This window comes from Rhodamnia argentea, chromosome 2 (assembly GCF_020921035.1).
Source record: "Rhodamnia argentea isolate NSW1041297 chromosome 2, ASM2092103v1, whole genome shotgun sequence".
Taxonomy (NCBI): Eukaryota; Viridiplantae; Streptophyta; class Magnoliopsida; order Myrtales; family Myrtaceae; genus Rhodamnia; species Rhodamnia argentea.
Window position 1 is genome coordinate 31597672 of NC_063151.1, and position 109763 is coordinate 31707434.

The 109763-nt window shown below is 39.4% G+C and overlaps 11 protein-coding genes across 24 annotated transcripts; 5 read left to right on the forward strand and 6 right to left on the reverse strand.

The window, feature by feature from the left end:
- The first annotated feature begins 7194 nt into the window (after positions 1-7194).
- Positions 7195-10151, forward strand: LOC115737284 (amino acid permease 3-like). The gene is made up of 6 exons (XM_030669326.2): positions 7195-7580; positions 8036-8269; positions 8384-8477; positions 8576-8790; positions 8914-9053; positions 9166-10151. The coding sequence occupies exons 1-6, from the start codon at positions 7457-7459 to the stop codon at positions 9814-9816; spliced, it is 1458 nt and encodes a 485-aa protein (XP_030525186.1). The 5' UTR covers positions 7195-7456; the 3' UTR covers positions 9817-10151.
- Positions 10152-16017: 5866 nt separating this feature from the next.
- Positions 16018-17599, reverse strand: LOC115736133. The gene is made up of 2 exons (XM_048274820.1): positions 16861-17599; positions 16018-16473 (listed from the first exon to the last, which is right to left on the reverse strand). The coding sequence occupies exons 1-2, from the start codon at positions 17213-17215 to the stop codon at positions 16022-16024; spliced, it is 807 nt and encodes a 268-aa protein (XP_048130777.1). The 5' UTR covers positions 17216-17599; the 3' UTR covers positions 16018-16021.
- A 1842-nt stretch (positions 17600-19441) lies between these two features.
- Positions 19442-23457, reverse strand: LOC115738185 (pentatricopeptide repeat-containing protein At1g77360, mitochondrial). Of its 3 annotated transcripts, XM_048275415.1 has the most exons (4): positions 23086-23457; positions 21182-22996; positions 19871-20129; positions 19442-19777 (listed from the first exon to the last, which is right to left on the reverse strand). In XM_048275415.1, the coding sequence occupies exon 2, from the start codon at positions 22743-22745 to the stop codon at positions 21312-21314; it is 1434 nt and encodes a 477-aa protein (XP_048131372.1). In that variant the 5' UTR covers positions 22746-22996; positions 23086-23457; the 3' UTR covers positions 19442-19777; positions 19871-20129; positions 21182-21311. The 3 variants fall into 3 exon arrangements, with proteins under 3 accessions (XP_048131372.1, XP_048131371.1, XP_048131373.1); XM_048275414.1 differs by having other exon boundaries at positions 21182-23457; XM_048275416.1 differs by lacking the exons at positions 19442-19777; positions 19871-20129 and adding an exon at positions 20141-20769 and having other exon boundaries at positions 21096-23457.
- Positions 23458-23503: 46 nt separating this feature from the next.
- Positions 23504-45054, forward strand: LOC115737891 (protein translocase subunit SECA2, chloroplastic). 5 transcript variants are annotated; one of them, XM_030670495.2, is made up of 38 exons: positions 23504-25331; positions 26035-26090; positions 26929-27201; positions 27296-27532; positions 28081-28200; positions 28899-29027; positions 33557-33691; positions 33795-33864; positions 33963-34027; positions 34098-34218; positions 34799-34890; positions 35131-35196; positions 35469-35533; positions 35604-35691; positions 35850-35915; positions 36004-36119; positions 36456-36546; positions 36945-37028; positions 37115-37207; positions 37301-37396; positions 37489-37574; positions 38471-38549; positions 38642-38755; positions 38960-39055; positions 39164-39227; positions 39364-39653; positions 40275-40330; positions 41174-41291; positions 41396-41476; positions 41728-41807; positions 42355-42409; positions 42493-42562; positions 42644-42833; positions 42920-43043; positions 43731-43805; positions 43890-44079; positions 44308-44485; positions 44569-44975. In XM_030670495.2, exons 1-36 carry the CDS (start codon positions 23504-23506, stop codon positions 44052-44054), a joined length of 5634 nt encoding a protein of 1877 aa, XP_030526355.1. In that variant the 3' UTR covers positions 44055-44079; positions 44308-44485; positions 44569-44975. The 5 variants fall into 5 exon arrangements, with proteins under 5 accessions (XP_030526355.1, XP_030526283.1, XP_048131367.1 ...); XM_030670423.2 differs by lacking the exons at positions 23504-25331; positions 26035-26090; positions 26929-27201; ... (1 more) ...; positions 28081-28200; positions 28899-29027 and adding exons at positions 33074-33447; positions 45034-45054 and having other exon boundaries at positions 44569-44858; XM_048275410.1 differs by lacking the exons at positions 23504-25331; positions 26035-26090; positions 26929-27201; ... (1 more) ...; positions 28081-28200; positions 28899-29027 and adding an exon at positions 33074-33447.
- Positions 45040-47558, reverse strand: LOC115738075 (amino-acid permease BAT1 homolog). Of its 2 annotated transcripts, XR_004015089.2 has the most exons (8): positions 47402-47558; positions 47077-47256; positions 46828-46947; positions 46522-46713; positions 46103-46408; positions 45838-46020; positions 45208-45769; positions 45040-45165 (listed from the first exon to the last, which is right to left on the reverse strand). XR_004015089.2 is itself a non-coding variant. In XM_030670654.2 (7 exons), exons 1-7 carry the CDS (start codon positions 47462-47464, stop codon positions 45281-45283), a joined length of 1533 nt encoding a protein of 510 aa, XP_030526514.1. In that variant the 5' UTR covers positions 47465-47558; the 3' UTR covers positions 45040-45280. The 2 variants fall into 2 exon arrangements, 1 of the variants encoding a protein (XP_030526514.1); XM_030670654.2 differs by having other exon boundaries at positions 45040-45769.
- A 1559-nt stretch (positions 47559-49117) lies between these two features.
- On the forward strand, positions 49118-52947 carry LOC115738006 (pentatricopeptide repeat-containing protein At4g39530-like). 4 transcript variants are annotated; one of them, XM_048274981.1, is made up of 4 exons: positions 49118-51181; positions 51614-51701; positions 52226-52294; positions 52610-52947. In XM_048274981.1, exon 1 carries the CDS (start codon positions 49163-49165, stop codon positions 50939-50941), a length of 1779 nt encoding a protein of 592 aa, XP_048130938.1. In that variant the 5' UTR covers positions 49118-49162; the 3' UTR covers positions 50942-51181; positions 51614-51701; positions 52226-52294; positions 52610-52947. The 4 variants fall into 4 exon arrangements, with proteins under 4 accessions (XP_048130938.1, XP_030526358.1, XP_030526374.1 ...); XM_030670498.2 differs by having other exon boundaries at positions 51614-52294; XM_030670514.2 differs by having other exon boundaries at positions 51614-52263.
- A 9057-nt stretch (positions 52948-62004) lies between these two features.
- On the forward strand, positions 62005-63944 carry LOC115736722 (1-aminocyclopropane-1-carboxylate oxidase 5-like). The gene is made up of 3 exons (XM_030668553.1): positions 62005-62206; positions 62841-63055; positions 63151-63944. The coding sequence occupies exons 1-3, from the start codon at positions 62105-62107 to the stop codon at positions 63755-63757; spliced, it is 924 nt and encodes a 307-aa protein (XP_030524413.1). The 5' UTR covers positions 62005-62104; the 3' UTR covers positions 63758-63944.
- Positions 63945-75635: 11691 nt separating this feature from the next.
- LOC115736732 (1-aminocyclopropane-1-carboxylate oxidase 5-like) lies at positions 75636-76914 on the forward strand. Its single transcript, XM_030668561.2, has 3 exons — positions 75636-75758; positions 75974-76188; positions 76308-76914. The coding sequence occupies exons 1-3, from the start codon at positions 75657-75659 to the stop codon at positions 76912-76914; spliced, it is 924 nt and encodes a 307-aa protein (XP_030524421.1). The 5' UTR covers positions 75636-75656.
- Positions 76915-78341: 1427 nt separating this feature from the next.
- LOC115736636 (NAD kinase 2, chloroplastic) lies at positions 78342-84632 on the reverse strand. Of its 4 annotated transcripts, none has more exons than XM_030668449.2 (8): positions 84110-84631; positions 81766-83703; positions 81063-81184; positions 80817-80958; positions 80507-80731; positions 80129-80203; positions 79510-79611; positions 78342-78834 (listed from the first exon to the last, which is right to left on the reverse strand). In XM_030668449.2, exons 1-8 carry the CDS (start codon positions 84371-84373, stop codon positions 78631-78633), a joined length of 3072 nt encoding a protein of 1023 aa, XP_030524309.1. In that variant the 5' UTR covers positions 84374-84631; the 3' UTR covers positions 78342-78630. The 4 variants fall into 4 exon arrangements, with proteins under 4 accessions (XP_030524309.1, XP_030524293.1, XP_048130211.1 ...); XM_030668433.2 differs by having other exon boundaries at positions 81766-83706; positions 84110-84630; XM_048274254.1 differs by lacking the exon at positions 84110-84631 and adding an exon at positions 84009-84101 and having other exon boundaries at positions 81766-83706.
- Positions 84633-86096: 1464 nt separating this feature from the next.
- LOC115736662 (DNA topoisomerase 2-binding protein 1) lies at positions 86097-94925 on the reverse strand. Its single transcript, XM_030668471.2, has 17 exons — positions 94543-94925; positions 94397-94439; positions 94079-94200; positions 93805-93912; positions 93397-93541; positions 93229-93320; positions 92157-92250; positions 91564-92047; positions 91173-91315; positions 90711-91054; positions 89645-89809; positions 88329-88619; positions 87843-88244; positions 87703-87763; positions 87555-87612; positions 86652-86736; positions 86097-86501 (listed from the first exon to the last, which is right to left on the reverse strand). Exons 1-17 carry the CDS (start codon positions 94720-94722, stop codon positions 86424-86426), a joined length of 2895 nt encoding a protein of 964 aa, XP_030524331.1. The 5' UTR covers positions 94723-94925; the 3' UTR covers positions 86097-86423.
- Positions 94926-98157: 3232 nt separating this feature from the next.
- On the reverse strand, positions 98158-107742 carry LOC115736705 (ubinuclein-1-like). Its single transcript, XM_030668533.2, has 13 exons — positions 107260-107742; positions 106023-106109; positions 105801-105893; positions 105633-105709; positions 104365-104953; positions 104086-104185; positions 103885-103994; positions 103662-103748; positions 102352-102477; positions 100196-100327; positions 100045-100092; positions 99359-99460; positions 98158-98854 (listed from the first exon to the last, which is right to left on the reverse strand). Exons 1-13 carry the CDS (start codon positions 107557-107559, stop codon positions 98393-98395), a joined length of 2313 nt encoding a protein of 770 aa, XP_030524393.1. The 5' UTR covers positions 107560-107742; the 3' UTR covers positions 98158-98392.
- Between the last annotated feature and the right edge of the window lie 2021 nt (positions 107743-109763).

The following is a 109763-nucleotide window of genomic DNA, read 5'->3' on the forward strand; positions in this document are numbered from 1 at the left end:
CATTTTGTTATTATTAAAGCCGTTAAGGATTAAAAAAACCATTGAATATGAGTACAAAATGGGTTAAAACGCGTTTAATTACATCGTGTTGAAACGGATGGTCCATTAACACGTGAACTTAAATGCGTCGACTTGACTACTAAACGGATTAAGAAGACCAACTCGCGCAAGACACGATATTTCGTGTTCACTGTTTATGCCAAACTCAAACCTGTATAATTGTCTGTGGTGTCATGTCATGTAAATGGACCTTGTCGAAAATTACAGGCCTTACCCAAAATGCTCAAGCCACAAACTGATAAGATGCTAAGCAGCATCGACATTGATAGGCAATGTGATACGACACGACATGTTCATGTCATTTCTCAAAATATAAAATTTTTTGATACGTTGGAACATGTGATATATTAAATATAAATTTTTATATAGACATTATAAATTATCGTGTATATATAAAAATATTAGTAGTGAGTTTCTTCTTCTTCTTCTTCTTCTTATGTTAGGGACTCATGATTATATATATATTTTTAGCCAGCCGGATATATTAATTTTGATATGACTGAATATATGATTTTTTTAACTAGATATATGATTTAAATATATATATTTTTGATAGATTTACATTTTGATAACTAATTCATTGAAAATACTTAAAATTTATCTCGTGTGTGTCGAAATGGTGTGTCGAGATGTTGGGTGCGCGTGTTGCTGGCGTGTCTAGAGCTCTAATCACATATCGATCGCACGTCGGAGAGTCTCGGAAGAGTGTTGGAGAGTATCCGACATGATACGTAAGCTTTCGGACAATATCGGTGCTTCCTATATCATATATTGGTTCACGGCATAAGTCGAATTTATGATCCCACAAGGGATAATTTGATCCATTTATCATTGAGCTGCCACGCTCAAGAGAGAGAGAGAGTCGCACTTCAATATTAATGATGGGGATTATCAAATCCGATTTAGTTCTTAATTATGGTGGGGATGAATTGTCTTCACCAGGAGGCTCTTCTAGGGGACTGTCTAGATCCATTCATGGGCAGAAATCGTTTTCTGAAAGAGAGTGGCCAAGTGGAGGAATGAGGACCTGACAAGTACATATTCCACTGACCAAAAAATTACACATTCCAAAATGGGCTTCCATGATCTGAAACTGGACTCATGGAATATTGATATCTCCATCATTCAAAAATGCGTAATTCAAACGTTATTTTCGGGGACTCCTCTGACGGATGTCAAGTCAGTTTGACAATTTGGCTCCTTCCTTGTAACTCCCGTTCACGCACTTACATGGGCGGCCGAAAAAACAACCCACTAGCAAAAAAAAACACGATCGGATTACTAGAGAATACCTTCATTTGATAATGTAATTAATGAGTTCTCTTATCTAACATATCTTATTTTCATTCGATTATTGGAGTTATGTCCCATATCGATTATAAATGAGGCTATGGGTCGAGTTTATAAGTGCGATAAAAAACTTTACTATTTGATTTAGCTTTACCAAATAATCTAAATTTAATAAAAAAGACATAATTACTCCTCCCACCCAACAATCTCTCTCTCTTCCCTTTAGGATTTCTAGTGCGGCCGGTAGCACTTCTTGAGAGTCTCTCCCTCACCCTCTCTTTCTTCCCTTCTTCAAAATTTCTACTTTTTTGGCTTTTCTCTTCTGCTCTTTTTTTGAAGTATTAGTTGATCTTGGGATCAGTTTCTCCAGCCGATAGCCATCGAGGAAGATGTTCGTGATGTGCCTCCACAACCATTCCAAGATTAGGCAGCTCTCTTCTCCCGATTTATAATTATTTTTATATTCGAGAATTTTTTATTCTCCTAAACTATATCTAAATATGGATATGAGAGTTCCTCACAGTTAAACTTAGACGCGACTGCAAGCCATTGCAAATGGCATGGAAGATCTCGACATGCTCTCGTTATTGAATCCGGTGATCAGTCACCGAACGTTTACTATGACAGATATGTTTTAAAGGGGTGTGAGTGTGTTTTTAGCTGCAGAATATGTTGTGTTACATACTTTCCGACATTTGCTTTATTCTGAAGTTATTTGAGATTTGCTAGATTTCAAGACCTTTTATATATCTCTTGAATATTATTCTGCTTAATGAATGAAAATTTTCTTTCGTCCATAAAGTGTTAGCTTTACCCCTATACTGTTAGAATTCAAGCATATCCGAGGAACCTGCGAGAACGTTTTCTTAGGTTAAGCTAACGATGTCCAATGAAACGATCTCTTCTTCATGATGCTTAATTGCAGGAATCTTCTTGGATGGTGATCCTCAAACATGTATGAACGCCTTAGAACTCCTGGCCTTCGTTCTTTTTTCTGATATCGTCTACTTGTCACTAAGCATATCGAGGATTGGCGACCAGCATCAAGTGGGTGGTCAAAGTTCAGTTCTTCTGTTCTTTGGGCCAGTAATCGTGTGGTTAAAGTTCGAACATTACTTCTGCCATATTCTTCCATTAATCGATGGAGACAGCGACATCAAAAGCACCCTCTGTGTTGAGTGCGAGCGAGCACGGAGCAGGATAAATAATATCAACCTTTCTTCCAGGTATAAACGCAGAACAACTTTTTCGTAATTGAAAATAGGAGGAATGTGCAGGTTTCAAACTAAGATCAATATCATCCTCTACTATAGCCTGATGGGATCTTCAGAGCTTAGAAAGACAATCATGAGTGTGCTCGGACTGAGGGTGGAGATGGCACGTGTATGCAGCCGGTTCTTTTGGCACTCTTTGATGAAAATTCCACTCAACTATGATTCTATTTGTTTCGCAAAAATAAATAATTTGGCCAAGAGAATTGATTATGTAATAGTCCACGATTGATTGTAAGACTAATATTGTAATACCACGAAAAAAAATCACAAACCGGTACATTTGTGATAAATTTATCCAAAATTAAATTTTTTACTATGGAAAATTCCAAACCGATGCAAAGTTAACGGATGTACCAGTTTGGATTTTCTACCCATTTTTTTATCACATGTGTATCAATAATATTAACCCGATTTAATAGAAACTAACAAAAAGTAAATTTGTCATAAGTGTATTAGTTTGTGATTTCTATGGTCAAAAAATTAGTTTGGGTAAATTTGTTACAATTGTATCAATTTGAGATTTTTCGTTATATTAATCCAAAAAAAAAAAAACAATGAACTAGAAATTATTATAAGATCCACTCTTTGAAGAATTTGTGATTTACAACACAATATTATTCTCACAGTCACCCAAAAGATTGTTATGCTAGTAAAGCCCTTTGAAAAATATTTGTCGAGAAATGATTGTTTGTATTACTTTATATAATTCATCAATGAAAAATATTTTCATTACCTACAAAAATATATGTCTGACGAAAATATTTTTTATTTATTCAATTATGTAAATCATCTTTTGGAAAATATTTTCAAAACTTTTCATTTTCAATGAAACAAAAAGGAGCCTACAAAAATGATCGAGTTCCACCCAACTATTGCCGACCTAATTGAACTTCCGGTATTGACCAAAAAAGAAATTAAACTTCTGGCAACACTGGAGATTACTTAAATCTTCTCCATTTCAATTTTCTTCCTCGACCCTTGTTTACGATTATTAGGTATGTGTAACGGCCTGGGCCCACCACTTGCAAGATATTGTCCCCTCACGGTATTGTTTCTCCGAGAGCCGCCCCTCACTATGCTGTTAGAAGTCGGGTATGTGTAACGGCCTGGGTCCACCACTTGCAAGATATTGTCCGCTTTGGTTTTGTTTCTCCGAGGGCCGCCCCTCACCGTGGCCCACATGCTGTTGGAAGTCGGCTCTGATACCAACCGTAACGACATGAGCCCACCACTTGCAAGATATTGTCCGCTTTAGACACACGGTCCTCACGGTTTTGTTTCTGCGAGGGCCGCCCATACAGCCCTCATAAAACGCGTCTTGCAAGTTTAAGGGGACCCATTGCCATATAAACTAACCCAGGACTCCTCTCCTAAGCAATGTGGGACAAGGGATGTCACAATATGTCATGACCATCGCATTATCGCCCGTTTATAATAATCGAGCGACGAAAATTACGGGCTTCCTTTTTCTTTTCCATTTTCGGACGCGATTGCGAAATTAGGTCATAGAAACATCTGAACTTTTTCTAAAAATATACATTTATTTTTGAAGGAAAGTAAAACAAAAAAAGAACAAAGATTCTCTCTCTCTCAACCAATCTCATAAAATACCAAATCAAATGCTTTTTAATAATTCCTAATAACCTCTCTTTTCCTCGCCCCTCGGTCATGGAGGATATAAAGACGAGAGAATGAGATGCGGCTCGCTGCCCACCTCCCAAATGCCAATGATTTTCTCAATTTCAAGCGATCAAATCGCGAAGGGAGTTCAATGGTGGCATCATTTGTTGCGTAGCTTTTGTAATTTTATGAGCTGGCAATTGCTTGCGGGGGGGATTAATAATGAAGGGAACCATATTCGGTCTCAACAACAAGGATGGACGAGAAGCAATATGCCCGCAGGATTTTTTTTAAGGCTAAGGTGGTCCTTTAAAGATGGAGATTTAGAATATCATTTCGAGTTCGATTTGCTTCAGGAGAGAATATAATTTCATTTTTCTTTTTCACGTACAAGATCGATTTTATTTGAAATTGCAATGATTTTAAGTTACTTTCTCCCTCTTCATCTCATCGGCATGCGCAGTGTTTCGATGGCGAGAAATCCTACAAAGATGCCGTTAATGTGATAGGATACAATAATTGGATTTATCTATATGGTGATCTTAATGTGATGTGCACACAAAGTCGCTAGTCGCTAGAACTCACCAATTTTATTTCTCTTAACGGAATTAAATTAGGAATGTCTTGGGGAATAAAATAGTTATAACATTCTAGGGTACAGGAAAGCAAGACCAGGTGATCTCTATCCAGCGGAATAAGCTTGTTAAAGTGAGAAAAAGAGTTTGTCGCTCTATCTATCTTTACGCACAGGAGCAGTGTTTCAATGAAAAGTTCCATTTCACTGGTTCTGCATATTAGGCAAATTTGTTGTGTATATATAGATATATATCGTTCTACTTATTCAAATAGCCAGATGTCCGACCCCCCCACCCCCCCAAAAAAAAGCCCAGATGAGGATTTATCACATCATTAATTTCACAGAAAGCACTTTGTATGTGTAATAGTAATTATCTTCCACGCTCGGCTACGACAATTATATGACATTGTTGGTGTTATAAAGGAAGCCAATCGAAATAAACCCCGAATCGAGTCACATCTAGCTCGAGCTCGACTTGAAGTCTACGAACTACGAAGAGACGCCTCAACCAAAAGCCACGAAAAGCCGGGCTCGATCTAGTTTGAATTAGAAACCAGCCGGAAACATGACCAAGTCCGAGCAAGCTCGAGTATGGAAAAGCAATTAGTGAATAGTTCAAAGATTGCCAATAGGCATGCGGTCTTGCTAGTAAAGAGATTGGGGGTGGGGGCACTAGTGTCACGGGTGCGGGGCTCGCCAGTAATTTCAGTTCCAGCATTTATGCTTTGATTTAAGTTTTTAATTACATGTTCCTCAAGTTAATTTCACTTATTTCTTAGACTGTTCCTTTAATTTCGAGTCCTTTCAAGCAATTTATCTTTCTTCTATTTGCATATGAGGATTAGAGATGATTATATATTAATATTCATTTGGGTCATCAAATATGAATTCTAACAATTGTATTACAAAAACATATGATAATCAGGATTATATAGAAAACCATACTTTAGTAGATATTAAATGTTATTGTACCATTATGTATATTACTAAAAGTTAATTGATGTGATTAAGTATGATACTAACCTCAATTTTGTAACATGGAATGGTACGAAACTAATTACTCTAGTACTACGTCATTAATCCTATTATGCGATAGAAAACAAATGTTATCTAACATCAGTAGAGTTTAGCATGAGATACAGAAAAAGAGATAGTGTTTGGGTATATTGGGTGCGCATGGTAACATTTCTGCTGTAGAAATCGACTAAAAGTGGATATTTCTATTTATGCTTTTGAGCAGAAGTTGATTTTTCAATTTTTGGAGAGAAGTGATTTTTTGTTACTTCTTCAAGTGGCTCCAAAATTACTTTTGGAGCAAATTTTTTTTTTCAGAAGTAGAAAAATAAAGTTGCGTGATCAAACGAATTTCCGGAGCAGAAATTACATTATCAAACAGATTTTTATTCTAAAAGTGATGTCATGTGCACCCTCAATGACAGCTTTGGTTGGGTAGCTGTTACATAAAGGGGTCATGTAATAATTATTACAGTCTGAAGCTAGAAAAAGAATTACAGAGCAATGTCTATTACCATAAGCAAGAATTGTAATAATCAACAAAATTGTAATTGTCTTGTACTACGATAATGATTACCGCAACTAAACGTGTTAAAAGGTTGCCGACCCCGATGAAAAGCTAACTTGTGCCTCGGTAGGAGCTTGTGATAATTATCGTTATAATCATCATTAATATAGATTAAGTCTCAGTGATTTTTCTAGATTTTTTATTGCCTAGTTAATATCATACGTTCACCAACTAGCTAAAACTTCCGTGTGTGGTATATTTAGGTAAAATTAGCAACAAAAAAAAATCATAAACAAATTGCAATTGTGTCAATTCAATCCATTTGGCTGGAAATCATTGACGTGGCGTGACCGACGCCGACGTGGACAATTTTAGTAATATTTTGATATTTTTCAAATTTTTTCATTTATGTTTCTTTTTCCCCTTTTTTTTCTTTAGGAAGAAGGAAGGAAAGGGAAAAAAAAGAGAAAGAAAGAAAGAAATTAAATTAAATAAAAAATAAAAAAATATTATTAAAAATTATTCATGTTAGCGCCGGCCGTGTCACGTTAGCGATTTTTAGTCAAAATTGGCCGAATGAACTAAATTGGCACAAATGTAAAAAATTTAGAATTGAATTGATACAATTATAAGAGATTTAAAACTTTTTTGATAACTCTCCCGATACACTTAATTTCTCCTCTAGTGATATAATCATTTTCTTTTGGTCCCCGTGTAATAATTAATTACAAAATGCGCATTCAGCATATGAATTCAGACAATAATCAGCAAGTTTGACTACCTCCACCCATCTTCTCCTCTGCATCTTCTCTATATATACCCACCCATCCCTCCTTCCTCCTTGCATCCCTCAATATATCCTTCTCTTGGCAACTCTTAACGCACGAGTCTCTCTCCTTCCACTCTTCTCAGTTTCCCATTATCCAGCTCTCTCTCTCTCAGCTTCTTTCTCGCTCAGCAGTACAGTAACCCCTTTGAGAGTTGAAGTGGAAGGAAGAGTACCCATTTCGTTTCAACGCGTAAAGATCGAAGCTTTTCGAATCTTCGAATCGGCTTAAGCAAAAGAACATTCTTTACACTCTCCTGGTTTGTGCTTCGGTTTGATTTTCAGAGATGGGCGTGAACTCTGCCATGAAGAACCAGCACCCCAACAACCAGGTCTTCAATGTCTCCATTGATGTCCCGCCGCAAGGTGGCTCCAAATGCTTCGACGACGACGGTCGTCTCAAACGCACAGGTCCTTGTCTTTTTTTTCTTGTCTCTGTGTTTTCAAGAAACGATTCTTTCCGACCGAAATGAAAGAAGGAAACGATTTCTGGAGATGAAAATTACCACGACTCCTTACGACTTTCTAGGAAAGATGAGGACGAACTACCACAGAGAATCGAGAATCGCCTGTCTTTTAGGAACATTCCCGTCGTGTCGTTGCTGTCACAAAACCAGGGGAAAGCCACACAAATATTAAGAAACTCTTCCAGGAAAACAGAGGAGTTCAATGACAACAACGAATATTTATCTCGCAGTAGCCTAGCACGATTTGAGGACCGTGGATAAAAATTGCAACTTTTCTTTGTCTTGCTTAATGAAAACAGTAATTCTCCTCTTTTCCTTCTAAGGGACTAATGAAAACAGAGAATTTAGAATGTTCGGTGACAATGGTACTCATGTGGGCTTGTATGTGAACGACCGCAGGGACGGTATGGACGGCGAGTGCTCACATAATCACAGCAGTTATTGGGTCCGGAGTCCTGTCCCTGGCTTGGGCCACTGCACAGCTCGGCTGGATTGCCGGCCCTGCCGTCATGTTCCTGTTCGCCTTCGTCACTTACTACACCTCCACTCTCCTCGCCGCCTGTTACCGCTCCGGCGACCCCATAACTGGCAAGCGCAACTACACCTACATGGATGCTGTCGGTGCCAATCTTGGTATGCCACATTTGTGTTCGTGTTCATGTTCATATTCACATGCTGATGTCTGAGTCATTTCCAATCTTGTTGTCTGGGTTGCTAAAAATCTCCTCTTTGATTTAAATTCTCCAGGTGGGTTCAAAGTCAAGCTCTGTGGGCTGGTTCAATACCTTAACCTCTTTGGGGTTGCCATTGGTTACACCATTGCATCTTCCATTAGCATGATGTAAGCAAATTTTCAGTGAAAAGTTCTTGTGATCCTTTCGCCAGTGTCGAAATTTATGTGAGTTAGATTGATTTTGTTGGCTTCCATGGTCATTGCAGGGCTATCAACAGGTCAAATTGCTTCCACAAGAAAGGCGAGAAGAACCCATGCCACGTCAACAGCAATCCTTACATGATTGCATTCGGCATCGTCCAAATCATCTTCTCTCAGATCCCCGATTTCGATCAGCTGTGGTGGCTGTCCATCGTCGCTGCTGTCATGTCCTTTACCTACTCCACCATTGGACTTGGCCTTGGTATTGCCAAAGTTGCAGGTACTCGAAATTTTTTCTTGCTAAACTGCTCTCTGTCTTTCTAAACCATCCCATTGGTGATAGAACCCGTTAGAAGTACGAAGTTCCGATTTAGTGATCTGTTTTGGATTATTTACTATTCAGAGACGGGGAAAGTCATGGGAAGTCTCACCGGAATCAGCATCGGCGCCGTGACCTCCACACAGAAGCTATGGAGGAGCTTCCAGGCTCTTGGTGACATCGCCTTTGCCTATTCATACTCCCTCATCCTCATTGAAATTCAGGTGAATAATTTGATTTTCTCTCAAATGGATGACACATGAAAGTACTAGTGATGGTTAGTAATTGTAATGAAATTTCAAATTGCTTGATATGGTAAGTTTGTATATGTTTCAGGACACCATCCGGGCGCCTCCATCCGAATCAAAGACGATGAAGAAGGCGAGTCTAGTCAGCATAGCAGTCACAACACTTTTCTACATGCTCTGCGGGTGCATGGGCTATGCCGCCTTTGGTGACATGGCACCTGGAAACCTCCTCACCGGGTTCGGCTTTTACAACCCATACTGGCTGGTCGACATCGCCAACGCTGCAATCGTGATTCACCTCATTGGCGCGTACCAAGTGTATTGCCAACCCCTATTCGCCTTCATCGAGAAGTTTGCCATCGAGAAATACCCCAACAGCCAGTTCATCACGAGGGAGATCGAAATCCCAACCCCTGGTCTCACTCCTTTCAAGCTCAACCTCTTCCGGTTGGTCTGGAGGACGGCCTTCGTTATGACGACCACTGTGATCTCCATGCTCCTTCCGTTCTTCAACGACATTGTTGGGCTGCTCGGAGCGCTGGGTTTTTGGCCTCTCACGGTCTATTTCCCAGTCGAGATGTACATTAAGCAGAAGAAAATACCCAAGTGGAGCACCAAGTGGGTGTGCCTTCAGATTCTGAGTGTGGCTTGCCTAATCATCACCATTGCTGCTGCTGCTGGCTCCGTCGCCGGCGTCGTCCTGGACCTCAAGTCCTACAAGCCATTCAGTTCTAATTAGTAAAAAAATCATGCTACTAACGGGCATGTCTCAAGTACGGCAAAGACTGAGCAACGGCGAGAAAGATTGTTTCGGCGCTCATGTTCATAGCAAGGTTAATTATATTCGATGGAATTTGCTGTGTGATAAATTCTAGGTTCAGGTTTCATTTTCACTGTATAATGTATTTAGGGAACGGGAAGGGTCACGTTAGCCTCTGCATATTGTGGCCACCATCATAAGAATGTAACTCTTTGTATTATTTGTCAATGCAAATTGAAAGCTTCACGATAAAGGAAGTTCAAGGTCTTGTCTTTCTGCCGATCTATGCAATTTCGTAGATACTTCCTCTTTCTGGACTCTGCATCTTTTAGAAAGCATCCACTCTCAGGACAGACAGGGAAGGGAAAAAGAAGCTTTGATGCTTGAGAACGACTTGTCTCAAGACTTCATGGCTAGAGCGGCGGCCAATTCAGTCCAGGACTTTCTACAACGATAAGTCTATGATGACGACAAGGATCATACGGAGAGCTTTAGTCCTGTCCTTACCACGAAAATATAGAAAGCCTCTCGAAAAAGGGCGAAACTTTAGTTAATTTCTCATGATCCCGACAGCCTACAAATTCAATAGGGGCATCTGAACTTGCATCAAGAGAAAGACTAGCAATGTGCGAGGGAATATGTGATTACCTCAGCAATAGTTTTGTAGTTTCCAGTCGTGCATTGAAATTTGGTTTGCTTTGGCAAAATCAAAACCAACATAGAAGAGTTTGAAAACATCAAGAAGACTAGGGGAAATGATTTTTGATGGATTTTTCCGCTACTGCAATTATCTTTCTTGATTTGAAAAAGGAAATAAAAAAAATAAATAAATGGCTGCTCAAAATTCTTGCTGATTGAGAGCAACTTTAGTAGTAGCCACAGGTGGCAAGATGGATCAAGAACCCGTATTTTCACCCATAGATAACGATATGGATCATAAATGGGTTGTCTTAAATTTTAAAAGTGTCATAAATGGGTTAGTTAACAAGTTAATAAGTCACAAATGAGTTATTTTAAGTAAGGCCTACTACCCAAAAAACCTTCAACTTTAGCATTTGTGACAAATATATGAAAAAAAAAGATTGTCTCATAAAAAACCCCAAACTTTTACTTTTGTCCTAATTATACTGGTCTAATACTCAAAAAAGCCCTCAACTTTAGCATATGTCCCAATTATATCCAAAATATTTTTTTTTGTCTCTTAAAAAACCCTCAACTTTTACTTTTATCTCAATTCTACTATCGTCGCCCTTTCGTCCATAATTATCGTTAATTAATCCTATGTGGCTCGAATTTTCTTGCCGAACTTATCAATGAATATTCGAAATTTCTTAAAAGTAGGTTTTAGGGACAACAAGATTTTAAATCGTTTGTCCAAATATCTCAATGTCTAGCCTTCTTTTAGCCGTGGAGTGATGAAGAGAATACGGAATGCGCCGTCTTGTGTGACTCTGTATCTCCTAACAATATGTAGGGGAAACAAATAATAGAAGAAAAGTTCAAGGATTTTTTTCATGTCGGTTTCATTGAGGGGTAATTTATTAATGATGTGAAAATGCCATGTGGGATTTTTTTTTTGTCGGACACATAAGATTAACTAATGATGATTATGGACGGAAGTCTAACGGTAGTAAAATTGGGATAAAAGTAAAAGTTAAAGGTTTTTTATGAGACAAAAAAATTTGGATATAGTTGGGACTTATGCTAAAGTTGATTTTTTTTTTTTTTTTGTATAGGCCGGTAAAATTGGAACAAAAGTAAAAATTTGGGCTAAAATTGGGACAAAAATAAGAATTGAAGGTTTTTTATGAGATAAAAAAATTTGGATATAATTGTCACAAATGTTAAAATTGAAGGTTTTTTGGGTATTGAGCCTCTTAAGTAATAAGTTTAAGCGGGTTATAAGCAAATTATTTTTTATTTCTTTAGTCGGCCGGCGACCCTCGCTGGGCACAAAAAAAAAAAATACAAAATATAAAAAAGACCAATTTTTTTTTAAATATGTTTTAGCATTATATAATTTTTAAAATATATAAGAAATAAGTTTTTCTACTTGATTTAATGTTAAAATATTTTAAAAATATAAGTCAGGTTGGTTATGTTCGTGTATGAGTTAGATTGAATATGTATCGTTAGATTTATACTATATAAAAATAAGTGAAAATGAATTAAATGTGTTACTATGAATCGGATCATTTTCAATCTAATTTAAATCCGATTCGACTCATTTGTCTATCGGCTCTTCTAGCTGCACAGGATCTACTTTTAGACTTTCCCTCCATGTGCATAGTGAAGCTGTTCTATGTCAAATCTTCATGAGAGCCATCGAATGTCGCCCACTTCTGTGAATCACCCGGATCGTGCCCTCCACAATAATCTAGGATTCAACCTTTATTTATAGCCTTTTGATGTGACACAAGAGAGTCGACAAAAGGGTTGGTTCATGTTACCAGGTCGACTCAACCGATGTTGGGGGACACCCACAAAGTACAATTTCCTTGTGGGTGTGTGTGTCCCTTTTTTTTTTCCTTTTTTTGGTGGTGGTTCATGTTCGTAGTGATTGTAGCTCGAGATTCCCTCTTGTGATTGTGGGGTATCCATCTAGCAGAGTCAAACCACAAGATGGACATCGAAGTTTGTAGCGAAAAGAGCACAACTGTGAATTTTTTTTTTTCCCTCTTTCTTTCTCCTTTCCGTGAGAATTTTCTAACGTGAAGTTGGGAGAACGCGAGAAAGCAGGTCATGTGAATCGATGCAGTGAATCTTTTCTAGCACACTAAATCGAGTGTATTTACGATTTTTGCGCCTTTCATTTCAATTGGAACCATGATTGAAGCAAGCCATGATAGTTGCCAAAATTAAGAATCAATGAGAACCAAAATATCTATTAGGAATCAAAAGCTAGAAGAGGAAGTTGACGGTCGATACATTCCAAACTTTTATTTGATAAGCAATTAAATGACTAAAGTCACAATGTCGCTTTTTTTTTATTCATTTTTATCGGTGTTATCGTTAATTACATTAATCAATGGATAATATGCGCATTCATTGCGTACAATTTGTTCAATGATACAAAATAACATAAATATACAAAGAAAGCTGAGTTAATTAATGTTTTGGATTCTAACTTCTTGATTTTTTTTCTCGGGTAAGCTATATATTGTTAAAAAGTTTCGGAGACTTGTCATTTAGAATAAATGTGTACTACTACACTAGTGGTCACCAGTTGTCATCCAGATAAAGTTAGTGCAAAATATAATACGGAGCTCACATTCCTAAAATTGGTCAACTTAAATTGGTGACAACTCTCCAAAAAATTCCAAACTTCAATTCATTCATGAACTTTTTAATTTTTTCGATTTAATCTTAAATCTTTTGAAAAACTTTTAATGTAGTCATTTTAGCCAATTTTGATTGAAAATTACTAATATGATGATCCAATCGTATCAAGCAATCTTACGTGACATGGCTGCCACCGACATTGATGTGGCATTGCTAGGGCATTGTGGTTGATTATGCCATATAAGATGGCCGACGTTGGTTGGACCACTACCTTAGCAATTTCTTATCGACATCACCGAAAGGACTACATTGACAAATCGTCAAGAGGTTAAGGATTAAATTGCTCAAATTAAAAAGTCTATGACCAAATCGGCCATCGTACAATAGGTCTAGTTTGGACAATTTTTCCCTCAAACCGGTATATCATATTATGTATATGTAGGAATCAACGCTATATTCAAAGTTGGTATCGCGCCTAAAAATTCTTAAAACATATTGAATTTATTCCGTAAGATATCATTGTATGTGATTTCTTATCGACATCAACTGGAAGGACTACATTGTCAAATCGTCAAGAGGTTAAGGACTAAATTATTCAAATTGAAAAGTCTATAACCAAATTGGCTGCCATACAATACATCTAGTTTGAACAATTTTCCTCTCAAACTGGTATATCACATAATGTATATGTAGGAATCAACGCTATCTTTAAAGTTGAAATCGCACCTAAAAATTCTTAAAACACAATGATTTTATTTCGTAAAAAGTATGATGATATCCGCCCCAACTTCACCATAAGGTTCGACCGGCCCACTAGGACTAGGAGAGTGAACCGGAAGTTTCCCTATGTGATTCCTAGGTGCAAGGATCATGCATTATACTAACATGTAAATCAATGTCGAGACTAAAAATTGCACAAAAATGAAACTTTAAGAAAGTGTGGCTTTAACATCATCGAGACTCTCTGAAAGCATAGTCAATTAAAAAAAAATAAAAAAAAAAGCACGAACGCAACGCTCACAGCATATTTTAACCGGTAAGAGCAAAGAAATGAGTTTCTTCTTTCCTAGTGAGTAAAACGAACTCATTTTCATTAGCACGTTCGGAAGTGGAAAGCTGAAAGGCGGCAGTGGGGGGTTAGCCGGCCGCCGTCGCCGCCGCTGGAGACTTTCGGCTGCTAGTGGTGGGCGGAATCTCCGAGGAAAGTCATCGGACCTTAATGCCAGATTGCCAGGATATGAATACTATTTGGGTTCTTTGTATCTTCTAGTGAATCAATTTTTTTTTAAAGTCAAAAGCCCGAGACATGAAATCTTTGAAATCCCACTACACCTAAAAGAACGAATTAGGACAAGTTACTTGTCGACTCAAAACACTAATAGTTACAAGAAATGACAAAAAAAAAGTTGGGTTTGTGTTCTTTTTGTGATTAGTCACTTTCTCGGGGGAAGATTGGAGGAGGGTTCGAAGAAGAATCTCCAGCGACCAAGGGATGCACCCAGATTCTTTCACCACATCAGCACTAGTAACCAAGGTCATGATGACTTAGCTCTAAATGTAACACGAGGCATAATTGATCGTGACACTTGGGGTCAATTTGATCTGAAGATTAGAATAAGTTTAATATAGGATTTCTTTGGAGGCAACCAAAAGGTGCTTAATTTTTTAATTAATAGTGGCACAATCTCTCAAAGGACTAGTTGAATTTGTCACCAACCAAAGAAAGGATAGTTGAACACAAAATTTATGATGGAATTAGAATTTTTCTTTCAAACTTTGTTATCATCTCGTATGTTGGGTTTCACCTGGTGTCATCAGGGGAAAATTGTCCAAAATGTCCTAAATCTAATACAATTTTATCAATTCCGTGTTAAACATTTTAATTTTATCAATCGAGTCCTAAACCTTTTTATGTTTTATCAATTGAGTCCACTCAATCCATTTTGGATGAAAAACGCTAACACGGCCTGCGCTGACGTTGGCCGTGCAGCGCCAGTACCGACGCGGACGATTTTTAATAATATTTTAATTTTCTATTTTTATTTAATTTTCTAATTTTTTTAAGCGAGGGCAAGTGATTCTTGCCTAGTCTAGGCGAGGGCATGCGGGGTGCTAAGATTCAAAGTTGAGAGGGAAACAACCCAGACTATACACTAGGGTCCCCAAGGGATCACTTAGTGGAAAAGGAAGTGATTGAGCGATGATCATCAAGAGGTGGGCTTGGAGCAGCCATTGTTTGAAGAAAGCGTAATAGCTCATTGGTCTAGCTCCATGGTACTGTCCTCGCCTAAATCCACCCTCACCTGTTTGATGGTGAGGGCCGCGATGCCCTCACTATCCACAAATAAGGGTCGCTGGCTCTTGCAGTCATTAAAAAAAGAAACTCATTTTGGAAAAATTTTACAAGTATTAAAAAATTTTCACATCGGTATTGGCCGTGCCATGTAGGATAGTCAATGTTCACGTCAGAGATTTTATGCCAAAATTGATCGAATGGACTCAATTGACAAAATATAAAAGGGTTTATGACTCAATTGGTTATATTAAAATATTTATGACTCAACCGACAAAATTTAAAAAAATTACAATAGAATTTGCAAAAGTGCAACAAATTTTGGACTTTTTGGACAATTTTCCCGTCATAAGGTCAATTAAGTCTTCAATTGTTAGCTAGTTGTTTTCAATGTTGAAATTGAGAGAGTCACGATCACACCTTGCTCAGACTTAGTTTCTTAGACAATGTGAAAATAAAAGTTACGGTTGATGAAACAACATACAAGGGCTCCAAGACAGGGTGTTTGTTACCTTCGATCAAAGAACATATTTCCAGGTGAGCTCCAAAACAACCATACTCTGCATACGTGAGCAATGACAAATATGAGATTGATTTGATTTGATTGAACTATTTCCTGTTCCCTAACGGCTTGGTGCCGATCCTCTGTGCCGTAATGGCTTCGATGCTTGCATACTTGATCAAATCGTCCGAGTACTCGCAACCGACCCCATCCTTGAACCATGACATCTTCGACGGTCTGGCGACGTCCACTTTGCCTTCTAGTACCGCTCTCGCCACGGCTTCCAAATCGCACTTGCTGAGATCTCTTCCCTCGCAAGCCCCATCCTCCATTGCCAATTTCCTCAGCTCCACTCTCTGTGGTATCAAAAACCCATAGTCTCTCTCGAGCTTGTCTGCCATTTTGTCGATCCCAAGCCCCACGACTCTGGTGCCTCCGTAGAGGAAGTCTTTGAGGACCTTTGGGATGGGTCCTCCATAGGTGAATAGCCCGAAGAGAAGGCAATGGTTGCCGACACACAGCTGTAGCAGCCGATAAGGGCTATTTTCTTTGTTTGAACCTGTAATAACGTGGGGAGATAAACAAGACCCAAGGTTTATTATGAACGATCCTATAAAGAAACACGAGACACGGCGAAAAATAGAACCGGCACACACAAGATTTTAAGTTGTTTTCCTAACTTGAACATCACTTCGAGTTAACTATTGTCAAGTGACTAGCTCTATTGGGTCGGGCAGGTCACACGCGGGTTACTAATTCTTGATCTAGCATGTACAGTCGCAAAAATTTCCAATTTCCACACGGTCTAATTTCTATTCCTCCTTATTCCACACAAGGAAAGGTCTTAGATTGCTGTGATGATGGTAGACACAGACTGATTTGCCGGATCTTTAGTACGGTGTAAAATTTGCAGACTTTGTGCACAAGAATTGCGAAAGCCAGTCACCTTTTCTCTCCAAGTACCCGTTGGCGTAGCCAATGCTGTGACTGGCCGAGAGACCCACCAAAATCTGCTGCGCGTTTCTCTTCTTGTTGCCACACATTCTCCGGACGCCGTTGACCCATTCTCTAACGACAGGTTCGCTAAGCTTGTAATCTTGGTCTCTCACAACCGTTGTCGTCAAGGAGATCTTCTCTCCAAGGCTAATCTCGTAGTGATCCCTGAACTTGGCGGTGCTTCGTATGGTGACCTCCATTGGCCTTCTTCTCCTCTTTTCTCGCGGTAGTTTTTCGGCCTTGTTAAGGCGAAAAGGGGTGGAGGGAGGATCCTTACATTGCCCAGATGCAGATCTTTTGCTCATGCATTGTCTTGTCCATTCGATCAAGGATCCGAAGAATGCCGGGTTTCTTTTCTCATGCCTATCTCTCACTTATCATGATAAGGTGTTATCTTCCTCAAGTTTAAATTCCTACATGGTTTGGGAAAGACGGACGATAGGCAGTTTCTTTTTTTAGAAAAGAGTAGAATAAACATAGCAGCAAAAACAACAAAAACCAAAAAGACATCGACAAGAGAAAGTGCCGTGTCGAATTAAATTCCACATTAAAAGGAACTTTGAGCAACTTTTACTATGTTTAAACTCTCTCATCATAGTATGGAAAAAGCCAAATCAGGCCTCCCGCTGTTAGAGAATATTGTTAGAGATATAATTAGAAAATAAACATTATTTGATATTTGGTTTTTCCCTAGAATAAATAGCTTTCTTATTAGGTTAAGATAGCTATTTTCCTTGTTTATAGTAGGTTACTTTCCTGTGAATATTGTTCGGGTATAATTACCCATTGATCATAACACATTATGAAACGAAGTTATCGAGTAAAGATGTATCCTTCGAGAAACTCCCTGAACAATGAAAGGATGATGCAAAAGTAAAAACCTAGCCGTCTACTAAGCTCTTTATGTTATCCTCTTTTTGGAATAACATTCAAGACTAAAGAATAAAATAAATCCCCAAAGATAACATTAAGATATCCTAAACACAACTAAAACTGTAAGGATAACATTAAGAGCTCATAAAAACAAGGCAATCTTCTATCGACTTGGTCTCCATCTTCTAACGATTTTGTTGATGGCATCTTGATTTCCTTCTTTTTTTCCTTATCTTTTTCATGTATCATTATCCTGCACAAACAAGAAAATTTTGAATAAATAGAAGGAAATCCAAATATTTTCTCATAGATATCACATTATTTGTTGCCTAAAATAGATAAAAATAACTCTATTTTATTGAGTTATCACATCTCTCTCGAAAATTTTAGAATATTTACATCGACTTCTGAAAAAGGGCTAACCCTAGATTGCTGGTAAGATTTAGAAGGTTAGACTCGTTACCTAACTGATTGATATAGTGTCCATCATCACCTTGAGAAGAAATTTACTAGTAAGCTAGAAGAAAATTCCCGGTAAGTCAGATGAATATTCCCTCCGTGGCTTTACAACCAAGACTTGTTTGTCTGATCAATGCCGATCGAGTGCCACGATTCTAAGTAAGGCTCCGTTTGTTTCATGAAAAATATTTTCCGGGAAAACATCTTCCCTAATTTTCAGTGTTTGGGTGGTGGAAAATGAGAGGTCAATGGAAAATATTTTCCGATCAATGGAAAATGTCTTTGTAAAATTTGGGAAAATGATTTCCATTTTGTAAAATAGGAAATCATTTTCCCAATCTTTCTCGCTTCGGAATAGTAGGTCGTCTGCATCACGTACGCCAAAATATCACCTTCGACAGCCTCGACTCGAGCATCTCCCCATTCAGCTCCCTTTTAGGCTCCCTTTCGCGATCCAGTTCGTGATTGGGTCGACGAGCATCGACTTCCCGAAGCCGCCGGCGCCGAGGACAGCGAGGATCTCGCCCTCGCGGTCCTCGCCGAAGATGTCATTGACCAGGACCTTGCTCCGGGTGAAGAGGCTCTCCCTGACGACAGGGTCCTCGATGACGATGGAGTAGAGGCAGTGGAGTCGAGGCGGCTACGACGTCGGGGAGGACCAAGGACAGCACGACCTTGCGGTGAACTTACACGTTGTAGGTGGGGTTGTTGAAGTGGAGGACCAAGGGGAGGGAGCGCAGGTCAAGGCTGGCGTCAACATCAAGGGCGCTGTTGTAGACGGGCGTCTCCCTGCCGTCGCCAGTGGCCTGCTTGCGAGCGTTGCCAACGCACTTGCAAAGCTGAGCAAGGGTCGGCAAGGGAGCGGCAGCCACGTGGAGGAGGGAAGATTTGACTGGTGAGGAAATCTGGGTTTGGTATTGAGGGAATTTGCGATTTGGGGAAGGGGATTCGCATAGGGTTTGGTCTGATTGGGAGAGATTTGGGGAAATATTTTAGGAAAATAATATGTTTTTCTTTATTATTCATTTTCATGTTACGGCCAAATGCCGAAAAATATGATCATTTTCTAGGAAAATGACTTCTTCAAAACTATTTTTCACAAAATATCAGAATTTTTCATGAAACAAACGGAGTCTAAGATTATTGAAACGACAGACTTAAAGAATAAGACCACAACGCCAGATAATGGTGGGGCATCATGCCGAAAAGGAGCCTCACATTGGTTACATAAACACCGCTAAGCACGTCCACAAGGTCTTATGACTCACACCCCGAATGGCTCAACTTTTAGTGGCGTTATCTGGTTGAACTCCACATCGCATAGACCAACAAATTGGCAACCACGGTGTTGGAGTTTATCCTAATATCTACAGTCATCTTTTACTGAGCCAAAACAGGTTAAAGCTGATGAATATCCATGCTAAGCCTCCAATCAGTCTTTACCTCTCACAACCCGGTTCGGTTTATTCTTGCGCCCCCACATGATGCATCGGATCTATGCCAGTAGAAAGGTCACAAGACAATTTTAGCTTCACCTGGAGCAGCATAATAATATGGATGTCGGTGTCAGAACCAAAGGCTATACTCTCTGCATATAGAGATCCATTATGACAAAGAACAGAAAATACCTGTTGCTTCCTCGAGCCACGTGCTTATTTGTGATTCAGGCATCTTAGATGATTCTCCCACAGTAAACTCGATTAGATGTGACTACACATCTGAAAATAGATTGCCAAGAAAATGAACCACCATCGAACTGCACCTTTCATTCAAAATCAGCACACTTTCTGCTTTATCAGTCAACTTCCCTTTCTCTAAGTAAGGCAGTAAAGTAGCAGACACCATGGAAAGAATCGAAGACATATAGCTGGATACAGGTCGGAGAACCTGCGAATAAAAAGAAACTCCAGATGAAACATTAGATGGTCAAAATGTGGATTACATGACACCAATTGTAATTCTTCTGGTAAGGGGTCGAGGAGGTATCATGCATGGCAGACGTCGAGAGCATCATCCTGCTCTGCATTAGATGCTCTTCGCCAAAACATTCACATGCCAGAGATTCCCATGTCTCCCCCATATCCTTTATAAAATAGTCTCAAATATGCATGGCGTTGAGAAAGAGAGAGATATTGCCAGGGTTCCGTACCTTGCTTTCCTTCAACATCTCATTAACCATGGCTTTTCCTAGAAATGGTTTTAAAAACAAGTTTCACTCTGTTCTTTGTTCCCAAATTACCACAAAAACCAAAAAGAGGAATGCAACTAATAGTCACATCCTCCGAAGCCCAGACTCCACAGATACATCAACTGTCATCATCATGTCTTAAGTCATACACAGATGAAGTGCATATTTTGCTATCACTACAACTTCTACCTTTGTTTTCTCATCTTTTCATCATGTCTATTATGTTGCCTAAACAATGGAAAAGCATTCACTGCTAGCACAAAAAATTTTCATTAATGGAAATTATACGATTACGAAAGAATACACAAAACTTGGAAAGAAAAGCATAAGAAATTAAAGCTTTATTGTTAGAAAGTTCAACCCAAAAGCTTAAGCTTATAGATGGAGGGAGACCACATGAATATAAAAAGCATTTAGAACCCGTTGTCAAGCAATGTGGGACATACTTCAACAGCCCCACTCACGTGCAAGCCAGATTACGAGCAGCACGTGAAATTTTGACTACGCACATTCACATGGAGTTTTTGAGGAATTTTTTCCCATGCACATTCGCGAAAGGAATAATATTAGCTCCGATATCATGTTAGAAAGTCCAATCCAAAAGCTTAAGTTTATATAAAGAGAATTTAGAACCCATTGTCAAGCAATGTGAGATATACTTCAACATTTATATGACTGACACCAGAGCAAACATGGTAGGATGAGATCTGCAACCTATGGTTTATACACAGAAGAAGAAAATAATGCTCACCTGCAGTGACAGCCCAACATCTTAACCAAACAGAGCACTGCTGTCAAGCTGAATATGTCCTAATGCCTGAATCTAACAATATCATGGTCGCAGCTTGTACCAGAAAGCTCCTTAGTCCTTATGCATAGCTTCAATCGCATAATGGCTCTTTAACCAAAAGGTTCATTTTCTCTTGAAGAAATTTCACCACATCCTCTCTTCCTTCCTTCATGAGCAATTGCCTTACCCTCCCAAAAGTCATACGTGATGGGCGGATCCCTTTCTCCATCATCTCTTCCAGTAAGACACAAGCCATTGGTGAATTACCCTTCTCGCATAAGCCATTTATCAGCACTGAGTAAGTGTGCATGCTTGGAATGAATCGCTTTGAGTTCATATACTTCCACACCTTAAGAGCCATCTCCAGCTCATCCCTCTGGCAGAACATCTTTATCATCATTGTATATGTGTCTGCATCAGGCTCACAGACCTTGATCAGTCTCCGGAAGAAGCTGTAAGCTTCATCGGTTTCCCCACTAGTAATCAAATTTGTTAAAATAATATTGCAGGTCCTTGAGTTGGGATTAACTCGCCTGCTCTCCATCTCACTCAAGACCCTTTTCACATTTTTAAATTTGTTAACTTTGCAAAACGCGCTAATCAGGGAATTGTATGCTACCACGTCAGCCTCAATTCCATTCCTCTCCATGTCTAGGAATGTCTGGACAGCATCTTCAATCCGATTTTCTATCCCGTAGGTATGTACAAGAACACTATAAATGAAAGATGTTGGCCGACAGGCAGTGGAATCCATTTCCTTGACAATTCCAACAGCCTCATCAACTCTCCCGGCCTTGCAAAGTATGTCGACCATAATTCCGTATGTCACTATATCAGGGTCGCAACCTGCGCTAACCATTTCACGGAAGGTCTCTCTTGCCTTGGGCAGATTTGGAGCCTTCCCCCATCCTTCTAGCAATATACTGTACGTCTTTGAGTCTGGACCATATTGCTGTTTCATACTATCAAAGATCTCTTGAGCCTTCCTCACATTCTTGGCCTTACACAAAGCACTTAGGAGGCCATTGAATGCGGGTAGATTTGGGGGCATGTCATACTTTCCCATGACATTAAATGTATATACCGCCTCATCCACCTTCTGGGCCCTAGCATATTTTCGCATGATGATGCAAAACGTCTCGACATTTAACATGCTCTTGCTCCTCATTGCATTCACAATATCCCACACGATTTGATACTGCCTGATCTTGGCCAGAGACTCAATTATGATATGGTAAGCCCTAACACTGTGCGAGTAATTTCTTTGCTTCCCAGCCCATTCAAAGAATCTATAAGCCAACATACCTGCATTTTCAAATCTCTTAAGGACATCCTCCACCATATCCGGGGACACCCTGATGCCACTTTGGTCAAGGGCAGTATCAAGGGCCAATGCCGGTGTGGACATCATAATTTTACTTATCTTTCTCAATGATTCTGAAATGTCTCTAACTGATTCACTTGAACTGTACATTCTTCCCCACACTTTCCATCTTAAAGAAAACCTAGTGTTGATTCTAGGCATGTTATCAGCCAAACTGAGAATTCACAATCCACCTAAGCCAATCAGTTAAATCAGTCTGAACTGCACATCGGAGAGCAGCCTTGGAATTCAGTCCTGCAGCAGTGATGTTTAAACTATATGAACAAATAATGGTGGTTCACCTAACCTAACACCTTCCGGAACGATTCAACAGTTTGATTCATCCCAACTAAATGGCTCTTACACAAAACAACTCCACCAGCTCGACTCTCTAGACAAAATTCACCTCACGCCTTCATCAGTTCCATTCGTCCCGACTAAATGATACTCTAACAAGAAAAGTTCCACCGGCACGAATCACTTGATAAAAATCACATCACACCATCCTACTGGGCTGCTATTACCAGTGGCAATCCACCGCTTCTATCAATCTCAATTGCCTTAGATCGAATCCACACCCGGAAGACTTCTCATTTTCTGGTAACCCAAACTACACATTGCATTATGTTCGCGTTAAAGCCACAACCCACGATCCGTCCAACTCAGCAATAGAAGAAGAGCAGTCACAATCACAATATGAACGAAAATCAGTACAATCCAATGGCAGAGCAAGCAAACAGTATGAAAATAAAGTTTTCACCAGTCGACTGACGATGAAGATGTAGATGAAGCTCGCTTCACTACAAAAACGCTCTTGTTCGTCCGCCTTTGATCCTCTGACGATGGAGTTCATTTCGGGGCATTCCATCGAAACGCGATGCCCTAATTTTTACAACTGAGCCCGAAGAAGACGTGTCGACATGAAAATGGGTTTTGGGCTTGGTGAATTTCGGCCCAATTTCCCCTTTATTTATTTACTTTTTTTTTTCGCGGGTGACGGAAACACGATTACATACGACGAAGCCATTTTCATCGCTTCAACGACCTCGACGATGGAGTCGCCGGAGTGCCCCGTATGCCTTGCCGCGTACGACGGGGACGACGCGGTCCCCCGCGTGCTCGCGTGCGGCCACAGCGCGTGCGAGACGTGCCTCGCGCGCCTCCCTCGGCCTTTCCCTCAGGCCGTCCGGTGCCCCGCGTGCACTCAGCTCGTCAAGTTCCCGCCTCAGGGCCCCACTTCTCTCCCCAAGAACATCGACCTCCTCCGTCTGTGTAACCCCGAACCTGATCGCGCCGATCGCGATCGATCGCGTCGAGAATCGTTGGCCGATGATCGTCGAGTCAACGGAGAGCTGTTCGTCGGCAAAACGTGGTCCGACCAGTTCTACGCCGCGTGGAAAGAGTGGATACTCCCCTGCGAGGCCGTCTCGGTTGAAGAAGAACGCGGGGGCGATCAACGTGACTTTTGTTACAATTTAGTAGGGAGAATTGGTTATGTTGGTTCTGGTTTGTTGTCCATGCGGTGTCGCGAGAAGCAGGAAATTAGTCTTGTTCCGATGGTGTCGTTGTCGAATGGGAGCGAGGACAGTTCGGGATTTAGGTTCGATTATGTTGCGAGGGTTTTGACTTGTTTGAGTAGTATTGGGGAGGAAGCATTAAATGAATTAGCTTTAATTTTGAGAGCTTCGTTGAGACGACAGTGCAGAGTTTGTCAAGTTTATGGCTTGTGGGGTGATCTTAAGGATGAAGTTCTGTATTTAGTATGTGAGAGTCTCGGTGGACAGGTTTTACGGGTTTTTGGTGAGTTGCCGCAGTTTGATGGTGTCGATGGAAACAATTTGAGTAAGGATTGGGTGTCCAATTTTGCAATTACAGGTATGGAGATATGCGAGGGTGTAATCAGCTTGCACAAAGAAGGGCTTATAGCTGGCTGTTTGGGTCTTTCATGTATGAAGATAGATGAGTTTGGACATGTGTATATTGATTTAAATGAGGTCTTGGTGATGGAAAGGAAAGTCACTGGGGTTGCTCGTAAATATGTTTGTGATGGGGAAAGAATTGATAATCAAGAGTTGCAAAAGATCTTCCACGAGTTGTTGGAGAGTGATGCTCTTTTGAGCCCTGAGGTACTGTTTGAGCTATTGAGGAGACAGGATGCTAAACTAGATGACTCCGGCAACTTGTATTCCGTTGGGTATGGATCAGATGTCTGGACATTGGGCTGTATGCTCATTAGGTGTCTTATGGGTGCTGCATTCCCTGGAGAGACCTGGAACGTGAGAGAAGAAGATGATTTAGATTTTTCAGTTTCGTATATTAATTGGTTGGAAAACATTGGTTCTTTGTTGGAGAAAAAAGTGACCTCACATTTTGTGTCATTGAGGCAGGTGCTCCTTGAATGTTTTAACTTGGATCCACAAACCCGACCACTTATAAGTGACGTGAGAAAATGCATTAGGGAACTGATTATGGGATATCAATGTTGCAATGGGGGTATTGAGGAGGAGGTAGTAAGAGAAGATACTGAGTTTCATTGCTTGATTTTTGGGAAATTATGCCAGATGGCATGGACAAGTTCAGATACGGGGAGAAAAGAGTTGCATGGGAGCGACCAAGCTGGTGGAGCAGATCATCAAATTGGCAAGGTAGGAGTGGATAAAGAGTTAGTTGAGGGTGTCTCTGAGCAAAGTGTTAAGTGCAAAGATATGAGGGGTCATCTTGACTGTATTACTGGTTTCGCCATTGGAGGTATGGGGGACATTAGCCACGCTTGTGTTGCTGAAATCTTTATATTGATTCTTGTTGTTAACTGTGTTCTTCACCAATCTGTTTACTTGATCCATGTTCTGTCTGCATGGTGCCACTGCCCTCTAAAGGCTGTGAATCAATTGGCTTCAAATTTCTTCCTGTACCAAGAAGAATTCTTTTCATTTCCTAGTACCCTTTTTAAGTAAGCAATTTGCCACTTTAGCTTTCTTGTCATGGCATTTTGTTGCTCTCAAGTGTAATGGGCTTTCTTTCTTATGTTGTAGATGCATCATTTCCGCAATAGTAGTGCCTGACGCTAACTTGTGCTTAACTTTTGTATACTTACATCAGAACATGCTTTGATTGAGTGATGTTGACTTAGACATTGAAGGACAGGTTTGCATGGTGACCTGCTCTGGTAACATTCTGCCTGCATAAGAGATACATGAACAGCAAAATTTCTTTTGACTCATTTTTTTTTGCAGTTCTTCAAATGGTTTCTTGGAATGTAAGTTTTTTAGTTGTTGCTTCCAACTACTTATGGCTTTGGAGTGGTGTACAAAGTTGGAATAGTAAGGTTCTGATGCTTAGGTTATTGACCAAGCTTATTGAGCTCAGATGCCTAGGTTATTTAGCAGTCTTACTGAGCTCCAGCTAGTTTGATACTTTAACTGCATTCTAAAGTTTGTTTTTCCTCTTGTAGGAGGATTTCTCTTTAGCTCCTCTTTTGATAAAACGGTCCAAGTGTGGTCTTTGCAGGTATGCATACTAAGCAAAATAGATTACACTGCAATCTATCAACTCACGTCTTTGATTCCCAACGTTCTGCTTTTAGAGTTAAAAGTTTGAATGTATTATCAATAATCGTCTGAGGCTCTTTATACTTGCTAATTTCCATCATATTGTATGTCAAACCTCATGATTATAGACTTCAATTTGATTTTTGAGGCATAACTTGACTCTAAGTGAAAAGCAATTCTGATTACATGGTATAAGCTGATGTTCAGAACAAAATTGTGCGAGTGATTAGTGATTTTTTTTTTAAGATCGATATATCACATAATTTGAGGGCATTGGACCTGTTGAAAGTCTTCAACAGAAGCTTACAGTTACAGTAGCAATTTACCTCTTAAAATAACTTGACAAGTCTTTTTATGTTAGTCAGTCAATCTTTTGAAGGCAAAACTTGGGAGAGGTTAGATGCCATTGAGTGCCTAAGTGTAATTTCTAAGGCTACTTTTGGCTTTTGAGCGAGTTCTTTGGTTTGGGTCAGAGAATTTGAGAGAGCCGTTTTCATGACTATACGGAATGCTTGAAAATATAATGCTACGGTAATACCTTGAATAAGATTATGATCGTCATCAATGTAAAAGCCTGGCATAGTCTGTTGGGATCGATGAATAGATGAACCCAACAGGTTCCATAACTCTCAGGCTCACAAAGAATTTCAGGAAGCCACAGTCGAAAAACATGGTGCCCTGACATTTATACAGGAAGTTAATACAAGCTTCTTTTTTCCTTTTTGTCTTATTCCTCTCATTCTTTATCAATATTTCCCTTTATTTAGTTCCTTTTCCTTTTTTTCATCTTTTTCCAGGATTTCTCTCATATACACTCATTTAGGGGTCATGAACATAAGATCATGGCTGTAATCTATACTGATGGGGAACAACAATTGTGTGTCAGTGCTGATAGTGGAAGTGGCATATTTGTCTGGGAAATACATTCCCCTATGATGGAAGAGCCAGTCAAAAAATGGTATGAGCAAAAGGATTGGCGGTACAGTGGTATACATGCACTGGCCTACTCAAGGAATGGATACCTCTATACTGGAAGTGGAGACAAATTGATAAAAGCATGGTCATTGCAGGTGGGCATTTGTGCTCCTAGCTTCATAGATGCTGCTGTTTGCTTATTCTGTGGGGTATACAAATTTTACAATCTTTGAGTTTCTTTTTTAACAGGACTGCACCCTTTCATGCAGCATGGATGGTCATAAATCTGTAGTTTCCGCATTGGTTGCATTCGATGGAGTCCTTTACAGTGGCAGTTGGGATGGAACTGTCAGATTATGGTGCCTTAGTGATCATTGTCCCCTGGCAGTATTGGGAGAAGACATGCCTGGAAGTATGTCACCAGTCCTGTCTATTACGGGGGAGAGGCATTTTCTGGTCGCAGTTCATGAAAATGGAAATATAAGGGTATTATCATCTTGCAGTCTTTCTTAACCTTTTCGGGGCTATCGTTGGTATTGGGTCTTTGTACATGATAGAGTTTAAAACACTGCTTTCTAATCATAATATGAGTTGATGACTAAATGTTGTCTCAAACCAAAATAAAAGTGAAAATATATAATTCTTGTTACTTGGTGACATTCCCTACTCATTCTCATGCTGAGAACTGTTATTAGGCATCTCGTGGTGCTGTACTGATGAAATTGATGAATTGTAGTCTGTCAGAAGATTTTTTGTTTTCTTTAGTTTCTGGAAAGACAGATAATAAAAGCACTGTTGAGATTTTCTGGAGAAGGGAAAGAGGAATTGTTAAACTTTGTTCTCCACTAACTCACTGGAAAAACTGTTAAGTAGTAGAATCTTGGAAATGGCAGTCTTTTGAATTCTGCAGCTCATAAGGGAGGGGACTCGCTAGATGGCATCTTTTATGTGGAGTACCATTTCTAATGGGATGAAAACTTGCAATGGGATATTCCTATCACTGAAAATTGTTTTTGCTCCTTTCTGTTTTGTAGGTCTGGAAAAATGATGTGTACATAAAATCTGCAAAAGTGCATGATGGCGCTATTTTTGCGGTAAGCTTGGAGGACAAATGGTTGATAACTGGAGGGCGGGACAAAACCATCAATATAAAGGTAAGTAGCAGACATTGACTTCTTGGTGTATATTTTTTTCTCAATCTAATATATATGCGCCAGTTAATTTTCACTTATCATCAATATCATTGAGTTTCTATTGGCCCAATTCCTTTAAAAAGCACAAACTTTAACTCAAGTCCCAATTCTCGCCAGAACTTTTTTTTTTCCTCATAAAAAGCACCAACTTTAGCTCGGGTCATCATTTTTGGGTCGCACTTTTGTTTGTCTCGTAAGAGAACACCAACTTTAGCTGGGGTCCTATTTCTGACTCCAACTTCTTTTTGTCTCATAAAAAAGCACCAATTTTCAATTGGTTTCCAAATTTGGCCCTGTCAAGTTTCCGCCGAGTATATGTGGAATGACACGTCAAATCTTTAACATCATCATTGGACGAAAACTTGATGGGGGCCAGATTTGGAAACCAACTGAAAGTTTGTGCTTTTCTATAAGACAAAAAAAGTTTGGATTAATATTGAGACCTGACCTAAAGTTGGTCCTTTTTTGACAAAACGAAGTTTTGGCTGATTTGGGACACGAGCTGACATTGATGCTTTTTGATGAGACAGAAAAAAGTTTGAGCCTTAATTGTGACCTAAACTAAAGTTGCTGTTTTTTAAGGGAATTGAGCCGTTTTTATTATTCTCTGCTGAGAATATTTTCTTTTTCATGCATCTTATCTACATAACAATTTGCAGGAATTATCAGGTGATGAGCTTCAGGTAGATATTAGACCCGTTGGCTCAATACCTTGTGGATCTGTTATAACGGCTCTCTTAAGCTGGCAGGGAAAAATTTTCGTCGGATGTGCTGATAGGTCTGCAAAGGTACCCCGCCGATTTACCGATTGCTTTTGCCAGGATCATGTCATACTATGGTTCAATTAATTGGGTTGAATATTTTTCTCTGACACCAGTAAAAAGAATTGTGATTTATATGTGTGTGTGTGTGTGTGTGTGTGTGTGTGTGATATCTACATGCGCCATACTTTTTAAGTTAATTTTATGGAGCAAATGCATGCTTTTTATCATTTGGTTGCTCTGTTATGGTTGGCACATATTTCTTTACCATCCTACAAGGTCATGTGTGTTCTGTTCAATCAATGATTGAGCTGGTTGGCAATGCTTGTAAAATCTTTGCATATAAAACTGATTTGAGTTCTTGTCCTAATTTTCCCCATCTCTCTTTTATGTTGTTACATTATCACTGCAATAGGAAGGTGAGCACGTCGCACCTGCTACATAATTTTCCGAGCCATCCACTTGAACCATCCTTTTGCTTTTCCGGATTCAGATATGTCAACTGTATCGTCCTCTATATTATATTCTTCCCAAGCAGCCTGGGAAAATATAGAAATTTCACTGTGTGGGTCTCTATAGTTTTGGCTAGAGCTTCCTTTAGAACGAAAACATTGTCTGCCACCTCAAAAGTTCTGATTAATCTCAGTATATAACTCTCTTTGACTTCTCCAAACATAGTCAAAATCTATCTCAATGCATCATTTTGTTCTTGTGTACTTTATACAATCTCATTTGATTGATTCCCCATAGGATAAAGTGATGATTAGCTGATCTAAGTGATCATGTTCAAATAAGGAGGTTTATTATTCTGGAAGTGTATCTTCTATCTCAATGCATCATTTTGTTCTTGTGTACTTTCTACGGATGACTAGCTGATCTAAGTGATCGTATTCCAATATGCAGGTTTATTATTCCGGAAAGTGATTATCTTAGCCAGTGAGTTATTCTCGGAAGAGATTGTTAATTTTCTGATTACAGGGATAAACCTTTTCATCTAAAGGTGCTTCCCTAGTTTGGTGCTGCGTCTCGACTTTGGAGCAACAAATCCTCCTTGGATATTGAGTTAAACATCTGACTCTATGTATATAATAGACACTGAGGTCCCTAGTAAATACGCTATTTCTGTATGACATGTATATATCACAAATTACCTCAGATGAAGACGATGTCAGAAGTAAATGCTTCATGTCAATACTCTGATAAAGAATATAATGAAAGGCCAGTTTTTTTTACCTTTTTCTTTCAATTCTTACCCGGTTTCGAGCTTCGCTCTTCAGACTAGTCGGCACGGACCACCGACCTCACACCATACAGCCGCAGGTACGCCCTGATGTTAGTTATTTTAATAGGTTTGGTTGGATACTACCAGCTTCTCAGTTTGTATGAGGAAAATATAATGTTGCATGACATGTTTCCCTGATCAGGCACCAATGTTCTCTTTCAGGAATTTTGACGGTCACGGATCATGGATGTTTCTGTGTCTTTGAATCATACTCCTGACCATCTTCCGTTGGTTGCAGAAAGTTTAGCAGCACCATCCAATACACAGAACCGATGTAACAGTGTCATATGACCTCATGTACCATTTACAGGGCGAAGGTTTGTGCGTTTTGTCAAATAGATAACTTACAGGCACAACCAAATGCCTGGTCTTTTGCCCTATGTGGCCCGAGCTCACCGGCTGGAAACTGTCATGCTATATTCTCTGTAGACGAAGTCGGATATTAAAGACCCGATTTGGTATGGCTAATTCGTTCTTTGATTAGGTCTGCTTCGGGGGTTTCTAATCCACACTTGGGAAACCTCTTCCTTTTAAGGTTGTCTGGACTAGTCTGGGCCCCGTGGCATTATTAATGGATTCAAATTCATGGTCTAAATGGAAAGTGCTAATATTGATTTTGTAGAATTTATCATCAGCCAATATTATGACTACTAACTCTTTTGTCAACCTACCAATTGATCATGTCACTTATCAAAACTGAAGTTACTATGGAAACGTGAAACTTTTTTACACGTCAAAGGGAAAATGAATTAGTGATAACGGCATCATCGTTTACTAAAATGTATCAAGTGCATGTGAACGGAAAAGAAGACGAGCGGTTACCGATGATAACAAATTGAAGTTTATGTTATCAAACTTAAAAGCCCCACGTAATTATCTTTAATCAGCAACTTATTTAGGATGTAACGACAGTAATTTGATTTTTTTAAATGACCAATAATTTCGATAAATCGCCGATATCTACTTACATAGTGTACGAAAATTACTGTCTCTTATTTGAGTCTATTTTACTAACTTTTTATTATTATTTCAAAATTACTAAATGCTTCAAGTAGGGAAAGTTATAAAAAAGAAAGTCTTAAATATATTGCAATGGTATTAATTCAGTCCTAAACTTTCTTTTTTGTTGATTGAGTTAAAAACCTTTTGCAATTGTACCAATTCAGTTTATTTGACTAGTTGGAGCTGACGTGGCGCGGCCGACGCTAACGTACCAAATTCTTAATAATATTTCAATTTTTTCGAATTATCGAATTATTTATTAGTTTTAATAATTTTTTTTCTTCTTTTTCCTTTTTCTTTTTTTAGGTTTGGGCTGGCAGCCCTGCCGGTGACCTCCACCGGCCCTCAACTGGTGGCCGGTTGGCCCAAACCCTATAAAAAAGATAGAAAAAATATTCAAAAATTAAAAAATATTGAAATATTATTAAAAAAATTGTAACGTCAGTGCCGACCTTGCCACGTCAACTTTGGCAAGCTTTATGGATTGAATTGACACAATTACAAGAGGTTTAAGACTTAATTATAAAAAAAAAAAGTTAATATTTAGGACTTTTTTTAGTAATCCTCTAGCTGCAAGAACTTATCAATATTTGTTTGCTAAGATAACCATCGAATTAAAGTTACTAGCTCTTATATCAAATTAGCGATAATAATTTGAGTGTTTACCAACTGTTCACGGATTAATTTACTATCTAGTTGTAGCTTTACCAACTCTTCTTTGATTGACCACCCATTATTAGTAATTTTGTACACGAGTTGATAATGTTAACATATTGCTAACTTTAACGACTATATGTTAGGCAATTACAAGAACGTCGGCAATTTAATAAACGTTCCTAGTAAATGTTGGTAAATTATTTAATCAATTGTTTGTTTCCAAACTACCAAAAATATTAATTGTGACTTCAATAAAAGTTGGTGATTTTTTTTTATAAGAGTTAGTAAATTTAGCATCTTGGTAAGTTTAAAAAATAAACATTAGTAAAATAAATGAATAGCATTTCTACCTACTCAAATAAATATCGGTAAAAGAAATCAAACAAGAGTTGATAATTTCCTAAAAAGCATAGTAAAATTCAACATGACAGTAAGCTCCAAAAATAAATCCCTATATATTATTAAAATCACTAGTAATTTCGAAACAATCGAATATGTGTTGGTAACTTGCTCGAATAAAGTTACTAGATACAAAATTAGTCGATACCTTAACTCAACACGTTGGTAAATAACCTAATCAAAGTTGAGAATTTCCTATAAGAGTTGGTAAGCCCAAGGCTTCAATAAATTCAATAAATAAACGTCGATAATTTATAGGAAGAATAAGCAATTTCAAGTCAATACAATGAATTTTAATAGGAGTTGATAATTTTCTATAAAAGTCTATAACCTTAACATATAGGTAAGTTGCGTAAATACAGTTTGTGAAATATTGAAATAGTTTGTTGTAATTTAAAACAATCCAATAACCATTGGTTCTTTTATGAAAGTGTTGGTAACTTATCGATTTGTTATCGAGTAAATAATTTACCAATCATAAATTTGTTATTAATTAGTTTTGGCGATTACCAATGCTTTTCACATTTTACTAGAACTGTATAATATTCCGATATTTGTCATATACGGAACAATAGAATAATATGGATTGACTAGTCAATAAAACATGTTTATCTTGTCGATAATAATTAATATTTGAATATTTTTGCGGAGGATAAAAATATTTTTGGTTGGTTGATTTATAGACCGATCATTTTGAGTTTGGCGAAGGAAACCGATCGAATAGCCGCTCTCTCTCTTGCGGTGGCAGAGAAAATACAAAAGCAGAGGACAAGACAAAGCCGGTGGTGACTGCTGAAGCTCCATGTTGCTTCGCTTTCTTTCACGGACTCTGGGCTGGGATTTTGTTCGCAACTCGGGCGAAGCTGAACTCACCATGAACTAGCTCTCTCTCTCTCTCTCTTCCATCACATGGCAACTGTGCCTGCTCTCATTCAGTTCCACACTGTCAACCCAAAACCACCACCAACTCAACGATACCCGTTTCTTTTCTTGAGACCCACCTCGTCTTTCCCATGTTCGGCATCTCCTTCCTGTTCACTTCCGTCATCGTACAATCTCCGACGGCGGCGCCGTTTGACTCGAGTCTCCGCGGTCGCGTCTGCCAAGGTTTTTGAATTTGTCGCTTGGCGCCTATCTTCTCACTGCACGCCACCTGCTCGATGGTATGCCTGCGCTAAAGGGTCCTCATGCTTTTGTTTTCTTGGTTTCCTGTTAGGAGCATAATGGACGTGTGGCTAGGACGTGGGGGGATTTCGCGAGCTTGAACTACTGGGTTGTGCGGGATTATTATCGACTTGTGGACGCGGTCAATTCTCTCGAGCCACAGATGCAGATGCTTACTGATGATCAGGTTGGTATAATTTCCAATTCCTTTTATTATGCATATGTGCTAAGCTTTTTCAGTCTAGACTGGGTCCTGTATTTTGCAAATGTCCTTGTCGTGTGTTTGATAGTTGGCTACGAAGACATTGGAATTTAGACGAAGGCTGGGGCAGGGCGAAACACTTGCTGATGTTCAAAGTGGTGGGGCCTTTGCTATTCATTTTATTGGTCTTAAGTTTTATGTCTATGTGTTTTCAACCCTTTTGGGGCACTCATTCTGCTGGTTATCTTACTCACAGAGGCATTTGCCGTGGTACGTGAAGCTGCAAAGAGAAAGCTTGGAATGCGCCACTTTGATGTACAGGTTTGTCTTTCGCCCATCTTTTTGGTTCTATCTCTTTGTGCCATCACATTGTTCCAATATGTTATTCCAGATTATCGGTGGCGCTGTGCTTCATGACGGATCTATTGCTGAGATGAAAACAGGGGAAGGAAAAACATTGGTTTCTACTCTAGCGGCATATCTTAATGCTCTGACTGGTGAAGGTGTACATGGTATGTTAATATATAGAAGGATTTGTTGCTATCCAACTGCATGCAGCCAATAAGTCATCATTCTTCAGCAGCAATCTTTGAATAGAAGGAATTTGGTAGCTTCACAGTGCTTTATAATATTTCCTCCAAATTATGTAAGTAATAGTGATAGTTCTTTTGCATCTCTAACTTGCTCAATAACTTAAGGAGCTTATGGTCATAATGTCCCTCAATAGCATATTGAAGGAAGTCATGTTCCTTCCATCTTTTCCTCCAACATAATACTATTCAAAACTGCCATCTTCCATTGACTTATCTTTTGGAACACAAAATATTGTTGAAATTGAATAACTTTGACATATTATTCTCAAGCAGAAAGAAATGTGTTCATGTTTGACACAGTTTATAATGTACATATTTACATATATCAACAATTTGTCATATCACCTAGAAATGCTTATCTGTCCATGCCTCTATCAATACTCAGAGTTTCTCTAATCTTTCTGTTGCTTGCTCAGGAGGAAATTTAACCTTTTTTATACAAGATTAATAGGTCATGTCATTATCAATTTTGTGATTTTATTTTCCTTTTCCTTGACAGTGGTAACGGTGAATGATTATTTAGCTCAACGTGATGCTGAGTGGATGGGGCGTGTTCATAGATTCTTGGGCCTCTCAGTGGGTTTAATTCAGGTTACTCATTAACAAAGCTCTTTGCAAATAGTCATTTGTTATTCTCACAGCGCCAGATACTGTGTTCAAAAATCCAATTAGGAAAGAAAAGGGGCTCAATCAGAATTTGATTTGATTTTGTGTTTAGTTCCGAAAACCTTACCATAGTTTGTGTGGGAAGATGCGAAAAATGCTAGAAAAATGGATACTTCAGTCTTCAACTTGCTCATCTTCTGTCTGTTTATGCACTCGCATGTACAGAAGGGAATGAAATCAGCCGAGAGGAGACGCAACTACCAATGTGATATAACCTACACTAATAATTCTGTTGGTGATCTCTTTCCCCTGGCAGTTTACTTTGAATTTAATTGATCAGCAATCTATTCACTATGACATACAGTAGGGTGTTTTTTCTTTGTCATGCTTCCATTTACGCGCATGTGCACTTGCAAGATGTGTTTTCGAACAGTCGATACCCTTATAGCTCCCTTGGATTGCTAGAGTTATCCGAATATTCTGCTTAAGCAATTTCATAAACTGCCACCACTCTTTTGATGACACTCTTGATTGCTTGTGTTTAATTCAAATAATGTTTTCAGGAACTTGGCTTTGATTATTTGAGGGATAATCTAGCAGGCAATAGCGAGCATCTGGTTATGAGATGGTAAACTCACAATGCTACTTGAAGTACGCACTCCGATCTCAATATTCTGATGTGGTATCGTCTTGTGTAGGCCAAAGCCATTTCACTTTGCTATAGTTGACGAAGTTGATTCCGTTCTTATCGATGAGGGAAGAAATCCTTTGTTAATTAGTGGTGAGGTAATGTCTGCTAAATTTTCATGTGCCCACCTTTGAAGTGTCAAGTAGGAGTTATCTTACAAGTGTGTCCTGTAATTGAGACCAAATGAACCATGAAACAGACTCATATTTGCAATTTGATATTCCAGAAAAATAATCCAGTTTCATGTGTACTTCAGGCTAGTGAAAATGCTGCGCGCTATCCTGTCGCTGCAAAGGTGGCTGACTTGCTCATGCAGGGGGTTGTAAGTTCTTTTCCGTTTCATTTAAAGGCATGAAGAATTTCGTCAGTTATTTGGGGAGACTGATGGATCTCTGAATCATTATTGACAGCACTACAATGTGGAGCTTAAAGATAACTCTGTAGAGTTGACCGAGGAAGGGATAGAGCTTGCGGAGTTGGCTCTTGAAACAAATGACTTATGGGATGAAAAGGATCCCTGGGCTAGGTTAAAAATTTAACTCTTTTGTTTTAACTATGTACTATAAAATAAAAATAAAAATAAAGTCCATGATTATAGTGTCATTTTCTAGTTTAATTAGGAGGGCTTTTCATGTTGCTTTCTCCAATGACTTCTGTGGAACTTTCCTTTAAAAATTTGCTCAAGCTCTATCTAGTTCATCTTCCTTGTTTTCATCAACTCTTATGTCCTTCAATGTAGCTCTTAATTTTATGTGAGTACAGTAAATCCTTCCATATAGAGGTTACATTGTTGCATGTATGGCAGGAGGAAATTTTTTTAGTTATATTTGTCTTCTTTCTTATATCTGCTATGTTCGTATAGATTTGTGATGAATGCTTTAAAGGCCAAAGAATTCTACCGACGGGATGTCCAATACATAGTTAGAAATGGAAAGGCTTTGATTATCAATGAGGTACATGGGTACACTGTTGTATGTCAATGGTTGACCATTGGCTCATCTTTTCCTTCCTTCTTAATTAACGTACTTTCATATTTTTGTTTTTGGCATCATTCACATATCTTTCTGAAAAAAAGTATATTTGTTTGGAGAGCATGTGGTCATTGAAGCACTAATCACTCGTACAAGAAAGTTCAAAAAAAGTCTCCTTTGGTTCAGGATGCTTGTTTAGTGATCCATGAGTCTATCTTTTCGTTTTCTGCTTGTCAAGAAAGTAATAGGAAAAAGTCTATTGCCTGTTTCAATATCTTGTTGCGAGGTTATATGTCATGACATAGATGTGAACAGTATATATGATTTTATTTATCTGGACAGAAGAAGTGGCTATGATGCTATGCTGATCTATATTGCAGCTGACAGGGAGAGTTGAAGAAAAGAGGAGATGGTCAGAAGGCATACACCAGGCAGTAGAAGCGAAAGAAGGCTTGAAGATTCAGGTTCATCTTTGTCGGTTCTCTCATATTTCGATGTTGATGGCATTCATGTTCATTTATGAAATTAATTGTGATTCAACAAATGGTAGGCTGATTCAGTTGTTGTGGCACAAATCACATACCAATCATTGTTTAAGCTCTATCCTAAGCTTTCTGGAATGACTGGGACTGCAAAAACTGAAGTATGGATGCCCAATTTTTTAACCTCTCTAGCATTTCCTGCTTTTGTTTAACTTGCTTATAATACTCACTACTCATATCAAATGTCACTGCAGGAGAAAGAATTTCTGAAAATGTTCCACATACCAGTCGTTGAAGTACCGACAAATCTACCAAATATCCGCAAAGATTTACCCATCCAAGCTTTTGCTGTGGGAGAACATCTGTGATCTACGTTTTTAATCATTGTCTTATATTCTGCAATCATAACTCTTTCTGCTTATGCCTTTGGTTCTACTTATAGACTGCTCGTGGAAAGTGGCAATTTGTTCGTGAAGAAGTTGAGTACATGTTTAGACATGGACGCCCTGTTTTGGTGGGCACGACCAGGTGAACAGCTTCAGTTTTTCTCCTTAGTGGACAGAAATCTGACCACCAAATCTGTTTTCAGAGTCTTTTCTATGAAGAGAAGGCCTATCACTTATGGGGCAGCTCATAACAATATCACCGTCCCAACCACATTCCCATGATTTTGCTTAGTATCCTCATTTGTAGGTCTCAAAGAAGAGGGCCCTAATGTGTGAAGTCAAGAACTTGGTGAGGAGCACCCTGATTAGGGAAAAATGTAAAGACACTGATGATGGGCCCCATCAAAGAATATTTGGGGAACACATGGTTTAAAAACTTTAGGTCTAACCTAGACAATAACTGAATTGCAGGCAGCACACACATATAGACACAGACATGTAGAGAGAGTAGGTTCATGTTCCGTATGAGTTGTGTTCTTGGATAGAATGACAGTTGCTTGCATCATGGGATAATCAATGGAGTAGAATAGAACTAGAATATTCACCTCATGGCAGTTGTTCAGAGTGTTTATTGGGGGAATATTGTGATAGAACTGACGCATTGAACATCGAGTGGTGCTTCAGATATAGATTTTTTTGCTGGCTATACCTTCCTGAAACTGGACATTATGTACACTAACAAGCCTATTGTGAAGCCAAGTGGGTTGGGCTCTAAGGGTATTCTGTGGGACAATTGAGGGTTCTTTTAAATTTTTTGAAGAGCGTGGATGGGCCTTTGCTTATCTCACTAATTGCATGTCCATAGCTGGTCCTCATGTAAGTTCCTTAAGGTACTGAATCTTGATGTCAAAACATAAATCGCACGCATTATTTTATTTAGATGCTCATGTAATTTGCAGGTATTTTTTCATTATAGCTTTATGAATGAATGTCCAGAATTTAAAACCATTCAATGACAGCAATATCTTCTTAACGCAGTGTTAAGAACTCCGAGCATTTGTCTGATCTGCTGAAGGACTGGAAGATTCCTCACAATGTCTTGAATGCCCGACCTAAGGTCAATTCAAATACGTTCTTCCAAGTGTTAGCAAGCCCTCCTCTTGTAGAGTATCCGTATTTTATGTTCAACTTTATGTTTTGTTTCATCAGTATGCTGCAAGGGAGGCGGAGATCGTTGCTCAAGCTGGGAGAAAGAATGCTGTTACAATTTCTACAAATATGGCTGGGAGGGGCACGGACATAATCCTTGGAGGAAATCCAAAAGTATGTGATGCTTTAACAATTAGTTTTAGTTTTAGTTTTAGTTTTGCGTGACTTGTCCTAGCAAAGTCTGAATCTTATCTCATCTCTAAATGACATTTGATCTATTTCTCTGGCATCTGCATGTGTCATAGCATTGTTTCTTCTGATCTTCTTGGGTCAGTACTAAAGGTAGTATCCACTTTTCTCTTGGCTGAGAAATTCAAGATGTTAGCAAAAGAAATCGTAGAAGACAGTTTACTCTCATTTCTCACCCAAGAAGTATCAGAATTGGAGGCTGATGGAGATATGCTTCCAGGAAAGGTACGAACTTTAAGTAGATACGGAAAATGGATTGATTTGACTAGCGGTTATAAATTCAATATAGCCAGTTGGACATTATTTGTGGTTTCAATTGATTTTATTTTGTAGGTTCTTTCAAAAATAAAGGTGGGACCATCGTCGTTAGCCCTGCTAGCAAAGACAGCATTAATGGGTTTGTGACCCTTCTCTGATAGTTGTCATTAGTGCCATTTTCATTGTCACATATATGATACATTAGTATGCGAAACGAGCACTTGCTTAAACGTATATATTGCTAACATGTGTAAGCTTCAAATGTAAATAACCAGCCAAATATGTTCGCAAGAGTGAGGGCAAATACTGGACGTTAAAGGAGGCCAGATCCATTATCTCAGAATCAGTCGAAATAAGTCAATCAACTGATATAAAGGAATTACAGAGGCTTGTCAATGAGCAGGCTGAGATGTACCCACTGGGTCCTACGATAGCAATAGCTTATCTGGAAGTTTTAAAGGATTGTGAAGTACACTGTTTCAATGAAGGAGCTGAAGTTAAAAGGCTTGGGGGGCTTCATGTAATTGGAACATCCTTGCACGAGTCTCGCAGAATAGACAATCAGGCAAGTTTCGATCTTACAAATATCTCCTGGAATGTGCTATCTGATGCTCAATGATCTACCAAAATAAGTTGTCACCCAGTTTAGACACATTCCATGCTCAATGACAAGTCATATCTGCTTGATACGTGCTTCTCTAGCTTAAAAACTCTTGTGCTCCCATTGTTATTTGGGGCGCACGATGTTTTGTATGGTCGACATGTTCTGGTATCTTTCGACTCTTACTCTTTAGCAATTAATTAATTAGTGGATAAGTTGAGTGCCTTCCTTTTTTTGCAATGTCTATTGACTATTTTCTGAGTGTAGCCTTATTTCTCGTTTAGATTCCTCAGGTTTTTTCTTTTTGATTACTATGTTTTGATTTGAATTAGAAGAACAAACAGAATCTCTAACTTTTAGGGGTTCCCTGTTCATCAATCATTCTTAAGGTCTGCGTGCTTTCTTCTATTTTTATGCGTTGCCACAGTTATTTACACTTTTTATCATATGGATTTCAGATTATTATTTGTTGAATTGTATGCATTGTCTGTCTTTTCTATTGTTCTATTGGTCACTGAAAATTCCGATCTTAATATGTTTCATGTCCATTTCCTATGTTGATTCGTCCCTCTTTTGCTGGTGTAGCTTCGTGGCAGAGCAGGAAGGCAGGGCGATCCTGGATCAACACGATTTATGGTCAGGTAGATTGCTGCATGATTATATGTGACCCAGCCATAAGCTTAGATTATGTGAATTTATCCAAGGGAGAAATTTTTGTTTTGTTAATTGTTTGTGAATAAGGATCTTGGGGACCTTTTCTTAGTCATGACGTCATTTTTTGTGTCAGCATCTGAGAACTTTTAGCTTGAAGGCCTCTCTTGTAGTTTTTTCAGGAATACTGATGGCACTTTTATGTCTCGTCCAATAAATCGATGACATTTCATTCCTAGTATGTTCTTGGTCAAGAAAAATGAAAACTATGAAATGCATTTGAATATCATAAATGTCTATTATCAGGTGATTCTTTGAGTTTCTTCCATCGTGTTTCTAGATTAATCAATTTTCTCCTTTGGGATAAGGGTCAGCAGGTCCATAATGACACACGGGATGTTTTAATTCTTGAAGTTGTCCCTAGAAAGAAAAATTGCATTGGGCCAACGTGACAGGGAGTTACATCAGCTTCTGGACGTGCTGAGAAAATCTTCCACTTTCTTATGTTTTATCGACATTAAATTGCTATATGTCAATCAGATAAAAAGCCATTATACAAGATGGCAAAGTAACAAAAGAAAATATGTGCTGGCTGCAAATATTCTAAAATATCTTCTTTAGTTAAAAATCTGATTCCGTGCTCATAATTAGTTGTTAACTCAAAAATGCCAGATTATGTATGTACGTTTGTGTTGCTGTTCATTCTCTGAATTGAAATCATGTTTTCGGATTTACCTCAAATTTGGATTGAGGAAATTTGCTGCTATGGGTCACATTGAATTTACTAAATCAGAATTTGACTTAAAGCCATCTGGTGCTCCTTTTTGGAACAGCTTGCAGGATGAGATGTTTCAAAAGTTCAATTTTGACACAGAGTGGGCTGTTAGACTAATATCAAAAATTACAAACGATGAGGACATGCCCATTGAAGGTGATGCAATTGTAAAACAGGTCCTGCACTGTGATTTCCTTCGTAAATTTCTTTATCCACTGTGAAGTACTTTTCCGTTTTCCCTCATTTTCTCCATTTTTTGACTTGAAGTATTTGCTTTTAGCTCTTGGCACTGCAAATAAATGCAGAGAAGTACTTCTTCGGCATAAGAAAGAGCCTGGTCGAATTTGATGAAGTATTAGAGGTGAGTGTCATACATAGACTGCTTGACCGGGCCTTGTTAAGATTTGGTCCAGCATACTGCAATCTTCTTTGTGCCTCTGAACTGCACATGCCGCACAAAATCTGCAGCTTTTTTAGACAACTCTGTTGAAGTTCTTATCAACATTTGACAATTTTATAGTTCCAGGACATGTCCTTTTCCACTAAAAGAATAAGTTTATACTATCAATAAGAAACAAGAAATCCCTAATATGGTTTGAATTTTTCTTTTAGGTGCAAAGAAAGCACGTGTATGATCTTCGGCAACTGATGCTAATGGGTGATAGCGAAAGTTGCTCCCAGCACATATACCAGTCAGTGCCTCTACCTTTCAGTAATGTTACTCATGTGCTGCGATAAATTCCTCCATTGATATCTGTGGATGAAATGGCATCCTTATGTTCTGTGGGCACTTTACATTTGTTGCTTTTGCAGGCATTTATTCTGATTACATCATTTTTTTTTTCACACAAAGCTGTTTCAAGGATCCTTATGCATCATAGCTGTGTACATATGGATGTGTTAACGTGCAATATGTGGAGACATTTTTCGTACTGATATGAATGTCGCACAAAAAATATTTGTTTGCCTTACGGTAGTTGACTAGTTGTTTCTCTAGTTGAAGCAGAACTTACAGTACTCTTTAGCGGATAAAACATGTCTGGCTTTCATGATGTGGTTCTTATGTTTAACAATAGGCATGAAGTCATAGGCACATAGGTTCAGAGACAGACCGATTAAGCAGTATTGATCCACAAAACTACAGCTTCATGCATATCTCATCATGACCAAGACAAGGATACTAATTTTAGCTCTATATGACTACACTCCTAGTAGCGTCTGAAAAGATGTTTCTTGCAGGTACATGCAAGCGGTAATTGATGAAATAGTAATAGCAAATGTTAATCCAGCAAAGGTATTTGCAGTTTATAATAGAATTTTGCTATTACATTGGCCATTTTTGTCTCTTTCATGATTTTATTCGTTTTCTTTTGAAAGCATCCAAGCACCTGGAGCTTGAATAAGCTGTTGGAAGAGTTATTTTCCATTTCTGGGAAGTTATTGGATGGTGAGGGGCTTGCCGATGATTCTCCATTTCAATTTGCCCTGGCCTACTTCTGTCATAGTCTATTGATAGTTAAACTTGCAGGCTCATTTTCAGGACTCAGTGAGGAGGCTTTACTAAACTCACTTACTCATATTGATGACATAAACTCTGTAGACATTAACAATTTTAACCTTCCAAACTTGCCAAAACCTCCAAATACTTTTAGAGGAATTCGCATGAAGAACACTTCATTGAAACGTTGGCTTGTCATATGCTCTGATGATATGGCCAAGTGAGTATAACTTTGTATCAACTCTGTTGAGTAGATTGCTATGTTATGGTAATTAAAATATACAATTAATGCTCTATGTAATGCAGGAATGGGAGGTATCGGTCTGCCATTAGTTTACTTAGGAAGTACCTTGGAGATCTCTTGATCGCTTCATACTTGGATGCCGTCCAAGAATCAGGATATGATTATGCTTATGTGAGGGAAATTGAGGTAAAATTTTCTTAGCACTGAGAATACATACTTGGATGCCGTCCAAGAATCAGGATATGATTATGCTTATGTGAGGGAAATTGAGGTAAAATTTTCTTAGCACTGAGAATACTTGGTCCATAGATTACTTCTCAAAGATCTTGACAAGTGTGTCTAGTTAGCAGAGTAAAAAATGAATTTGAAAATCCACTTTGAAACTTTCTTTTTCAAGAAAAGGTGTTTGGATTGATTTTTGAAACACTTAATAAATTGTGGAAACTGTTCGAGTAAGGAAAAGAACGAAAAACATGAGGTTTCTGTGATTAAAGATGCAAAGTCAGTAAATCCAATGACTTGTAAATGATGAGATGACCGGAACTTAGCTGGCCGAATATAGGTGACAGATGATCTCTGGTTTGATTCAAGTTTATCATGGTGGTGCATTGTTTTAGTTGCTAATTGCCGTAAGGGAAAACACAAAGTATTCATCTTCTTTCCACAGGCATATAGCGTGGATGGATTACACAAAATTAATCAACAAATTGCTTGATTTGTCATTTTCTTTTTTCTAAAACTAAATCCCGGATAGTTAAGGTTTTAATTTTAACTTGTTAGCGGGGTAAACTAATGGCGAATTACCTCGGTTCATAATTGATTTTGTTTGTTGCTAAATGCATTTGAACACATGTAAATGATACGTAAAAACAGAGAGCAGTTCTTGTGAAGACCCTAGATTGCTTCTGGAGGGACCATCTTGTGAACATGAACCGGCTCAGTTCTGCGGTACTTCAGTTTCTTCTCCCGACTTCTTCTCTTTGGCTTTTGACCGACCGCCTGACTTATATCAGTATATGTGCATCTTGTCAGGTAAACGTACGAAGTTTCGGGCACAGGAATCCTCTCGAAGAATACAAAATTGATGGTTGCAGGTTCTTCATCTCAATGCTCAGTGCCACAAGAAGGCTTACAGTCGAATCACTGACTCGTTACTGGTCATCACCATTGGAGACAGAGGAAATATACTTGACATAACACCCAAAGAAATTACTGTTCAAAGGTACCTTTCTTGTCTGTTGCCTACAGTCTGTTTCATTTTCATCCAGAGTATAGCACTGTGTGTGTACTGTCAAATATTATTCCCTTCGATGATCTTTGACAGGGTTGATAACTTCTGTCATTTATCTTCTTTATTTATTTTCTTGTGTCTAAGTTTGCCATCTCAATTATGCTCAGCTAACTGGATTGGAATCTTAAGTTGTCGAACATAAAGGCTTTTGGTTTTCAGGAATATTTACTCCAAATCAACGACCAATTGCTGTTCTGGAGATGTTGCTCTTGGATGGTGTTAGTATGTTTTTTAAGCAACACCGTCGGTGCCCGCAAACTTTCTGGTTTTCGAAGTGAATGACATCCAGCCTACTCTTGTTCTATACATGTGCTCAAGGAACTAGCAGCATATCTGGGTATAGAAAGTTGAAATTTACTCTTTAACAATAATAACTTAAGTTTTTGCAATTTTGTTAAGATATCTATTCGCTGCTGGCAGGACTGACATCGGAGTATGATGGCTTGCAGTATGGTGTTTGCTCGAGTTTCGATCGGATGTTCGAGATATGGGTGTGCACAGACAATTCTTCTGAAGAGTATATAGCAGCTTAGGGCACAGATATTGTTTGTTCAGTACACATACAATTCAAAAACGCATACTAAAAATTTATCTATTGGATCACCTTGATTAAGTGACTGAAATAGGAATGCCCATCTCCCTTTTTTGGGGGTCTGGGACATTGGGTTCGACTGTATTGTAACGAAACCCTGTTGTACTCGAGACAGAGAGTACAAATTTGCAATAGCTTTTGTATATTCGTGTAATGTACTTGGGGATGTTGAGAACATGACAATGCTATTGTCATCATTTCAATTCAATTGAAGATTATTTAAGTTATGTACTAAGTTGTAAGTATGCTATTATGCTTGAGAGTTTCCCATATTTTGAGGACATTTACGACAGGAGAGAGAGAGAGAGATATGACGATAATGGAATCAGGAGAAGTGCAATGAGTACCACGGGATTCAACTGAGTTATAAATGTCTGATGTTTGCTTTTGATGCCTTCTTAAACAGCTTGCAGAGGTTATTCTTTTTCGGGGAAGAACTGACAAAAGTGAAGTTCAGATTGAGGCATCACCCAATGGAAGAGCAGTTTTCCCTCCCCATATTTTGTTCTCTCTGTGTTGCAACGGAAATCCTTCACGGTTTCACCCTCCATTTTGTACCTCAATGTTCCTTACCGGCCCCTTGAACCATTTCCTAGCATCCAACAACCACCAAAGCATTACTAGTGTCAAGAGGATACCTAACGCGATGGGCGCGTAGTTGAAAGTTTTCCACCGGATTGGGTACGAAGTTGGGAGTAGAAAGGCTGAACAAGTATAGCATATCCACAGGAAAGCCACTAAGCAGATCGGCCTGCTTGCGCTGCCCAAATAGAATGGTCCTGGCTTGAAATCCTCCTCGGCCATCACGAGCCTTGCAAAAATCGGAACTGCGTATCCTCCCACCCAACCGATGGTACTGATGGAAATGATGGCTGTGAAAACCACGTCCAATTTCAGTATGGGAAGGCCTAGAAGTATGCCAATCGATGCACAGAGCCATACGGCATTGGATGGGACTTTGTACTTTGGATGGATTCTTCTCCAGATTGGTGAGAATGGGATACCATTGTCTCTGGAGAGTGCGTAAACCTGCAAGGAGAAGGCCAAAGCTTGTCAATCTAGCTCAAATGCGAAGAGCAAGAGAGCGAGAGACTCACTACTCTAGCAGCACTTGCAGTAACTGCAAGTCCACAAAAGAAGAAGGATCCCCAGATGATACAGAGAAATATGACAGCTCCGGTTGAGCTGTGATACCTCCCGTGGAACGCATCGTAAATGATCTGCGCAGGAACAAGCGCTCCTGCCGTCTCATTGTTTGGATCATATAAGTAGTTTGGATCCTGCATTAGAATCATTCCCATGTCAAAATTCCCTTTCCCATAGTGTGAGAATTTCATAAGTTGGGGGGGATCCCGTATTTACCTTGATGCTGAAGGTGAGAGCAAGATTATAAGCCCATCCGAAGACCGTGATGATGCCGATGCTAGAAAGAATAGCAGTAGGGCCAGTTCTATCAGCTCCTTTGGTTTCCTCAGTGAGATGGGCAGCCGTGTCATAGCCATATAGACAGTAGTTGCTGAGAAGCACAGATAAAATCACTGCATACGGTTTGCTGCTCACGCCGGTCGATTCCGGCGACATTTCAAAGTGAGTGAAGACATAGGAAGCTGATTGCGTCGGGCTCGCTACCAGAGGAAGCCCTATAATCACTACCAGACCACCCAAAACCTGCAAAAGTTTGTGACAACATATAGCACTGCGAATGGCCTTTCATTTCAAAAACCATCAGTTCCTAGTTTTCTATTCATATAGAAAAATTGTAAGGACAGAGGAATTCTTGCCTGCCACCATATTGAAATGATGCCCAGATTTGCAACAACTTTGAGTGCAAAAGTGTTGAGAACAGCCCATACTAGGGTGAGGCCAATGTACATGCACAGGAATACACTTCTAGAAGCGAAGTAGCCTCCTCCTGTGTTCGTTCCGGTCGACAACAGAATAATAATCTGTAGTGCCTGTGCTCCTGAATATGCCTAGCAAAATCAAAAGGCCATCCTTTCATGAAAACACACTTTAATGGATTGTACTAACGCGAAGTGTTATACCGTGCAAGAACAAAGGTATGAGAAAAGTCGTCGCAAAAATACCTGAGCGCCTATCCCCGAAACCAGACCGATGGTTTCGAGCCATGCGCAGCACCACGATGCAAATGGTCCCCACCTCGGTCCGGCCAAATGGGCCGCCCAGAAATAAAGTGAACCAGTGGTCTGTAAATATCAACCAAGCATAGTTCACTACTATTCCTGATTGAATGAGTTTGCTTTGCAAAGTGATGTTCATTAGCATCTGATAATTTCTATGAGAAAAGTGCAAGGCCAAAAGAGAATTGAACATACAGGGAAGGAGGAGCAGATCTCAGCCATGGCAAGCCCCACAAACCAAGTGAAGAACGTGACGACGACCCAACCCCATATTAAGCTCGCCGGCCCTGCATATAGCAGGCTCACCCCGTACAGCGGCGTACCCGTGAACACCGCCATGCTCGAGAACGTCAGTGCGAGTGTCTTGAACATTGACTGCAACCATAAAGAAAATCCATTAGCATGTACTGGCGTGGTTCATTACCTTTACATGTATCTCGCATCTTATGAAGGTGAAGCTGGACTAATGGAAATGAACATTCAAAGAAGAAAAAGGAGGGGATGTATTGATGCATCGAACCATCTCCCTTCTGAGTTCTTGCTTGTATCCGAGCTCGTTGAGACGCTTTTCACCTGAATCCATCTCGGAGGACGAAGGTAGAGCTCTTCCCCCCCACACTAGGTGCTGGCAATATGAACTCAGAAGCTTGAGCTTAGTTTCTGGGCACTATCAGAACTCCATCCGCATTTGGAAAGATGTATTTATATTGCGTACGCACTCATTTCTACGGATGGTGCAACGGACAAAATCGGTAAACGTTCAGCTCGTGAATTTAGCATGGAGATCTCATTGAGTTTGAATGCGACTGACTTGATTTAGCAGGAACGAGTTTAGATCGAATATGTCCAAGTCTTTCTTTTTCTTTTTTTTTAAAGGTTTTGACGAAGAAAGACGGGCGATCGGTTGTTATGAATCGGTCTTCAAACGTGACGAACGAATGGTACGATCAGGCCAAATGAAAAGTAAATGTTGATGTCGACGATAGGCAGTAGCTTGGACAAGTGGGTCAATTCTTCAACAGATCACAACTTTGACCTCCCAAACTCCGTGACTTTTCAAGCATGTGAGTCGACGAAAGTGAAGCCTTAATAGAATAGCGTGCTCTCTCCGGGACGACTGGTGCGGGTTGGTCAATGGTGCAGTAATTTTTAGGACAAAGTTTGACTTTCTTGTCCCGAGGCAACCTTTAGCTTTTGTCTTGTCTGTACTTTGGGATTGCCGTCGAAGGGATGGTCCGCAAAAACGACAACCCGCATTTTTTAAGTCTTCAACATCTTTGAATAGTCCAACTTCTTAGGATAAAAAAAAATAAAAAGGAATCCACGGAAGATCCGATTGAGCTGTAATGTGGATCTCTCTTCCACTGAACTTTTACGTGGATCCGGATCTTGTGGTAGTTGACCGTCGGAAGTCAATGGTTGAACGTGTTATTATTTTTTTGTTTTGGGTTTTTTTTTTATGTTTTTACAATCGATTAATCTAATTATCTTTGATAATCTTAGTCCTTTCTTCAAACATCATTAGTAACTCCATCAATTTAATAATGGCACGATACAAGTATTTGAATGTCCCATTATTCTCTAATTACAAAACAGTGTGGGTAATTTCCGCAACATGTTTGTCGTTTTTTTTTTAAATTGATTTCATCTGTAAAGTTGATGAAAAAGACGGATCAAAGGGCACTGAATTTCCAAATCCGTCTCCCTCCCAGCTACCTTTTCTTTGGACCCTACTTTTTTTTTCTTTTTCCTTTTTGTCTAGATTTGGACCCTACTTTAAAAGTTACGAAAACGTTAAAAATTTGACTTTTTTGTGGTACAATTTCCAATGCAAGCATAGTTTTATCCATAACATTCGCCTCAAAATCCTTTTAAAAACTCCGAAGAACCAAGTTGTAAATATTAAGTTACGAAAGTTAGATACGGAATGGTTTGAAAATATCATATTTCGGCTCTAACTTATATCGGTTGAAAATAGAGCGTATTTTTTTTTTCCAATAGATGCTGCATTTATCAGTTTGACCAAAATAAATAGTAATATAACCAACCTACAAAATTCAGAAAATCTTACTTGTGTTTTGGAAATTAAAAACGTTTTCAGTAAATAAAGCTGGATTTGGTGAAGAAAAAGACTAGATTTGATACGGGCCTCGTGATTGACGGGCCTGGCCAGGCCCGATTGCCCCTGATGCTCCAAAAGATGATGAGCGGCTTTTAACCAACGACTTGGACTTCATCCACGCCTCCCCGACTCCAAATTTTCTCCCGCCGTTTCAAACGCATGAACGGAGAAGGCCTTGGCTCCCTCTTGCACCAATGCTCCAAGATCAAAGCCTATCGCCGCGGGATGTCTCTTCACGCTCTTGCCATCACGTTAGGGATGCACTCCGATACTGTAGTCTCCAACCATGTCCTCAACATGTACGCGAAGTGTGGCAACATCTCGCTCGCACGTCGGGTGTTCGATGGAATGCTCGAGAGAAGTCTGGTCTCTTATTCCGCCATGATCTCTGGCTGCAGCCAGGCTGGGGACCATGGGATGGCGCTTGGACTGTTCTCTCAAATGGGTGTTGCCCCGAATGAGTATGTTTACGCTTGCGCCATCAGTTCGTGCGCCTCGCTCAAGGCATTGCTGCAAGGGCAGCAAATTCATGCCCATTCGCTGAAGTCCGGTTACGCACCCGTTTCTTTTGTTGCCAACTCTCTGATTTCGTTGTATATGAAACTGGGCCTTTGTGATGATGCCGAGTCGGTGTATGAATGTGTCGCCGAACCGAATACTGTTACTTATAATACGTTAATTGCTGGTTTTGTAGAGAATCATCAGACCAGAAAGGGATTTGAAGTCTTTAAGCTAATGCATGAACAGGGTCTTCTGCCAGACAGGTTCGCATTTGTCGTGTTATCAGAGATTCCCCTTGAGTCAAAAAATTTACAGAAGGGAATGGCTTATCATTGTCTAGCAATCAAGCTTCAACTTGACTCCTGTGCTTTTGTGGGCAATTTGATGATGACAATGTATTCCAAGTTCAATTTGTTTGATTCGGTGGAGAGGGCTTTTAGAGTGATCGAAGATAAAGACTCCATTTCCTGGAACACGTTAATGACTGCTTGTAATCAGTGCCTTGATTATACAAAGAGTTTGAGAATTTTCAAGCAGCTGAAAGTTGAGTGCACTGAACTGCCTGACGACTTCAGTTACACCTGTGTGATTACCGCTTGTGCGGAGCTTGCTTCACTTCATCTAGGCAAACAGATTCATGCTCATCTGATTAGAACAAAGCTGTCATGGGATGTTGGAGTTGGTAATGCCCTTATCAATCTGTACGCTAAATGTGGTTCCCTGGAATATGCTTGTAGGGTATTTTGGAGGATGCTTTCCCGGAATCTTGTTTCCTGGAATACCATGATTTCTGTATATGGAAACCATGGGCTTGGAGAGAAAGCCCTTGAAATTTTTGAGCAGATGCTTGCAATGGGAGTAAGACCGGATTCTATCACATTTGTAGGACTATTGATAGCTTGCAACCATGCTGGGCTAGTGGACAAAGGGTTAACTTACTTTAACATTATGATAGAGCAGTATGGGGTTTCCCCTGATTTAGAACATTTCTCTTGCCTCATTGATATGTTGGGACGGGCTGGGAGATTATACGAGGCAGAAGAGATAATTAGTGAATATGATTTTGGGCATGATCCGGTTATATCAGGAAGCTTGCTTGCGGCATGCCGGCTGCATGGGAATGTTGATATTGCGGAACGTCTAGCAAAAAGGCTTTTGAAACTACAGCCTCTGTCAACCTCACCATATGTACTGTTGTCAAACTTGTATGCTTCAGGTAGGGCATGGGTTGATGTTGCCAAAGCAAGGAAGTTGTTGAAAGTCAGTGGACTGAAGAAAGAACCGGGCCATAGTTTGATTGAGGCTAATGGGACATTGAGAAAATTTACTATGGGAAATTTTTCTCATGCACAGGAAGATGAGATGAAGGATCTACTAAGAAACTTAGATTGGGCAATAGGTGACATTTATTCATGCCAAACCAACATATTCGTCTAGTCCTTATGTATTTCATCTGTACTGTAGCACTGAGAGTTGCCTCCACAACATGCCCATGGGTGCAAAATTTGAGGGAGCCTTTGGAGCACTTTGGATCCACCATTCTTTGGGAATTTGGAATAACAGCCTTAGGAGTGGAGTGATAAGTCTGGTAGCATTGGTGAAGAACAAGATGAAGAGCGGAGGGAGAGGGGATCGACAGGCCTCTGGATTTGTGGATTTAGGCTTCTGCTTTTTCAGGTGCTCATCTGGTTTATGCTTATTTTTGTTTTACTTTTCCATGGACTTCTTGTGCATGTCCATCTTGTGGTTGTTGCATTCACGATGAGTACAACGTTGCCTTGTTTTTACCAGAGTTCTCTTTTCCATGGTTCTAACTGTAACTTGTGAAAATTAAGTTCACAAAGCACCTCAAGAAGTACTGGAGAAACAACCACAAAGTTCTCTTCTTATGTGGAGAATGTATAGGAAGTTTGTTTTTGCATTATGCTCTAAGAAATGTCGGTGGATCAATCTATTTCAGAGTTTCTTGTCTACCTGATGTCATTTTCACAAGATATTCATGTTTGGAACTTTTGATGTTGAGTTTTCCTTGGTTGTTCAGAGCAAATTACTCCTCTTCAATAGCCATTTAGCTCCTTGTCCATCCGATTCATGTTCACACTTTTTCAGGTGTAGCACCTGAAATTTCCTTGGGTTTTGGTGTATTGCAGCAAAGAGGAATAATAATATACTGAGATAATGACATATCCCTTAATGGGTAAGTTGTCCTTTCCCGCATAGAGTAGTAGGTCATTGTTCTATGTTGTTCTTATTGTTTTATTGCCACAAGTACTTCAGGCTTTTGAATGCTTCATATTCCCTGATATTGCAAAGCTAGACAACTTAATGAGCGTCATCATCATCTACTTGAAAATACCAGAAGCATTTGGTGACTGGCGATCATTTTGGGATTACTGATCTATCCTTGGATTACTCCATCATCCTTTACAACTTGGATGGTCTTTTATACCTTTTCCAATCCTTTAGACGTTGCTTATGGTGATTGGTTATTTAGTGACCCAATCTTGATGAAATTTACTGCATGAAAAAGTTGGAAAGCTCCGCTAGACGAGGTTATGGGCAGTAATCAACACAGTGCTTCTGGCTTAAACCAAATAGTTGCAGTAGGCTGCTTTTTGATCATCTTTGTTTGGTTCTGTTATCACCCAATGCAGATGGAGCTTTTGCATATTTCACTTATAATCTGGAGCTGCTTTTCATGGTTCATTGTTGTTTTTCAAGGAAGCAGACCACTAATCAGGGAAGAATTGATGATCAAGGTACTCCATCACAATTCGCTGGCTTCTATCTGTAAGTTCGACTTTCAACCTTGCTCAAGGTGTAACATCATCGAGATGATGGTCTATTTAACATTGAGGGCCCAGTCTCTCTCTTATACTTGAACCAGAGTTTGGGATATTTTTACTTAAAGGAGGCTGCACTTGCAACGTTTCACGAATATACTCAAAATCGTCAGGAACACAGGCATGTAAACCCTATATAGGCTATGGGGGTGTATAAGTAGTCTTCAGCATCCTTAGGAACTAGAGATGCACTCATTGTTATTAATTTACTGCGCCCTTTGCTTTTTGGTTTTCCTAATTTTGCTGTTTTCCCTTTTCCCAGTTTAATTATGAGGAGAGTGTACATGGCTTCAGAGATTTTTTGAAGCGCCACTGGGTGAAGTCCTCGAATCTAAAGTGAAGCTGGTGAGGAGTCATCTCTGTAACATAGGTCATGAAGGCAGCCATATTTTGGATGGTTTGATAATTGCATTGTGGTATGTCAATTAATCATACCTTTCCCAGTTGTATCTGTGATTTCAAATAGTAGTGTCATCCCGTTCACCATTGGTTAACAGAATGTCTAACTCTAACAAGCTGAAAAACACATGCCTAAAGGTGTAATGCATTGTTATTGGACGGGGAGGATGTACAGATAATGGCATCAATCAGTTCAAGCTTTTCAGCCTATCTCTGGACTATGACATGAGTGCATTGTGAAGAATATCATGTTTTGATGTCGGGAGATGGAAGAAGGTTAAGAACACGAAGTCGAGAGTACCCTGAGTTGTTTGGAAATGAAACATGGGGAAGACATTTCCTCGCAACCAATAATCACGATTTGTATGGTCAAGAGGATGATGAAAAACCTACTCTTCGGGAAAATTGTCAAAAAGTCATAAACCTTTCATATTTTTGCCAACTTAGTCCTAAACCTTTAAGTTTGCCAATTTAGTTGTAAACCTTTTCATTTTGTGCCGATTCTGTCCTATTTATCAGAAATTGCTGACGTGAATGCCAATCGTCCTACGTGATACCGTTGGCGACAATTTTAATAAATTTTTTAAATTTTTGTTTAAAAAAAAAGTCAAATTTTTTTTTTTTGGTTTGCTGGCTTTAAGTCCGCAACCACCGCTGGATTAGGGCCAGCAAGGGTCACCGGCCCTAATCGGGCTAGGGTCGCCGGCCTTGAAGCCAACAAAGGAAAAAACGGGAAAAAAAATTAGATTTTTTCAAATAAAAATATTTAAAAATTATCCATGTCGAGACCGGCAGTGCCACGTAAGACGATCGGTGTTCACTTCGGTGATTTCAGGCGAATAAGACTGAATCGGCACAAAGTGAAAAAGTTTAGGACTAAATCAGCTTACTTAAAATATTTATGACTGAATTGGTAAAAGTGTGAAAGGTTTAGGACTTTTTTGACAATTTTTCCCCCTACTCTTCTCTTCCCAGTTTCTGCAATGGTGTGATGCAGAAGAAATCCAACCGACAAATTAATGGTATGTCGAAGGTAGGTAGATAATTACAAAGAGATTGGGCATCCTTCGTGGATCAATTTATGGAGTTCTTTTGCTTAGTTCACCCCCTTTTATCTTCTGATCTAAAGCAATCGAATGTAGAAAAGGTGTTTGAAAAGGAGAAATTATTCTTTCATCCGTGACCGATGAGATTTAGGAGGTTCTTTTCGAAGTTTCCTCTACAAAGGCTAACTTTCACATTCTTCATAAAGCCCCTGAGGGAGATTTTTCAGTTTAGATGTGGTTAACATGGTTCAAAGCTTCTTACTGTATAAGCTACATCTCGAAGAAATTGAACCATACAAGCATTGTCCTTGCTCCTCAGCTTACCCTGCCGTGCATGCCAGAGCTAAATCTTTGTGCAATGTGAGTCCTAATCTTTTCCTTTTTGGGGCCAGAAAGTTAAAAATTTATTCAGGACATATTGGAAAAAAAAGGTTAAAAACCTTTGCGATTGTAAAAGAAAAAACATAAAATTAGATTACTTTGCATAAATTAAGTCCTTTTCCTACCATTTTCTATTCAAATAACCGACAACCGGGATCTATTTTTCAAGCCAGTACTCAAATGGGCTGGCCTGTTGAGCCCATCTGGATTATGGGCTTCTAATACTAAAGCCCAAAATTTCCCTGTCTTACTCAGCCCATTGCATTTCTATTGACAATAAAGCTATTCAAGTTTATAAACTTTCGAATCGATACATATATATGATCCAAATCGCCACCAAAGCATAATACAGTTGTGCCAAAAAACACAAACGGTGTACTTCAAAAGAAATATTGAGTCAACCTAAGATTAATATGTGTATTTCCGAATACACTAAACTAGTAATTAACGTGGAGGAAGTAGCTTTTTAGATGAGGGGAATTTGAACAAGAATTTGGATGATGGGACAAGTGAGGTGTCATTAAAATGAAGATTGCTAAGTAAGACTGGTCTTTATTCTGCGGAGTGTTCACAGCTACTTAGTTGATAGCGGACAAAAAGAAAGTCCCTTTTTCTTGAAATTTGACACTTCCCCACTCCAATTTCCGGTTTAATGACAATTGGGTACAGGGAAAATGAGAACAAAAATGGTTTGTGAAGGAGTTTATGGTAGCAACCGAGGAAAACTTGTATTGCAACGGTACCACCTCTCGGTTTGGATTTCTCATCTACAGGAAGTCAATGTAAAGCGTTCTTTTCACGCATTCATGGAACGTTGATTTCCGAACATTTGAATCTACGAATAGAATAATTTGATTTTACCTGTCGAAATAACTCTCAATAAACACATTACACCCATCCAAACCAGTTTGAATATATTAATCCCTATTGCGCCATTAATTGAGAACCCCAATTCGTCCCTTCATGGGGAAAGAGAACGGTTGAGGTAGTTATCTAACTAAACAAGATGAGCGGACTTTGCTCATCAAATTCTTTACTAATCTTCAGCTTTGGGCCAATCAAACTTGGCCAATCTTGTGTTGCAAGTCAGAGAAATGATTACTCAAAGGTTCTTTTCAGACAAGAATACACTAACATCACCTTGCTCTTGAAGAAAGTAGACAAAAAGCAAAGTACTTTATTCATACTAGATCTTAAACCTAAATCCTCCCGACCTTTTAATTGAAGTGAACCAGAAGTACCGGACACATCGAAGCCGACCACGGCAATGACTTTGCTTGGCGTACTCTGCATGTCCAGCAAAATTATTTTTAATTGCAGCTATCCGAGGCTTCTTGTAACAAGATGTATGATGTACTGCAATAACATATTGATAACAACTGGTTAAAAAAAGTTGGGTTGAGACAGGGAAACCCTAAAACCAAATCTATGTACAGAGACTCTAGACCGTTTCTGAGTGCTTTGCGTGAAACATTGCCGTTCAGCATCATGTGACATTAATCCTCATGCATGAACATCTCTTCGATCGTTTCACTCGTTTCAAGACTTAAGCTTCGTTATTTTTTTTTTTATCATGGATTGTCTTGGGGGAATGAATGGAGTTCCTCTCTTGCATTCTAGGGTTTCTTTCTTCTTCCTCTTTTACTTGTAACTGTATACTCCATAATTGGGAAAGCCTCGAGGATGCATGTTTTGAACTCCGCACTCGTACAAGGATGGATCTAAATAAGATCAAGAACATTACGATGCTTGATCAATACCCTTCGCCAGTTTTTCTTCACCAAACTAGGGTTTTACTGAAGTGGAAACTAAGATTTCGGGTACCTAAACTCACGCGTATACAAGGAGTAAGAGTAGAGAGGAATTCTCTAAGTTTCGTTGGACTGCCATTGAGACAAAAGGTGTCTTGTGATAAGAATAGGATCAACTCACACTCAACAAACACTATGAAATGTTTAAGTCGAGGCCTGGCAATATAGCGATAAGTAAGTTGATAAATCAATAACAAACAACCTGAATGCAATCTGAGTAGAGTTTCAGTCGGGGAACTGAAAGATGAATTCGGGAGGGACTGAAATTGCTTGTGTAACTTTGAAATGTGTAGAATCACATTTTTTTAAAAATACTAGTTTCCCCACATAAAATCTACAAATTCACCAAGTCATAAGAGAAGCCAAACACTTGTGATTTCCGTTTTAACTTCTCTCAACTTTCATGAAACGTTGAAGACGAGAGAAAGTTTGGAAATTAGTGAAGAGTGATCGATCAAGTGTTAATACAATTCCATCTAAGAGTTACCTATGAGTACATAAAACGATATTTTCACACAAAGAAACTTCTTCAAATGGGATTCAATGGTTTATTATCATCAGAGTTGGACTTTTTGTATTATATATATATATATATATATATATATATATATATATATATATATATCTCTCTCTCTCTCTCTCTCTCTCTCTCATGCAATTTGGAATACTCAAAGGGTCAATTCTTTTTTTCCTGAATTACAACAGGAGGGATTCGAACCCTCGACATCGTGGTTCATAGCCACGTGCTCTAATTCTACGAGCTACGGGCCCCGCCCCCATCTCCACTGAATTTGTTCTCGGGAGTACCCTAAAAAAAAGGAACCTTTCCTCTCCCCAACCATTTCATTTCGGGTTAAGTAGATGTGAAACCGCCTTTCTCTCTATAATAAGGGTGTGTTTTTCTTGTGGAGGATAGAACCATGCATTGTACTATCACAGTCAATTATATCGAATTTCTTATACCATTAAGCATATTACTTTAACCCTAGGCAGATAGCGGGAATCGAACCTACGTCTTCTCCTTGGCAAAGAGAAATTTTACCATTTGGCTATATTCACTTTTTTTTTTTTTTTTGTTCTTGATACCTTGAGGTGTCTGAATAAGAATATTATATTTTATGTGCAAAATGTGGAATGACCACTGAGCACTTTGTTTATATCTGAATTCATCAGCAATAACGATCCACACGAATCCGGACATCTTATGTTTTGATTTGTCTGTGTATGTACAAAACAATGAGAACTCGTTCCTATATATTCCAATTTAACTCTTATTTTTCGCTGGCAAGTTGAGTTGACATTTGACCAATGGACATGTTCTTTTAGATGAAAAGGTTGACTTATTTTCTTGAAGTATATGTGCCTTGTGGCTACAGCTCTTCCTGTTATCGATCCTTGAATACTCCTAATGGTCGGCTTTTGGTCAACGTCCAAACCGTTTATTGATCTCTTAAGTTATTGATTCGTGTTCACCGCCCATTGTTAAGATCTAACCGCGCATTCATTTGAGATTCAATTAGTGTGTGAATGAATTTCAATTGCACGCATAGTCAAATCTTGAGGTATCTTGACATATTAATTTTGTTCACCGCCTGGTGTTAAGATCTAACCGTGTATTCATTTGAGATTCAATTAGTGTATCAATGAATTTCAATTGCACGCACAGTCAAATCTTGAGGTCGCATGTGTAAAACTTATCTTTTCCAAATCGAGAGTGGATAAAAAGAAATAGGGATTCTTTACCAAAAAAAAATAATTAGGGATTAGTATATTTGCAATGGAGATTAAATTATCCGTTGCTTTGATACTAAACTTGGGTCCTGACCACAATAACGATGGGGATGGCAATAAGTCGACGAATTTAATAATGTTCAACATCATCTCAATGTCACTATCATGTATTAAGTTTTCATAAAACGTAAATAACTTTCCAAGGGAAAAAAGTTATCAGACGTGGATTATCCAACTAATCATAAATCTTTTAACTTGGCCAATTTAGTCCTAAACCTTTTGACAAATTTTTTATTTTGCCATTTCAATTAATTTCGGCCAAAAATCGCTGATGTAGACGCAGACCATCCTACATGTCACAGCTAGTGTTGACGTGAACGTTGCAATTTTAATTCCTTTTTTGATTTTTAATTTTGTCTTATCTTTGCTTCTTCTTTTTTTCCTTCTTCCTCCGCCAATCGCTGGCCATCGTAGGCAAGGGCTAGTGAGGGTCGACCACTCCAAACTCTGGCAAGGTCACCGGGATGGAATCTAGCAAGGCCCAACCCTCATTGGCCATCACTGAGGCCCGGCGACGAGAAAAGAAAGAAGGAAAAAACCCAAAACAAAACAAAACAAAACAAAAATAATAAAAATAAATGCATAAAAAAATTTTGGTTAATATTCAGATTAGAAGTTACGACCGCATATCCATGATTTGCGGCTCTATGATCACGCCCCAAAACCGCATCTTCATCTTAACAATAAGCAGTTACTACTCTTCACTTGTTACTGGGCTCAACTGCATGTTTGCATATCAAACTTCTCAACGAGCCGTTTATAACTTCCCAAAGTGGCATCTTTATCATCTTCACTTTTGCCTTCAACACTTAGCTAAATCTATTCTACATGTTAATGGTCGACCAGCCGTTATCGTATGTTGATTACAGCACTTGGTTATTGATATTCATGATTATGAACAAGCTCCTCTGCCATCAATATCCTACAATAGTCTAATCACCCGACACCGAGCTCTTATATTGGCATCATGTCCATTATTAGTATTCGCGTTCTTGAACAAACTTCTCTGCCATTGATTATAATCATTCAACATCAACCTCTATATCGGTGTCATATTGACACGATCCCCAATGCTTTGCGAGGCAATAGACACGAACATCTGAAAAAAGAAATAAGGAACTCATAGAATTGGCTTAGTGACGAAGAGACACATGGGTACTAGTAGATTAGACCATCGATACATGGTCGATTTTCATGTTATCAAGCGCTGGAAAATGTATGTTTGAACTACTTACTTGAGATTCGACCTACATCTTACATGATTTAAGAGATTAATATATCATACATAAAGTCAACTTCCTTGTCATAATTTCTTTAAAAAATGGGGAGTTGACAAAGTAATTGACAAGATTATAATTGGTGATGTCCCTTTCTATTGAAGTCACCAACCATGGCCTTGCTTCAGCCCCCGAATCATGCCAACAAATCAGTGTAGCACGTACCACACCTTTCACGGTAGACTGCTCGATTGTTCCATCATTCTCAGTCAAAGGCTTGGGTTGGAGGGTTACCAGATGTTGCCACGTCAGCTTGATGAATGGTAGTCGGCAGAGGCTTGAATTGCAAGTAGTGCAACACACGATCACATCAATTTCATGCCGAAGAATAATAAAAAGTGAAAAGATGTAATCGCCATTCGGGTGTGTACTTGGCTTTAATAATAGCAAATATAGTTTATAGATAAGAAAAAAGTGCATGCACTGACTGGATTAAATATCGGCTTAAGTACACTCCAAGTGTCATCGGTTGTGTATGGCACTCACTTTAGTGTCAAAACTTTCAAATCAATCACTTTAGTGCTAAGTTTTTGTAACTTCGATCACTTCAGTGCTAAGTGCATATGTGATCGCCGGAAAGTCTACATGGAGTCTATGTGGACTTTTTACATAAAAAAAAAAAAAAAGAAGAAAGACGTGGCTCGCCGGAGGCCAACTTCTTATTGTGAAGAGCAACACGACGTCGTTACAACCGATTTCGTCCAACATAAACCCTAAATCCCCAAATTAGAAATGAGTGATAGAGCTTAATGTCTAGGGTTCAATTTGGAGGCTTCTCTTGACTACGGCTCTCCCTATGCAACGGTGACGAAGGAGCGAAAGTACCAAAGCCCTTCTTCCACGCTAGGCGAGTTGTGAGCCTGGCCTCATTTGGGTGGTCGATCGCTCAGGCAATTCCAAGTGGGAGCACGGGCGAGGGCTGCTCGTGCCTGGAATCGGACCTGCCCGACAGCTTGAGCTTCGACATTACGTACTTGAGGTGAGCTTGACCAGCTTCTAGCTCCTGGATCTTCCCGAGGAGTTCCTCGGCCGGTGGGGTCTCCATTCTTGGGCCGGTGAGCGAGCGAAATCACAACTCCTCCTCCCCCCCCCGGCGAGAGTATTCCAATCCAATCACCCAATGTTCGACGATGGTACTAAGAGGACCATGGACAGATTCGCACCCTCTAAAGCCCCCTCTAGGGCATGATCCTATTCGCCGGACTCCATCAATTTCACAGTCTGAACTAGAGTTTGTGGGAGGACATAGCAACACCGGAGTTCAAAAGACGAACCCCCATCTCTCTCTAGAAGACATTCACAAAATTACCGCTTAGTGTTGATGAAAAGGACAAATTCGCCATTCACACACACTATCTCTCTATCAAACTGGAGAGAATCGATTAATGAAGAAGAAGAGATTGCCCCTCCTTCCAATGCTCAATGAGCTCTCTCTCTCTCTCTCTCTCTCTATATATATATATATTCCATCGAGGGGTTTGGTCTGGGCTTCTTGTTGTTGTTGCCCTATCGGTCATCTCCATCCATCGTGCTTATTTATGCTTTCAGCAAAGTAAAACATCATTTCGCATGACATCCCTCCGAAGACTAAGACAGAGCGAGGGATGTCGTTTTTGTGTTTGTATTATGATATACAAAAGACATCATTTTTCATTTCTACCCTCGTTTAAGCTACGTCATATTTCCACCATGGCAACTGCTTGTAAAAATTTTCCACGTAAGATAATAAAACTCAATTTTAAAATCCACGTAATTCATTTCGCCGGACTTTGGCTGGATTTTGGTCAGAATGGCACTAAAATGCATGATTTTCTCCGAAATTATCACTGAAATGATCGAAGTTACAAAAACTTAGCACTAAAGTGATCGATTTGAAAGTTTTGACACTAAAATGAGCGTTGTACACAACTTATGCCACTTGGGGTGTACTTAAGCCATTAAATATCAGAAACATAATTTAAAAAGGCAACATAAGAAAAAATTGCAATACTTAGCTCATCGAGGGTAAGATAAAGAAATTTTATATGAAATTTGATAGATTGCACATATTGCATGAGAATTGCACTGAAACACCAATCGGCTTGACGGTTGATGAGCCTCACCGACCCGCACTAATCCATCGGTGTGAGAGTCACGTAGTAATCATGGGATCAAATCCTAAGATGTTAGCTAAGGCATGCATAGTTGAAAGTCATAAAAGTTAGATCAAATGATGCCTTTATGTTAAAAATTAATGGGTGTTAGCTGTTTTTGAACACACTCATGTTGTTAATCCTTGAACCATTAGAGCCTTCTAGATCAAAGTTTGATTAAAGGGTTTTACTTTCTTTCTTTTTTGTCTGTCCTATCTCTAACTCTCATCTCTCTGACTTTTGCTTTGCCTTTTTTCTAGAGCGATGGAGTCGAACCCCCCACCTATAAGACTAGCATTCCCACTCCCAAAAAAATCCCTTTACCGACAAGGCTGCATGCCTATTGGTAAAGAGACGCTTGAGTTAAAAGTTTCCTCCATTGGAATACAAAAGTATTTGCATGACGGGCACATCCTCGTTTTAGGTTTATCTGGTGAAGACAAAGCTACATCTAAAAGCGGAAAATGTATAATAATAATAATAATAATAATAATAATAATAAACTAAGCTAAAGTGTCCCAGGCGGAAAAATTAGGAAGACGAGATGCATCACAACCTGAAGATGAGTGCTTGTGTTGTGGGTTACAAGACCTTGAAAGCGTTGACTTTGGGTCATTAAAATAAAGGGTCACCGTCCCACAACTTACCCCTGATCCAACGGCTGCCTTTTGACAAAGAATTCTTTTTTTTTTTTACTTATAAAATAAAAAAGAATAAACAAATATTTTGTAGAGTTGACAGTTAAGGTCCATCCATGATGGCGGGAGTGCAATATAAATAGAGACCTGCTGCACATCTCTGTTTGCAGCATCAGAAACAAGCTTCATTTCACCATCACAAAGCAAGCAGCTTGAGTAGTCCTCTCAGAGTTCTACTCGTCTTCATTCACATACAAACTTCAAGAAGTATTTGCACATCGAATGGCGATTCCCGTGATCGATTTCTCGAAGCTCAGCGGTGAGGAGAGGGTCAAGACGATGGCTCAGATCGCCAATGGCTGTGAAGAATGGGGTTTCTTCCAGGTACAACATTCCATCCCATATTCATCATCTTCACTTGAGACTTTGAACGAGGGAAGCGAAGTCTTGAGTTTGATTTTCTTTCTTAGTGCATGTATGCGCGCGCCAGTGTATCCTTTTGAGTCAAGTTGAGCAGTGTTCACCCAGATCTTGGTAGTTTGGAACTTTTAAGTGTCTCTGAATTATGAAAGTGCCCTAATTTGGATGGTTTATCAATCATTGAAGGAAATGTTTTGCTCTCACTTCTTCAAACTTTCTACTTCTTCATCTTTATTTTCTTGTTCCCAGTTCCAACAGGAGAACCATACAATAGGGTAAATTCTTCCCCTCTAAATCCATGAAATTTCAAAATTGTTCTAATGGTTATCTGTCAACTATTATGATAGGTAGAAAAAAAAATCCCAGTAATACGATACTACTAGAAGGTACAGGGTGGTTCCATAAGGGAAAAAACTCTGAGATACTTCGTCTTGCGTACATATGAACTCAATGCATGTCAATACTAAAATATGATGGGCTAACTTCATGAGGAACCCACGTGATCTAACCGCTCCCGTAAATGATACATATGCTAAAGGATATCTAGAGCTAGTTATTCTAGTCTTGTGAATTGATTATTATGTGGTGATGAATGCAGCTGGTGAACCATGGGATATCAGAGGAGCTACTGGAGAGAGTGAAGAGAGTGTCTACCGAGTTTTACAAGTCGGAGAGAGAAGAGAACTTCAACAAGTCAACCCCTGTGAAGCTGTTGAGTGAGAGTGATGGCGAAAAGGTAGAGAACGTGGACTGGGAGGATGTTGTCACTCTCCTTGATGACAATGAATGGCCTTCCAACACTCCCGGTTTCAAGTAATTTTCATCTCTCTCTAAACTTCAGGGGTGGGAATAATTTGCATGATTTCGATAGAAGGATTTGCTAATAATTTGCATGCGTAACTTGACAGGGAAACCATGGCAGAGTACCGCGCAGAATTGGAGAAGCTCGCCGAGAAGGTCATGGAAGTCATGGACGAGAATTTGGGCTTGCCAAAGGGCTATATCAAAAGAGCCTTCAACGGTGGCAACGATGACAGTGGCGACGACAACAACAACAACACGGCCTTCTTCGGGACGAAAGTGAGCCACTACCCACCCTGCCCACAGCCCGAACGGATCAATGCCCTCCGAGCCCACACCGATGCAGGCGGCGTGATCCTACTCTTCCAGGACGACACCATCGGGGGTCTCCAGATACTCAAGGGAGGCGAGTGGGTCGATGTGCAGCCACTCCCCAACGCCATCGTCATCAACACAGGGGACCAGATCGAGGTCCTGAGCAACGGCAAGTACAAGAGTGTCTGGCACCGCGTCCTCGCCACCCCAGACGGCAACCGGCGCTCCATCGCCTCATTCTACAACCCATCCCTCGCTGCCACCATCGCCCCTGCGCCGCAGCTCGTGAAGCAAGCTCGCGCTTACCCCAAGTTTGTGTTCGGGGATTACATGTCCGTCTATGCTGAGCAGAAGTTCCTCCCCAAAGAGCCTAGGTTCCAAGCTGTGAAGGCCATGTAATTATCTCTGTCTTTTCTAGGGTTATGCAACAACAATGGCCTTTTCTTCTCTCAGTTGCTGCTTTTATGGAGGAGATGGGAATGCAAGTGTGTGAGCTTTAGGTTTGTAATGATGTGTGACCACGAGATGCCATGAAATGCACCCTGGTCTTTGTTTCATGTTGTAATAGAATTTCCACTTGTCTACAGTCTTATTTTTGCTTGGTCTTCTTTTACTTATACTAGGTCTATATGCACCCTGGTCTTCTTCTTTTTTTCTTGTGAAGCCCAGCATCACCGTGTAGCATGTTAAGCGCAACCGTTGACAATCGTTTCCGAACGGTTGTGACGAAAATTGAGTGATAACCCATTTTGATTCCCCAACCCCATGAACATACTCTTGGTCACCGTTTGACAATCTTAAGAAAGATAGTTCCAAGACATGTCACTGATAGATGTACAATTATCTTGTTAGCATTGTGTTAGCAAGTGCGCTTTTAAGCAGATTAGAGGTATAGAAAAGGTTTCGCTTTCCGGAAATTAGGACGCGCCTCACAAAGCAAGTCTAGTATGGATTAATGAAATACACTGATATCCCGGCTAGCAAAACACTTGTTCTATACAAAGTTCTGACAAACAAATAGAAAAAGACGAAGGAAATGAGGAAAAGAGAATGGCAGCCCAAGTCAATGGGCAGCCTATATGGTGTGAATTTGTAGTATGTAGCTTTGTAAGTGGGATGTTGGATGACCTGTTCAGCTAATGTCCTGTACAGATATGTACATAAACCAGATTCGATGGGTCTTGAATGTAAGTAACTTTCTCCTTGCTTTCCAAGAATTCAAGGAGCTTCAATCACGCCTCTCGTTCCAATTCAGGCATCGTTTTAAGCTACGGAACCAGTCACCGGTCTGGTCACACTTGTTGACCGTTGGGAGCGGATGCTGGCTCATAGATATCCGATCGGAGTCTCCTCTCGAGAGCTGCTGCCTTCTAATCCCATCAAAAGAAACTCACGCATTGCTTCGTGCATCCTCCAGAATCTGTTTGTTCAAACAATACGATATAAATACTTGTTAAAATGCTCCATTCTGTGATGTGATTATGCATGTAAAGAGGTACTTAGAAAACGCTCTATTATGTCAAATTATTATGCATGTAAAGAGCTGCTTCTATGATGGAGAAATCCTCAAGATGACACCATGACAAGACATGCCCTATTGTTTTCTCCCTCCTTTTTTTTATTTCGGAGAATGTGTTCACTGATTCGTCCTTGTAATAAGCCAATTGTGTTCATAGTATTTTATCTTTGAAAGGGGTGGATTAGAACCCCGATCGACAACAACCTCATTAGGACATCGAATCCTTTGCCCCAAGCATAACTTTACCAGTCTGGGAGATTTCACAGTGCAGACGTATTCTAAGAGTTATAGTAAACATCATTCACTGTACTACTGACCTGTCTCAAATCCTGTCTATAATCATCAAACCACAACAAAAGAGAAATAATGAGTTAAAATGAAAAGAAAAATCCTGCTGACACAATAAGAGGGAAATTGAATTGAAGAGCTTGCCTTGTGGGACGTCAGAAATCCAAGAGAAGCAACATTGAAGGGTTCAACGGGGGGGGACAGCATCCATGAATTAATTTGATACATATAATATAACTATCTCCTCCCCAAGCAAGCCACGAAATCAACCCTCTCATGAAGATCACTAGATAGAAACACCTGAGGTGATCAAATTACATAAGTCAAAATACAGCGAAAAATATTGAGAGTCTGCTTGAAAGTACTTTCAGGCAACTACTTGGTATCTTGACTACAAAATGTTTAAGCGAACCTAAAACCCGGGCTTCTCGCAAATACGCCGTGCACGACAGGTTCAATGGGAACGTTCATCTTCTATTGGTATTACAAGAAAGACGCAGCATTTAAATGAGGGAACAAATCATAACAATCCGACTATGCGGCGCAATATAACAATACAGCAGCAATTATGATAAGTACATATTCCCTAGATATCACCGATACCCTAACAGATCAACAATGGCATTAGGCAGAACGACAGCAGGAACTAATGTGCCTTCCCATCAAATGACACAGCTTCTATGAGAGCTCTTGAGCTGTTGCAGCGTCCTCAAGTTTCGTGCATGCGAATGAAGATGATGCCCATGCAGATGTTAAGGGAACCGTTAATTAACATGCTTGTTCCTTGGTCCTAGGCCAGAAGATTATAACCAGTGCTGGCAAATATGGCATAGCATTTCTCAAACAGTGAAGCTGTATTATTATGTCCAGAAAACATCTACCCCTTTAGCTTCTTCCATGAGTTCTGGCCCCAGCTTTTTCAGTAACAGAACAGCTTTTGGTGTAGTTTTCCACATAAATAAAATTGATTCTTTCCTCCAAAAATTAACTCTGAATGAAGATATGACAATCATCCAGACCAGTTGAAATATGTTAATATCTTAATCTTGGGCGCCATTAATTGAGAACCCCAACTCCTCACTTCATGGGAGGAAGAGAACAGTTGAGGTAGTTATCTAACTGAACTAAAATGGGTTGGACTTTGCTCATCTAGTTCTTTATTGATCATGAGAGTTGGACCAATCGAACTTGACCAAAGTCATCACATCAAATGGCTGCAAAGCGAATTGAACTTGTGTTTCAAGTCAGAGAAATGATTACTGAAAGGTTCTGGTCAGACAACAATACACCCTATTACCTTGTTATAAGGAAAAATAATACACTTAACTTGAACAAAATCTTCACCTAAATCCTCCCAACCTATTTAATTGAAATTGAACCAGAAGTACCGGATGCAGTGAAGTCGACCGCGGCAATGACCTTGCCTGGCGTGCTCTGCATGCCCAGCAAAATTCTTTTTAATTGCAGCCATCCTAGGCTTCTTGTAACAAGATGTACGATGCACCGCAATAACATATGATAACAACGGGTCAAAAAAGTTGGGTTGAGACAGAGAAACCTAAAACCAAATCTATGTACAGAGACTCTAGACCGTTTCTGAGTGCTTTGCGTGAAACATTGGAGTTCAGAATCATGTGGCATTAATCCTCATGCATGAACATCTCTTCGATCGTTTCAAGACTAAAGCTTCATTGTGTTTTTTTTTTCTTTTTAATCATCTCTCCTACTAGATGGATTGTCTTGGGGGAATGAATGGAGTTCCTCTCTGGCATTCTCTCGGGCTAATTAGGGTTTCTTTCTTCTTCTTTTTCTTACTTCTAACCGTATACTCAGTACGTTCAATTATCTTTCCCTTTTCTTTTTGCCTCCACAATTGGTCAAAATTCAAGGATACGGGGTTTTGAACTCCACACTTGCACAAGGATGGATCTATATAAGATCAAGAACATTACAGTTTATTGCGATCGATAAACAAACTAGGGCTTTACTGAAGTGGAAACAAAGACTTCGGGTACCTATACCTGAGCGTACACAAGGAGTAAGAGTAGAGAGGTATTCTCTGAGTTTTGATGGACTGTAATTGAAAAAAGAGGTATCTTGTGTTGAGAATATAATCTACTCATTCAACAAACTCTATGAAAAGTTTAAATCGACCTGGTAATACAAGCAGTATATGAACTCGTAATTAAATAACAAACAATCTGAATAGAGTTACTGTTGGGAAACCGGAAGATGAGTTTGGGAGTGAATGAAATTGTTTGTGTGACTTTGAGACGCATAGAATCACTTCTTTTGAGAATCATAGTTGCCCCGGATAAAGTAAAGTTCGGAAATTGGTGAAGAGCCATCAATAAAGTGTTAAAACACTTATCCGTTGCTCATACAATAATTCTATTTCACATAAGGGTTATCCATGAGAGAAGACGATGATCTTTTAACTTTGTTATAGATATATTTAGAAGATTCTGTTTATTTTCTCTTTAACTGGTCATGATTGATTACAGTTTATATTTTGCTAGTTTAGATTGTTATTCTGTAAAACCTACGAATAGGCTCATGTTGGCAATGTATAGAATATTACACTCTTTTTTTCATCTCAATTCTCAATTTGGTATCTAAGCAATCGTTGTTACCTAACGGGTGCACGTCGAGTTTGTTTCATAATAATATCGACCACATTTCTCCGTGGTGGTTAACACGATCTACGCTAGATGCATAGGTCGCTTTACTCTCGTTTCTCCGCCAAGTCCGTCGCTTCAATTGCTATGTGGAACTCTGCCGCTACTCGTTTTGAAAAGCAGACACCAGCACTAGATTCGCCGCTCTCGGACAAGTTAGATTTTGAAATTTCATCTACGACAGCCTCCTGTGTGATGATAGCCTCCTGCCATGTAGCCTACATAACAGCCACATGAGTAGTGATGTCAACGTCAGTCGGTTCTCTCCCTGGCACACTAAACCCGCTTTGGCATTCCATCACAAAACTTGTGTACGGCATAAACATATCATGTCCAGCACACTTCCAACAAAGTGTGTCGATCACGTCGAGCATTATATGGCCCAAAATAGGCTCCTCTTGCATGATATTCCAAGTTTAGCTCAACCATTGAACCTCTTGAATTCAAATGCAATCCAAGTTTTTGTTTGACACATATTTCGTGGGTAATTCTTCTTCTCTTATGTGTGGACAACTTGGTTATTACTAGCATTAAACATATGGGCTTTTGCAAAAATCAAGCAATTTCTCAGTCAATTTGAAAGGAAAGATCTTGGGAGACTCAACTACTTTTTAGGCTTGAAGGTTAGTTCAAATTCCACTGATTATAATCCTTCACAAACAAATTATGCAATTGATCTTCTTTCTCGAGCCAGACTCATTGACAACAAGGTTACTACAATTCACATTAAGATCAATGTCAAGTCTGAAGGCAAAGATGAGACTCCTCTTTCAAATCCTGCACTCTATTTGACAGATGAGTGGTAGTCTTTTATATCTCATCATACTTGACTTGACAACGCTTATGTTGTTCACATTGTTAGATAGTACATGAGTGTGCCCCACGCGAAATCTACCCACATGGTCTAGTCCCATTTGACTTGGCATTTCCACGTTAATAACAAATCCACATTAGGAAAAAATTTCTCCAAAATGAAACCCTTCTAGGAAATGAAAATCGGAGACGAGTAGTGGCAATTTTTGGACATGGTGCTAATGGTGGCAAATTTGGGATTAGAGTAAAATTTGGTGAAATTTCTCTTAGACAAAAAAAAAAAAAAAAAGATCGGGGTAAATTTAGGACTAGACCTGTAATTTGGAGTTTTTTTTAAAATAAAAATGTTCGGGGCATATTTGGACTAGATCTAAAGTTTGAGATTCTTTTCTTAACCAAAAAAAGGGGGATAAAATTGGGACTAGACATAAAGTTTGGGATTTTTCAAGGAATTAGTCCACTCATTTTATCATGGAGTTGATAGCCTGTTCAGAAAATTACTGAGTTGATGACCTCAAGATCGTCACTCTGCTATTATTTCTTTTTTGGCACCTCACTTATCTCATGGTGTATCAAGAAACAAATAATTGTCACTCGCTCTAGTATATGAGCAAAATATCGGGCTCTTGTTAATACCACATCGGAGTTACTTTGGTTGCAATGGTTACTAAAAAACATGGGAGTGCATCATCATAGTTGAACAGTCATTTATTGCGACAATCGAAGTGCTATCCAAATAGCACATAATGGTGTTTTTCATGAACGAATGAAGCACATTGAAATATGTTGTCATCTCATTTGATATCATATCTCCGTCACTTGTTCGACTTGTCTCTACCTCATCCACTGAACAGACTGTTAATGTCTTCACCAAGACGCATCCACTTGGACATTTGTTGAATCTTTCTCCAAACTCAAGTTGACCTCCTTCAAATCACCTTGAGGTTGAGGGCATGTTAAATATATATTGAGGAGTTTCTGTATATTGTCATTAATTAATCTTGATCGATTGTAATGCATATCTTGATACTCTAAATTGTCATCCTGCAAAGCTTACAAATAGACTCATGCGCTCTTCATTTTTTTACCTACAGAATCTCTTTTACATCTCAATTCTCAACTCACTCAAGGAAACCTTTTTGAATGGGATTCGATGGTTCTTTATCGTGGGAGTTGGATTTTGAACGTCAGAGTATTATCTTTGATGTGTGAAATGTGCAGTGGCCACTCAGCGCTTTGTTCATAGTCGAGTTCACCAGCATTAACGATCTACCTTGACAGTCATCGACCAATCCATACGTCTAATGTCTTTCTTTGTATTCTGTGAGTTTTAACTGGCCAATCGGTTGATTTGGTGGCCATACAGGTTTTCCTTCTCTTCCGTCGACCTATCATCACATAAATAGGAAATTCTCCACGTCTATGTGTATATACAAAACAATGAGATCTCGTGCCTATATATTCTAAATTTAGCGGCCAGTTAACACTTTTTTTTCGCTGGCAAGTGGCGTTGACATTTGACCAATGGGCCTATCTTTTTAAACGAAAAGGTTGACTTTTTTTTTTGGTTTTTTTTAAAGTATGTGTTCCTTGTGGCTACAGCTCTTCATGCAATTGATCCTTGAAAACTCCTAATGGTCGGCTTACGGTCAACATCCAAAACACTTATTGGAACCCTTAAGTTATCTATGTGAACTTTTAACATATCTATTTTGTTCACCGCCCGTGTTAAGATCTAATCGTGTACTCATTTGAAATTCGATTAGTGTATGAATGGATTTCAATTGCACACATTACTCGAATCCTGTGTGAAAGTTATCTTGTCCAATTCGAGAGTCAGATAAAAAAAACTGATTAATACATTTATGGAGATAAACTAATTGGTTGCTTTAATACTAAATAGGGTTCTGAACACAATAATGATGTGGATGGCACTTAGTCAACGAATTTAGTAATGGTCAACATCATCTTAACATCACTGTCATTTATTAAGCTCTCATAAAACCTCAATGGCTTTCGGAAAAAAAAAAAAAAAAGCTATTAGACTTCCCATTTAGGAAGGGGGAGATGAAGAATTCGATTACCCACCTTTTCAGGGGATTATTGGGGGAGAGGACACATGAGTAAAGGAGTAGGATTTCGTAACATGTATACCGCACATAGCACACACAATATGACTTGCAAAATAGGGCAGGATAGAACTAGACCCAAAAAAAAAAAAAAACCATAGATTGTAGAATTAATCCTGCCGTAAAGTTTTTACAGGAGAGAATGTGGAAAATAATTATTTACTATCCGAATGCGACATGTATGGCTCCATATGCGAAGAATGTGAAACTCTAGCTTTCAGGGTTATGCTAAATTAAAAATTTAAAACATGCAGTAAGCACTTGCATCACCACGTTGATAGTCCAATTACTTTAGTCGATTGTGCCCAGAAGTTACCGCAATTGATTGGAACGTTAATTAGGAATTATAAAGTTCTAAGCACATAATAATGTGGAGAGGTGGATTAATCCTTAGTCAACGAATTGGTAATCAGGTATTTAAATTTTTATTTTTTAATTTTTTCTTTTAAAAGATGAACAGACAAAATTATTGGGGACAATGGTGGTGGAAGTTTCACAAGTACAGCAAGTCATTCCTCAGTCAGACAAGGCCACAAAATCATCTGGTCCCTCTGAACTGTGCCCCAAATTTCGGACAGTAACCAGAATCAAATCAAAAGGGGAATAATTATACAGTCGAGTATGCCCAAAAGCCACCCAGGAGAGCAAGTAGTGTAACAGGTCATTCCCTACTATTAGAGAAACGTATTATTCTTCTTCTTCATTTAAAAAGAAAATTACTATTCGCTCGTACCAATATGAAGGAACGTTCCATTGTCAAATTAGCTAACCTGACATAGCGACAAGCATGGAAATCCTCCAATGTCACATAATATCGATCTGGTTATAATGAAACCGACAGAGTATCATAAATCAATGACATTGTTTCGTTGGGAATGACTTCAAGTGACAATATACCTTTCACTGAAAGTTGGATATTCAATTTTTATTTAATCGAGGTGACATGGCAGTTCGGACATGAAGTGTTAAGGGTAACCAAAAAAAAAATAAAAAGAACTAATTATTGTAAAAGAAAGTAAATGCAGGAGCTAGAAGGTTAAATTGATAAATGGAAAGATACCATTTGTTATGTTGATAATCGTGGGGTTCCTCTCCACAACAATTCAACACAGCTTACATAGCCTATTACGCAAGGTAACCATTTCTAATCAGTTAACATTGAAATTAGAAGTTACAACTGCATGTCCATGATTTTTGGCACCATGATCACGCCCCATAACTGCATCTTATCAATAAGTGGTTACAACTCTTCAGTTGTCACTAGGGTCGACTGCATGTTTGCTATTTCAGGCTCCAAGGTTGCTCTCCACGATTGCATGTCAATCTTCTCAACGAACCATTTATAAATCCTCAATTGGCATCTTTATCATCTTCAGTTTGCCTTCAACCATTAGCTAAATCTATTCTAAGTGTTAATCGTCGATTAATGAAAAAATTACCAAAAAAGTCATAAACTTATTGTAATTTGAGAGAAGTATCAAAAAATTTTTAAACATATTGCATTGATGCGATTCAGTCCTAAACCTTTTATTGGTGTCAATTCAATATATCCTAAATATTTTGCATTGGTGCCAATTCATTCCTAAACCTTTTATTGTTCCTAATTCGATCCTAAACATTTTGTGTTTGTGCCAATTCAAGCATAAACCTTTTACATTTCTGTTAATTGAGTAAATCCAGCCGATTTTTGCGAAAATTTACTGACGTGGTCATTGGTTGTCATACATGGCATGGCTAGCACTAACGTGGATATTTTTTGATATTTTTAAATATTTTTAATAATTTTTAATAAATATTTTGGTTTTTTATTCTTTTTCTTTTCTCAATCATTGAAAATTTATTATAATTATTTAAAATTATTAAAATAATATTTAAAAAATTCACATCAACGCCAGCTGTGCCACGTAAGACAATTGATGTCCACATCGGCAATTTTCAACTAAAATTGATCTAATTGACTTAATTAACAGAAATGCAAAAGATTTAGGACTGAATTAGCACAAATGCAAAAGGTTTAGGATCGAATTGGCACCAATAAAAGGTTTAGGACTAAATTGGCAACAATGTAAAGGGTTTAGAATTGAACTAGCACTAATAAAAGATTTAGAGCTACATTGGCACTAATGCAATAGGTTTAGAACTTTTTTAACACTTTTCCCATTGTAATTATGACAATTCACTCCTAAACCTTTTTTCTTTGCCAATTGAGTTATTAACCTTTTACAATTATACCAATTCAATCCATCGGGTAGGCGCTAACGTGGACAATTTTCAATATTTTTTAATATGTTATGAATTATTTATTTATTTATTTTCTTTTTTTCTTTTCCTTCTTCCTTTCGACGGTCGCCCGATCAGCAATCGGCCAGAGGAAAAAGGAGAAGAAAAAATTGAAAAAATAAAAAATAATAAGACATTTATAAAATATTAATTTATAATTAAAAAATTTCAAGTTAGCATTGGCCGATCAAAGTTGGCCAGAAGGACTGAATTAATACAAATGCAAAAATTTTAAGACTCAATTAACTAAAAAAAAGTTTAAGGCTGATTCGACACAATTACAATAGTTTTAAGATTTTTTCAGTAATTTTTTCATCGATCAATCGTCACCACACGTTGATTATAGTACTTAGTCATCAGTATTCATGATTATCGACATACTCCTCTGCCATTGATATCCTATCACTGGTCTAATCACTCGACACCGAGCTTTTATACCTGCATCATGTCCATTATTGATATTCGTGTTCATCGAGGAGCTTCTCTAACCATTTATTATAACCGTTCAACATCAAACTCTATATTAGCTTCAACCTAGTTATAAAGATTTGATCATATTTTGGTGTTAAAAAACACGATCCCAATGCTTTGCAGGCCAATGGACACGAAACATCTGAAAAAACAAATAACGAACTCATAGAATTGGCTTAATGACGAGTGGACATATATACTAGCAAAGTAGACCCACGATACACGGTCGATTTTCATGTTATCAAGCACTGAAAAATGCATATTTGAACTAGTTACTTGAGATTCGACCTACATCTTACATGATTTAAGAGATTAATATATCTATCATAAAGTTGACTTCCTTGTCATACCTTCGTAGAAAAATGGGGAGTTGACAAAGTAATTGACAAGATTATAATTGGTGATGTCCCTTTCTATTGAAGTCACCAACCATGGCCTTGCTTCAGCCCTCGAATCATGCCTACAGATCAGTGTGCCCCGTTCAGTATTACGCAGCACGCACCACACCTTTCACGGAAAAGCCCGCCCGATTGTTCCACCATTGATCAATCTCAGTCACAGGCTTGGTTGGAGGGTTACCAGATGTTGCCACGTCAGCTTGATGAATGGTAGTCCGCAGAGGATTGAATTGCAAGCAACACAAGACACAATCACATCAATTTCATGCCAAAGAATAATGAAAAGTGAAAAGATGTGATTGCCAATTGGATGTGTACTAGACTTTAATCATAGCAAGTATAATTCATATATAAGAAAAAATTGCATGCACTGATTGGGTTAAATATCAGAAACCCAATTTAAAAAGGGTAAGATAATAAATAAATAAAAACTGCAACACTTAGCTCAATATGGAAATTCTATATGAAACTTGATAGATTATAGCACATAAGAATAGCACCAAAACACCAATCGGCTAGACGGGGTGATGAGACTCGCCGGCCTCTACTCAATCCATTGTTATGAGAGTCACCTTATATTCATTGGATCAAAGCTATTTAAGGTGGTTAGTATTGGGAGCGCGTAGCAAAAGTCCGATACCTTTACCCGGGGAGATCGCCAAGAGAGAGCCTAAGTCCGAGCCCGTTAATATATCTAGTTGGACCCACATTCATTCAAAAACTTAGCTAATGAGTTATGGGCTAACTTGGATATATTAACTACTCTACATCACATTAATTCTCCAATGTGGGACTTCTCTAACACAACTCACACGTGCATTCTAACAATCTCCCCCTCACGTGTGAGCCTGCTCTACATCACATTAATTCTCCAATGTGGGACTTCTCTAACACAACTCACACATGCATTCTAACAGTTAGCTAAGGCATGTATCGTTGAAAATCATAAAAGCTCGATTAAATGATGCCTTTGATGTTAACCTTGATCTAGCACTTAAAAGACAACGTCAAAATTAGTGGGTGTTAGCTGTTTTTGGACACAGTTATGTTGTTAATCCTTGAACCATTAGAGCCCTCCATCCAAAGTTCGATTGAAGGGTTTAACTGGAGCTTCCTCCATTGGAGTACAAAAGTGTTTGCATGACAAGCAAGCTACATTTAAAAGTAGAAAATGGAAAATAAAAACAAATGTAAAACTTCCTTTACCCAAAAAAAACAAATGTAAAACTGCTGATAATAATAATAATAATAATAATAATAAAGAAATACTAGGCTAAAGTTTGCCAGGTGGCAGCAGGGCATACGTATTTCATTGAATATAGAACATTAGTGAAAATTAGGAAAAAGAGATGCATCACAACCTGAAGATGAGTGCTTGTGTTGTGGGCTACCAGACCTTGCAAGCGTTGACTTTGGGTCAATAAAATAAAGGGTCACCGTCCCACAACTTACCCCTGATCCAACGGCTACCTTTTGACAAAGAATTCTTTTAACTTATAAAATAAAAAAAGAATAAACAAATATTGTGTAGGGTTGACAGTTAAGGTCGATCGAAGATGGCGGGAGTGCAAAATAAATAGAGACCTGCACATCTCTGTTTGCAGCATCAGAAACAAGTTCAGTTTCAGCATAAAGAAGCAAGTAGCTCGACTAGTCCTCTCAGAGTTTCTCCGTTACTTGTTTCCATCCACATATAAACTTCAAGAAGTATTTGAACACCAAATGGCGATTCCGGTGATCGATTTCTCGAAGCTCAGCGGCGAGGAGAGGGCCAAGACAATGGCTCAGATTGCCAATGGCTGTGAGGAATGGGGTTTCTTCCAGGTACAGCATTCCATCCTGTATTCATCTTCACTTGAGACAATGGTTGAGAGAAGGAAAGTCATGAGTTTGATTTCCTTTTTGTGTGTCTGCATGCGCGCGCGAGTATATCTTTTTTTGGCTCGAGTTCAGGAGTGCTCCCCCGGATCTTGGTAATTTAGGAACTGTTTGTATGTGTCTCTGAACTGATTTACGATGATGATGGAATCTGAATGCAGCTGGTGAACCATGGGATACCAGAGGAGCTGCTGGAGAGGGTGAAGAGAGTGTGTGATGAGTTCTACAGGTTGGAGAGAGAAGAGAACTTCAACAAGTCAACCCCTGTGAAGCTGTTGAATGAGAGCGATGGTGAAAAGGTAGAGAACGTGGACTGGGAGGATGTTATCACTCTCCTTGATGACAATGAATGGCCTTACAAAACTCCCGGTTTCAAGTAATTTTCATCTCTCTCTCTCTCTCTCTCTCTCTCTCTCTGAAAACATCAGAGGTGGGAATAATTTGCATGATTTCGATAGAAGGATCAGCTAACAATTTGCATGCGCAACTTGACAGGGAAACCATGGGGGAGTACCGCGCAGAAGTGAAGAAGCTCGCCGAGAAGGTCGTGGAAGTCATGGATGAGAACTTGGGCTTGCCAAAGGGCTACATCAAAAGCGCCTTCAACAGCGGCAACAGCGCCGGCGACAATGAAAACAACAGCAACGAGGCCTTCTTCGGGACTAAAGTGAGCCACTACCCGCCCTGCCCGCAACCAGAGCAGATCAACGGTCTCCGGGCCCACACCGATGCCGGGGGCGTGATCCTGCTCTTCCAGGACGATGCTGTCAGGGGCCTCCAGATACTCAAGGGCGGCGAGTGGGTCGATGTGCAGCTGCTTCCCAACGCCATCGTCATCAACACAGGAGACCAGATCGAGGTGCTGAGCAACGGCAAGTACAAGAGCGTCTGGCACCGCGTCCTCGCCATCCCGGAGGGCAACCGGCGCTCCATCGCCTCGTTCTACAACCCGTCCCTCGCCGCCACCATTTCTCCCGCGCCCCAGCTGGTGGAGCAAGCCGGTGCTTACCCCGAGTTTGTGTTCGGGGATTACATGTCGGTCTACGCAGAGCAGAAGTTCCTCCCCAAGGAGCCCAGGTTCCAAGCTGTGAAGGCCGTGTAATAAGTTAATATCGCGTGAAGAGAAGTTTCCATGTGAATTACGACAAGGGGAGTAGCACCCTGGTCTTTGTTTCATGTTGTCGTAGTGTTAGCACTTGTATAAAGTCCGTTCATTTTTGGTCTTTTCTTCCTTTTTTTCCCCATGGATGTATGTGACTGCTAAGTGCTAATTTCCCGCTGAAAGTTGTGGAACTTACCTAGTTTACTGATGAGGGACAAGTTCGAGCTTCCATCTACATCGTATGCTGAGGTTTTGGAGTACTACAGTTTTGGAAGGGAGGTTGGGCGACATGGAAACACCGGACTTCTCCTCAAGGGTAGCTACCAGATTGTCTGTCGAGAAAATATTGCCTGCATTAGATATGCCACATAGGATTTACATTAAGCGGTTGAGAGATCGACACGTGGCACATCCGAGCCCACCTGTCAGAAGTTTCAAAATTTCTTACTCTCCTCTCTCTTAGTCACTTCTCTCTTCATTTTCAATCTCCATATGGTTTAATGTAAACCCTACATGGCACGTCTAATGCACCTAATATATTCCCATCAATTTCAAGCTGATTCACATTTTATCATTATCTAGCCCAATGACTACCTCAATCCAGATTGGAATGTCAACTGTTTCCTTTATAGAAGTAATTTTGCTATTAGCATCAGCATTTTGATGGTTTTCAGTAAAAATCACTGTACGTTTGGCTTTTCTAGAAAGAATCTGATGATCTTTCGCCAAGTTTTCTTCGTTTTCTTCCTCCTGTTGTATGGAAGAAACATGTTTCCTAATTTAGCGAGTTCACTTATAATGCAAATTTTTTGTGAGAGCATAAACTTTGATTTACAATTTGAGGTCTTTTGGCCTAATAGGAGATGGCAAGCATCAACCGTCTAGTGTGTTTAGCGAAATCCAGAAAGTGTTTCCAAGTGGTTGTGACACAATGCAAGGGCCTTCGATGTGAGCTACAGAAAGTGTATGATAAAAAACCATTTTGCTTCACCGACTCGTGAACCTAACTCTTGGGCTTCATTTATTTCGTGAAAAATAAATAATTTGAAAAATATTTTCCTTAAAACGATCGCTTGTATTACTTATAAAAATGAATGAACGGAATTTTTTTTTCACTATCAATAAAAATATTTAGACATAAATTATTATCAATAATAAAAACATTTTTCATTGACTAATTATTTCAAACAATATAAGTGATCATGTGTAGAGAAATATTTTTCAGATCATTCGTTTTTTGCAAAACAAACAAAGCGTTGCTCAACGTTCGACAATCACAAAAGTATAATCTAAGACATGTCATCGATCTATGTAACTTTACTTTGTTCAGTCATGTTGGAAGAATGCGTTTCAAGGGAATGACGACCCCAACAGCTGTCCAAGGACTCCTGAAGTAAGGAGCGTCTGAGGAAATGAAATGAAACATCTGATAATCCCGGCTAGAAGAAGACAACGGGTTAGATCTCCATTCCCTCAAAAAGAATTGTTCTATACACCAATTCAATCCCCATAAAAAAATTATATACTAAGGGAAATGAGGAAAAGAGAATGGCATCCCAATTCCATAGGCAGCCTATATGGTGTGAATTGATAGTATGTAGCTTTGGTGAGTGGGATTTTGTATGACCTGCTCGACTTATATACTGTACAGATATGTACATTAACCCAACTCGATGGGTCTTGAATGTAGTAACTTGGTCCTCGCTTTCAGAAACTTCAAAGAGCTCTCTGATCGAGCCTCTCGTTCCAATTCAAGCATCTTATTAAGCTACGGAACCAGTCGCCGGTCTGGTCACACTTGTTGACCGTCGGGAGTGGATGCTGGCTCATAGATATTCGAACGGAGTCTCCTCTCGAGAGTTGCTGCCTTCTCTTCCCATCAAAGGAAACCCATGCATTGCTCCGTGCATCTTCGGGGATCTGCTGGTTAACCAGAACGTGTTAAATACTTGAGAAAAAAGCTCTGTTTCGTAATATGATTATGCATGTAAAGAGATATTTAGAAAATGCTCTACGTTGTCTGTCATATGATTATGCACGTAAAGAGCTACTTCTATGATGGAGACATCCGCAAGATGACACCATGACAAGACATGCCCTATTGTTTTCTTGTTGGCTCCTCGGAGTCACACATGAGTCCGGTCGGGCAAAAGAGGCGGTTTGATGGGGAGATTTTGAAAGAAACTTCGAAATTTTGAACATAAAGCCCCCCTAACATGCCAAAGTCAACAAATTAATCATTCGTTTGGGGCTCCAGTTTTTGCCGGGCATTTTCCCACTTTGTCACAGACACGTCATTTTGCAGGAACTTAAGAACTGCAGTAAGCCCCTACGAGCTGAAGAGTGCAGTCACGCCAATGCAATAGATACAGAACATGGCAGCATGAAAGACACTTGTATGGAGAAGAGTTTTTTCACTTTCCATTTTGCACTATAAAATGCACCATATACCGCGTCACTCAACATATATCTAAATGTGCAAAAGGCAACACCTGTAAAGCAATTGAAGCATAAATTGCACCTAGATTTTAGCAGCGAGGCTCATCAAATGAGGAATAATATTGTTAAAATTTCAACAGCTGGAGGGAATTTCACCTTTAACTCAAGCCTAGCAGAGTCAGGAAGTATGACAGGCCTGAAAGAAAGAGAGTGTGGGCAGATTGGAGTAAACAACATGCAAGGAACACTTGGATGCACCTGCAGTTACAAGATGTCACTATTAGAAAACTAGTGAAAATAGAAAGGAAGTTAGTAACAAGGAAGTTGTTACTAATTCTTTCGGCAGATTTTTTTCTTTTGGTCGAAATTTTGGCATTCTCTTGGCCATTTTCTAACAAACATATCTATTTATACAAAACATGGGCCGACATGCGTATGTGTGCGTGCACGTTTGTGCGAGCGAGAGAGAGAGAGAGAGAGAGAGAGAGAGAGAGAGAGAGAGAGAGAGTAAAACAAGTGCAGATCTCCACCAGCTTCTGTGTTTGAAGCAAATGTGATATCATTTTGGTCTGGTGAGTGTGTGTGGTTTTTTCTTTCCTCGGGGGCAGACAAAGAAACAAGTAAATGCATATGCCTGCAGATGCATGTATTTCTGGCAATATCAAATCTGTAAAGAAAGGACCAACTATAGTGTTTTAAGCTTTGTTCCTTATGCATATAACATCCACAAACAGACAAGGTAAATGTACTAAACAAGCTCAAAACAAAAAATTACCATAGAACCTCCTGCAGCAGTTGAATAAGCTGTACTTCCTGTGGGTGTGGCTATAATGACTCCATCACCTTGCACCTATATGACAAGGTTCTACTTGTAATTTGATGCAACAAAGAAATCAGTTCGCCACATAACAACAGTTTCCATTTTTTCCTGTTGCGAAGCACAAACTAGCGTGTTCCATTTTGGTATAAAGACTGCTTCATGTTTCTAAATGACATTTACAATGTGTTTTAGTGTTCAAAAAATTTTTGACTAAGATAAAGAGACTCTTGTCAGCAGGAGGAAAATGTAACTAGGCATGTTGCCCCAGCAAAGAGCAAAATTTAAATGTCCTCCTCCCTCCTTTTTCCTTTTGGAGAATGAGTACTGACGCACCTTTGTAATAAGCCGATCATGTTCATAGCATTCTATCTTTGAAAGGTAGGGATTGGAACCCCGATCAACAACAACCTCATTTAGGACATCGAATACTTTGCCAGGCATGGCTTTCCCCTTTCGGAAGATTTCACAACGCAGACGCATTCTAAGAGTTATATAAACACCATCAACTATATTATTCCCATGAACGACCTGCCTCAAATCCTGTCTATAATCATCGAACTGCACCAAAAGAGAACTAATGGGTTAAAATTAAAAGAAAAATCCTGCTGAAACAATGAGAGGAAACTTGAATCGAAGAGCTTACCTTGTGGGACGTGAGAAATCCAAGAGACCCAAGATTGAAGGATACAACCGGCGGGACAGCATCCCTGAATAAGTTTGATGCATGTAATATTACTCCATCTCCTCCCAAGCAAGCCACGAAATCAACCCTCTCATGAAGATCACTAGATAAAAACACCACAAGGCGATCAAATTGCATAAGAAGTCAAATTACAGTGGAAAATATTGAAATTCTGCCTTAAAGTTCTTTCACTGCATCTGCAACTACCTGGTATCTTGACTATAAAATGTTAGAACAAACCCAAAACCCGGGATTCTAGCAAATACGTCGTGCACGTCAGGTTCAACGAGCACATTCATCTTCTCTTGGTAATACAAGAAAGACGCAACCTGTATATGAGGTAACAAATCCTGAAAACTTGACTATGCTCGGAACTATAACAATTCAGCAGCTATTATGGTAATTGCCTATTCCCTAGATCACAACGGTACCCTAACAGACCAAAAATGTCATTAGGAAGAAAGACAGCAGCAACTAATGGGTGGCCTCCTATCAAATGATACAGATTCTATGAAAGCTCTTAAGCAGTCGTGGCATACTTGCTCAATATCCTTCTTTGGTGTCAACGGACTTACAAATGTCCATATCAAGCCATTGTGCTTGCATCAGCAAATTTGCATCTCCAGTTGCAAACACTTTCAAGATCTTGCTTTTTACTTTTATTGAAAAGTGGTGCACACTAGATGCTAAATAGCTAGCTCCAATTGATAGTACATTTATAAATAAAAAATATAAATCTGCCTCCACACAGAGTTTTGTGCATGTGAGTGAAGGTGATGCCCATGCAGATGCTAAGAGAAACGTTACTGAACATGCTTGTTCCTTGGTCCTAGCATAATCAGTGCTGGCAAATCTGGCATATAATTTCTCAAACAGTGAAGCTGTATTATTATGTCAAGGAACTATGTACCTCTTTAGCTTCTTCCATGAGCTCTGGCCCCAGCTTTTTCAGTAACAGAACAGTTCTTGGGGTAGTTTTCCACATAAGCATCTGTTGCTGCGTACTAGGGTGAGTAAATGCCAACGAAGATTCAGTAACTTTCTCTCTGGCACAGGAGAAACCATCTGTACGAACTAAAAACATCTCCGCTTTCTTTCTTGACTGCACCCGTACAACACCAGTAGCCGAAGCACACATATTCCCCTCAACTTCCGTGCCATTATCACCATTAACTAAGGACGATTCAGCATTTCTTTTACGTTCCTCCACATTGGTTTCAGTCATAAGATTCTCATCCACATTATTGTTCACACCAACAGTGGAATACGCACCTGAACTAGAAATCCTTTCCGAACCTAATCCTCGAAAAGATGGACTACTATAATCCAAATCGTCTTCTATGGCAGTCATCCTGTCATTAGCTGGTGCTTTTTGGGGCATTTGGGAGGTGCTCTTGACATTAAGGGAACCATTGGGACTCCCTGACTTTGCGAAACTCGACACTGGACTTCCCTTAGCAGATTTATCTTTCTGCGTTCTCTGATCAAGTGCTACACTTGAAGCTGGGGCTGTTTCCAACTTCTTCGACTGATTAAGGAAATAAGTAGGAGGTGAGATCTTTTTTCTATTGAGGAAACTCGACATCTCTGTTTTAGAGAATATGTTGCTAGGAGGGAATTGAGACTTAAGAGGATCGATGTTAATGAATGAGTTGTTCGAAGATTCTGCCCGGTTAATGTCTGTGTCTAATGATTTCACACTGTCGCTAGAACAGAGGGGACTATAAGTCCCATTGACGTCCTCTTTGCTATAATACTCATTTGGAGGGAGTTTCCCATGAGAAGCTCCATTTGAACTGTATGCCATTTCCAAGCTTTTCCTCAATGGATCATCTTCATTCTCAGCGAATATTCCCTCTTCACCAACAAGAGATTTATGATAATCCCCAATTCCATTCGTTGCTTCTGACGCTGCATCCTTAGAAGGGGCAGAATTGGCCTCGAATCGGCTCATATGCTGTCTGCATCTAGAAACCATAGCAGAAGTTCTCCAAACCCCTTCTTTACTGTGGAGATAAATGGGCTTTTTGCTGCAATCTGATAGCGTCGATGCAAATTTTTCCACCTGATCCATAGTAGGTGCAGTCCCTACTTCAACTGGGATTTTTATCAGTTCAATGTTCCCAGACGAAATAGCCTCGTCTAAGGCCAACTGATAAAGGTTATCCTTTATCGTCTCTGCCCTTAGATCAACAATTGTCTTAAAGCCATTCGCAATCAACCATTTTAGACCCTCATCAGTCACCTGACCGCCCTTCCAAAATGCAACCTCAGAATCTAGGTCCTCTCTTGAAGGAGACAAAGAAACAGGACTCCAGTTAGCAAACAGCAGATGAGACGGATAGCCATCCCCACGAGGGAAGCCCGAGTCGAAACAGACATTTTTCAGCCTTTGTAGTTTCCTCCAGACATCCAGGCTCTGTTCATCATCCGGTGTCACAATATTTTCAAGAGCAACATGAAGACTCTCGCAACATCGCTTCATCTCACTTCTGAACATGGCGAGGGGAGGAAGCTTACCATCCTCCATCATGCTTACATCTGCCGCCCGAAATGAGTTCATGATAGAAGACCTTCCAGAAAGAACATCCTCTCTCGCCTTGTTCAAGAGAGATAACACACAACCTAGGACAGAGACTATTTTATCTTCCAAAAGCGGTTTTTCCTCCACCAAGAAATCATAAGGAACGGCGCATTCTCCTGTCAATGGATTGCACAACGTGTCCATCAGTGCGGCATGAAGCCGCTCAGCAGCTCTGAAGATTCTGCAATACGCTTCAATTTCTGCAATATCCCCAGGAACAGGCCCTATCCATGGCAACTGCGATGTGTCCTGAGAGTAGCCAATCTTCTGCCAAAGAAACAAATCTCAGTCTATCATGCACCCAGACACCAACTCAGCGTCACCAATTTAGTACTCTTCCACTCGTGTTCAAAAAAGCAGGTACTTTACTAGCGACGAAGCAAAATCAACCTTTCTATTCTCCAACATAAGGGTGATAAGAAATTTATAAGCTAAAGCACTGCATGACAAAGCCAAAACAAGCTTCACTACAGACAGATGCCCTCTATGGGTACTCACAGAGATAACTCTTTCACCAGGATTCAAAGCAATCGCTGCGATTTTTCATGCTATGAGCTGAAAATAGAGACCTCAAAAAGGAAAAAGCAAAAATCGCAACTGCTCTCGGACATATCGACCAGCGCCGAACTTGGTTCTCCCGAAGAATCAACTACGCGAGTTGGCCACTCACCTGCGAGTCGAAACCCACACCGGGCGAGAAGCCACTTCGAATTTCAGCACAGACGTAGAATCTGAAACGCCGCTTGAACCGGGCCTTCCCACGCAGCGCGAACCCGCATCCCAACAGTCCGGAGCTTCGATCACTCAGCAGCCGGCACTGGTTCAGGTTCAGAGGCCAAAGGTGCAGGGGCGAGGGAGGAGCTCCGGGGAGCGGAGGCGAGCGGCCCATCTCGACGGCGATCGCCGGGCGGCACGCGTGAGGGCAACGCGCCATGGGGGGCGGCGAAGGGGAACGGAGAGTAGTTCCAGGGTTGAGGGCCGGACGAAGAATCGCGGGATGAAGAAATCTCGATGGCGTTGAACCCCCAGTGGGATGTGGATAATATCGGCGGGGATTGTTGGCGGGTAGTAGTGGCAATTTGGGTGGCTCAAGTTTCTTCTTCTTGTTGCTTCTTGTTGCTTCTTGTTTTCTTCTTGCCTTTTGGCTTCAACAGCTCGATTCGGACAGGCAGTTCCGTTTGATTTTCTGATGTGATGTTGTTGTTGTTGTTGTTGTCCTCCTTTTATTAATATTTGAATTTTTTTTTTTTTTTGTGGATATCAGTGGGTCCCACGTCCGGACCGACCTGGGAACCGCGCCACGGGTCTAGTAAAACCCGGATTCGGATAAATGGTTCTCTTGCGAGAGGACAATTTCCGGGTTTCGTCTGACCCAAAAAAAAAAAAAAACTCGGGCGGGTTTCGGGCGTGTATTAAAAAACGAAATTTGTCAATTAATTGATTTTTTTTACCAAAAAAAAAAAAAACTAATTGATGTTTTTGTCGATCGGTAACATAATTAACTAACGATTGATGATTTAACTTACAATCTCGTAACGTAGAAAGTCAAAAGAAATTTCATTATATTCAAAAATTATTTATCAAATTATGTCAAGTCGGACGTAACTAATACACAGTAATTTTTCAAAACTTATTAGTTATTGCATCGTTGAAAATAATATTTTTTTATGAAAGTTATTAAACACGTAAGGATTTTACTAATAGTCGTTCATTTATATGATTACGAAGGAGCACGTGTTATAATTTTTTACATAAAAGTTGCTAAACCTTTGTTATTAACTCACTTCTGACACTTATAATATTACTCTTAACATTAAATAATGACTAAACCCCTGGTCAAGTCTCTTTCTTCAACTTTGGAAAGTTACCAACCTCCTTTCCGTTAGGAGGGAATGGAGAGGCTAACTCTTCGATAATATTATCTTGTTTAGTATGTTGATTAAGCTAAAATTAGATTGAAATAAGATTATAATTAGTTTAAAAATCATATTGGAAAAAAAATTACAGAGACGGCATTTAAAAAAAAAATTAGAAGTACATAAACAAGCCACCAATGCCTTCATCGAAGAGATTACCATCTCAAATTTGAATATATTTTCTTCAACCCCTCAAACTCGTGCTAATTCCAGAATTTTCAGAGGGGTATGTATAAAGTATGACAGCTGCAAAAATGTTCTAATCTCTCTCTCATTGATGCCCTTAGTTTGCCTGTAATATTAGAATTAGATTCCTCTTCATCTTTTCTCTCCCATAACCAAACTTGAAAGAGCCAAATTCCCTTCTTTTCCTTTCTTTTCTTCTTTCTTTATGTCATCATCAGACTCCCTTTCATTTCCTTACAGTCAATCCATCCAAACACAATGCTAATGTCACGATTGGCTGTGCATTGCATCCACAGGTGACGAAGCCTTGACCTGAACATCATTGTCTTAGTAACACAATTTCTTACTGAGGGTGACCTTTTGGAAATAAAGTTACAAGATCCGGGGAACATAACTCTGCACGACCCATAACACCTAATTTGCCGGCCTGGCAAGATTGTAGCAAAAGTGTTCCACAGAAAACGCACCAGTTTCTCGCAAATCAGACGGTCTTTCGATGGTTGTACTGATACGCTGGGCTTCATCTTTGTCGTAGCCTAGAATGGTCAGATGATGTAACATAATATACAGTTGATCTCATCATAAAAAGGCTTCCATGTATTGTTCATACAGATCGTTCATTTTACAATTCTCTACCATATTAGGCACTAATAGACTATTACAAAAGCATCAATGTGTGAAAGTTAAATAACTCATTTTTCTTTATGGGGGCAGCCCGCCATCCACATCTCGTGATGTGCTCATCTCTCCAGGACGACCGCAATGCATAAGTGTATTCCAACCTCGCATTAGTCGTAAATGGCCTAGGTTATAATAGCCTTGTCCTTTCACCGTATCAACTATCACCTCTTAAATTGATCTATTACACAAATTCGGCCACGCTTAGCTCATGCTGATTTGTGTTCGAACTCGATCTATAATCATTTGCCGACCTGACAAATCTTCCTCATAACCAACAACCTGCATTTGATGCATCAAGCTCAAATATAATCACCATGAAGCTAATGATACTGAAATAGACTTCGGCAACAATGACTAACGCATTTCAATAATAAGTAATTAAACATTGCTAGAGAGAAGTAACCGCAGCAGAATGAGTTGAGAGGAAACCTGAGAATCAGTTTGTGTCTCACTAAAACCATCAAAGGCGCTTGCATTTCCAGAAGGGTTGCAGATATTCTCATTCTTCTGGCTCCTGAAAAGATCACAAGCTCACAGCTAAAACCGAGACAAAAACCAAGATGCCCATGTACATATTTCTCTAATTCTGGAACTCTTTCCATTTATAGACGAAAATAAAATTGGCCTTTCAATGGCCTTTGCACAATCTAGTGGGCTTGAAACATTTCAGGATAAAGGAAAAATAATTATGGCTTCAGTTAATAATGATCCAGCACCATACTTTTATGACTACCAAAATGTTGCTGCTCTCATGGTAGTATCAAAACACATGAAGATGATACGAAAATGTGAACCACATCACTTTTTTATTCATGCATAAGCAACTTCCAATCAGAAAGGAAAAAGAAAGGGTTATGGTCATTATTTGAGCGTCAAAACCAAGAGTGACAAGTTAAATATAAGGTCTTTGCGTCATGTTCATTTACCTTTATTAGCCAACCTTAAATTCATTAAACTCCATTTTGTATGTTTATATCCCGATCTACAATTTGCAGAATTCAGTCTTGAAATTAGAGGATGCCATGAAAAATTGAAGCCCATAAACTAAGTCAGAAATGCACCAGTCCACCACTGTCTAACCAACAGAGGAACAAACAGCCAATATTTCTGCATTTATACCCTAAACTTTCTTCTCGACTCTACTCAGACAGAGAAGAAAAAGTACTTTTCTTCAAAGCGCTAATAATAATTTTTAACTCAAAAATAATGCAAATATACAACTTGAGCATGTGATTCAGTCATTCTTGCAGGTGCAAAAAAAAAAAAAAGCTATGAAAAGTGCAGGAAAAACAGAATCTCAGTGATGCAATTCAGACGCATTGCAAAGTTCACCTGTTTATCCAATGCTTGGACAATCCAACTACTGTAGGAGGCCCTGGATGCTCTTGGCCTAGCAATGGACAATGAGATGAGAATAGTTGTTCCATAGTCAAGGATCCATACTAACAGAAAAGTGTCCTATGTAGAGCTAAAGAAAGACCTGATAGAAAGGAGACGCTTCCATCACTCACAATCCTCACTGGAGACTTCAGATCATGAATCTTGCAAAAAAAGAAGGTGATTAATTCAACAAATGAACAGTCATGTGCAAATGGTCTTAAAATGAATATAATCTCTTACCTTACTTGTCTGCTCCAGCAAATCCTCAATCGCTGCAGCAACGTCAGGAACAGCATCTCCAACTTCCCCAGAATTATTCAATTTCTCTCCTTTACTGCAATCACTATTGCTGGTAGGGTAACTAAGATGTTCTCTAGACGAGCGCAAATCTTTGGGGGCATTGTCTGGAGTGACTCTTGCCTTTTTACTAGATCTTGAGTTGTCAGTTTCTTCCCAAGAGAACTTGTGTACGCTCTGATTACGGGTAATTCTCGAGTCTTGTGATTGACTAGGAAACTGTGATGGATGATCTCCAGACATTGTTTGGACAATCTGTGAAGGAAACTGGGTCATAGCGCATACTCCTGCTTCTTGTTCAGAAACTTCCTTTGGGCAAAATTGATCAGAAGGTACAAGCTTGTTCTGCTAAGAAACAGCTTGTATTAGGATCTTTCACAATTTATCATAGTTTGCATTTAAACATGCATGAGACAGTACCAGACGTACCTGCCGGACACATTCATATATCCAATCACATGTAACTGACTTAATACCCCATTTACACGCTGCCTCATACTTTGGCCCATTTCTGAACTTGCACAATAGATGTGTGACTTTTCTAGTCAGCTTTAACACAAACTTGGCCCCCAAAGTAAAACACAAATTTCTTAGTAAAAGTCGATCTTTCTCTTCATAGTGGGAAACACAAAACCGGATACTCTCAAACCCTGGAAGAGGAACCCGACAGGGAAGCGGAGAATAGAGGACGTGACTATCAACATCCAGCAAGCAGCCATCCTTCAAAAGATTCACTTGCATTAGCATTTAGCGCAAAAGGCATGGTAACAAGTATCTATATAAAATTGGCTGATTCTAGACAAAGCGTTGAAAAAGAAAGAAATTAAGAGACAACCAAATATTCAATCAACTGCAGGTCAAGTAAAATAGAATTCTCTAAGCAACAACACTTAATCTGACGAGAATGCAATATTTCCTATCATAATTGAGAAATTTTCTTCATGGGTAAAGATCTGTTCCAGTTCATGATTATATGGCACAATATACACAAAATCAAAGGACAAATACATGAACTTCATTGGGTCTTAGTTCCGTCCTTCTTCCTTTCTTTTTCCCACATGAGGAAACTATGAAATGACAAAAGATTTGAGCTCAATCCGTTTGTCCTCGGTTGGGTTGGAGAGAGACAGAGAGAGACAGAGAGAGAGAGACAGAGGAAAAGATATTGCATGCCCTCAGAATGGAATAGCTAGTGGTGCATTCAAATGCATCATTTTTTAAAAATTATTGCCAGAAACAATATTCACCAAATTTTAAGATCATGTTTCGATATATTAGGGCACTCAATATCTGTTCTCTTTCCATGTCTGCTTGAGACATGGTTATATGTCACAAACCTGACGACCTAGCTAACATTGCTCCAAGTCAAAGTTTTACACTTCTAATACATCTACAGACAAGAAAGTGAAACACTTGGACTTTGTGAACCATTCAATGGATACATAAAAGATTTGAAGTTGCTCAAGCAAGCCCTCTTCTTTCCTCTGTTTGATGAACAAAAAAAGAGAGAACTTAAAGAACTATTAATTCGACTGTCAACTTTGAATAAGCCATGTCATGAAGAATGATAGAGGCTATAGCATTATGGGTTTGAAAAAATTGAATTCATGAATACAAGTCAGTAAAGTATATAACTTCTTTCATTGCAAAAATATGACAATGACACGAGATATAGGAAAAACGAACAAAGGCTGTGCAGAAAATTAACAGAAGAAATGCTGCATAAACCAAATTGTCAAGCATACCTCTAAACAACATCTAATCCAGTGACTGGATACGCAAATAGTTCGGACGATATCGCCTTTGGGCTTTACGCCATGACACTCGATGATGAAATGAACATTCTGTGTTTCGTGATCGCCCACCACTACACCTCCTCCTTGATTAACCCATTCAATAATTTCATCACGCTGGATAGGGAAAGCACATGATTGACAACAGTAAGAAAAATGTAGACATGTAATATACAAACAGAATACACAATCAGTGTCAGATTCAGGGGAAAAATTAAACGGGCAACTTGGAAAGAGAATGCTTTATCAGAGGAAAAATAATACTGCTAATGGATGTAGAGCAAGAAAGTCCAAGGAGTTAATAAATAGATCAAGGTGACTAATCCCAAAGGGAGCGGTTGAAAATTGATCTTGTTACGCACGATAAAACATCAATGACAGTGGCAGGGTTCTCTCTGTAACAGGCAAGACCAAATATAGATAACTAGTCTAGATTAGTAACTAAATTGAAAAGCAACCCAATGGCACAAAATGGGCATGTATAGTAAAGTTAGAAAATTTTGTGAACTATTTACGCTAGAAATCGATGATTCAGTAAGCATTGAATATAAACTTAGACATTAAGAAGTAGAACCGCTCAATTAGGGGTATGCATCGAGGCCCACGCACCACAAAGGAAATATCTACCCGTGCAGTCTTTTGGGGTTCATTCATATAGAAAATCAAAACTCAATATCAAATGCTTATGAATTCACACACCAGTTATATATAAACCAATAATGTTAAAGGCTCTCTGCACAGAGGCACTACTTAGATCACTCATGTGAAGAAGATAATCCAGGTCAGAAAGGTTTCTGAACTCCTTTCGGGGGCCAATATGTAGACCAATGAGTTCAAACAAGGAATCAGCCCGACGCAGCAATAATCTGCTCTAGGGTATGAAATTTTAGTTCCATGCTTTAGCCATGTCGGAAAACTATGTTGAATATTCATATGCTACAACTGGCACTTCAGAGAAAGTTGAACCACTTTAATTTTATGCTTAATAATCTAAGAAAAGTTCAGCTCTGTAACTCACCCTATCTTCAGGAAAGGTTTTGGAGAAATGAAAAGTTCTCCCCTTAAACACGCCAGATGACTTCCCATCCTGAGTAAGACAGTTGCTCCACATCTTCTTAAGTACTTTATCCTCATTACTTACAGGAAGAGAGATGTTTGGCTCCGATAGTTTTGCTACTCCTTCAAGACTGGTTCTGCCGTTTGTAATTTGCTCCTGCTCGTGTTTATCAAGTGATACTCTAACTTCACCATTAGAATTACCCAACAGCTGATCAGCAGGGATTCTAGGCAGAGCACAGTTGCTGCTTCCCTGGTTCACGCTAATTGTGTTGATGGTAGGTCCCTTGTTGAAGTACATAGATCCTATGAATTAAGGTGTTTTGGAAATAAGTTATCTAGTGCAAATCAACACTCCTTAACAATTCATTACCAGCCAAAAACATAACTCAAAAGTATAATATACAAAAAAAAATTAGTAAACCTTTTGGGACGAGTAAATCAAGGGCAATGTGCTTATGCAGGACAGGGACTTCCTTCTTTTCACGGTCACAGTCTTCAAGCCATCCTCTTCGCACCACATTAATAAGACCCAGTGAGGCAACACTTCTTACCTCCTTTTTCTCACTAGGGAATTCATATGAGCAAAATAGACAAAGCTTCAGTACGAAAAGCAATAAAGAAATCACAAGTAAGATGCCCCAGCAAAGGTGCATCATAGTACTAGTGACCTCAAGCTGACATAGCCAGATACTATGTGCTCTTCACATGCCAACTCAAACTGAGTGCCAGTTTCGACAAAAAAAAAAAAAACTGAGAGCCACAAAATCCAGAGTTTGTTTTCTCAACGGATACTATAAAATTCGAAAACTCACCTTTCTGAAGGTAATCCAACTACAATGTGCGTCAATCTTTCGTTTAGAGTTGCATACCGGGAGGCTCCACCTCTCCGCACCATATTGACTAGATTTCGCAGATCAGAAGACTCAAAACCAACAAGTGTTAACCTACATTCTGACAAATACAGGTCATTGTCTTCATTTTCAGAGTCTTCAGCAACACAACCATCATGATTCACCTCCCCATTGGATTGCACAGCTGGCACTTCATTATTATCCTCTTTTGCAAGGAAATGGGGATCCACAAACATTGAAGACATATTCTGAGAGAGAGTAGTCTCTAAATCTGGATCATCATGGTCAGTAGCTGAAATGGAATGGAAGTCCCCATCTCCAACCATTGAAGAGGGGAGAGACTGTGAACTTCTAATAACTCTCTCCTGATTTTGCTGACTACTTGCGGTTTTCACTGACGACATGGAACTACCCTGAACAGGATAGGACTCCTCATTAAGACATGCTAGTCAGCAAAAGCAGACAAAATTAGAGTCAGATAACTAGATGGCTCAAAAATAACATAATGTTCCTACAGTTGACAGCAACAAGCTATTTTAGTAACTAAATATCACCTTTCCTGGAAGTTGATTGATCAAACCATTTGCGATTCACAATATGAATGTGACCCCATCTTTTAGCGACCTTGTATTTATCACCTTCTGGAGCTTACAGCCAGTCAAGGGCACAACACAATCTAAAGAACTTAGAAGCATCGTAGTGGGACTCACAGTGCTACAAAGCATCATATATGAGGCCAATAGAAAGATTCATTGGTAATAACATTGCTGGGCAATGTGCTTTGAGCAACCAACTGGCAGTCCTAACTCACACTGGAGAAGCAAGAACTTGTAACAGAGACCGAAGAAATTGAGGATCTTTCGACAATTTGTGGTTAAAAGTGTACGTTGTTTAACACATCGTTTCCTTGAACCACAAACACAACTCTTTAGGACTGACGTAGAAGTCAAAGTCAATGCTATTCTCATGCCAGGAAGATTCACTGTTTCTCATCTGAGTAATCAAATTCCCAAGTAAAATGATATTACCAAAAACCAGAATAAAATCAAGAATAGCTATTTCCCATACGTTCGTAACATATTTCTACGCAGATCAAACCAAAAAAGAATTAAGTTATTTCAGTAAATACACTCAATCAACTACAATCCTTTAATCCTTTTACCCATTAACATCTTAGAAGATTTCACAAAACCTTCGTCACTTAGTTTTTGACTTTTCGGAAATATACTAGCCGATGAATTAGTAGTTGTTCTCGTTTCTTTAGTACCTTTAGTGGTTCCTATACCTGTCATGCTTCTTGGATTATTTACAAGTGGTATTCAAGCTCTTATTTTTGCAACTATAGCCGCGGCTTATATGGGCGAATCCATGGAGGGTCATCACTGACTCTTTTTCAAAATAGTCGCTTTTTAGTTTAGCCCTCAAGCTACAATTTTCAGTAAACCTTCAAATGATACAAATTTTCTTTTCAATCTCTTAAAAGTGTTTTCATAAGTGAAGACGATAAAGATATGCGCATTTTCATATGGCGATCAGATATCAAAGTAAAAAATATGCAAGCAAATCACTGGACCTTAATCTTGAAGAATTTGACCAAAAAAAAAATCTTGAAGAAAAAAAGGATATATCTGCAATTAAATGAGTGCACTTCCTGGTCAATTCTGCAGAATATTTCCCACCATATTGTGTAATATGTTTCTGAATCTCCTTCCGCGCATCTGAGACAATCAAGGACATAAAAATTGAAGAACTGGATGACAACCAACAGCAGCAGCTAAATCAAATAATCAGCACCTGCAGGAATTCCAGTGACGCATATTGTCAATCCAGAAAATGGAAGAACTCTGTAAGACTCCTGAGGTACAACACGGTGCTCGTTACGGCATTGGTATAACCAATTGATGGTGACAACAGGTTTCTTCAGAACATTTAAAGCCCACTGCACGATGACAACATTAATTGATAAACACAATTGATCTCTCGAGGATGGGATTCATAAAAGAATCTGCACAGAGGATATTCAGAAAAACTATGGATGAAATCCTTCCCTATTCAGCCAACTCAAGCAGAGTGCTACCCACGATGCTTCCAACACTTAGTGAAAAAACATGGTGTATCTTGTTTAAAGTGATTTAACCTTACCAAGATACAACAAATTTGATACTCTTCAATTAAATTCAAAGTATTAACTCCAACTTAAACCTTGTATTTTGCAGCCAAAACATTCTTCACAATTACGAAGCTAACATCTGCCGAAGTTTTTGTCTGTAGAACTCCCCCCATTGAAGTTACCAGTTTCTCGATCTCAGCCTGCAGATTCACAGAAATGGTGAAAAAGTAAGAGAGAAGACAGGCCGCTGCCATATTTGTTCAGACAAAGGGATACGTGGATAAAGGATAACAGAAACACCATACTGAATTACAGAGACGAGTAACAACAAAATACAAGACCAGGCTTATCAAGGAACAGGCATACCTTCTCATCCATCTCAAATCCAGATGCAAGGACTTTGACACCATCCATTGCAAGACAACAAGCATACCCTTTTTGAGGTAGAGGTCTCCGTTCTTTTGCACATGAAACCACACACTGTGGACCTGCAAGCAACCAAAGTACCGCCCATCAAAATCGACATCATTTCCCCAAGCAGAAGAATTACTCTCAACTTGCTTATCCAGTATATTAACCCTCAATGCTTCCATTTTCATTTCTCAACTACAAGTCGTGGTTTAGCATTTAGCAGCCTCGAATAAAAACCAGAAAATAAAACTAGGACGAGAACGAGATCTTTACCAACTAGCTTACACCCTTTCGCCTGAAGATCCTCGAACTTCTCCTGCAAAACAACAAGCCAGTAGCTCTCATGACGTAAAACAACCTCAAACCCAATTCTCAAAATTTAACCCAAAAGCCATAGTGCCAGATCCCAATGTACTCACGTGATCGGGACAAGAGATAACGTGGAAATCGCAGGGCCCATTCCGAGAAGGATCGCAGCAGAGGAAGACCTCAGCTCCGTTCAGCTTGAGTGCGTCGTGAAGCGTGTCGAACAGCTCGGGGGGCACCAAGTTCCTCGACATGAACACGTTCGCCCCCTGAAACGGCTTCGTCTTCATCATTTTCTTCCTTTCTTCTCTGGCAGCGATTTCCTCAGCAGACGATCGGTCTCATTGCTAAGATTTCGCGAAATCCGAATGCATGTGCGTGAGAGAGACCGACGACGAAGCGAAGACGAATCGAAACTTCGAAGAGGATGAAGGACGAGCGAATTGGGAAAATTGACTGGAGTGAGCTTTCTGAATTCTTCCCCAAATTGGGTTGATTAGGGTGTGAGAAAGCGCGGGAAGGGTTTTCTTGGATTCTTTTCGGATTTTCCTTTTAATAACCTTTTGGGAAAATTTCAAAAAAGAGTCCCAAATACCCTCACTTTCTCAAAAAAGGGCCCGAAGTGAACTTTGTGTCAAATAAGAGCCTAAAGTGTCATCCGTGTTTCAAAAAAGGGCCTGGCTAGGGGTTTTTGGGTCTTTTTACATTTTTTTATTTATTTTCTTTTTTCTTTCCTTTTTTTCTTTACTTTTTTCCTTTTTTTTCCTTCCCTCATCGGCACTCGTGGGGTGGCGGCCTCGCCGACGGCCGCGAGGCTGATCCTCTCCTAGGCAAGGTGGCCTAGCACCTTCTGACAAGGGGAGCCCTTGCCAAACCGGGCAAATCCGGCCACCATTGAATCCCACGCAAATCTAGTCCACCGTCCGTGGTCATTGGCGTAGAGCAAGGGTTTCCCGCCTAGCCCAGGAGAGGGCGACCCTTGCCCAACATAGGCCGAGGTTGGTGGTGGTGCGTTTGAAGATGTTCGCGTTCTGGAGACGGGCTACCTCTGTTCTATCCCGAGGTCCATTTTTTCGAACGTAGTTTTGCTTTTCTTCTCTACCAAAACCACCGCACAGTCTTTGCTCGATGACACTCAGATTCGATCCTCAACTTGTGCATAGATTTTTATTGGAATTGGACCAGCACCCAACCCGGTTGCACTCCCTCTGCTTCCCTTATAGTCCAATATTCTCCATCTATACCTCTCTCTCACCGCAACGTTCCTTTCATCGCCTATGAAGAACTGTAGCCGGGCCTCACTTGGGCCGACGTCGAATGAGGGCGATGGTCGCCCTCGCCCGGGTTGGGCAAGGGACTCTTGCCGCGTCGCCGCAACATCAACGCTTAGACAAAGACCAATCCAAAAGGGAGATAGCTCCGGGCGAGGTATCGGATCATGTTATTGGAGGTGAAAACAGATGGGGGCTCGATGCTGTAGAGGAAGAGGTGGAGGAGTAGGTGGCCCGGGAGGTGGTTCTTATTCTTGACGGCGGCAGCGTGACCAGAGAGGGCGATGATTTGAGCATGGGCTTGCTAGATCCGGGTGAGGGAAGGGCGCGGTGGGAGAGAGACAGAGGAGAGAGGGCGGTGGTGGAGGCAAAAAAAAAAGGAAAAAGTAAAGAAAAAAAGGAAATAAATCAAAAAAATGTAAAAAGACCCAAAACCCCATAGCGAGGCCCTTTTTTGAAACATAAAAGGCCCTCGGGCCTTTATTTGACACAAAGTTCACTCCGGGCCCTTTCTTGAGAAAGTAAGGACATTTGGGGCTCTTTTTTGAAATTTTCCCTTACCTTTTTGCTATTAATTTTTGAAAAAATTTCAAATAATGACTCGAAATGCTCTCATTTTCTTAAATAAGAGCCCAAAGTGAATATTGTTTCAAATTCATAACAAGTTTCAAATAAGGGCATGGAGTGGTCATATAGGTATGGCATAAAGGGCATTTTCGTCGTTTATCTTTTTTATTCTTTAATTATTTTCTCGAAACCTCAAACTTTCTCATTTTCACATGATTGCTTCCAAACTTTAAAAAGTTACGGACAATTAAAAAGAAAAGTAAAAATATCTTGTAAATATGAATGTGTGGTTTAATACTTTAATTATTTGATAACTCTTATTTATGCTTAGTTTGATTTTTTGCCTAGTACTAAGTTTAAACATAATTGGAGAGGCAAATGGGGACTTGAAAAATTTGAACTCATGAGTTCCTAACCAGATACCATGTGAGATTTTATAGTACCACTACTAACTGTTTTGAAAACTTAAGCTATTAGATAAAAGCGTAATTTAATATTTTAATTATTTTATCAAATTCAGAAATTTTGTCAAATGTGCTCCATATTTTATCCACATCCACATCGGTGGTGTTGTATAAGACAATCGACTGCCATATCGGCGATTTTTTATCGAAATTAATTGGTACATTGACAAACTATGAAAATTTTTAATACTAAATTGATCAAATTGAAATATTACAATGAACTAGTATCCGTACCATAAATATAATAATTTGTTGGTTATTTTCCTAATAAGTTAGTTACATGTCCGGATCCAATCTTTTCATGTAGTTTTTTAGTGTGGACCCATGAGTGTAGCAAATTACATTGGATCATAGATAAAACTTTTGGATCATGTTTCAATTGCAACCAAAGATTAGGGCTTTTCAGTGATAATTTTTTTTTATAAAGTTCGATAGTAGATTATGACCAACCAAAATTTTTTTAGGGACAATATTAAAACCTAACACAACTACTGGAAAAGACTAACGTGGACGACTGTGATAAATTTGGGGGCTTAGATGCACGAAATAAAAGTTTTACGACTCAAATGCTTTTACGATGACATGTTTTAAGTTACTTACAGATTCAACAGTGGAAATCAACCCCCTCCATAACACAACTTCAGAAATACACTTACTAGGTTTAGTTTGGTCCGTACATTAGTTGAATGTTGGGACAAAAGTATGAAATCCGAAAATTCAATGGATTGATACATGGCATCTCGGGTCGGCACTTGAGCATCGCAAAATTGACAGCATATTCAGAGCTCCGCCAAACTTGCATTATTACAAGACAAGATGGCAAGAGTAGGAGTAGCAGTAGTAGATGTACAATTAGATCCGATCTACACTATCGGACTTCTGAACCTTTAAAGGAGTGCTTGGAACCTCAAAGTTCCAGCGCACCCCATCCAAGGAAAATTTATAACGAGCCTTAAAGTCGCACCTAAGAAATTTCGAAAGAGGTCTCGGGGTGATATGATATGCGTTCACTTGATTAACTCTGCAGCTAAGTCACGTTCAGCTTCTGACTATGATTTTCTTGAAATCCCTCCTGATAAGTTTACTCTTCAGTAGAAATGTCTTGACCTCAGTCACTAAATAGGTTTGTGTTAAGGATTCTCGGGCGGGACTGCAAAAAACCTAATTCATTCGTCTGCCCATGGTCAGCCTTAATACAGGAGCTGGACCAAACTAATCTCTAATCCAATGGCAATCAACTGGACCCCGCATGATCAGACAGCGAAAACACCGAACACTTCTGGGAAATCTCGATTTGTTTGACTCGCTCCTCCCGACTTATGTATACTTCATTACAGAATGACCAAGAGTATCTCGTCCATCAAGAGGAAAAATCTGACCGGTAACTGTCGCTCTACATTGATGACATAGAAGACAATCTTCGAAATAAACTCAAAATAGGCAACTAAATTTAAGGCAAATAGGAATTTACAGCTCTTGCCCCGAAGAAATCACTGCTAGAGATATGAGGCATCCCACAATGCCAGTTAACTACAAAGGCGGTGACGACCAGTCAGTCAAATGAATTCAAATAGCTATTGAAGAGATCAGCAAAAGGAAATGAACTTATGTTGCAAGGGACATCTTAAAGGTGTGTGATTTCTAATTCTCGCTATGTAGCATTAACTCGACTGTTCAAAACTCGGCGCAGCAGTTGGTTGAAGGTTTATTTTAGGGGGAAGAGCAGGATTGGGTCTGGTAGATACGAGTCTTTCCTCTCCGAACTTCTCCGAATGAATAGGCATTTCATTCAAATCCACCTCCTGTTTTCTCTTAACCTTTTTCTTAGGCAATATGGCCTCTCCCTGTCTCGCATCTTCCAAGAAGTTGCTTGAACTTACCTTGGTTTTCTCTTGCTTAATTCTATCTGAGGAGACATTTGCTGAAGGACTGGGAACCCTAGCAGTTGCTGCTGTTGGGCTGTGAATAGTTCTGCTAGCAGAAGTTGAACCATGAATGCCCGAATCAATAGGCAATCTCTCTGGCGGCTGTTGTGGCTGAGCAACTGAAAGACCCTCAACTCGAACCGACTCCTCTGTTTTAGGTGCCAACATCTTTTTCCGCCTCATTTTCTCTTGATCCTCCTATAAACAGATGTTAAGAACGGCATAAGCTACCATTTAGTGGCATATATCTGCTTATGCGTCGCACTTGGAGGAAATTCACATACAGGAGCAAGGATAATGAAAAGAGAAACTGCAGATACTTCTACCACTGCGAGGTCTCCAAATTCATAAATTACACCTCTCAAGAAACATACATTAATTATACTATCAATGTTCAATCTATCCTCTAAAGCAGACAACCAATTTAATTAGTTGTGACTAGGGAATCACAATTTCCTGCATCCACATGAAGAAACATAAAAGCTGTAATATGTAGCATTTACACATAAAGCATGTCAAAGCAATAGGGGAAATAAACAAAGACAATACAATAATCACTTGGAGGAAAAACTATGTCAAGTCGTGTTGCGGGCAGGTAAAATGCAAAAAGAAATTGCCGTTCTCCCTTTCCACCAAGCAATACATATTCTCTTTCAGATCATGGAAAAGAAAGTTGATGGAAGAAAGTCGAAATAATCATACCTTGTGTTTGCTGTAAAGTGCCCTTCGCCTCTCTTTGGCCCTACAAATTGCACGCTTAATACCATGGTTGTCCATGAAACCATTTGGCCACAACTCTGCAAGCTGCACCAAGTCTCCAAAAAGTCAAGACATTACACTGACAAAAGCCTCAGAACCAACCAGTGGATACAGGTAAAAACAAACCTAGGAGACAAATTAACAGAGATCATATAAAATAAAAAGTCAAGCCAACCAATTCAGGATGCACGATTATACGATTATCATCAAAATGCTTAATTGAAATGACTTCACAAAGGCCCAAAAGTTGAGAACCGCAGCCATTTCCAAAAGCAGATTGCACTGTCCTCTCTTTGGATCAGTTATTCATTCAGAACAAAAGGAAAGGCGGGTTTGGTGCTTGCACAATTTTATATAAATACCCGCATCAGGAAAATCTTCACCATGTTTGACAACTATAGGAACATGCTTGCAACTGTGACCATAAAAAATCTTAAAGATCAGCACTGTAAATGCAGTCGATCCCAAATCCAGATATTACTTCCCCGCAAAACTATGGCATATACACAATGACGATGGTTTTGTGAACACTTCCACAAAGATGAACCGTCAAAACAATATTGCAACATGTCTATAGCAGCTAGACAGCAATAAGAATATTTATTTCTAGTTTTTGGGGCAAGTAGTACCTCAGCATATAACTTTCTGACTTGTGGACCTGTGTCCTCATCGAGACCCTGAAAGCATAAAATCAAATAGACAAACAAGATTTAAAGTAGCTTTCTAAAGCATGTTTGAAATAGAAAAATGCAGTCTAAAAAATGCAGACAAAATATGTACATCAACAAAAAGGTCATAGAGATCACAAATCTTGTCCTCCATTGCAGCATCCATATCACACTGTCTTTTAGGGATTGGTTTTTCTTCCGATTCCTGAAAATCATCCGATGCTCCAGACTGATGCTGTAGAGCCTAAATATTTGGTGGAGAATGATAACTTTGGTAAGCATGCAAAAACATAAACCACAATTAAGTAATCAACAAAAACAAATTCTTCTGAACCCTTTCAGTCAAACGTCAATAAAAACAGGTTAAAAGCCATTAACAAGTCAGTCACGTCACGCAAAGAAACCATTAAAGATGACAAATCATTCAATTTTGCCTGGTCAAGTGCACCAGCAGTCAAAGCCATTAGAAGAAGAGGGCAGTGAAGGGATTGAAATAACTCTAAGCTTCACAGCTGATAAGATACGAAAAATAAAATCATCTGACACAGTGTCACTCTCCTCCCATCAACCCACCCCAACAGAAAAAGATAGCCAAAATAAAAATGGATGGAATTGGAGAGAAGGGAAGGGGGGACCCAAGAAAATGATGAAAAGTGCTCAGACTAGCTTCATAAGAGAGCCTGAACAAGCCAACAACGTAGAATACAGCATCTCATGTTGAAACAAAACATGTGTGAAATTCAAATCCAAAATCTAACGTGTTAGGGAAAATTCTACGGTGCAAATCAGACAGGAGTAAGAATATGTCAAGTTATGAAGAAAATTAAGTGACATGACTGACGAGGCCCTTCAATTGTCAAAGGATAAAAGATGTTAAGTTCCATTTTGTGTGGCACATGTGTTTGATTATACGGTGGTGGAGTGGGTGGGTGTGCTACATGAAGTGAAAAGGTTCAACACAACGTGAAACCTCAAAAGCCTAGACCATCTAACCCAGTAATATCAGCAAGGCAAATTCTGCAGCCTTGCACCCCTTGAATCTATCACAACCAAAGGTGGCAGAATGGGTCAAAGACCGACTTTTTAACTCATACTTAGTGGGCTCGGTATTATCTATGTTGGTTAAAATTTTAAAAACAGGTTGCTAGGGGTTTAGAGGTTTAGAGAAGCAAAGTTCAACTAGATATGGGTTTTAATTGGTCTAACATACCCATTTTCAAACCCATAGTTCGCACTTGGGCGGTTGCTCAACATCAAACAAGCCGTCCACGCTCTTCATCATGGCCCTATCTCCTGCTTCCTGGTTATGACTGATGGAGAGACATATAATTGTTGACAAGTTCTTTTTCCATGTGAAATTTTATCGATCCATTTTGCGCTCATTAATTGGGTTTTAATATGGTCCCCTGATCCTTGCTAATTACGCTTGAAAGTTATGAACTTGATATCTAAAGTTCCCCCAGCACTAATTTGTTAATCCTTGGTTAAAATTTTTTTTGAACATGTTGGTGTTATTATCGTGTCATTTATAAAAATAGGACTAAATCGTATATGCAAGTAATGGAACTTCCTTAACTGAGATGCTCAAGAGTTCGTAATTGACGAGATTCATCATTTCCACGATTGAAGTTTTTTTTTTTACAGACTCTATTGTACAATCATTCCTCAATGAGAAAGCTTCCTTTTCCTATATAAGTGATGCACGTCAATTTAAGGCATGCTTCAACTTTCCAAAATATTATTCTAAAAGATAAAAACCTTAGTGTTCAAAATTCCAGCACTAGGAGAAATAACAAGAGACATGTTCTAGTAGCTTGATTTGTCAAAAAAAAAATTTTGGTTCAATTTGTTTTTAGTTGGTTAGTTTTTTTTTTTTTTTTTTTTGGTATGCTACTTTCCATATTCAAGGGGACAAATTTGCTAAGAAATGAAGCCAGGATTAGGTTGCAAATGGGAGGGGTCCAGTGGTGTCAAATACGGGTCGCTCAAGTTACATCTCATAGAATAGTCAATATGGTAGAATGGGTCAATTTGGATCGGACCTAAATTCGACCGCTAAAACCTATCGGACCCACCTGTTTGACAGGTCTAATCACAAGAGAAATACCACTCTTCAACGGAAAACCCCCATAAAGTTTATAACACATGAATAAATGTTTACATGCTCAACCTTTACATTCACTGACGCATCCAAAGTCAATGGCACTCCTCTAAGTTATGCACCTCATGCGAGAGAGAGAGAGAGAGAGAGAGTCGACCAAAACATACCTTAGTTTCCAAAGACGGAATACGCATCCGAACCATATCAGCAACTTCCTTCTTAATCAACTGGAACCTATTCTCTTTATCCTGCTTTGCTGACAAACCCATACTGACCATGACTTTTAAGTTTCTCTGAACCAACAAAATACATCAGTAACAGAGTTAGGAGAGACATGATAAAAAAAAAAAGTAGACAGTAAATGCGACAAAAAAATCATAGGAATGAGATGACAATTTAAGCATTCAGTGACAGCTGGCAACAAAATATATGATAGAAAGTGGAGCCAACACTCCTTTTCAGGCAAATTCCAGTGGAATATTATCAAATTAAGGAAAGTAATGCTAATAATGGCAACAGCATTGCAAAATTTATTTCGGGTTGTCCCAGAAGAGGCCATTTCGGGTGCTTGAGAAAAGGTGAAGGATACTTCCTATCCAGTTGTTGATCAGGTAGGTTAGGACAGATAAGAAGCAGACATCAAACACATCCAGTTAAACCAACCGCTACATTCGGATTTCCAAAATAGTAGAAACCTATACATGCTTAAGGTCATAATATCAAGCAATTTGCATCTTGAATTGAATTTACTTGCCATATCAAGAATCATGGCCAATTAAACAATAAAATTTATTGAGAGTAGTCATAACCAATTCGCTAAAGGACATTCATTAGAAGCAACAAAATATTGTAAATCAAACTACTGGACCAAATAGCCAGTAAAAGGTTCGTCCTAAAAGGAACTCGAGCCATGTAGTTGTATAAATGGCATGGTAGTTCATACCATATTCTCTTGGAAGCATGACTACAACTAAAGAGCTAAACCCATTCCTTACCGCCCTGTGACATATAAGACCGCTGTGAAACAGACAACTATACACTGGGATTTATACGTCGTAGCTCGTCCATCATGGATTAGCAAATTGATTTTTTAATATCAAGTACTGTCTTAAGATTTCCATGGTGTGCTGTGATGGCACCTCGTAAACTACTGTTATCTGATGCAAGAGTCTCTTTCCAAAGATTGGACAAGATCACAAAATCATAAAAGCATCTTCAAAGGGATAGAGTCATGAATTTCAACAAATAACTGTAAAAAACACGAAAATGCACCCATGTCAATAATTCAATTCTTACATGAAGCAGAGACCCGTTTTTCTCAGAAGGTTCAAACTTCATACCAAACAGATGTCTGAATTACAAAAGAAGGAGCGAAAAATGGATCATACAATGCTCAAGTCAAAATTAAAAGCATTCCCTGCTGCTTCAGCGAGAGTCACAAACATTCTCAAAATATTGGCAACATGAGATTTTCTACCTTCAGTGTTCTAAGCTGTACCAAATGACCAAGAATGCTCATTAGGCGATTTATTAGCTCCTTCGATATTTTTCCATGACTTGACTGCTGCAATAATGAAAAAAGATGGCATCATTTCATTGTCAAACAAAATAGTTGACAAGAAGTTTACGCAACTTAGCTTGCCAATGGGGTGCAGAAAAGAAAAAAATAGGATGGAAGTCATATAGGTTTTCGTGTGTACCGCCAGCCTAGCAACTTTAGCAAGCTTCAGCTTTACTTCAGTTGGTAATCTCCTCTTCACTGCCTGTGATGAGATATCAGCATCCTGATTCTCGGAAGCAGGTGGCCTAGCTGTATTGTTAAAACAAAGGAGCTGCTTAACTGAGTAAAAAAAATGACATCTTTAAATTATGATAAATTAGTTCAAGTTTTCAATGCTTACATTCTGCAACTATCCTCTCCAAATCCCTAATGGCCTTCTCAAGCATTGTGCTTTTTGGCCTAAAACTGGAACCATCCTTCCTGTGAGAATGTGAAGGCTTCTGCCAAATAGGACATACAGAATCAGGCAACTGAAAAGTAGAATATCAAGCACCTTGACTGGGTTTAAGAAACAGAATAAGGAAACTTATATACACATGCTATACTGCACACAATTTAATTGGCAACTTTCTGACTTTGAACATTCGAAAGAAAACAACAAAAAGAGTAAAGAAGTTACTGATATTTCAATAGCATGTCTCCCATCCGGCATATTCAAGTCAGGCACTTCACGAACATTGCATTTTTCCTTAGGTCTATTTGATGCTTCCACGTCATCAACATTTTTCAATTGTCTTCCAGATTGCTGCAAAAATGCACTTTTGTCATGGTGTCTATGATGCAAAACATCTGAGGATCCGCTTGGGTCTTTCAACTTGCCACTGTGGTTCTTAGACTGGTGGTTTCCCATATTGTGTCTGTCAGTATCCTTGGTATCTGTTAGAGATGCTGAGGTATCACCATTCACAACTTTTGCAGATGGAGCTGGATCTGCTGTCACCTTAGAGTCGGCCAATTTCTTCCTTGAAATGCTTCCAGATAAATTGTGGTTTTGTGATTTCACATTCTCATTAGGCTCGCTCACCAAACTTTGGGAAGGATTGGAAGAATTCTTCCCAGCCAATGTAGCAGCTTTTGCAGGACCAGACTTGTCCACTTTAACATGTTTATTTGGTACAAAACCATCACCTTTCTCTCCATTACCCTTTGCCAAATCTTTTCTTCGCCTTTTCTTTGGTTGCTGATTAGATGGTATGGTGGGTTTGTTTCTGGTGAAAAAGAAGGCCAAAAGAAAGTTAAGTGAGTTTTTTGAAGCACTTTACGTGGGGTTCAGTAATTGCATAGGTATATTTGTTATAAATCCCAGAATAAAATTTAATGACATCATAAACAAGGTCTCACTGACTAAAAACAGAACCTTAATTCCTCATGCAAGAAACCAAAAACTGATCATTCCGAACTTCAGCGAAGCAAACATACTGTCCGCTAAATACAGAAATTAAACGTATACAGGACTGCCACATCAATTTCGAGATGATTAGAAAGGAAAACTTTGATGATCAGATCTTAGAATGAAGTGATTCCAAACAAGCACAACAGATTCCTAGGGCAAGAGTAAGGGCCATATACCCATTCCACCTTCTCAGTGTCTGATATGCTACATTCGGAAAATAAGCAGGTTTGAAATTGAATTTCTCTTTCAGAATGTTGGCGTATTTCGTTTTTGACAGTCCAAACTAGAACTGTGCTTTTATCTCAAGTTCTTGATTGACAGTTTTCATCAGAAGGCATATCAAGTATGCAGAGTTATAACCGTTGAGCAAAAACGAATTCGTATTCAATTATCATAATAACATCTCAACGAGAAACAGACAAAAAAAAGTGAAAGACAAGTTTAAGCTAAAGGGAAAAAAGTATATCGATACCATGGCGAAAAAGAAAACTCACATGCATTCCAACTTCCCTCTATTGACGAAAAAACCATCGTACTTTATATCTGCATTATCTACTTCAAAATATTCATCCTGAACAGAGAAAGGTTATTTGTTCGTGCTATAAACAAGAGGAGATCAAGAAAAAGAAAGTAACATGCAAGGTAAACTATTCAAAACCAACCAATTCAGCATCATCAATAAAAGAATCCTCTGTGTCATATTGGTCCTCGTCAGGAATTTCATTTAAGTCTTCATCATCGCTGCTGTCTTTACCCTGAAATGAACCGTTCCAGTATAAGCATGTACATCAATTTGGCAGGAAAAAATAATTTTCAAGCAATTCAACTCTAACAAATGTATGGTTCCCCCTCTATTTACAAGAGAGGGCAAGGACACTACATACCATGTAAAGCCGCTCTATCTTTTCAATTACAGCACTGAAACTATTTAATGGAGCAGCTTCTTTTGTTTCGTGTTCCACTGGCTGTCCCTGTAAACATCAAAATTCCAATTTGTACTTGACAACATGCTAACAGTGCTACTTCATGTAACATGTATCCTAACCATAGATTCAAAAGCCAAGCAATCAAGACAAGGTTGTGGAGCTGCAAGGAGGAACTGAAACATGGATACCAAGAATTGGAAAAGACAGACGCACTTAACTCACGTTACTAGATTTAAGCATAGATACCAGATGACAGCATGCCCCTCTTAACCAAGCCAAAATTTCTAGGCGTACTTTTTGCAAAGCGCTGTAAAAAACTACCCTTCATGAAGTTTGACAAAAAGTAATCATCCTACCAAAAAGTCATTCAGCATTGAAAAGAACAAGTTAGCAGATCTCCTGATAAAGAACCAGGCAAAAACCTCATGTTCACAATAGATCCTCCTTATGCAGATGCTATAGCTATCCACGAAAATATTGATATTGGAGCTCAAGCAACAATCATCTGTGAGAATCTAAGTTAATGCAGCCAATAAGCCACAGGAATTACTTGGTATTTATCTGTGTTGCCAATTGGTGTGTTGGGCCAGTGACATCGTAGATATAGATAACTTCCAGTCTAAGTTAACATATCCATGAGGGTCAATCAATGCAACCCATCGCAGAATGCAGACAATACGGCACCAGAAGACATGTTAAGCAATGAGTAGGCAACAAGTGAGTACTCCAGGTAGCAGGATTTTTCCTTAAGCTCGTGGACCAACACAAGCCATTCACTTCACTGTGACTACTTGTTGAGGCCTATCCATCCGCAAAATCTGCATCTAATTCTTACTACAAATTCAGTATCGGTTTCTACCTGCTAGAAATCTAGCTAGCTGTACACTGCAACCAAAAGACTTCTGTTTACCCATTGCACCAGAACCCCAATTTTTCAGACTATCTGCACACTGCAAATAAAGAAGTACTTCATTTCTGTTGGCCTCTGCCAAATTGGAGCATAAGCAAAACGAGCTCCATTTTTACGACAGAACAAGTCCGACTCGAACGCAGGCTCAATCGAGACAATACACGCGCCCCCATTCAGAATACACTGGCAGCACAAAAAGACAAAACCCCGAAAACCGTTCTTTCCCAAGTCACGTCAATCGAATTGTAACAGAAACGCAAGGGAAAGAAAAGAAAAGAAGGTTACCGGGACGATGCGAGGCTCGAGAGCCGTGTGGGCGGTGGAGGAAGGAGCGGCGCCCGCACCAGCACCAGCACCAGCACCCGCGACGGCGACGGCGACCTCGGCCGCGACCGAAGAGGATCCGTTGTCGGACTTATTGGCGTCCTTGACAAGCTTCTTCCAGGACACAATCGTGGTCTCGCCGGGCCGGAGCTCCACCGTGAACACCTGCCGGTCGCCGGACTTGACGAACGTCGACATAACCCTAGAATTGGAATCGCCGCCTCCGCCACCGCCAGCTGCGTCGGCCTTTTGAAGCTCCATGTGGAGGTCCGATACGAAATTGAAGAGCGAGGGTTCCGCGAGAATCGAGACGTCGAGAACGAGGGAGGGAGGAGTTGCGCGGGATGCGACCGGTGACCGGTGATTTTGGGTTTATTTGGCCCCCGAAGAATTAATGAAACCAGAAAACCTGCCAAAACTTCGGGCAGTTTCGAGCCGCTACGATTCGAGTCGTGGAATCCAACCCGCTGAAGCTTTCAATCCGGCTCGAGAAACGAAAATCTCAGGAAATAAAAATAAACATAAAAAGTAATATCCGCTACAACATTTCTCAAATAAAAATCTATTTAGTAAGATAACTTGTAGAACCGAAACCGTCGATTTTATTACGCACCTTCATTTTTTTTTTACTTTTTGAAGTATTTTTTCTTCAAAAGTAATTTTAAAATCACTTGAAAAAGAAAAAAAAAATTTACTTCTCTTCAAAAATTGATTACTAGAACAGAAATGTTGCCGTACTCGCTCGTAATAAACCGAAGTTAACAAAATAAATATTTTAATCAATCGCGAAACTTTTATTGATAATGACATTATATTCGTTATTCATTTATTTCGAGCGATAAAAGTAATGTTTTTTTTTTTAAAGTATATTTTCTCAATCATTCACTTTTGGCGAAATAAATAAAATCTAAATAATGGCGACATTTCGTTAAGTATTCATTTCGAAATTGAAAATAAGAGAATTAATAATTGTTCAGTACCCACTTCTAGCTACGACTATTTAGAGCCCGATCCGAAAATATTAAAGTGGAGGCATTAAATTTGAGACAACGTGGCAGCCCACTAATATGAAACGAAGGCACGAAATTTTGAAATGGCAAAGTTTTTAAATTATCTACATTGGTATAAGAAAATTCTCTTTGATCTTACTTACCTATGGGCGCCATCTAAGACCTGGTCATGGGCGAGCTCGATGGGACTGGGTTTGATACATGCCCAGAGGTCTTTACTTAGGTCCACCCAACAATGGCCCATAAAAGATGGAGATAATTATGACAATCTTACTTCTTGTAATTGTCCAACGTAGTCATCGGCCCGTAGATTCGGAGCTAGACCGATTATTCTGGGAGCACTCATCCATAGACCGATTACTAGTACAAATAACATAAAGAAATGTAATCGATGCTTATTGGAAAAAAAGGCTCATGTACAAGATTTTTGTCATATAACTTAATTCCGTCCAGATTTGTAGTCATGATATGATTGGATAAGATAAGATAAAAAATACATGAATTTTGTTATATCCTATCTATTGTTTAGCGAATTACTGATTTAAAGTCTAAAAAACAGAGGCAATGCACGCCTAAGGTTGACTCTATTTTTTTGAAACATCAAAATGCTTTGGAAATTAATGAGCGAACAGTTTTAATGAGTGAATCATTATTGAGTAAAGGTTTGTGCCATTTGAATTCGGGCAAGACGTCAACCAAGCAGACCTCGTAGAGCTAGGGGTCATGATTTGGAGTCGAGTCATTTGAAAATGACCCATTGGCCTTGCTCGTTGTGTTGTTAAATGAATAAATAAGTGCTGAACAATCGAATTAGTTAGTCTCTTTTCACAAGTTGAAGATGCACTATGTAGGTCGTCCAAGAGAGCTATCTTCAAAGTCAACAATCAACCTTGAGTTATTTATAATATGTCTAGACCCATTTCAAATGTTGGAAAGCTTCAAGTGATTAATGAACAAGGGACATGATCTCATGTCATGCCAAATAATCAATTAAAGAATGGGGTCATGGAGATACCTGGCTTAGCGGTTGAAGACCTCGCCTTGGTATCATTGGAGAGGCGACCACACTAGATGGTCACCGTCGCCGGGGAGGGGGCCCAGCGCACGAGATAGACAGTGGTTATGGAAAAAACATAATTTTCTTCTTTTATATATATTTTTGAGAAATCTTATCCGGGTCTATCCCACCCTTATCAGGCTATATTCCTTTATATCGCCTTTTATCTTATCGTGAATAGTTACTAAACACATGATATGATAATTTTTATCCTAATGACCAAACGCAACCTTAGTTTCAGCAATCACGTGTCTTGGTCCTCAAATTGTACTTTTGCTCACTCAAATATTCCAACTTTCTCGGTTCATCCTATTCAATTCTCTAAATTTTATTTTATGCAATTAAGTTTCAAAACCTTTTGATTTATGGAATAAAACACCTTTGATTAATCCCTTTTG

Excerpts from the sequence above, each read along its gene's own strand:
- LOC115738006 (XM_030670498.2), top strand. The coding sequence starts at position 49,163 with ATGAACGGAGAAGGCCTTGGCTCCCTCTTGCACCAATGCTCCAAGATC.
- LOC115738075 (XM_030670654.2), bottom strand. The coding sequence starts at position 47,464 with ATGGATTCAGGTGAAAAGCGTCTCAACGAGCTCGGATACAAGCAAGAA. Across the intron at positions 46,948-47,076 it reads AGATCTGCTCCTCCTTCCCT|ACCACTGGTTCACTTTATTT; the intron begins GTATGTTCAATT and ends TGATATTTACAG. Across the intron at positions 45,770-45,837 it reads CTGCAAGTGCTGCTAGAGTA|GTTTACGCACTCTCCAGAGA; the intron begins GTGAGTCTCTCG and ends TTCTCCTTGCAG.
- LOC115738185 (XM_048275415.1), bottom strand. The coding sequence starts at position 22,745 with ATGCCTAGAATCAACACTAGGTTTTCTTTAAGATGGAAAGTGTGGGGA.
- LOC115737284 (XM_030669326.2), top strand. The coding sequence starts at position 7,457 with ATGGGCGTGAACTCTGCCATGAAGAACCAGCACCCCAACAACCAGGTC. Across the intron at positions 8,270-8,383 it reads TGCTGTCGGTGCCAATCTTG|GTGGGTTCAAAGTCAAGCTC; the intron begins GTATGCCACATT and ends TAAATTCTCCAG. Across the intron at positions 9,054-9,165 it reads TCATCCTCATTGAAATTCAG|GACACCATCCGGGCGCCTCC; the intron begins GTGAATAATTTG and ends TATATGTTTCAG.
- LOC115736133 (XM_048274820.1), bottom strand. The coding sequence starts at position 17,215 with ATGAGCAAAAGATCTGCATCTGGGCAATGTAAGGATCCTCCCTCCACC. Across the intron at positions 16,474-16,860 it reads CGGGTACTTGGAGAGAAAAG|GTTCAAACAAAGAAAATAGC; the intron begins GTGACTGGCTTT and ends ACGTTATTACAG.
- LOC115737891 (XM_030670495.2), top strand. The coding sequence starts at position 23,504 with ATGAAAATGGGTTTTGGGCTTGGTGAATTTCGGCCCAATTTCCCCTTT. Across the intron at positions 41,292-41,395 it reads GTGATGCAATTGTAAAACAG|CTCTTGGCACTGCAAATAAA; the intron begins GTCCTGCACTGT and ends ATTTGCTTTTAG. Across the intron at positions 43,044-43,730 it reads CTTATGTGAGGGAAATTGAG|AGAGCAGTTCTTGTGAAGAC; the intron begins GTAAAATTTTCT and ends ACGTAAAAACAG.
- LOC115736705 (XM_030668533.2), bottom strand. The coding sequence starts at position 107,559 with ATGGAGCTTCAAAAGGCCGACGCAGCTGGCGGTGGCGGAGGCGGCGAT. Across the intron at positions 104,954-105,632 it reads AGAGGGAAGTTGGAATGCAT|AAACAAACCCACCATACCAT; the intron begins GTGAGTTTTCTT and ends CTTTTTCACCAG. Across the intron at positions 104,186-104,364 it reads GACATGCTATTGAAATATCA|AAGCCTTCACATTCTCACAG; the intron begins GTAACTTCTTTA and ends CCTATTTGGCAG.
- LOC115736662 (XM_030668471.2), bottom strand. The coding sequence starts at position 94,722 with ATGATGAAGACGAAGCCGTTTCAGGGGGCGAACGTGTTCATGTCGAGG. Across the intron at positions 93,542-93,804 it reads TTTTGGCTGCAAAATACAAG|TGGGCTTTAAATGTTCTGAA; the intron begins GTTTAAGTTGGA and ends GTCATCGTGCAG. Across the intron at positions 87,613-87,702 it reads AAGCGTCTCCTTTCTATCAG|GCCAAGAGCATCCAGGGCCT; the intron begins GTCTTTCTTTAG and ends GTCCATTGCTAG.
- LOC115736722 (XM_030668553.1), top strand. The coding sequence starts at position 62,105 with ATGGCGATTCCCGTGATCGATTTCTCGAAGCTCAGCGGTGAGGAGAGG. Across the intron at positions 62,207-62,840 it reads AAGAATGGGGTTTCTTCCAG|CTGGTGAACCATGGGATATC; the intron begins GTACAACATTCC and ends TGATGAATGCAG. Across the intron at positions 63,056-63,150 it reads TCCAACACTCCCGGTTTCAA|GGAAACCATGGCAGAGTACC; the intron begins GTAATTTTCATC and ends GTAACTTGACAG.
- LOC115736732 (XM_030668561.2), top strand. The coding sequence starts at position 75,657 with ATGGCGATTCCGGTGATCGATTTCTCGAAGCTCAGCGGCGAGGAGAGG. Across the intron at positions 75,759-75,973 it reads AGGAATGGGGTTTCTTCCAG|CTGGTGAACCATGGGATACC; the intron begins GTACAGCATTCC and ends ATCTGAATGCAG. Across the intron at positions 76,189-76,307 it reads TACAAAACTCCCGGTTTCAA|GGAAACCATGGGGGAGTACC; the intron begins GTAATTTTCATC and ends GCAACTTGACAG.
- LOC115736636 (XM_030668433.2), bottom strand. The coding sequence starts at position 84,373 with ATGGCGCGTTGCCCTCACGCGTGCCGCCCGGCGATCGCCGTCGAGATG. Across the intron at positions 79,612-80,128 it reads CTGCTGCAGGAGGTTCTATG|GTGCATCCAAGTGTTCCTTG; the intron begins GTAATTTTTTGT and ends TTGTAACTGCAG. Across the intron at positions 78,835-79,509 it reads CTGCTAGGCTTGAGTTAAAG|ATCCCCGAAGATGCACGGAG; the intron begins GTGAAATTCCCT and ends GTTAACCAGCAG.